This window comes from Buteo buteo, chromosome 1, assembly GCF_964188355.1.
Source record: "Buteo buteo chromosome 1, bButBut1.hap1.1, whole genome shotgun sequence".
In the NCBI taxonomy this organism is placed as follows: Eukaryota; Metazoa; Chordata; class Aves; order Accipitriformes; family Accipitridae; genus Buteo; species Buteo buteo.
In genome coordinates, this window is record NC_134171.1 from 71,744,403 (window position 1) to 71,848,435 (window position 104,033).

The following is a 104,033-nucleotide window of genomic DNA, read 5'->3' on the forward strand; positions in this document are numbered from 1 at the left end:
GCTTTGTGCTGCATGCTCAAGGGTGCCCAAAGGGGAGCCGCAGTCATCCGTGTCGGGTCTTGGGGAGCCACGCTGGGAAAACCACTCTGAGAAGGCAGTTCTGTCATATAAGGATATCGGGTCTGGGGGCATCCCAGAGGCAATAGGAGGACTCCACAGCCCAGAAGAAAGCTGATGGGTTGGTGCATTCCTCATAGATAAGCCGTAAGAAAGCGGCGCTCAGTAAGCGAGGGTGTCATTTTGCAACGCGCTCATTCCTCAGCCTTTGGTCCCCGCGCAAACAAGCTGCCTGCGAGCCCTGGCAGCGGCCGAAGCCGGCAAAGTGTCACCATCCTCACGTGCCCGGGCCAGCCTCTGCTGCAGGTTACCCCGTTGCTCCTCTGGACATCTTCCTGGACATCTGCATCTCAGCGGCTTGGCTTTACGGTCCGGCCTCTCACCCGAGAGCAAAGACGGGCTTGCACAAGGAGGCCGGCAGCGACCCGTGGTGGCCGAAGCCCGGGCAGATGTCCCTCCTCCTGCTCCAGCTAGGAAGCATGGTAGCTCCTGGCGGAGGGACAGAGCAGCCATCTGGGAGTGGTAATGCCTCGGATGTGTTGGCGGAGCCCCAGAGCTCGTCTCTCAGAGCCCATGGCTCAGATGAAGTCGTTCCCCTGTCCCTGCTCGGGGCAGCCACGCTGGCTCAGACCGGCAGCCGCTGCCTACCCCAAGGTCAGGAGCAGACACCCACAAAAGAGTAACACCAGGGCAGTCACCCCCCCATCCCACCCCACATCGCTCCTGGTTTTGCAAGGGGTCTAATATATCTCTGCGGCGTCACCGCTTCCCAGCTGCGGGGGCCAAGCTCGCTCGGTCGTGTTTTGTTTCTGCGCCTCGGGCTGTCCTCGCTGCCCTTCTCCAGACCCCACTGCCCTTTCCTTAACTGCGTGCCGGGGGGGTCCCGACACCAAGAAGGGAGAGGATGGAGACGAGCCCCACGGCAGGGTCGCAGCCAAGGCATCACCCAGCGCCGTGACGGGAAACACTGCCGGCTCCCACGGGTTTTGGATGTTACCCCCGCGCGTCCACCCGGAGCGCAAGCGCCGCACCCCAGCCAGTGCTCTGGGGCTTCCCCAAAGGCCGTGGGGTGCCCACGGGTGCCCACCCACCTACCGTCTGTTACGATGGTGGTGATGGCTGATGTTTTCTGCCGAGCCTCAGCTTCTGGAGGCAGAGGAGGGAGGGTTAGAGGGGAGGGAGGGCGAGATGGGGCTGCCGACCAGATGGCTGAGAAGAAAGTGTTGCAAAAAATGAGTGATAAAGGGCGTTTATCGCCCGTGGGGGGGGGAAGCCTCTGCAGCTGCCTGCATCCCGCGCCTTCCCCTCACCGTGTCTCTCCAGCAGGAGGCCCCCCCGCCTCGCAAATGCATCACCCAGCCCCGGCCGGGCACGCGTGGGCGGACAAACAAGCAAACACGCGTGGGAAGACGAACAAACAAACAAACAAACACACACCCGTGGGTGTGCGGCGGCATCTCCGCCCCCCCGGCCCGGGGAACCGCAAGGCTGGTTGGGGCCACCGGTGGATGGTACCCACCCGGTTGTGGTTATATCCCCAGCTGGTGGAATTGTCTTTTATTTATTTATTGTGTTAAACAAGTGAAAGGCACCGCTGGGGAGGTTTTTCCCTGCTCTTTTCCTTCAGTGTTCCCCTTTTTGCGCGCAGCCCCGGGGTCCCCGCCGTCTCCCCCAGCCCGCGAAGCAGACAGAGCCCCATCGGGCTTCCCACCTTGGCCATCGTATCGGTGGGGAAAAGCTCTCTGTCCTTCTCAGCAGGCATGAGGAAGCACAAGGGGACCCCCCCAAAAAAAAAACCAGCCTCTCCAGGTTTGGGGCATGAGTCAGCAGGGGCTGGAGCAGCACAGTCCCTTGGTGGGATGGTGACCGAGGGCCGGAGGTCACTTCATTAAAGGGCTGCAATTAGCCCTTGGCAGCCACTTGGCGAGGTTCCCCCCAGTCACCCCGGGTGTATTTGCAGGAAAGGCCAGGAAAGCTGGAAGCGCAACCGGGTTTGTGCTTGCTGGTGCGTCCGCCTGGCCCAGTAGCCAGCAGATTTGGCGGAGGGGAGCAGGACTGCTACCCTGGCTCACAGACAAGAAAAACGAAGCAAAACCCAGCAAGGACACCCGCCGACGTGGCTTTAGCAGCAGGTGAGCAGCAGGACAAGAACTGCAGCCCCCCACCACAGCCCGAACCCCTGGGTGAAGGAGATAGCACATTTTAGCTACGCTTTAGCTAAAGGAGTGTTTTTAAAGCAAATCGGTTGAACTTCTGCTTGTGCATGCACTCACACCATTTAAAAGCGGGTTATTTTGGCATGGCTTTGGCTACGGCTCAGTCTGTGGAGGAACAGAGCCAGGCATGAATTGCCAGAGTCACCCTGCATGGGGAATTGAACGGGAGTGGGACTTTGGAGGGAGGCGGAATGCCAAACTGGAGCATGATGCCCATTGTAGCGTGCTGGATCTCATGTCCTATTCCAGCCCAACCATGAGAAACCCATATTTGTACACAGACACCTTTAACCGGACACAAGTCAGCCAAAATCCAGATCTGCTTCAGTACCATTCATCACCCCAGCCAACATCCTGACCTCTCCAGGCAGAGGTTCATGCCTGCAAGGTGCAACACCTTCAAGGTGTGAATTCCTTCATCCCCCCAACCCTGGTGTGCGTTCACCTGCAAAGAGATGCTTGGTAGCGGCTCTTTTCTCCCAGCAGCGCTGCCCGGGAGCCGGGGAGGTTGTTCACACCCAGGCAGCCTTGGGGAGGCAGGAGATGGGTTTTGCTTTCAGCCTGGCTTGGTGTGAGAATCAGAAAATACCAAGGAGCAGATGAGGAGAATCCCACAAACATGTGTTACTTACAGTGGTGCTTTGATGAGGGTGGTGGTTTTAAAATAATTGTCCTAAAGGACAACAGAGAAGGGGATTTTCTTACGGAAAATTGACCCTGATTGACTTTCAGCTGTGAAGCTGCTCTAAAGAGGACCCTTAGTGCTGAGGAAAAAAACTTCTCAATTTGCTTATGCTCAGTGAAGTCCAAAATACAAGCAGCTGCCAAAATTCCCCAGATGCATGTGATGGATCGTTAGCAATGACCAGCCCAGGTCATTCCTGCTGAGCCAGGTGTGTGGGAGAGGGGATGCCTTGTAGGCTGGGAAGGTAATTGCAATATCCATGGGGGCTGGTGGTATAAAGCAAACCTGCAGAGGCTGTGGGGGGGAAGTGCTGCTAGTTTGTTTTCCTTTTGTTTGCTGTGCTTTAGGGGCTTGCTTTGCCCTCTTTTTGGTGGAAGAAAAGGGGTCAGAGCAATGCTAGGGAGCTGTCTTCAGGGTGTGAAGAAAGGACTTGCCTGTGCTTTGACTGGTAGGAAAATCTATTTTATTTTTTTTTCCCTGAAGTTGGTTGTCCCTTGCTAGAGTGGTCTGCCCAGCTCATCGTCTAAAATGCTTCTTGACTGCATCTGGCGCATTGCAATCCAGGACCCTTCAATTTGCTTGGGTTTGTCATGCACCCCTTATTAAAAGGCAATTTTTTTTCCCCAAAAATAACTTGGGGTGAGGGACTCCCTGGCAGCCAGCTCCTTGTCAGGGTGAGGAGGGAGTGTTACTCTGAGCTGGGGTCCTGCTCCGCTATGTGACTCCCCCGGGCAGCCGCAGAGCTGCGCCTTCCCAGATCCCGCTGTGGAGGAAAACTCAGGGGGGCAAGTGGGCAGTAAGGAGACTGGTGGGCTTTGCTTCTGCTAAGCCTGATGATTTCCCCCAAGCCCTTCTACTCACCAAGAGGGAGGTATCCACTGCTGGAGGTGATCGGGCTGATGCAGTCCAGAGCAGAAATGTCCACTCAGGAGCAGTGATGTCTTAAATGCCCTTTGGAGCGATGCTCCCACTACAGGTGGGTGATGTAGGAGGGCTGCGTGGGCAGGGGCGAGAGCCACAACGCTGCTTTTCGCAGGCAGATTGGTGTTAAAAGGCCCTGAGGGCATCAAACCCATCTCAATTTGGGGTCTGTAGGATCTCTGACAATCCTTGCGTAGTACGGGCTTAATTTGGGCAAATAACGGATGGAGTGTTGAGTGAGCTGACTGAGTGCGTCCTCAGATAAAGGGCATAGAAACAGCAAACGGCGGCGGGGGGGGGGGATAGTTATTGCTTGAGTGCTGTACATGCATTTTGTTGGCAGCCAGACTCCATCAATGGCGAAGTAGCTTCACTCTGACCACGAGGGTTTCTCTCCCCTGTGTCGAAGATGGTAATCTTGTGCAGCAGTGAGATCATCTCCCTTGAGATGAAACCTCAGCAGCAAAGGAGCAAATCATGGAACCGAATCTCGCTCCTCAGACGTCTGAGATGTTAAACAGAGCAATTCAAAAATGCATTCGACCATCTCCGAGATGTGTGGAGTCAGACTTCACGCAAGTGACACATTAAATACAAACTGCATGTGGAGCATAAATATGATTTTGACTTTCTAGCAGAAGAGTGTCAGCTTGCTTTGGTTTGCCCTTGATTGTAATGGCAGAAACCTTCCTAAATACCGTTACTCTTGCCGGTGTTAGGAAATATTATCTGTCATGTTTATTCTCTAATTTGCATGGAAACAGAGATTACTCCTGCCTTTTGGTTTATGTAACGGTTGGTGATAGCCGGGGAGTCAAATGCATTTCTTTTGCTTTAAATACGTTACTGTAAATGTGGTCATCCTTGTTGCTCCTTTCTCACTAACTTTGGTACCTCCTTTCAAGGGACTGTGGTCCTCTGACACCAAACAGGGGGTGCAGAAACTGCAGTTATTCCAAGGACCTGATTGAGAGCTTGTATTAAAGTGTTTAAAGCTCAAACAGCATCCATGCTTCCATTTTCTCCCCTTCAGAAGGAGGTGATGCTGCTGACCCTCCTTTTTAAAAAACAAACAAACAAAAAACCTTTTGAAAGCAACATGTTAAAATACTTCATTTTTTATAAAGATCTCAGGAGTTCGGCTGGCTGGAGGGAGGATTCAGTGTTGTACATTGGGGGGGGTGTTAAGTAAGAGGTGTTTGGGTTGTGGTTTTTTTATGGAAACCACTGGAGCTGGGAATTGATGGTCTTGGACTACTGGTGTGATCTGCGAGAGTACAAGCTCAGCAGGGCTGTGCAGGAGGTGCTGTTTGGGACTTTCTTGCTGGAGGGATGCTGATGGGCAAAGGAGAAGACAGTAGCTTGGGTTGGGGCAGCATCTTGGTGGGAGAGACCCATGGGACAGGATATTTTGAGTCTGATGGAAGAGCAGGCAGCAGGAGCCAGACCTAAGAGCTGCTTGCAGCCCTGCTGGGTGCCTTTTTTTTCCCCACACGTGTAAGACATGACGATAGATGGAGTCCCCTAAATTTCCCTTCCTTTGTATGATTTTTTTTCAGCCTGGAGCCTTTTGGTCAGACCCAGTTTGCTGTTACAACCCCACAGGCATTGATGGCTTTATTCCTGATTCCCATTCAGTGAGGTTGCAATTGGGCCTCCCATTCCTCAGGTTATGCTTCTGTTTCCTTTATTGCTCACTTCTGCAGAAGTCTTGATGCTCTGGAGCATTTCCCCTCCTTCCCTGCCTTTTCTCCATTACTGTGTAATTCTTTGTGTTGACCTGACTTTGAGGTTGTCATGTGCCAACAAATTATCGCATGGAAACACCTGCAAACGAGTTATGCCTTAAAGAAATGCCTCTTAAAAATAGCTATAATGGAGCAGGGTATTCAGAAAAATCTGATAGATGCACTGCCTTTGCTGATGTAGTCTAACTCGAGCAGAAAGTGAGGAGAAGAAATGAGGAGGAAAAAAGGGGACAGGATGTGCAAATGGCAGAGGTGATGCTGTTGCACGTGAACTGGCTGGGAAGGGAAAAGAGACTGCAGAGTTGTATGTTGGGGGCAGTAGTTTGGAGAAGGGGCAGGCGCAGAAAACGCAGGCGACGGCGGGTCAAGCCCGCAGTAGTAGCGGAGCCACGTGCTCATCTCATGCAAGCGTGTGGCTTTGTGTACACAAGGGACTCTAGAGCTTATCTGGGTGCGTGCGTTCATAGGACAGTTATGGAAAGAAAATTAGGAAAAGAGCTTAGAAAATGTAACTGAACTGCTGTAGCTTTATGGTACCCGTGCTAGCAAGTGCTGCATCCCAGAAAGCTGCCTGGCTTCTGCCCTGTGCTGCAGAGCAGAGGCACTGCTGAGCCCAGGGCTGGTGCCGGGGGGAAACCCAGCTCCAGCCCGACCCAGGGGCCGGAGTCGGCGTGGATGGCGAGCTCGGTGCCGGGGAGCAATGGCCATGAAAGCCGGGAGGCTCAACCGGTGACCTGAGCCCTGCCCCAGGGCAGGGAGGGAAGCCCACGGGTGTCAGTGACCCCCCTGTGGTGCTGGGGGAAGGCAAACCCGTCTCCCCATGCACCACGGAGCACGGAGGCTGGGACAGACGGCTCTTACCGAAGAGCCCGGCGGCATTGCCCGGGACGTGGCCGCTGCAGTTTGGGGACACCCCTCTGCCTTTGCGGCAGTGCTGACGGGTGCAGCAGACGTCGGTCCTCTGTGACGGGGCACGTAAAAGGTGGGCTCCCTCCGTCTCCGCTGCCGATGCTGCTTCAGTATCTGTACGTATGTGTGCACTCACCGAAGCTGGGAGAGGAGAGCCACCTCCGCCATGCAGGTCCTGGGCGTACCAGATGTCACAGCCTTCTCGTTTCTTTACACCCCAGCAATATTTGTGTGCGTGCAGCGGCTTCAGCAGGGAATACGCCCCAGCTGGCGGTCAGGGCTGAGCCCTGAATAGCTGCCGTAGGTTGCTCACCCACCCTTGGAGACACTCAAAGCCTGGGGCTGCCATGTGGAAGCGTCCATCTTCCTCCCCGTGTCCCAGCCTGAGGGAAAATGTCCCCCCTCAGTCAGGACTCCTGCTAATGATGGCCACATCGGAGAAACCAGATAAACATGAGCGTCATCCACGCCGGTCCAACAGGGCATGTCAGGCACTGTACGGGCCTCCCAGCTCCTTTCCCAGTCCCTTTTCCATCCCTCGAAAGCATTTTAGGCAGTGCATGAAGGGGGAGGGCAGGAGTCCTCTCTGCAAAGTCCCTCTGAGGTATCCTGGCCAGCAGCTAGCAGCAAACTCCTGGTAAAAGGCAGCGTGGTTGCTTTGACGTAGCTTGCAGTGCATTTTTCTTTTTCTTCTATCCTTTTAGTGCAAGTTTTCAGCTGTTCGTATTCTGATCGCACAGGAGGAGCCGTTTTCTGCAGCAACACCTTTCAGTGTCGGCTGTGCTCACGCAACTCTGGCCTGGTTTTTGCTCATCGCAAAAAAGGCGAAGGGGAAGGTGGTTCTCTGTGTTTGGGGTGTATATGAATGAGCTTGAAGTATGGTAGATGTCTTTTGGTTTGGGATTTTTTTTTTTTTTTTTCCCCCACAGAAGAGCTTTGGTCTGTGGCTATGGGAAGTCTATGATCTCTCTACAGTTTGATCCTACAGAAATTCAGTCCCAGCAGCCACCCGTCTCTCGCAGCGATGGTTACCATCCACCTTCGCTCATCATCTGCCTGCCTGCACGCTCGGAGCATCACGAGCCCAGGTTCCTGGGCGATGTGATGGTGGGGAAGTTCGCTCTACAGGGATGTGATACAAAACCCACGTTGACGATGCACATTAGCAAGGGAAGTCACTCGCCGTCTTCGGGAGCTGCTGTGGGCAGGGGAGCCACGGCTGCCTGCCTGGGGGAGCTGGAAATTACACCAGGGTTCATGTTGGCTGGTGTTCAGTCCTGTGTCTGCAGGCTCTGGGCACTTCTAGGCTGCCTGCAGAAAACTGGTATCTGCCATAAGAAGCACCCACAGCCATAAATTTTGTAGGATGCAAAGCACTTTCTACCCCCATTAAAGACGGATATGGAAATGTGTGTTACTTGGTTTGTACAGGAAGCTTAAGGGATGTGTAAAATACCATCGCAAAAACAATCATGTAGTTATTTACTCCTGCTTGAGATAAAGGCATGAAAGATATGAAACCTAAAAGCAATGAAAGGAAATGCCATAATGCAATGTCCTATTGATCTGTGGGATTTGCTGCTGCTTAAGATGATGGTGCCGCAAGAAACATGGGTAGTTGTACTAACTAGAGTTAAAATAATTATAGGAAAAAACAAAACAAAACACAAGCTCCTTAGGCTTAAAGCTTTCTACTACTTGCTTGTTGGCTGGTGGGGTCTAGAAGAAAGGCTTTCTGCCATCCGTGCATATTACCGCAGTGCCCAGTCACACATGCTATGAATGTTTTATGTCTTGCTCTAGAGTCGCTCGTAACATCTCCTGGGGAAGGCTGAGTGCCAGGCCGTCGGCTGATAGAAATCGATGTAGCGCCGCTGACTTTGGAGGCAGGCTGCCCCTGCCACGGGCTCAGCCAGCTCCCTCCCAGCCCAGCACTGGTAGGGATCTCACGCATGCAATAAAATCAGAAGACGCCCAAGAAACAGGGTAAGAAATGAAGGAAAACCCTGCTTCTGCTGGGAGGGGAAGCGACAGACCGGCATCTCAAAGCAAGCGGGCGATAGAGACTTGGATAGCACAAGGTAGCGGGGAAGATACGGTGCCTGGCCGTGCAGGAGGGACGGTGTTTTTACCAGCCCCGCTCTTGCTGGTGCCTGTACCCCCCGACGCAGCAGGATGGCTGCAGCGCTTGAGCAGCTGCCTGGACTTGTACAGGCGACACCCGTTTGCAGTCAGGGGGTAATCGGTAGCACCACGGCACCAAGTAAATGATGAATTTTAATTATGGTGTGTTACAGAGCTGTAGTTGAAAGCGTTTTTCTTAATTTCAAGCCCTAGTTAATACACTGCTGTAATAACTAGCCCAGCAAACCCAGGTGATGGATATTAGCAGGCTGAGCAAGTGTGAGAGCTGGGGGACAGGTGATAGGAAGGAGACGGCTCGACCTTTCCCTAAGCACTGTTTCTGTGTGTTATAACAGCTTGGCATTGTGGATGCCGCTACAGTAGCTTTTATTTCTTCCTTTTTCAGAGCACAGAGAGGGTCTTCAGGAGCTGGGGGGTGGGCTTCTGGCCTCGCTGCCCCCATGGAGCTTCCTGGCTACCCGTGTCCAGGCTGGGTACGGAGATACCTCGCTGCCTGCTTGCACTCAGGTCAGATATGTACTTGAGGGCGTTGATGTCAAGCAGTAGATAACTGCTTAGATGATTTCTTTGCAGTATGCAGCCAGAGCTTCCGTTGCACTTCAGACCAAATATACTTTCTGCTATCAGAAAGAAAAAAAAAAATAATTAAAAATAAAATCCAGGGACTTGCAGGAACCAGGGATTTGATTCTTGGAAAGTTTTGACTACTTTTGACTTTCGTTAAAGCTGATCGATGGGGGCTCAGATTGCATCATCCTTCATAAGAGAAACCCAGCTTGCAGGAATAGCTTCTTCTCCAGCGATGTGCTGCTTCAGCAGGCAGGTCTCGGAGACCATGCAGGGGTTTAAACACGTGCAAAATCTAGTCTCCAGGGATATCCCCATCAGCCCTCTCTGAAGTGATGCATAACAAAGTTATGCATGAGAACAAGGCAGTTCACAAAGACTGATGCCTTCCCCTGCTCCCCCCCGCCCCCCAACAGCTCCTGTGTCCTTGGACACTACCAGAGTCACTAATTGGAACTGTGGGTCTTCTCTTCATGACAACAACTTGTAGGGAGACATGGTGAGAGCTGAGACTCAAGCAATGGACTTTCATACAGGCAGGGAAGCAGGAACTTCAATTACCAATAGGACTGGCTGTGAAAAGAACATCAAAATTTCTCTTCTGGGTTTTCAGCTGCACATCTAGAAGCGGGCAATCCCAGTTTTGTTTCCACCGTCCCAATAAGGCATGATGGAAATGTTCCTGTGAGAGCCAGGTAAGAGGATTTCCCTTCCAGTTCCAATATCCCACTATGTTGCCATAACACCTTTTTTTCCCGTGTTCACTTGCTTTTCTAAAAAGAGCCCCAAAGGTGGGTGATCAAAAGCGTTTGCCCTCTTCGACTTCCTTTCCCCCTTGCGTGATGCTACAGCACAGCTTTGAATGAGGCTCTGGTATCAGCCCACCAGGATTTTGCAGGCTCTGTAGCGCAGTGTCTGAGTCATACTCTAAAAATAGCTGGGAAAATGTCAGCCCAGCCAAAGTCATTGGCTGATTAACAATGAAGTTTCATGATTTCAGCTACCTCCTGATACGTTCCTGATCTTAACTAATATGTGAGCTTTTAAAAAAAACCAAACACTAATAATAAAAAAGAAATTATGGGTGGGGACTTCATATTTAAAGAAAAAAAAATGTTAGAGGTAGTGCAGAAACAGCTTTCCCTATCCTCACCAGGAAGGTGTGTGATTAACACAGTGATTAGGTAGCAAAGGGCTAGAGGGACGGTCCAGCTAGAACTGCAGCGTGTCCCTTCTAGCAAGAAGAATGAGAAAGAAATTAAAAGCTGGACAGGACTGAAGATGGAGCAAATCTTTGGTCCTTGAAGGCAATGCGGTACTGTGGCTGTCGTCTCCCATGGGAGTAGAAGATGGTCTGTGGACAGCCAGAGGGCAGGCTCTGGGATATGGAGGAGGAGCAGCCACGGTGCCTGTCCCCAGCCCTGGGAGCCGGCCAGGTAGAGGTGGGTGGGAAGCCCCCTCGTCGGGAGGAGCTGGGCTTGCCCAAGGGGCCAGCTCTGCTTTACGAAGACGGATCCAGTTGAAGTGTCCCTCCAGCACTCGCGTGCAGTGTCGTCGCGGTGCCTGCGGGCGAGCGGCCGGTCTCTGAGCTGTGGTTAGACACGGGAGCTTGGCCAGAGGTGCTGGTGGAGGCAGGAGAGAACACTCCAGCGCCAGAAAGGTCTGTCTGCTGCTAGGGCTGAGGGCATACCTGAAGGAGCCTTGGAAAATAAATAAGGTGAAACCAATCACTCTAATGTGGTGCCAGAACAGGGGCTGCAACGCTGCAGCAGCGCCTTGTGATGGGCACGTGTCCCTTGGGCCAGGCACACCAAATGGCTCGCAGTCCAAATGTGGTACAGGCAGAGACCCTGGGGAAAGGAGCTGAAATTCCTCATCTGGAGAAACAAGGGAATGAATCGACAGCGAGCAGATTGGGCACTGGTGCCTGACAGCTATTGCCAGGTAGCGAACGCTTTGGTAGCTGAGTTTACCTGTTCCTGTATTAAGTCTGGAAGAGTCTTTGCTCCTGGTTGCTGAGTTCTTACAAGGGGAATCAACCAAAGGCTGCTGCCCACATGGTCAAGGGGAGAAAAGGAGGGAGGCTCAGACAGAACCAAGCTGTTGGAAATGGCAAGGACAAGTGTGGTGATGCCCACATCCCGTCCAGTAACCGGACTACTTTGTGTGCTAGGGAGGGAGTGTTATTTTACTGCAGCTTTGGCAGTCCCATCACACCCCCCCATGAGCTCATCACCAGTACAGTGCCAAGGTGAGCTATACTGGGAGTCAAGGCCATAACAACAAAAGTACGAATGGGCATATTGCCCCTGCACAGTCCTTAGGTCATCCTGACAAGTAAATGAGCTTTTTTCCAGCTTATTTTCAGGCAGTGAGTACGTTCAGTTACATGAAAAGATGTCTACCTAGGGTGAACAATATTGCCATTAATGGCATAGAAGGGAGGGAGGAAGCTTTTAACCTGATATTTCTGAGGAGCTTTCCTCCAAAAGAGGAAGGAGATGCGACTCCCCGCCAGACCTCATCACGCTTGATGCAGCGCAGCAGGATGCTCTCTGCAGGCACACGCTGCAAATAGCTTTTCCATCTCAGAAGTCATCGCCTTCCCCCTGCACATCACAGGTCTGACAGGCCCGTGAGGGTGAAACCACGTAAAAGAAGCAGTGCTGGAGTGGGGTCACCCTGTGAGAGGCCCTGGTGCCTCCATGGTGTGGATGTGTCTCTGCATCCAGCCAAGCAGATGCTGGTGGGAGAGCTGCTGACGCCCCCGGCATCACTCCCAGTGCTCACCCTTTAAAGACAGACCCATGGCACTGCCTGTCTGAGCCAGTGGGTGGGAGGGCTGGGCTGTGCCCACCAGAGAGGGGTCACATTTGCCACCCCGTGGTGCTGCAGGGGTGTCCCAGCAAGGCCACGACAACCGGGCTGCAAGTGCCGGTCCATCCCTTCGGCTGATGGGTCTGCAGGGCCATCCTCTGCCCCCAACACGGGAGCTTCTTGTTCCTCCTGAGCTTGCTGCTGCGCTCCTTTTAAATTTAAGGTCACTGACACGTGGAGGAGCTACCTTCTTGTCAGCTTGCTGAGCCTCACGGATGAACCAGCGCTGCCTCCGAGGCTGATGCTCAGCTGCTTGGCACGCGAAACAGTGAGGATGTGTGACTTGCTCTCCTGGGTCCCTCCTTTGCCCGGTAAAGGTTTCCAGGTCTTGCAGAGGAAGCCCGACTCCTCTCCAAAAGCACCTCCCTGCCGGTGCACCGCAAAAAGCTTTGTGTGCCCCAGTGAGGGAAAGTGGCAGAGCTTGGTTGACCCTGTTCTGGGATTTTAAATCTGTACCCCTTTTTCCCAGTACCATAGAAAGGTATATTTTCATGATAAGTGGAATGGCCCCCCTTTTCCAGCTCCTACCCAGGCCTAGCTGCTGTAGGAGGTTAAAGAGAGATGAGGGAGCAGCTATATGCCGCACAAACAGGACGTAGAGACCAGGCTGGGTGGATTGCTCGACGCAGGCTGAAATCCAGATCTGCTGGAGCAAGGGCAAAGCTGGGGGTCTGCATCGAGCGGTACAGGAAAGCCCATGGAAGTGACCTGGCTGGTATCTGAACTAATGTCATTATTAGAAGGAGGCTTAAACATTCAAAGCAATGAAATGTTTAAATCTTTCACCGATGCTGCTTACCACTGAAATGTATGCTATGAAAAAGAAAATATTTCTGCCGAGGGACTTGTAAATAAGTGTTCTTCCATGACGTCTGAGCATTAGTAGATGCATTTTTACAAGCTCAATAAATGCAAATTAGCAATAATGTTTCCCTGATTTGGCATTCCTTCCTCTTGCACTGAGGACAATGGAGGTGCAGCAGATAATGGGATATGTTTATCTATGCAAGGAAAGGACTCTTCCTTCTCAATAATCAAAGAATAATTTTTCATGCCATCTTGGTGTAGTAATATGCTCTCACCATCTATCAGTCTTCCCCTGCACTGTAACCTCATCTGTCATCCCTCAAAAATAGGTTTGAAAGGTGCAATTGGTTAAGCAGGCAGTGCAGCTTTATCAAATAAATATTTCAGGGGCACAGATAATAAAGCGGAGCGAGGCAGGAGGAAGGAAAATCTCCGTGATGGGCCTCGCTATTCTGGCTGTTACCAGACCACCTTCCAGCTGAACGCGTGGTTGAACAACTGGAAACAAACATGTAGGCACCCCTGGCTACCCAGGCTGTCAGCATAAAGGGAGACTGGCCAAGCCGGGATGCATGGAAACAAAATACTATGTCATTAAATATAGATCCTGATAGTCCAGAGATGCATCTGAATACATCAGCCTAAGTTTGTTGACATGTTGATTTGCACCAGGTGAAAGCTGCTGTCGTCTTCCCCATGGCGTCACTCCAGTTTCACCCTGGGCTGGGTCTGTTGAACCTAAGCGACGATTGGCAGTCGATGGAAAATTCCCAAGCCTCCGTATTATCCCTGCTGCCGTGTTCATTAACTGAGATGCAGCCACTAAAGTAACATTTGAAAATATTTATAATAGCAGTCACTTTTATTTTCGTCCTTCTGCAAAGCACAGGTCTACACATGAAAATTAAGGTAGATTGTAGGAGGTTGTGGATTTATACTGTAATATTTGTATCTGGATGATTCCTTGGAACATAATCTTATTCTGGGGGAAAAAAAGGAGTCCCTTCATCCAGATCAGTATAATCCACTTTCAGATTTATGCTTGATGAAAGCAAAGTTATTCTTAAATACATCCATGTCTGAACATGGAGTTATTTTGGAATGTTCACACAGGTTATTCATTGCATTGGAGTTTTGTCCTTTGAACAGATTACTCAGATTCCACTGATTTTAATTTTTTTTTTTCACCCACCTGTTTTTCTCCTCCTCCTTCTCCAATTACTTTGATGCTCAGCTACCAAAGAGCACACAGGAAATGCTGAGAGACTGACTTAGAGCTGGCAGCCAGCCCATGAAACCCTCACCAAGTCAGAAAAATTCTTCTTTAGCACTGGTTTTTTCCTGCTTTTTGAAACCAGTACTAGCACTTTATTATCAAGACTATCTGAGAGTAAATGCCTCTCTACAAATCAGCTGAGTTTGGGTTGGTTTGGGGTTTTTTTTACAGGAACGGTAGAGGAAACAGGTGTGTAACTATTTTGCACGTTCTCCACCTGTGACTGGACCTCCTGTTTCTTCTTTATATTAAATGTCATGGACTGACTGTGTTACCCTCTCGTTATCCTGATGAGGGCCTGCACAGAAGAGCGCTCTTGAGGTCCTTCGGCATTAGGAAGGTACATTTCTGCATCTTTCGAGCCAAGCGAGGGACAACTCTAAGATACTTTTGCAGGCACAATGAGAGGGTTGGGATCTAAAACAAGTGGCAAAGCCATGTTCAACAGATAGCACATTTAGCGTTACAGACAGCTAAACTGTTGAAACTTGCAGGGTTGCCTCCAAAAGGCATTTTTTACTACATCATCAGTTTTTCCAAAAACAAGCAGAATGAGAAGAAAAAAACTCTAAAAATATAGATGGGCGAGAAAGCCTGTGACTGCTTTGCTGAAATGTGCATGCAAAAACAGGACCTTCCCTCAGTTACCCAAAATTCGTCTGTGTACATGTTGGTGTAGATCTTCATCTACTATAGCTATTTCCTTCTGTCTCAAGAGTTTGCTTCCTTTTTTTTTTTTTTTTTTCCTTGTTTTTTAGGGAAGGAAAAAAAAAAATCAGTCTGACCAAGACACATATGACTTTCCAGTCTCTGAAAAGCTCCATGTCTGTTCTTGCCTTGACAGCAATTACACTTTGTCTTTTCAGGGCAAACCACAAGTAAGTCAATGAAGCTGTACAGGGAATGAGAAGTATTCCTGGCTGCTTCTCTTTCAGATTTCAACAAATTGACTTCTGAGATTTTTCGAGTCTCTCTCTATATATACACACACATTTTGAAATATGTTAGGACTGGAACTACTTTAATGCTTATTTTATGAAAAACTGAATCAATCTTTTGTTTTTTGAAGTTGTTGTGCCAGATTACCTTCAATACTTTTCAATCCAATGTCTGACTAACTTCCTTGATTTCCCACAGCTGGTTTTCATGGCTACAGAAATCTCACTTCTGTGCATAGGTAAGCTGTCAGAAAAAACAAGTTCTGAGCTATAAAATAGCTATTTCTTCTAAATTACTTGTTGTAAAATTTCGGAGATTGAATGCTTGAGCCTCCATCCCACACCACAAAACTGATATATGCAATGACACAGGCTTTCATCTTTATGTGGAAGCCATCTATGCTTCCATAGGACAAAGAAAAAAAAAAGTACAATAATTTACAGTCATTATTTTCAACCCTAATTTTCTTTTGCCTGCAGTTGCTGATTTGTGAAGAGCTATGAGCTGTGGACTTTTGAGATAGTTGCTGCACATCAGTGCTCCTGAGTGGGGAAGAGAGGTGGTGTCCACTTCCCTGCCCACACAAACACCAGGCTCATTACACAGGCTGAGATGTAAGGTGCACCACCAACATCTCTGTGGTTTGGACTCACAGACAAGGTAAAGATGCTTTAGAAACATCTGTGTAGGGATTGTGTGTTAGTCACGTTGTGATTTTTTTTTTTTTAATTTATTTTTTTATCATCATCATCTTTTGTTTTTATTTTAAAACACGCATCCAAGCGATGCTGCCTTTTTTTATCACAGGGGAATAGACTGAGCCAGCCACGCAAGTCCCAGCTACTGGGGGTGCAGGGGCTGACCCTCCATCCCTACGAGCAAACGTGTGCAGGGCAGCGTGCCGTGGCCTCCCGGCCCTCCCGCGGGCTCCAGCGATCATCAGTGTGCGGCACCGGCCATCTCACCACCTCCTGGTATGTGCTTTCACTCCCAGCACATAGAATATGGGGACAGGAGCTCCTCCAGCTCATCCACCGCTTTTAGCTAAAGGATCGCATAAGCTCTTTGGGGAGGAAAAAAAAAAATCCACAGGTAATCAGGTATTTCATTGGCATTTTGCAGCTTCTGGAAGGGGACAGTAGCAATGTCATTAGCAGGGATTTACAAAGCTGTTATTAATGCATATGCATACAATATAAATAATAATACATAATAAATTAATTCTACAGAGAAACTAATGGAGTTCATCAGCAGGGGACCTTTAGAAAAGTATAGAGAGTTATTTCAGAGTTTCTAACTGGTAAAAATGTTCACTTGTTAAAAGGCTGCGGGCTGTCATTAATAGAAAATTTTAATGTTTGGTACCTAAACTTGTTTCAGCCTTGGAATTGGTTTAAGGCAGATTATGAGTTATTTAGAAAGGAATTTTATCTTTTTTGTAGGTTGGTATGTTTATGGACTGCTCTGTATAATCCATAGCTGATATTTTATGGGATAGTGTTTCCAAAAAAGATGTTACATTTTCAAAAATATGCTTAACTACTCAGCGTAGCTGAAGACTAAGTAACGTCTCTGGTGCTCTACCTGTTGTGAAACACTTTCATACTTAGTCATACCTAGAAAAATTAATGAAAGTGGTGAAAGTGGTTTCCTGTTGTGGTTATGTGCCACTAACAACTCTGCTTCCGGGATGCTGCGTAGAAAAAAACCCACAGAAGCAGCCTTTTTTGTGTTTTAATGGAGCATGTAATATTACTTTAAATGTGTATTTCTTGACAAATTATTTTGAAAGATTCATTCAATACATCCCTCTCTTTTCTTTTCTTTTATTCTTTTTTTTTTCTTTTCTTTACATGACAAGATAGAGATTTCAAGAATAATTAATTTCAGTAAGACAGTCGTGGTGCACACATTGATAGATTTACTAGCTGTGAGATAATGACTTTTCCCCATGAGTCTGTTAAGTAAATTCTTCCACTATCAATCTTAGGTACTGGCATATTTTATTCCTTTCCTTTTTCATCGTTGTTGTCATCTTTCGTTCATTCTCTGTCTTCCTTGGTCTGTTAACTGTTTTCCTCCTTTTCTTTCCAGCGATACTTTTGTCCCTTCTGATATGAAACCCTTTCTGCACTGGTTCCTTTAATTCTTTGTTCTTCTGGTGTCTCATCACCACATTCAGTCATACTTAAGCCCCCATCTAATCTATTTTCCTTTCCCACTTTAATCGAATGACTCCTCCTTCAACTTCTGAATTATTTATGTTCTCCGGATCACATTGGTTTTGCTGTTCTTGGTGGGTTGGCTTGTTTTTCCCTTAGCCAGTAGTATGTCTCTTATTCTTTTCTCTGTAATGGGCAAATTATTAGGCTGCTCAAATTGGGCTGATGCAAAGCAGCAGGATTAATACGGATAAGGCTTTCTTTGTGTGAAGTGATCTCTCATCAGAAGCTGTTTGGGGTTTTTTGTTTGTTTTACCTTGCAATTGCGCACTGAAAGTAGGCAATTTAATTCTGCTGTGGCGAAGTGAGCCTGACCCTGCTTAACAGGCAGCTGAGCAGCCAGCTTGTATCAGAGGCTGTTCCCCTGATTTCAGTGGCACTCCCAGGACAGTACAGTATTTGGATACCCCGCTGGTATAAATCCAGATAATTCAGCCATCATACTTACCTAGGATTGGTACATGGCTTGTACAGGCACAAAACAAAGTTGGGTGATCCACAACTGTATTGGTATCAACAGTAACCTTGTCTAAGAACAAACACATTGGTTTATGATTTTTCTATGATAAATTAGCATTTTTCCTATTACTTAACATTCCTTTCCACATTACCTCCAGCTCCTATATGAAAAGGTGATGTACAGGTGAAGTTTGTCACACCTGTGTCTCCCTAGGCAATTTTCAGCATCCCCATTCATCACCTGAAATAACCACAAGTCAATGCTGCCTTTGGGGATGCAGTTCAACAATATGGTACTTGTAACTTAGGGCTCTGTACTGGATCAGATCCTTTGGAACATCTGATCCTTCAAATCCTGTCCAAAACCTGTGACTGATCAACTTTGTGACAGGCTTGGGGCTGGATCAAATATTTTATCCTTTGGAGCCAGCACAGGGCTGGCATTACTACCATGCTCTGACTAATTTGATGGCAATAAGATCCTGTGGGGACAGGACCGATACCACTGGGTGGGCTGGCAGTGCCGGACCTAGAGTTATTGATCTGGGGAGTGCAGCGCCTGGGTTAGGCTGACATTGAATTGCAAGCTCCACCTCGCAGGCAAGAATGCCCTGCACGGAGGCAGCTGCCTGTGAACAGCCTTGGGTTTCCACGGGGTACGTACGGCCCCACAGTCTGCCACGTGGAGAAACAGGTCCTGAACCGGGCAGAGGATTTTTGACACTTCTGCGGGCTGTTTCAACGTCTTCTAGTTGTATGGGAAGGCAAAGTGAGGTCAGCCTATGCAGTGCATACTGATGTGGGAGCAAGAGTAAATTGGCCCAGAAAACTGAGAAAATCTCTTAATTTTCATGTCTCTAAATTTGTGTGTGGAAATGTTGTTTGAGGTGCTATGGGTACCTGGTTCGCGTCCATGCCTTCCCTAGAGGGTTAAGTAACACATGCATTGCAAACTAAAAAACAAGTTAATGAGTTAAGTGAAGAGCTTTAATTCCTTTTTGTTCCTGTTCATGTGCGTCCACATCCAGTCATGATGGAGGTGGAAAATAATGCAGTGATAGAGAAGACAGTGGCACTCCTAGGATGCTGTGGGCCTATGCAATCACTAGCCAAAGTGTTATCAATTAATATGTATAATATGATTGAAATAACCAGGGACCTGCTAAAGTCCTGTGTATAACTCCCATCAGTTAATATTTAAAATAGGGAAACAATAACTAGACATGATTTAGGGTTTAGGAACTAACTACTAGACAATGGGGCTTTATGTTTATGTCAGAAAAGGTAATGGGTTGTGGTCTGGTCAATAGACCTTGAAGAACCGCTTGGAACTACCAAGATTAGGGAAGAAGTAGCTAAAAGGTAATTCCTACAAGGGGAGATCATGACCACCTACTCAAATGATACCACCTACTCAAAGGAAGACAATGAAGGAAGAAGACAGAGTCTGCGCACTACATGAGAGGCAGAGAGGCAGAGAAGAAAGAACCAATCATTAAGGGAAAAAATACTGAATATGTGTTACTTAAGTATATAAATGTGGGAATTTTCAAGACAAAGGTGCGCTGTCTTGATACAGGCACCCATTCATATACGTCAATGAGATTAATTTGAAAATACTTTGACTCTGTGTGTTACTGGCTTGCACACCAGGTAAATGAATCCACTTTTAGGACAACAAAAGTACCAAGAGATTTGCCTTCAACTGAGGCTGAAAGCCACAGCCAGAAAGAAACCACCCCTGACAAAAAGGAGTTGCCTAGAGGAGCTGGAAAAGGAGATGGTTTGAGCAGATAGCAAGGTACTAGCACTGCAAAGCACAGGGCACATGGCTCTGGTAGCACTTGCTGGGATCCGGTAGAGTTGGCTTTGCGTACACCTTGGCATGAATTGCCATGCTGGTTTTGTCGACTGAATTCTCCCCTGATGCAAAGGTACCAAGGCACTGGAAGAATCTGCCAGTGTTAAAGCACTGTTATAGTTTGACGTGCTGCCTCACTTCCTTTTTGTCTTTCAGTTCTTCTCCACCATTTCTTCCATACAGTTCTATTAGTTGCTTTTCTCTTTCTCTGCTTTTTATCTCTACATTTACATTCAATTTTCTCTTCATTTTCCTTCAATGTTAAACCATTTCCTTCTGCATTCTCCTTCTTCCATTTCTGTCATCCATTTCTTTCACTTTCGTTTGACAATAGCCAAGAATGTGTTGAAAAATGATGCATCTTCCTCTCTTAGCCCCTGGCAGAGATTACTGGAATGGCCCAAAGGCACAGTTTTGCCCTGAACTCAGATGTTATCAAGCAATGACTTATGAGGGTGTCACCAGTGACTGCAAATATTTTGCATACTTGCACCCAGAGAGGGTATGAACCTCCATCAAGGACATTTTGGGGTGGGGTGTGGGGAAGTTAACAGTGCTTTTGCTGTTTCTGCACATGTGTATGGGAGTAGGTACCTTGGTGCTTTATACTAATACATTTTGATCCACTGCCACAAATAAGGGAGAGCCTGTCTTTGCCTCGGGGGGAACCGGGGGAAGACATTAGGGCCTTTATGGATGCCTGGAAAGCAGGCAAGTACTGAGCTGAAGTAACCCGGAGCCTATGCAGTTTATGGCCACTCAGGCGAGGCTAACTCGAGCTCAAAACACCTCTGGTACCAGAGGCTGGCTGTGTGGTGGTCAGGGGCTGGTGGAGAAGCTGGCCGAGTGCCTGGGCTAGCAGTGCAGCCAGTAAAAGTGGGGACAGAAACCCTCATCCCAGATTCTCAGCAGCTGCCTTGTGGGCAGCCAGGAGGAGTGGGATGGAGGGAGAGCAGCAGCCAGGAGCCTGCCAAAGAGCTGCTTTTGTCTGCACTGCTAAAATTGTGTGTGACTTACTGTGGCTTAATTAACAAAGAAACCCAAATGAAGGCAAGCTTTCTGTAGCTTTTACCATCCAGCAGCTGGGCTGCATCAGCAGGCTGTCTTCATCATGAGAAAAAATAATGGGAGCTTTTTTTTTTTTTTCCTGGGGTAGCAGGGTAAGGTAGCAAAGTCTAAAGCCGTGCTGGTTATAAGCAGAACAAAAGATACTAGCCTTTTAACTGGGTATTAACTTAAAATGAGAGCTTTAATTTTACCTTGGAGGTACCTCAATTACATCAGTAGCATACATGGCACAGAAGTCCCCCAATTCTTTCTTTCTTACATCTGAACTTTGACCTTCCTGTTTGTCTCAGTTTTCTGAGACATCTAAAACTGCAAGTTTCTCCAAAGTGTTGCAATTCAGGACTGTTGGAAATTCTGTCATGGTAATGTGACCATAGTGTATGCATACTGATAAATTCCTTTAAAAATAAAATTAGCAAATGGTTCACTAGATATTGACTGTCACCCTTTATTACTGGCAAATGCATCTTATACATTATATATAAATACATGCGTATAGATTAATAAAATGTGTATATATATGTTTACAAATGTTAACATTATTTCAGTGTTATTTTTTTCCTTTGCACAAATTATTACAATTTTGATGAGCTCAAAATCCTTACCACAAACAGGGGTGTTTGTGGGGATTCTGCCCCCCTCTGTGAAGTGTAATGTGTAAATCAGTGTTTAAATCGACATGTAAGGTTTTACAGATATAGCTTAACTTGCAGTGGCAAGCAGGGTGGCAGTTCAGCTGAGAGTACCTATCATCTATACTAGATTTCTGAAAGGGTTAAGAACAGATCTGGGTATGTGTGGTAGAAAGCATGGGCATGATCCTCTCTGCTACAGCAGATTTAACTTCTATGATGTCCTAAAGGCTTTCTCTGACACAAATTTCCACCCCCCAAAAAATTAGAAAAAGCTCTTCATGCAGACATACTTCTTCCTGACTATTGATTTCTAACATCTCTCTGATACACTGCTCCCTAAACTATAGTAAAAATGTACGGGGTTTTTAGAACAAAAACGATTTTAAAACTTCTGACATGTTTAACAGAAGTTTCATTTCTGATACAGATCAACTTTTACATATTCTTTCTGCTACATCAGGGTAAGTGAGCAGAGAAGAGTAAAAAGATGTCAGAATTACCATAGGACATTTAACAAAACTACACAGATCACTACAAATGTTGTTGTCATGCTCATCTTGGACACAACCGTCCATGTGAACTGCAAATGAAATGAACAGCAGAATAAAATATTAATTGTACTGAAAGCTCTTGGCATAGTCCACGTTGTAGTTCAGGTTGTAATCCAATTGCCATAGCTGTGCGTGTTCATGACTTGTCAGACGTGTGACTTTCTCAACAGATTTCTTTCAGAGCTGGTATTTTCCACAACTGCTCTCAGTGACTGTTTTCAAGCAAAAGAGGAAAATTTGAAGAAATTCCACTTCTTGGTTTTTGAGGTCTGTACCACTGAGAATATCCACCTGAAAGTGATCCAAAGTATGCTTTTCTACAGAAAGCTACTGCTAATACATGTAGTTGACTGCAACATTTGATTTATTGTAGATGGTTTTTCCTAGGCAGTGGGATGGAAGGGAAATTGTTATAAATGACTGAAGAATCATTTTTAAGTATTCCTGAGGGGCAGCTTATTCTTATCAGCACCTACTGGCCCCTTATTCCCTCACTCTAAATTCCTCCCATACAGCTCCATCAGCACAGCGAGTACAGAGCAGCTCCTTCCATAGGAGCCATTAGCACAAGATATAATCGCAAACACACACATGAAGTAATCACTCAGCCCACAACAGCAACTTCTTCCAGGGGGAGGGGGGCTGTGAGTTGTTGTATTCTGCAATATACCGCTAGTTTTGCATTTTTATTTTCAAACAATCAACTTCTGTATTTTTCCATAACTTGCACAATGAAATGTGCATGCTGGTAATGTGTTCCTTGGCCAGCAGGGAGCTGTGCAGAAATTGCATCAGCTGTGTTGGTTTCTACATTCATTTGAATAGACACCCTTATCTGAGCTGTAAGCTATGGATGTATTGTAATACCAAAATAAACTGCCACTTTCTTCTGCCTACAGGAAGAAAAGGTGGTTGGAAGAAAGTAAAGAGGATCCTAGTGAAGAAATACCAAATTTTACAGGCTGGGACTAGAGAGGTGAGAATGACCAGATTAAACAAAAAGACTGAGGGGTGAGTTCATGACTAGATCCCCTCCCTAAAATCCACCAAAGCATGGTAACGGCCCCCTGTAGTGGCCTCTGCAACTCCAGACAGCTCAGGATCCAGCCACCGGTGCCAGGTTGATGAAGCACCATGCCTGTGGCCAAGCATGTTTCAACTCATTTCCCATCAGCTATCGTCTTGGAGGGAGGGAGGTTAAATCTGGTCATTGAATGGAAATGGGGTAGGTCTGAACTTCAAGCAAGTGAAGACGGGCAGTTGGGTGGGTTGGTTGGTTGGTTTGTTTTGAGAAGAATCGGAGTAGGCCTTCCGTGCTGCTTCACAAAATTGTTTCATACCTTTTCTTTTCCTGTGGTAATTAAAGACTTTTTATCTCCCTTCACCTAAGTAGCCTCTTCCAAATTTCCTAAGAATTAAAGATTTATTAAGAGTCCAGTTGGCATCACGTTGTCTTATACTGAGTACCACCTCATCCCAAAGTTACAGGTATCCATTTCAAAGCCTCCTTTGGCCACGCCTTTTCGGTGAACACTGAAATGTACGTATTATTTTGATCTACAAAGCCAATAACAACAACAACAATAAAAACTTGCATGCTTTCTTCTACTTTTAGGTTTCAGAGAGCTAAACACAACATAGTCTTGTAAGCATGGAGACAACAGTGCTCTAAGAAACTGAAAAATACATCAACATTATTCAGGTCAGTGCTTCTTTACATGGTTCGTTCAGAAAATTAGCATAAACCAATTCATGTATTTGGTTTTGTGAGGCTATGTGGATCAACTGCTGCAGCAAACCTGGCCTCCTGGGTTACACCAAGTACAATGACATTATTTATGGGGGATTTTAATGTGTTCAACTGGAACTGATCTGTTGTTTTCGAAGAAAGTCAGCTCTTCAAATTCCAGTATCTTAACTCATCTTGGTGTTGTCTATGTTATTTTCAATAAGCAGGCAAGTAACTGGTAAACAGTTTATTACCCATCATTTAGATGTCAAATCAAGCATACTTTATAAGTGTTTCAGGAACTGCCTAGTTCCTTTAAGAACATACAACAGAAATTTTTAAGTACTGATTCAGATACCAGCTGCCACATAATATATTTTTAAGCATGTAGTCACACAAAGCAAGATTCCTCCTTGACGTATCTTCACTGATTACCCTGGAGTTGTATTAGGAATTCATTTGGTGTATGCCACATATTCTTATATTTTGTAAGTAAATGGGGGACATCTCAGAGACACTTAAAAAGAAAGACAAAAATAAAAAAAGGTAAAATTAAACAAAAGTACATAGCACAATAATTTGTGAAATACTTAAAGTAGTGATTATTCAACTATACCCTATTTGCCCCAACTGTTTTTTAAAAAAGGGCCCTGCTAGGGTCATCAACGAGTTTAATCTAAAAATGATGCTCCCAGTTTGACCCATGTTCAACAGACTATTGTAAATCTGGCACTGCATCAGAAATAAGTATCCAAGATAATTGGTTTTCTGAAAAGCCTGTTCAACAAAAGAGGCATTAGTAGAACCCAGAGCACAAATTTGTATTAACTACTTCTTTATTAAAAAAAACTCAAAAAAACCCCCAAATCCCCACAAATAAACAAAACACCACCCCCATTTACAGTCTCCTTCCAGACAGACACACCCACAAATTATGTTACTATCTCTATGCCAGTTTACCAAATCAACATCTTCGTCAACTCCCTCCATGATCACATCAGATTATTTGGTAGAAGGTAAGGGCCATTTCAATTAAAGAGAGGAATTGCAATTATTATAATACATTACTATGACTCTTATTTATTAACTGAGTTTGTAAGCCAAACCAGGCGGGAAATTTCTGTATTCTGCTTCATGATGTCTCCCTGCCCAGTTATGCTTTGGAGATCTCTGAGCTAGTTTTCATGTTTCCGGTTTCAGCCATCAGAAACATTGCTGGAGATCCTAGACTAACAATGAGGAAAGCACTAGAATAAACTAACTGTAAATTAAATTTAACTCTGTAAATCATTCAAAACACAAATGAGTAAACTGACAGACCAGTATCCTGGCTTTTCCCTGTGTTTCTGTAGATCTAATGTAAGGTCATTCCTCATCTTTCATGGAAAGTTGCTTCTCTAAATAATTTCAAATCAGATGTACACTCTATTTTAGCACAACACAGATAACAAAAACAATGCATAGAAAAGCAAGGAATGTCACTGGAGGGTAAAAAAAATTATTCTGAAGTTAAGGATAAAACAAACCTAACCAGTTTATGAATGGGCAAAATTAATTAAGTCTTATGACACATACTAAAGTATTTAAATTCAGGTACGTGGCATAAGTAATTAATGAAGAGATTCTGGGGTAAATAATTACAGAGTATTAACACTCTTAAAGCCAAGTTAAGTCCAGCATTTCTCTGTTGTCCAACATAACTTCTGTAGTCCCTCAAGAAATTTATCATCTCCAACTGGTTCAAGTTATTAATTACAAGAGCATGTAATGAAACCATCAAAATCTCTAAAAGAAACCTCATTCCTTGCCAGTGTTTTTCTTCAAACCTTCTCACTCCTGTCATGCTGGAGAAGCAGTGCCAATGAAGCTGCTTGCTGAACTGGTTCAGTGACTTCTCATCTGTCTGACTGCTGGTGGCTCCTGAAGGTGCTAACAGGAAGGTGCAAGATGACGGTGGATCGCTGAATCTGAGAGAAAGGGGTAGATTGTGCTATAACCAAGATGTATACCTCCCTTTTTTTCTAGCATCTCGCTGAAGTATAACAGCACCTTTTTCAGGGCACTGTTGCATTTAAAGTATCAGCTGCCATCAAATGTTTGTTGGCTTTCCACTTAGGTTAGTAACATTAACTCAGCTGTGTAGCCTCCTGAGGCATATTCAAAGGGCTGTTGTTTTTCTTCTCAGTTTTATGATTATGTCAGCTTTGGTTTGTTTTAGTAACTTGTTTGAAGTTTTAATTCTTAAGCTTTTTCTCTTTTCATTCCACTGGAAGATAGCAGATGTTGAAATTTTTATACATTCATCCTTACGTTGATGTAGTTCCCACATTTAAAAACAACAAGATTTGTTAGTTAGTTAGTTAGTTAGACCTAACAAACTATGGACTAGTTAGTCTATCACTGAACTTTGTTACAATAACAGATTGATTAATCTGCCACAATGTTAACAAATAGTTCCAGGATGAGAGTATAACTGTATTTTATCTTGAACAGTCGATATATGGTCTCATGGAAGTAGGTCCTGTCAAACAAAGCTTGTTTCTTTTTCTGGCAGGGTGAAAGCTTTGGTCCATAGAGATAGTAGAGTTGGTATCACATGTCTGGATTTTGCCAAAGCGATTTTAATTGTAAAGATGGATCATATATGGAATTAACTTGGTCATAACAGCTGGGTATAAAACAGACCCACAGAAAGATTTCAGAACAAAAGGGTAACAGTGAGTGGGATGGTTTGTAGCAGTCCGAGCATAATTTTAGTATTCTACATGCTCAGCACTGTGCCAAAAGATCTTTAATGACAATGTTTCTAAATGACATAGGGATTGACAAGATAAAAAACAGTGATGTAAATTCACTGCCATATGAGGACCCAGATTATTCTACTACAGCCCAGTGCTTATGTGCACAAACCAGATATAAGGCAAAGAGTACCAGTTATATCCAAAATATGGGTGGCTGCTTTGGAAAGCTCCTCCTGCATGAAGATTTTGGATGAAGTACTCAATGTGTTCCCAGTGCGGTGCTGTGTCAAAAAAGGATGATTCAGACAGAATGTCTCCAAAGTAGCAAAGACCTCACTTCTGTCAAACCAGAACAAAAATTGGTAAAGCCCTGTTAAAATACTGTGTCTAATTCTGATACCTACACTTCAGAAATTATCAGAGTTCAAAGGATAGTGTAGACATAACAGGAGAGCTGGAAATTGTGAGTCTTATCTGACACACCTCATGAAGCAAGGTAGGCCACAAACGGACATGTGGGTTGTGGGCAGGCAGCTGTCTTACCTGTGGAGAGCCTGGTACGCCAACAGTGCTTTACAAAGAGTAAAGTAGTCACTATGATACCTAGGGGTAGTTAAATATAACGACTTGCTGGAAAGTAGGGAACTGCTTTTTATCTACCTGCAACAAGGTGTCCCTTTGCTACAGGTGACAGGCAGAATCTGACGAAAGACTGGCCTAAAAAAGCTGTCATTCACAACGAGAGAAAAGGTGGCATATTCAAGAAGAGCTGTCATATAGGGAAGTGCAAAAAATGCATCGCAGAAAATGAAACTGTTTTATTTAACCTTCCTTGGAAATGTAGGTTCCTCATCCAGACTGAAAGCTTGCAGTCAGTTAGTCCCAAATTTGACAGTCTTCCCAGGCAATGAAAGTGTTCTGGGAAGAGAAACAGACAACTGAATATTATCTTTAAAGTTGATGTTTCCTGTCAGATAGGCAAACATAAAAGAATTCAGCTGTAACAGACCTCCTGGTAGGTAGGTAACTTTAGTAAAAGCCTCTTGTTGAATATGGGTAAATTAGAGAGTCACTGTCGAAAGCTCCTGCCAGAGGGTCAGGTGCTCTCCCTGCTGCCTTGCTGCATGCCTGAGACGGTTCAAACACTGCTCTTCTGTTCCACCTCTGGTGTGCCAAGCTCCAAAATGAGCCGCTAGAGCTCAGTGAAGATCCACCCTGCTGCTCTGTAGGTACCCGGAATAAATGCCGAACATTTCCCTTCTAAGAATCACCACATCAACAGGAACAGAATGCCCTGCTGTTAACCTGTTATTTTGAAATCACCTTTCACTCGAGCTAAATTAATGCAGAAGCCAATAAATTTTTTCATTTATGGCATGCAATATAGGCACAAAAGAATACAGAAAGGAAAATGGTAAAAAAACCCAGTGAGATTTGTTCTTCTGCAAAGCAGCAAATCCAAAAATCTTCTGTCAGCATCTTTTTAATGAGGTGCAGATGCTTATCTAGCCTATGCAGTTAGGGCACACTTTCTCCTCTCAAATTGCTTTCATGCTGGTAAACATGCCCCCCATCTCTTGTTGCAAAGTCCTGGGGCTTGTTTGGGATTCGTTCTGATTCCTTCTTGCTTCTTGACCTTGAAATATTTTGTTTCCAGATTCCCTTGGGAGACATTTTGACATTGTCCTCCTGGGATAGTAAGTGATATTTCTGGTGGCCTGGTACTGAATAGCTGCCTCAATCCTACCAAAATTAACTCTTTCCTATCAGGCAGGTGGTGTTGCAATTTGGAGTAAAGACTTGAATCTTATACTTCATATAAAATGTACGTCTTACAGCAGGCACTTGACACAAATGGGACTCATGTATGCAATCAATCCATTAATGGCTTTTAAGACTAGACCTAAGGAGCATAAAATTATTCTGGGATGATAAAAGGCTTGAGAGTGACTAACCCTGGTCCTGCCTTTGAAGGATACTGTGATCACAGCTGGGAAGTGGGGAATTGCAGGTAGCGGATGCTGTGATTTGATTACTTTTACTCGCAGACTTGCTGGACGACCCAAAACAGGAGTTACTTTGTGTGATTCAGTTTGCTCATCTGTACAGTGCTCATAATATGTACTTGCAGGAGCATGATAAAAGTGACATTATTTGTGAATGCTTTGAGTTTTTTTCAATATGGGGTGTTAAGGGCAAATAAACACTAAGGTTTGTGGCACCTGAGTTGACCACACACTAAGAAATCTCAGACAATTTTTTTTCCCCACTTTCTGTTTCCTCCCACACCGTAAATGCAATGTCCTCCAGTCTTTTAAAGCTTTAGCACTATTTATAAAATAAAACACTTCACACAAAAATCTAAACACCCACCTCTCCATGTGCAACTATGGTATGGATTTATAACACTTGAAGGCTCTAAGCTTCTAGATAATGATGGCTAAGGGCTTCTCCATGCTAAGGTAAGTCCTCATGTAGGACCTAAACGGCTATTGTTCCAACGTGAAAAGTGTGTGCATTTCTCAAAGATAATTTTTTACATCCTCATATTTTATCTTTGCTCCTAGTCAACTGAATGGCTGTCCTGAACCACTAACAAATGCTAGTTGGCTGCATCCAAAAAAGAGCTCCATTGTAAGAAGGTCTTCCAGGGAATAAATGGTAAAATGTCTGCTTTATTTAATCTTTTTCCTGCTTGAGTACTGTTATTGTACGTTAGTCTGATGACATTGCACAGAATGGTTGTCCTTCTAGAGTTGTGTTTATTTTCTTCCCTGAGAGGTTTATAATATAGCATTATAGGAATTAACTCCTTAGTTTGTATTGATATCGGCTCCTGACTGCTTTAATTCATTTTTCAAAATTGAATGGCATATGTTGAAGTTTTAAATCTAATGCCATAGACATGTTTAAACAGTCCCATTCTGTGTTAAAACCAGACTGAAGTTCCAACCTGATAATTACAAAACAAGCTGGGGCAATTATTCTTTTATTTCCTTTTCAGGGTTTTTTTTAAATGCCTATTATAATTCACAGGACTAGCCAGAAGTTCTGTATTTTGGCCCCAAACTACACGATGAAAAAGAAACTTCTGAAACTTTGTAATGGAGCATTAAGATCCGAAAAAAATACACATAGACAGCATTTTACATGAGGGATAAAAATACACGATGGACATGCAGGAGAAAATATTTGCATTGGCTTCAACAAAAAGGTCAGCCATGATAGCACATCACCTATTTTTCATTATTATGAAAGCAGATCAGGTTTCCATTTAAAAATGCCTTGATACTACCTACAACACAGCAGCAAAAAAACCCCAATATAACCCCATTTTAAATGCCATTTACTGGAGTGATGACATTTTATTCCTTTGCAGTTTTATTCAAATGTTCTAGAATACTTAATGGAAAATAAATAGGAAGGATGTTAGAAATTACGCTTTTGGTGTTCTTTATGACAGTAATATATGTCACCCTACTCGCATCTAAAACTGACTAATTGGCACTAATAAGGCCTGGCAGCTGTTTTCAGTGCTTACAGTTTTGCATGCATAACTGCCTGCACCCACTGTTGAAAAGCAAGTTCGGAATGGGAAGCAGGAGTTCCCAGCCTCTGATAATGCTCTTTTCCTTCTTGAGGTCAACTGCACTGTTCACAAAGAAAATTAACTTCATCACCAGCTCTGACTGCAGCAGAGTATCACTTGGTTATTCTTTCCTAAAATGTCAGCGTGGCTTTAGCAGTTCTACTGCAGGTTGTTGGCCGTGATGACATCACTAGTATGTAATGCCATTGGTACTCCTGTGACAACATGGGAGCATTGATGAGCCTTGTGTGTGTGACTTCCTGCCTTTACTAAAGGAAGCTACTAGGAATTTTTTTGCCAGGCTAGAATTTAACTTTCAAGCTACTGGGCATGTAGGTTTTAACTAGAGCTGGTTTAAAAAAAAAAAAGAAAAAACAAAATTTCTTCTCAAAGCTATAAGAAACTTGCTTGCTCAGAATTTTTCATTAAAAATGCTGCCCCTAAAAAACCCCTTCCAGTTAAAAGGGCGATGTTCTTTCAACAATACTAAAATTCAAAATAATCTGATTCTGTGCCAAATTCTGAAAGGGTGAAGAAGCTCTTCTGCATTCCCATGCAGATAGCAGTCGCCCGCCTTAGCGGCAATGATGAAAGTTCCCCACAGTGCAGTGGGACTGAGAGCAGTACTGTCAATTTGTAAGTGTTCATCAGAGACGGTCACTTCCCTCTCCTGAACTTTTTACCTACGCAGTAACAGCCGCATGACCACTACCTCAGATGAAGAGTCACTTCTCCCATGACCGTGTATCCGCCTCCACGTGATGAGCGCTGAGTCCCAGCTCCATGCCAGCACCAGCTGATGAAAGGCTAAACTCTACTGTAAAGCTACGGCCTGCGTATGAAAAGCTGGTGCTTGGAACATGGTTTTACTGTTTTCTTTGGGATTTAATTTACTCTTCTCGACACCTTTAATAAACCAAAGATAAGTATCTGCACGGATGGTAAGAGTTTTCTGATTAAAGGGAGGCCAGCGAGTCCACTCGTTTCCTGACAACTTGGAAATGAAACAGTCTTCAGAGAGGCAAGGGTACAAAACATATGTTATCCATATATACCACTTATACGCTCTGAGTGTGGGTATACCCACATACCTGCCAAATACAGGGTTTTTTTCAGGGCTTTTTCTTCAGGCCCTCAAAAATTCCGCCCAATCTTAGGCAGCAGGCACGGCGTGGTCCTCAGGCGCATAAGTGAACTTCAAAGGCGGCCTGGGGCACGGCAGAGAAGGGGTACCTCAAAAGGGGCTGCCGCAAGAGGCCAGTCCCCCCCTGCCTCCTGTGGACGGCTTCCTTCAAAGTCGAGGCCAGAGCCCTCTCTTCCTTCCAGCACCCCGTTTCGCAAACCCCCTCTGAGCCACGGGGTGAGAAGGCCCCATCTTTCAAGGCAGGCGGTTAAAAACGGGGGAGGAGGCAGCTACCTCCTCCCCGCTCACCCTGCAGATCAATACCGGGGACGGACCGCCAGCCAGCGATGGCTGCTGAAGAGGCAAAGCCCCTCCGGTCCCCGGAGACATGGGGGGGGCGGCCGTGGCCCCGCCACCCTCAGGTAGGACCGCCCGTTGCAACGGCCGCCCTGAGGAAACCAACGGCCGCCCTGAGGAGGCGGCGGCGCGCGCCGCAGCCCCGCCCCGCCGATTCCTGGCGGGCGGCGGCCCCGCCCCACCGTGCGCGCAGGTGCGGGGAGCGCGGAGCGCGCTCCGCTCCACCCCCCACCCCCCCCCCACGCCCCTCCGCAAACCCCACAGGCAGCGCGAGCGGCGGCGCGCGGGGCGCGGGCACCCGGCGTCTCTCCGCCGGCTTTTGTGCGGGGGCCCGGCGAGCGCGCGGCGGGCTCGTGCCGCTGATGTCACCGCTGCCCTCGGCGCTGCGGCGGGTGCTGCCGGGGCCGCTGCCGCCCGCCCCTCCGCGCCCGGCCGTGGGCGGGTAGGCGGCGGGAGCCGCGTGTGTGTGTGTGGGGGGGGGTGTGTGTGGCATGAGGCTGCCGCCCCTTCGCCCTGTGCCCGCCGCCGGTGCCCGCGGAGCTGCGCCGTCCGCCGCCGCCGCCGCGGCGGCCGCCGGACACGGTGGAGTCTGATGCGGGCGGTGCGTGCGTGAGTCACCGCGGCCCGCAGGCAGGCAGCCGGTCGGGCCGGCCTTTGTCTGCGCTGGGAGCATGTGGGTGAACCCCGAGGAGGTGCTGCTGGCGAACGCCCTGTGGGTGACGGAGCGGGCCAACCCCTACTTCATCCTCCAGAGGAGGAAGGGGCACGGAGGCGATGGCGGCGGCGGGGGACTGGCGGGTAAGGGCGGCGGCCGCCGGGGTCCCGGGGGACGCGGGGGGGGTAGGGCGGGGCAGCGCTTGGCGCCCACTCCCTCAGCGGCTCCCCCGGGCTGGCGGTGGGTCCCCGCCGGGCGGGATAACAGCCCTCGGGGGAGCGACACCCGCGCAGCCGCCGTGGGGCGAGGCGAGGCCGCGGGGGACCCTCTCCGCTCCTCGCCGCTTATCCCGGGGGGTGCGGGGCCGGGGCTGGGCCCCCCAGCGCCGTGCCGCGGGGGGGGGGAAGCCGGCGTCCCCGCCGCGGTCCGGGGCGGCGGCGGCTGGCGCCTCACAGGGCGCTGTGAGGCGGCGGGGGCCTCGGGCGCCTTCGGCTGCTTGGCTGTGTGGAATACGGTAAGGTCTCCCTGAGGGTTTACGCGCTGGGAAGCTTTGTGCGGGTAATCGCCGGTGTCCGACGCCTTCGTGCATCGGGGTGTGTGAGTCGCCCAGGTTCTCGGAGGATTTTCGTTTTGAATCCTCTAACACACGTCGTTTAAGATAAGACCAAGTTGTAATTCACAAACGCGTACTGTGAGAACAGATTTGCTTCGGCTTCTCCGTATTCTTCGGGATGTTCTTGTAAAGTGCTTTGTTTTCGACTGCTGGCAACTGGAGACGCTTTTGTAGATGTTTGGGTCATGCGCTTCTTGGTCGCCATAATACGGTGCATGTATATTTGTTGAGACCTTTCATCATTTTTAGGCAACGTATATGCATTTCTATGAAATTGGAGATGTGGAACCCGATGGTGTTACCACCAGTCCTTCTTGAATTGGCAGAAAATGGTCAAACTCGTTCTCTGAAAAGCTGTGGTTTCTTCCTTACCCACTTGCATTGCAACTAGTTCTTCAGGCTAATCAAAATAAACATATGGACTACATCTGTGTGTGGTTCAGGGTCCTGTGCGTATTTACCAGGAGGTTAAGTGTTTCTTCAGCCTTTGAATGCTCTATGGACTTGTAAACAACTTATAATCTAAACTAACTAATTTGTTATCTAAACTAACACTGTAAAGTGTGTTTTCGTGTAGGCTCTTGAGATCTTAAGTCTTCTTCAGTGTTGTATGTTGACAAACCACCTCATTCATGCGTGGAAAGTGACCAGCAGCCGGTCCACATTGACTGTAGATTTTCTTTTTTACTATTTTTTTTTTCAGTCTTACAAATTATGGACAGTGTCGGCAAATACATAAAAAGCATATCTTGCCTCAAAAGTTCACCCCTGCTGTATTTACTGAGAAGTTCTTTGCAGGCTCTCCTTTCATGGATTACCTCCTGGCCTCTTAAGGATTTCTTCCTCTATCTTCCTGTAAGTGGTCTGATAAGGCATTTTTGTACCTTTCTGACTTTGTTATCTTTGAATTAGACATCGTTTGAGATACCCAGTCAGTTTTCGAAACGTTTCTTAGTTAGTGGGAAAACATGTTGAGAATTTGAGGTTTTCTCTTCAACCTGTTTGCACAATGCATGTATAGCTAAGCCTTCTTGCAGTTGTAGGTATGATAGTCTGATTGATGGTACCACTGTACAGATGGAGAGATCACTTTTGAAGATTTAGTCCTTGAGTGGGAGTAGGATTCATAAATGTGCACCCCTTTTTTTGTGAAGACCAGATAAACCGGCAGCATTTGGTAGGAGTTCAGAATACAGAAATAGTTCTTTGTTTCTACATTTATTCACCCCCTTGGAATTTAAGTTTCTGTGCACTTTATCTGTTATTTTAGTATGTGAATGCGGTCTGTATAGTGAATATGATTTAGAATGCAAAAGTTCCATGTGTATTTTGAAAACTGCTTTCCATGTAGCTTTTATTAGTGTCTGTGCTTTGTCTGGAATTGCAGCTGCTGTGGCACTGAGGTAGTAGCAACAAGTAGCTAAACAATTTCTAGGGGTTTTGTTTGTTTGTATGGGGAAGGGCTGGGAAAAAGTTGTAGCTTTTTTCAATATGTTGCCAGAACCATAACTAAACAAACACCCATTACTAGCATGCAGAAAGTTATTAGTGCTGGCAGTATTTAAAGGGCTGTATGGGAACATGTTAGACCTTGCCATTTTAGCACATGGGTTTTTGACACAGTGGTCAACAAAAGGTGGGAGAGGAAGAAAGGAAGGGACGTAGAGTGTCTGCGCCACTCCCAGCTTGGTAGGCACAGTAATAAGTAGAACTTTCGATTATTTGTTTTTCATGGAAATACTGGAATTTTACACCAATTGTTCTAACATTGAGGACCCAGGCAAGTGAAGGAAGCTAATGGATTGTTCTTGGTAGGTAAGACTGGTTAAAAGCGAGGTATTGAGGGACCTAGCTGATCTTGAGGGTTCAGAATAAATAAATCAGCTGAAACATTCAACAGGGTACATTGTTTGCAATAATGATAGCATTTAGGATGACACTGTGGAAGTTCTGTAGATGATAACGATCCAGCTCTCGTGATGGAGGTGGAGGTTATCTGGTCAAAAGTAAAGAAACAGAAAAAAAGAACCTTTTGTGGATTTGGGGGTTTTGGTTTGTGTTGGTTTGGGGTTTTTTTCCCCTTAATTGCCCTTTCTGTAGTGATATAATGCTGAAATTTGCTCAGATATAGTCTAAGAAGTTACTCACTCATGAATGTGGTATAGAATTTGGCCTGCTGTGGGAAAACCAGATTATGTGTCCTTGAAGTTGACTAGAAATACTGTATGCAAGATTTTTCACTGTGGTGGGAGTGGTCTGAATTTATATGTGCAAGAGAGGATGTAAATACAGCTGTCACTTTTTTTGTGATCTAACTTCTGCTGACTTGTACTCCCTTGTTATTGACTCTTGAAGTCATTTGTCTTAAATTGTAGAATGACAATTGACTTTCAAATTGATGAGACTCTGGGTCTGATGACATGAGATGGCTTCACGATGTAACTTAAGCAGTGGTTGGACAATGAGAAGCATTGATTCTCTGGCATTGCCCTCGAATCTAGGTGTGCTGTGAAACTAACCAGTCAGCAAACTGATCAGGGTTAAGTCTAATGTCCTTCTCTCCCTCTGCGAATATGTCAGACTTCAAAGAACTTGAGTTGGGGCCACACTGTAATGCAGTTGTGTTGGCATGGCTGAAGGAAGAGAGTGAATGCTTTCCTGTGGCTGAATGGGGAATGAGGGGGGAAGGCTGGGGACAGATGTCTTCAGACAGCACTGTGGCTGGATGCTGTGACTGTGAAAATGTGTCTGAAGGCTGATGATGACCCTCAAAGTGGCTGCCAGGTTCTCCATGTTACTTGTCCTCCATCACTTACTACCATCCTGTGGATGGAGGTTGCCATCACCAAAGCAAAGTTCAGAAGACCCAACCTTTTAGGTCTTTCAACATGTCTCAGTCTAAAAACTAGTTTATCTAGCCTTGGGGGTGGGTGAAAGTGATTCTTGGTGGCTTTATGTTGAAGCAGAAGAGTACTCGTGTTACCTGTTCTCCTGGATCCGCTCTGAGTGCAGCAACCCTTTGCATGAAAAGGAGTATCAGTCACTTTGGCAGAAGGTGTGAAAAATCAGCCCTTTCTGCACTGATTCTCTCTTCTTGGCCTCGGTTTGTGTAGCTTAGTTGAACAGAGAAAAGCCCTTTTATTTAAATATTTGTTTGGACATGGGAGATATTTTCTGCGCTTATTTTAATATTGGGTTGTAACAAGTTAGAAGCGTGATGATCATCTTATGTGTTAGGGCAGTGTCCAATCAGTGAGTCCCTAGAAGTCATCTCTGCTAACAAAATTGTCATGGTTTAACCCCTGCCAGCAACTAAGCACCATGCAGCTGCTCATTGACTTCCCCCCCCACCCGGTGAGGTGGGGGAGAGAATCGGGAAGAAAAAAGTAAAACTTGTGGGTTGAGATAAGAACAGTTGAATAGAACAGAAAGGAAGAAAATAATAATTATAATAACTAATACAATGACAATAATAATAAAAGAATTTGAATATACAAAACAAGTGATGCACAATGCAATTGCTCACTGCTCACCAACCGATGCCCAGTTAGTTCCCAAGCAGTGATCCCCCCCAGACCAACTTCCCCCAGTTTATATACTGGGCATGGTGTCACATGGTATGGAATACCCCTTTGGCCATTTTGGGTCAGCTGTCCTGTCTGTGTCCCCTCCCAACTTCTTGTGCCCCTCCAGCCTTCTTGCTGGCTGGGCATGAGAAGCTGAAAAATCCTCACCTTAGTATAAACACTACTTAGCAACAACTGAAAACATCAGTGTGTTATCAACATTATCCTCATACTGAACCTAAAATGTAACACTATGCCAGCTTCTAGAAAGAAAATTAACTCTATCCCAGCCAAAACCAGGACAAAAATGTATCTGATTAATAGCTTGCTTAAGAGATACAGCTTTTCTACTAAGTCATGCAGATCCATTTTTATACTGAGTTAAGACCTAGAGTCTTTTAAATGGTTGTGTCTATGTCAGTACCAGTCACATCAATGCGACTCTCCTTTGTAAGCGTACCTTAATTGAAGGGTTGTTTGGGTTTTGTTTTCCTTTTTAACAAAGGAAAAATGGGGAAGACTTGTAAACTGGATTTTAAATTGGATTTTCATAGCTGTTCTGCAAACCCGCATTATCTTGCATCACTGCATTAATCTTCCAGGACAAGACCAGAAAATGCACTTTTCTGCTTTAAAAGTATTTGATGGTTGATGACCTTTCTCCGTAATGCAATTGTTTCATGCCTTGCACATAATGCCATGCCTGTATTTTGCTTCTGCGTGACCCTGACTCAAGAGTTTCATCTTCCTTTTGTTCACCAGCAGTGGAAAAAGTCTTCTCTTTCCTCTTATTATTTTTCTCAAAGGTGCGGATGTTCTTAACCCTCTCTCGGTACCTATTCTGCTTCCTGCTTGTCAGCTCCCTTCCCCAGGCAGCCTGGTAGTTTGGCCTGTATGAAATACTTCCTTCTCCAGAGGGATCCAGTGTGTTAGACGGCAACCTGCATCAGCTGAAGCAGAGGCATCTGGAGAGAATGTGAACCCAGATCTCTCTCATCATTTGGGCACTGTGCCCTGAATGACCATATTACTTTCATGGATGTAAAGATCTTGAACAGGTCATAAAGTTTATAAATAACTAAAAGGCTCATGGTTTTGGGTTCTTAAGTACATCTTGCATTCTGATGCAACAAATAGGTTAAAAAATGTCCCTAACTGCTTTCTGCCACAGTGTGGTAGTGCTTGCCAAACTCTTTTATTTGGAAACAATATTGCAAGGAATTAGTGCGACTAATAGTTGATGACAGAGCAATGTATTCACTTGCAGCTTATAGGAGGAGAGATTGAGGCTGTGGTACCTTTATCTTGTGACTGCTGTGCTTCTTTTGTGTGTGTGTGTGTGTGCTTTTGTGCGTAGAGATGAAATTCTGTGTAATTTTGTTTAAAATATTGTTGTAAGATCTCTTTGAATCCCAAGGCAAATAGATTGTTCTTAGTTTGCAAGAACTGGTTTTAGGAGTGAATTATTTTGCAGATAGGGTATTTTTGCTTACAGCTGGGACAGTGCATGTGTAAGAGATGCAGTGCGAGTTTGTAAGTCCATGAGATGTTGCCAAAGATAATTCAAATGCTTAAGCAGAAGAGAGCAGATGGAAATTTGCTGACTTCTGGTGATAAAAGAAATTGATGAAGTACTGTCTTTCTCCCCAGATATTTTTGCAGAAAGGGTTACCATGTAATTTTCACGTTGGAAAGGCAGAAGGGAGAGATTCTGAGCTCAGCTGGCTTATGCAAGCCTTCAATGTCAAATCTAATATGATTTTTAATACTGTGACAGTGTTCTAACAACACTTTTCTGCAGTCTTGCTGGACAACACAATTAGTAGCTCAAACTTGGAGGTAAGATTCTATCTTGCTTTCAACCTCTCAATTCAGAGGGTTGAGGAAGCTGTTTTTTGAAAACCTGTTTATATGTAAGCTTTAGAAAAGGTTTTGGCTGGTATATCATCTGCCTGACGAAAGGATGGTACATGCTTTAACAAACTTGACGCTTTCTGTCCTTGTTGACTCAAGCACTTAGGATTTTGCATGTCAAACTTGGTACATTTGAGTAGAAAGCATGTGCTTTCCGATACTTGAAATACAACATTTATCAAAATGTATGCAATTAGCATAACTGACGTGAGTGATCAGCCTATCCATCAGCTTTCCATGTTCATTTTGGCTCATGGGGTGGAAATTCATCTCTTCTACTCCGCTCTGTCATTTGGTGTTAGACCAAATCTGCTCTGATGCTGCTGAGCTTCTCATTAGGATCTGCTCTGTGTGTGCTTGCTTCTTCACACCAGTAGATTTCCACTTCAAGAGGACATGCAGATGTCTAGGGTTGAACTGCTGTTTGATTTTCCAGATTGACTCACCAGTCTTTCTGTTGAATTCCCAGATGCTTTCATGGGTGCTTAATTGGAAGGTGTCTCATTTCCTGCGTAATGCTTCTGTTGATCTCCGGTTCTTACTGGCAATGCACTGTTTGCACAGATACAGTGCCTGAGATGTTGCTTGGTGTAGCTCTTGTTTCTGTACTGTAAAGCTTCTTGGTCAAAGACTTTCTTTGATGATACTTCATCTTTTACACTTTGAATGACCCATCAAGGCCTCTGAGCTGTCATTTGCCATTTTTGCCTTCTGACATAATGTTATTGCTTGACACGGGGAATTCAAGGATGGCCTGGTATTTCTCCTGAGATCTCTGTTTGTGTGAAACCCTGTTGGCAATGTCACACAGGATCACAATATAGTAAGCCATAAATGTCTAGGCCTCTTAGTAATTTTCTCCATTATACTGGAGTTTGTATCACTTACAAGGTTTTTGGTATTACTCTCTGGTTCCACACTGAAGGGTATAGAAAAAGTAGCACTTCTTCACATCAGTTTCCATATTTCCATCACTCCACTGTCCAGTTATGCATCCTTGTAAGAATATATCATATTTCACAGAGGTTTGGGCTCTTGACAGTTTCCCTTAGTGTTCTGTAAAATTAAAAAAGGTTCCACAAGGTACACTGGTATACACTCTCAAATGCTTTTGAAAGTTAATTAAAACATACATATTCTCATATGATTGTTCTTCTTGTAAATATTTGGTATAGGCAGAATCCATTCAGCTTTCTCTGTTCTTCCCTAAGATTTGCGTCCTCTACTTTTTTTTTTTATCCTTCATAGTATCATAGTGTATGGCTTTTTCCTGTAATAGAGATTGTTGTTGCCACTGACTTTGCTAAAGTATGACGATACAAGGTGTATAAAAGGCTATAAGCATTTGACTGAAATCTTGCTTTTCTCTAGCTCTTTGATCATTAATCCTGCTTCTGATGTCTGATCAATGTTGATATTCAGTAATCTACATTTGCATTTTGCCTTTAAATCTGGTGCTGAGGTGGGCTTAGTTAGGTTCTGGAGGACTTCTTCAAAATCTTTCCATTTGTTTTCTTTTCAAAAGAAAGGCTGTATTTTCCCCTGATTTCTGATTATTTTTTTTTCTTTTTTCTGAAGTTTCCAGATAGGGGTGTGTGAATAACTATTACAGCAGCAGTCTTAGTTTCAGTTAGTAAGTTCTTAATGTCGTTTTGGTTCTTTCCTCACAGTCCTGTCTTGTGCTTCCCCTCTGTGTTTTCCAGTATTTTATTAGCCAGAGTTCTTGGGATTTTCTGTTCAGCATCATTCCTTTCCCTGGTAAAGTGCTTTGATAATTTATTGAAATCTGATCTATCTGCAGGTATTCAGTCAGAACAGTTAGAATTTGGACAATTTTTTTCTAAAACTGTCGCTTCTCTTCAGATTTAGCTTGTCTTTAACCATTCTGTGTTTCAACATGTTCCTTAGTTCAAGCTGAATTTACTGTGCATACTTCAGTTCTCAATTTGTATCATTGATTTTGTTGGCTAGATTCAGTTTACAATTGTTTTTCGTAGTTTAGTGGTGGCGGTTGTCAGTTTTGGTTTTGGTTTGGTTTTTTCAATTGCTCATACTTACTTGATTTGTTCTTTAATCTTATATAGTTTATCTAAATCTTATGTTTGTTGGTGCAGGTGTAGCTGATTTAAATTTTGTTCTTGGATGAAATCTGTTTAATTTGCTTATGATACTCTGAGAGAATGGGATGCTTGAAAAGAATTAGTTCTGAGTGATATTCAGTGACTTCCCCATTGTTTTGGTCAATTGTACTTGATCATGCTTTTCCTAAGTGTTTTTTTGGTTGGTTTTTTTTTTTTTTTTTTTTTCAAACTTAGAAGTAAATATTTATATCATACCTTGAAGGCATTTGTTAACTCCACCTGTATTCTTTTCACTGTTTCTCCATCATTTCGTATAGTCTGGTGTGACTGACAGGTGGTATAAAATTTATTTTCTTCAGGTGTGTGAGATTATTTGTTTGGGGTTTTGTCCAAATATCGATTTCCTCTGTGTTGTAAGCCTTCACGTACCTGTAACTGTCTAGCATGTCCTGTCAGTGCTCATCTCTCTACTCAGCCTTTTCCTACCTCTGCTAGGTTTTTGTTTCAGGTCAAGTCTAATGGGTTTGTTTCTGGGAACTTATTGTTTGGAGGTATTACTGTGTGAGTTTCTGTATCTGCAAACTGGGCCTCAGTGGAAATGAAAGCAATTCTTTTGCTCTGTGTGTGTGTGTGTGTGTATCCATATGTAGTGATAGATACACATTGTAACGCATGTTCTGGTTTCCTCTGTTGAAGAGAAAAATGGCAAAGTTTTACAACCCTAAAATATTTTAAATGTTGCTTAGTAGATGATACTGACAAATGTAGTTACATCTTACAGTGATTAGGGCCCTTCAGCTTAGCAAAGTTACGAAAAGTTCTAAAAGCTGAAAGTCTAAACCTAGTCAGATTTAGGTTCAATTTAAGATGCAGGTTTTTACAGGGATGGTCGTGAGTTGTTTGGACACTTTGACAAGTACTGTGGTAGGCGTTCAATTGCTGATTGATTTGAAATTAAGATATTTGGAAGATAATCTAATTTAATCACAACTGTTAAGCTTGAAGGGCAAATGAAATCTTTGTCCTTTGTTACTGCTTTATCCTGCAGTAGTCAAGCCAGATCATTACATTGGCCCTTCCTGAGCTTTTTTTTAAAGACTAGTGGTTAGGTTTTCAATCTTCTCTCATTTGTGTTCATCAGCCTGAAGACAGAAAAAGCAAATACTGTTTTTGCTGCTAGTCAGTAGGGTGACAGTACTTCCTCAAAGTCAGTTTCACTGAACTTGTTTGGAAACTTGTGTGCGAAGGAAATGGTGGCTGGGCAAATCGGTGCTCTATAAAACCGCATTGGTAGAAAGAGAGAGCAACAAAGGCAGGCACTGGGGGAGACTTAATAAATCTTAGGCCTTAAATTTCAGAGGAAGAATTTGTTTTTCTTGATACCACATTATATGCCCATATAAGCCAATGCTATATAACCCACATGGGAAGACAGTTATCATATAAGTATTTAGAGGTTATTCTGCTTCCATTTAGATGAATGAACACCTATAAAACAAAACTGTATAACCCTTCGTAAAGTTCCAAGGGTGGTGCTCACAATGAAGAGGTTATTTTCATACTTTTGTGGATGCCGTTACCAGGATTGGATATTTAACACTGTAATCATTTTTTGAGTGGTGTATAATATTCACTATTCATTTAGGGTCTCCCATGAAATGGAATCAAGTAGAATAGACCCTCCCCTTTAAAAGGATTTGTCTATAGTATTACCCATGGAGTTCACATTGTTGCTCTAGGTTGAGTTTTGACAGACAAGTAGTTGGATGACCTCATCCTATAATAACAAATGAGAGCGCTAATCACATAAACACATGGTCTGCCTTGAGAAAGAAGGGAAGAGTAATGATTCATTACAGTTACTAGGAAAAACAATAGCTTGTGCTGTATATTTTAGCTAAGTGTTGTTACAAGTTATTGTTTTTATAGTCCAGGAAGTAACACTTAAACTTTAGGAAGAGTTTATTCATTGTCCATGAAATCAATATAAAACTGAATGCTCAGGGTACAAATGTAACTTAAGCCAAGCCTATTGATTGAGGCTTTCTCAGAAATCAGCTGACATCTACAATCCAAATAGGTCCCTTGGATGTTTCAGGTTTATGACCAGAGCTCGTTATGTGTCCATCTTACTTTTAGTGGAAAGAGAAGGGGTCATCAGCACACTTTAAATATTGGGAACAGTTTAAGCAGTATGTGTTTCATTCAGTGTTGAAATGTCATGATGCCTGTTTTGAAAAATTCTCACTAATGACACATGTGACGTTGCAAGTTTTCCTAGTTGCGGTGTTGAGCTCACACACAAATAGGCTGCTGGCATCCATGGGACTATTTGAGTGGTAGCTCATGAGCATGACTCCAAGAGTCACAGTCTGACCTGTATTAAATCTTATCTCTTTCAGAGGACATACTTCTGTATTTGCTTTATGTGCTAAAAAGTTGTATGCTGTTTGTTTAGGCATTTTTAAGATAAAAATCTCTTAACAGAAGGTGTCTTGACAGACTGTCAGGCTGTAGATAATACTAGTGTAGAGCTTGGAGAAGGATGTGGCAGGGCAGGGCTCAGCTCTCAGGACCCAGGTGAATAACACATGCTTGCTGTTTGGCAAACTGGAGGAGGGGAGGGTGTCCCTGGGTGGTGGTATCAGGCACAACAGTGGCACCAACTGCAGAGTGAACTCCTTCCAGCTCTAGGCAAGGTTTGATGCAAGTTGCCTGTGACACTGAAGAATGGATTTATCACCAGGCACTGGTGTGTGCTGAAAGCACCTCGAGTCTGAGGACTGCATGGTTAAAGCTGGATGGGAAGTGTCACTGTCTGATATTGTCCCAAGCTTTCTGATAGTGTTTGCCGTGCAACAAAGCCGTGGCTGCTGGTAATTTTTAAGGTCGGAAGTGTCATTATTTATTATCATACATAAACAGTAAATAAATTGTCTTCTGTGTTTTAATAAGGTGCGCTAGAGGTAATATATAATCCAGGTCTTCACTCTTGAATATGTAATCCAGTGTAGTTTTTAGAACCTTCTGTATTTTAGCAGATAAAACACCACAGGCTCACAAACATAATCATAAGATTGCTGTCAGGGGGACTGTAGAAAGGTGATAAAGACTACTTGATCTTTGTGTGTGCTTTATTTAAATCAAAGCGTGACTTTTTGTGAAAGAGGGTTATTGTTTCTCAGTAAGAAAATCATTTTGTAATAGAAAAGATTGTTCATGCATAAGGTGCATAAACTTGCTTTCCCTTTAAAAACACCAGTAACTGGTGTTTTGCAAAGAAACTTGTAAGTTCTTATGAAAGATAAAAGAATAATCAGTAACGTTTCAAAAGAAAGAGAAGAAAGAGGGAGAAATATTCCTGCAGCAAAGATCTGTGCCAGGAATATACAAACGGCTGAAAACAGTGTGACTTATTACAGGTATTTGAGTCCATATACTCTAAAGTGTATGTGTTTTCAGTAGTAGTAACTTACAATATACCAAGTTGATTCTACTGCAGGTCATCCCTTGATTTCATTACCATTTGTGGGCCATTTGTAATCAGTCTGGACTGTAAGCCATCTGGCATGCTGATGTCCAAAGAGCAGAGTGCAGTGATGCTTGGAAGAGTCTTAACTGGCTGGATCAATTGGCTTAGTTTTCAAAGATGACCTACCTTTCTGGAAAATATCCTTTGGTCAGATAGAAATCATTTGGCTTAAAGGACGTCTGTGTTATGCAGGAGGTCAGGGTTCATGTGGTCATAATCAATCCCTTCTAGCAAAAAACAGTTTGAAAATGGGTTGCTAGTGTAAGGATACAAGTACAGTACATCATAATCTAATGCATGAATACACACTACTAATCTGTATACTTTCTGCAATGGTTATAGGCTTCTCCTCCAGCTTACCGCTAAATGTGAGGCACAGTGGTCAGATAAGTAAAATGTAGTACGATTTCTTCCTTCAGCGTAAATTGCATCAGGTAACTGAACCCCTTTCCAGTAATACCCTCTAGTGCATTGTATGTCCTTCCACTAACATGATTCAAGAGCAATTGCTTAGGCCTCCTAGCCAGTTGTGGCTTTGTAATCCCTGGTTTCAGATACTACATTTCACTGCTTTTCCTCTGCTAATACCTATATTTTACAGAAAAGAAAGAAAATATTGAACAATTTTCTGGACCTTTGCTTTAGAATTCAAGTTTGCAAAAGAGGAAGCTGACTTTTTCAATAAAGTTATATCCAAAAAAATGAAGGCATTATCCCTGCCTTTTTCCCTCCTGCCCCCATATATAAGTGTGGTTGCTCTAGACTTTTGGCATGTGTGTCTGATGGGACTGTTCCTCGATATAAAGTTACTTGTGCTTGAGTGCTTTCAGGATTGGGGCTGTCTTCAGTTAGCCAGGCACTAATCCCACAAACTTTAACACATGCTTTAAACCTTTGCTCATGAAAACTGCTCACTTGAACAAGGGCTTGCAGATTTAGTATTCTTACATTGGCAATTCCTTCCCTTATTTCACTATGTAGTCAGAAACCTGATGAAATAGTGGGAAAAAAATTTGCAATTCGTATAGTCACGTGATTTGATGCCTGGATAGTTCACTGGCTCTTGCCCAAGGACCTGTTTAAGGAATATGATTCTTTGTTGCCTGTTCTGTTTCTATAGAAACTTTCAGTTACTTACTTCTTAATCATGTCTCAAAAGGTGCTGTATGAAGAATTAATGAACAGTTTTAAAATAAATTGGGGTTGGGGGGGTGGTTTTTTAAATTTTATTATGATCACTTCATTTAGAAATTTCTCAGAGAGATTATCAGTTTGAACTGCTGTGGTTTCATTCTGGTTGCATCACATGTCTGCATTACAAAAAAACCCACACCAAACACCCAACCCCCAAAAAAGAATGCTGACCTACAATGCAAAATGGAACAGTTCCTAAAGGACAGCAATCAGGGGTAGTTGCATGATTGCAAGAGTAAATATTAATTGGCTTTAATGTATATAAGAACACATAAAATATTTTTAAAATATCACACATATTATCTATCAAAACAGCTATTTCATGATATGAGTAAAATTTTACTGATAAACCGTCTGTTGCAATTATCCTGGTAAGCTAGACTTTGAATTTCTCTGGGGTCTTCTGGAGTTCTGTAAATTTTCTTCCTTCCACCTCACTGCATGGATATTTCTACAACCTGTTTCCATTCCTGAAAAGGCAACGGGCAACTCCCACTTACTGCACCAGTGGAAAGTATTCTTCCTTTTCTTTTCCTTACCTACCTCCCATCTGTTGTTTCACTGCTGGCTAGTCTCGTTTGGTTTGGGTTGGTTTTATTGAATATTATTATATATTATTATTGTTGACTTTATTTCTTGAATACACTGCTCTATGTTACATTGTTTCTGTTTGGTGGGACACGAGGATGTTTCTCTCCTTTCTCCCATATGTCAGCAAGAAAGAGGTAGGATGGGAAGCTTCTCTTAGCTTTAAGTTGCTGCACAAATCAGTAGGTTTGTCCTCTCTCCCTGACCTTACCTGTGTATCCCAGTTTTTACATCTGCAGCGCCCTCCTAGAACTAGTGGCAGAATTTGTTGGCAGGACCACCCACACACCAACAGATTTGGAAATACAGCAGGAGGAAAGAAATAAGCATATTTTTAAAGATTACAGGGATTTAACAGTGTATCTGTACCTCAGAGAAGATCACATTTGGCCAGCGTACAACTTTATTTAGATATTACATCATGCCTACCTATTGCATATTTAGTTCTGTCAGTAGACATGTGACGCTGCAAAGCATGAAGAATCTTTGGCATAAGCACTTCAGTTGCAGCAAACCAAATTATTAATATAGTGTGGTGTCTGGCTTGGTCTGCACTCCAGTTGAGCAATACTCGAGCTCACTAGCAGCTTTAAATATTTGAGGATCTTTGCCCATGGTTGAAGCACACGTGTGCTTTCTGGACCAGGGCCATACTGGTTTTGTGAAGCTAGAATGGAGTGTATATTTAACAGAAGAAAAAGTTTAAAGGAACATTACAACCTAATTCAGCTTCCTGAGTTTGAATGCAGCCAAGGTGTATCGAAGATGGCTGGTGGAGGATTGATCAGAGATAGCTTGTCAGTGTACACCAGTAATCAAAATGCATGAAAGATAAGGGTTTAAGATGGCAATAGGAAAAACTAAAGCTAGTTAGACTGATGAACATTGGGATATTTTACATTAATATTTTGTGTTCGTATCCTATAATCAGCACATAGCTCTAACACTGTTTACTAATGACCTGATGTTGTGTTCAGACTTGTTTCTCATGTATTTCAGAATTCTTGGATTAAAAAGTGGTGGATATTAATGCATCGGGCCAGAAGTTATTACATTTGATCTGGCCTGTGAAGATCTGTACAAAACAAAATACAAATAAAAACCATAGAATGGGGAAATACAAAATCACTGATAAGTGGGGTATTTCCAGATATCAGTTTCAGTTTGGATTTAAGGGATCTACTAAGATGGAAAATGGGTAGTGGTTTTATATCTTTGTGATGCATAAAGCAAATCTGAAACAACAGCAGCAAGGGAAGCACTCTTCTACACCAGCCACAACAGTGCAGAAGGAGGAACTAATAAAACTATGACAGTAAAATGTGAAAACAGCCACTTGAAAGGAGAAGAGGAATTTAACAGGAGTGTTTTAAAATGTTTTTTTGATGCATGCGGGGTTTTTCAGCTGTTCAAAAAACCCCCCTGATTTCTACCCCAATAAGTATTTGCAGAAAAAAAAAAATCTTTGAAAGTTCATCCATCTGTTTTCAATATGCGAATTTGCTGAGAACTTCAACATGAGAATTTAAATCTGACGTCTCTTCAGGGACATGAAAATTCTTTGTGGAGGTGAAAAGGGGGAAAACTCTTACATCATCTAAAAATAAATAGGGCTTCTTGTGGGAAAGGTTTGGGGAGGCTAGAGTTTTGGGTTGTGTGTAATTTCTTATTAAAATAGGATCTAGAATTTGTGGAAATATAGTTAGGAATTATTGGTAGCATTTGGTATGCAACTGTTGATGGCCCACCCAGTAGCAAAGAATTTTCAAAGCTACTTCAGGAAAACAGTATTACTTTGTCTTTCATCAGTATCCTTTCAGCTGAAAAACAGCTTGACTGTTAGGCATTTTGATCCTTTCTACCCTAAAGAATCAGACCATTAAGTAGCATAATTATTTTTGCTGAGTTTTGAACCCTTCTGGGGTGTATTGTCTGGGGTCTTTTGTTGGTGTTGTGGTGGTGGTTTTTTTGTCATGTTTGTTTTGTTTTGTTTTCCCCAGGGCTCCAACAGTATATGAAACACAGGAAAGACCTAAATAACTTTTAAACATGGTTTATAAAACAGCTACCTTCTGCTTTGCTTCAATTCATCTGCCTTTATGCTAGGATTGATGTATGTTTAAAAGTTGAAGTCTTGTTGAAACTGAAGGTTTTTCCCAGTTGAGTCACTTTCCCTCTTTACAACATGAGACAAGTGTGGGGATGAATATATAGATCTGCATTTTGCTGTGGAGGGTGAAATGGAAAGGGGGTGGGGGGCTGCGGACACCCCTCTGGTGACATCTTGGATGATCCATCACTGTGTATTCATCAGAATTTCCTGTTCCATAGGTCTCCTTGTGGGTACTCTTGATGTTGTATTGGACTCCAGTGCCAGAGTGGCACCATATCGAATCCTCTACCAAGCACCAGACTCCTTGGTCTATTGGACTATTGCCTGTGGTAAGGACAAACCTACTGATGTGGATTTTTATTCTTCCTGGATACTGTGCCACATAACTAATAGAGCATCCTGCCTGCTGAGCACAGTCATTTCAGGACAAATAAATGGGTCAGGATGAAAACCTGCTCTAGTGGTTAAATTAAGAAGCTCTAGAGCTTCTAATATTCAGACCTTGAATGCCAGCATATGTGTGTGTTATGCACAATGACTGACTAAAACCAGAAACAGCCATGGAGCAGGGACAGAAGTGTCTGTTATTTCCCACCCTTCATTTCCCAAAGATGTTCGCAGACAAGCAGCCTAGTATCCATTCCTCCTCCTTGCATGTTCTTCTCCACACCCACAGCTCACTCCTACAGCACTTCTAAACTGCAGCATTCCTGGGTGATGGGGTATCTCTAAAGAGTATTGTAGGAGGACTACCTGGGTTATAGCCCCCAAATTACCCAGACAGGGCACCTGGCTTCTCTTGAAATGGAAACTGGGAAGATAGAGCAACCCAGCTCTCACCTGTGTACTGAATATTGGTATGGCATTTTCCTGGATAGTGAGCTCAGTCTCCTCCGGGATAAATACCATCTAGATCCCAGGGATGCCCACCTCCTGGATGTTTATTTCAGACAGTGTGTTGTCCTTCTAAATAGGATGTACTTAAAAATTCAGCAAGATGGTAGCTAGGTTAGAGTTAAATACGGAAGTGTATGTTCTTGCATAGATGCAACTACTCTTAAGAGTTTTGGTCTTTAAGGCTCAAACTTTGACAGATCTAACTGTAAGACTGCTTCTCCTGTCATTATAGTAGTGAAATCAATGAAGTTCATATTTTAGTACATTAAATAGGATTTTTGCATGCATTGGATCCTCTAAACACTAAATGCTTATTTCTGTGGTCAGGTACCTATTGCAAGTAGCATAAAGCAGTATGTAGTTAGTCTCTGGTTCTGTTTGCAGGCTCTGAAAATAGTGTCTGAAGCTGAATGCAGAACATCGAGGTTATATAGCTTTGATGGGCCAAGCTTGTAAGGTCAGATCCTCAGTTTGATAATATTGCTTTTCAGTCTTAGCAAATGGAAACTTCTGAATGCAACTCCTCTAGCTCTAGAGTTTCAAACACTGTTTTAGGGAGCAGCCAGAACTCTGTTCATTGCAAAGAAAATTGAGAAAGAGGGCAAATGAGAAGTGCATACATGCCTGTCATCTCTTTAACAGATTGGTAACTTCAAGCACCCCCTGTGCTGCCTGACATTCAAAAATATCAGTTAATGAAGCTGTAGACTACTTCTGACCTAACAGTGCCCTCTCATCTGTGCCCATTGTCCCAATAAAATTTGATGTTTAGATTATTTGGATGACTTTTCTTCCAGACAAATCCCCTCTTTTGGGAAGGGAAGAGGAGGAAGAATGGATGAAGGTTTGCCATATCTAATAATTTTAGCAGTTCAAAGCAGGCTCTATTCTTATGAGCATATGATTTGTGTGTCTGACAAAGGTGATATCAAAGCTGTGTCATGTTCTAAATCCAATAGGAAGTTTTTTGATAGCTTGTCTTAGCACAAGTATTCTTGCTACTTTTGATGGTATCAGACCTGAAAGAAGGCATCAGTTTTAAACAGCTGTTTTTCCCTCTACATCTATCAGTACCAACTCACTGAAGATTTAAAAATTCGTATGACATAATTTGCCTTTAGTGACAGCTAATAGTAAAAACAGATATTAATGAAATTGTTGATATTATTAAGGTCGTTTCCAAATCTTCATTTAACTGCTTGCTTTGTACTGTCACCTACTCTGCTGTGACTGTAAGTAATGGGACCTTGCATGTCAGCTTTCCATGGATCTCAGTCATGAGAAAAAAGGGTGAAAGTACTTGTCATTATGTTTATTTACACTATTTGTGCACAAGGAGAGGTAGTTGCAAGTGGACATACAATCCCTTCTTCCCTTCATCCAAATGTTAGTGCTCAGCAATTAGTAAGCACCTCTGTCCCATAAACTTGAAAGGGAGCAACTGAGGGCACAAATTTTCTTGTTCTTTGCAGACTCCCTTCCAAAGAAAATAACATATTGCAAAGCTCTCAACAAAATAATGTTTCTTCAAATACATTCGTACTGTGCATATATTCGGAAATGAGTTTTTAAGACTTTGGAAATAGGCCATGTGACTTTTCCTTAAGTGCATTTGCAGGTTTTTTGCATGACACCTCTAGATAATTACTATAATTTTATACCTACAATGTGTGTCCCCAGATAACCAGGGGCATAAAATTGAAGGCAGATGAGTTACGGCCCCAGAATAAACAAATGTACCATACATATAGAAATTTATGCTGCTGCTGAACTGTGAGGGTTTTGTTTCTCTTCTGTGACAGATATTGCAGGGTTTATGTAGAAATACGGTATTCTGTTTACATTTAAGCTAGTTTCAATAAACATGCTTTTCAGTTATGAATCTTAACCCTAGTTGGAATTGCTAAAGTAGTCAATGTATATATATATATAGCTGTACTTCCATTTTGTGGAGTGTTTCTTGAATTTTTAGTCTCCTAGTATCTAGCTCATTGATTGGCTTAGTTATTTTTGTTAAATTATAAGACTGCACTAGCTTAGTCTTGTCACCTGTGGGGAAGTGTGGCTCTTACAAGGAGGTAAAATTTTACAGAGAGCAAATTATTTATCTATGCAACCTTGAAACTGAGCAGCCCAGTGTTGCCTAAGGCTCTGCACTGTGGTTATTCTATGAATTTGCAACTAAAGCAATTCTTCTGAATTGATCAAGGGTTGTTACCATTATACAGGTTACTAAGGGATTTGGCTGCATTTAACTATGCAACTCTCATTTGTCCTGCATTGTACAGCTGTCCTTCCCTGTTCCCTAGGGGTAGACTGCTGGTTATTTGGTACTTGTAATCTCTTATGTTTATAGGAATTTGTCATATTTTCCTCTGTCTTCTGTAAAGCAATAATCTCGATCTTCAGTAAGCAGCTATACAGAGTGACTGGAAGAAATTGGATTGTTTCCTGGTTCATTCATGCTGCATGACATTTGGTCTTGTTCTGTGCAAGACTATTCCGAGGGTAAAAAATAATCCAAGGGGTTTTATTAGCTCTGAAATGACTATTTAAGTTATGTTTAGACCCCAGATTTGCTTATAATTAATTTTGGATGTGAATTTTCTTGGGTATTAACTCTACTGATCTAGGCTGTATGAGAATGCTAGCTGGTAGATCTGAGGCTTTTTAGCTCTGTAAAGGAGGCTTGCTAACAGTACTTTCTCGTGCAGTGTTGTGTTGAAGATGTCACGGGTTAGAGTCCTGTCTATTGAACTATACTGGAAAGATGTTATTGGTAACTTTTCAAGAACAGTTTTAAGCATATTATTTTTGTAATGGTCTAGAAATCCAAAATATTGTACGTGATCAGCCTTGCATATTGTAAGAGTCCTTCTGTGTCCCTTGTCAGTGTCCTTCCCCAGTCTGCTAGTGCTCAATTTACGGGGAAAAATTATGGTATATGTGAACACTATCTGGAAATGAACAACTCTTTTTAGATCTTCTCCACCTATAAATTCAGTCATTCTTACTATGGCTTTGTGTTTTTCAGGTATAGGACCACTGCTGTAGGTTTTTTTGTGGTAACAGTAATTATATGCATTTCCATAGTAGTTTCTAAATCTGTATTTCACATGTGCAAAAAATGAGTTACAGATTATTTTAAAGCACCAACCTTGAAATTTTATTACATGCCTCGGAAAAGGTTTTCAAAAAAGCCCATGTGCTTTGGTTAACAAAGCTACAAGTTTTAGTTAAGAGTGCTGTTGAATTTACCAGCTGTAACTATTTTCTTCTCCCTTTCTGCACAAATTGAGGTTTTGCTAGTCCACTCCTGAACCTGCCATTAATGGCAAGAACAATTTTAGGCTCCCTGGAGTATTACAGCTTCTCTTGCAGTGCATTCTGTTAATGGCAGCAGTTCAGGTTGACTAACAAGCATCTCAGGTAGGTATCTACTTGGAAGAGTTGACTGGACATGACAGCCTCATCAGCTGTCTCAAGTTAAGCCATTCTTATTCCTGAGTCACCGACTGAAACAATACTGAGATTATACTTCTGAGTGTGTTTGAAAGCATATTTATATGACTTGTTAATTTTCTTCTCAGTCTTGAACTTGATCACATTCCCTCTGTACCTTCAGCTCTTGCCTTGGACAAACCAACCCAGATGCTAGAAGCCTAACCCTGACACCCAGAGATGTTCCCATGCTGTTGCTCCCCCCCACTTGCCAGGCAATTGCCCCTTCTCATCCTCTCTGCAGCAACATGTGTCCTTCCTCCATCCAGCTCTTCAGGTCTAGACCTCCCTTAGCTCTCCAACTTCTGTTTAACACACTTATTAGTTTCCTCCCTGAAGATTGACAAGAATAGCTCAGTCTGCCAGGGATGCTGGCCAACATTACACCATTTCAGCCATGGAGCATGCCATAAGCTGAACATACCGTTTAGAGGAGGGGAAGGAAGTGATTAATAGCCTAATGTATGCCTTGTAGCTATTTTCCCTTTTATTTCCTGCCAGTCTTGAGGGCTCTGTATTCCAGGGCTCTGCAGTGGTTTAACTGTTAAATGTTTTTTTTGCCTTCCCTGAGAGTTAGAGAGATTGCTTAATTTACCTAAAAGGCCAATGATGGCAAAATGGTGAATGCTTCTAATATGCTACTGGCAAGTCTTCATCTATCTTAGCAAAGTTAAAATAGACTTGTAGTTTAAAACATTGCAGCAAAAGTGGTTTTGTTGTTTTTTTTAATCCTGAGTGAACAAAGCAAAGAGAAAGATCTAGACTGTGATGATTAATTGATGAGAACTGGGTTGTGGGTTTTGGCCCAATTGCATGATCTGGTGTAAATGAGACTGGGAGAGTAAACAGTAAGATAGTGGAGACAAAAAGCAATGGAAACAGTAAGATGGGTTGTTACAGGTTGAGAATAATCAACCAAAGCTGTTTTATAAGAAGTGAAGAAAAATAATTGATGAACCGCAAACAGGAAGTAGAGAGCTTTAAGAAATAGTTCATCATGATAGCTTGTCTGCACTGCTTGTAACTGCTCTTCAAGAGATGAGTGATTTTTCTGATGACAGTCTAGGTTTTTTTATACATAGCTTATGTATTTCATCACTGCTTTTTACAGCAGTGTAAGAGCCAAGAAGAAATAAATTAGTCTTCAGACCACCTCCTGAGTTCCAGAAGGGTCTGGTTGCATCCAGTAGTTTTAAGGAGAAGTAGCAGTGGCGATCACTTGTGTTTCTGAAATGTTGGTTACTTATGCAGGCTGTTCTGCAACATGATTTATGTATCCCTACTACAACTAGAATTGTGAAATTCCCCTGGAAGTTGCACAGAATGTTGCATTCTGTTGCTTTCATTGGAGTTGTGTAAAGCTGTGATTGTATGCTGTAGAAATAATATTTTTACCCATCATTTGTTGCTGAACAACAAGGAAAATGATATTTTTGGTATGTATTCAAGATGGTTGCATTGGGTTCTTCTACAAACCATGTAAACACTTATGCAGAGACATGTGACAATTTGTGCCTGTAGTGAAGCTGAAGAAGTTATTAGCAACAGCTTGTTATAACTTAACCTCTTTTTAATGGTTGCTTCACATGAGCCCCTTCACTTTGTTGGGTTCTGTAGGCATTAGTTAGGAGGTAGGTACATTTACTTGCTAGCTCTGAGGAAAATGAACCAAATCTGTGATTTGAACAAAAAGATTATATAGTATTGATGCTATTTCCTACCTGGATTGAGATACTTTTAATCAAGCTTCAGGTACAGATCTTGCTACGTGAACATGTAATGTTTGTTTTCTGAAACTACTTAAAAGTCCTGGTTTTGATGTAATTCCCTCAACATCCTTTTTTGGGGGAACAATTTTTTTGTGAGCGCTTGAATTTATTCTTCCTTCAGGGTGGGCACAGAGAGATCCTGAAAAGCACCAACAACTGTATTCTGCAAGATACTGAGAACGGGGTCAAAATAGAAGTTATACTTACTACAATCCATCTCAAGTAAAATAGAAGCAAAAATTTACACATATAAACTTTAGTTCATACAAGAAGCTTTTTCACCCACGTTCCATACTACTTTACAGGCTATATGTATGCTCATTCCTCAATATCAAAGATATCTCACTTGCCCCTTTTGGTCTCCTAAGCAAACTAGGGTCATCAATGTTTAGTTTATTCTTTCATCATTAAAAGTAAACCACCTCTGACAACCCTTTTTCCTAAAAAGACACAGCTTTCTTAGAGGTCTTTCAGCACTGTTCTTTTGAGGAAGAGACATTCTAATAGACTTTTCAGGAAAATTATCCTTTTTGGCTTTTACTCTTGAAATCTTATCATTGTTTCATAATTTATAGATTTATATAATGGTGAAAAATTAGGAATCAATGATAGAATATACAACTTGGGTTTTTTTGTCAGTTCCTGACAGGTGCAGGTAATACCTTTGCTAACTCTTTAATGTGACGTTGGGCAGCTTGGTGTTATTATTGTGGTAAGAATTCTAAATGTAGGGGTTTTTTCCTCATGATTCGGACATAAGTAGCTTGTGCTTCTCACAGAATAATCTTGAAGATTGCTACCTATATATTACGAAATTCAAGACCATGGGAGAAAATTTTGGAATTTCCAGGGACACAGCATCTGGTGAAATATTGCATCTCCAGTTACCGGCGAGTTTTATTAGAGTCTTTTGTTTATGATTATGACATTGGTGAATTATTTATTTTGTGACTTCTTGGGGTTTGTTTTATATACAGGTTGCTCAAGGAAGGAAATCACTGAACACTGGGAATGGCTTGAACAGAATTTGTTGCAAACTCTTTCAATCTTTGAAAATGAGAATGACATAAATACATTTGTCAGAGGAAAAATACAGGTAGTTAAATATATTATTATAATTGTTGTTAATGGTAAATGTGACTGTGGAAGGAGAACTGACATGAATTCCAAACAAATTTGACCTGGTAGTCCCCAGGCTGCTATGCCTTTTTGAAGGAAAAACAGATTCCAAGTAGCAACATGTGTGTAAAAATTAGGGAAACCGGGATTAGCGCACATAACTACAGCAGTGTGATTAAAAATATATATAAAAATATATAGGCAGGGCCTCAAACATTATGTGTTCTAAAATTAATTGCACTGTTGCTTCCGTTATAAACTTTGACAGTTTTCTATGTAACTGCTTTTCCAGTGCAAAGCTTTAATTTTTTTTCATGCACTCATTGTATAATGTCTCCTTACCCTCTTCTGTAGTTAAATCCTGTAGTGTTGGCATTTACACTTCATATAGGTGTTAGGGGTTGCTGGTTGATTGATTTTTTTTTTTTATTTGTTTGGTTTTTGTTTTTGTCAGTTTTACCAGAACTTCTTTTTCTCCTTGTAGGAGAGACAGTAGCTATACTGGTAAAAAGTACTTTATCCACTCTAAGAATCATCTAAAAATAAATATTGTGGTAAACGATTGATTGTAAGCAAAATTACTGTACTTTGTGTGTATTCTAAGCATTAGCTTTGTCTCATTCCTCTTTTAACATTTCATGTAGTAAGTCAACTGTCTCAAGAATCCCCTAGTTGTTTGTGTTTTACTAGTGAATCAGGTATGAGGGCTATAGATGATCATGAAAACACCTTATGCGAGAAGACATCTGTCTTATGAAATATAATACTTTGAGGAAATTGTTACTTTTTAGAGTTGGACAAATATTAAATGTGAATGATGGTTCACTGTCTTACATTCCACTTTCCATGTAAATATGGAGCAATTTGAAGGCAAGAAGTCACTTTCCTTTTTATAACTTTAATATAGAAGGCAATAGAGAAGATTTATTAAAAAGACTGGGAAAATAAGCGAATAGAGCAGAACTTCAGTATAGAGCAGAAGGAACTGTAGTTTTTGAGATATCAAAAAGCAGCTTTTCATCAGACTGCTGCTACTTCACGTTTGGTGAAGGTCTTCTGCACCTGAAAGTGTGAATGATTTTTCCATCCTGCCAGTTAATCTAATACGAGATTTTTCTTTTTTTTTTTTTTTCTCTTGCTCTTTTCTTTTGCTCAAGGGCCACTGAGGGGTCATAAGACATTTGATATTTTCCCTAATGAGTAACAGATCCATTTTTCCTTTTACTTTTTTCCTTCCTTTTAGAAGAAAATTTTCTGGTGAAATCCTATCCCTGTCTCCTCAGGGAGCGTATTTATGTGGAAGGGGGAAGTAGTACAAATCACAGGTGCTTTACAGAGTTAGTAGTATTTGAGATAGGCTGGTTAATTTAAAACAGGGCACTGGTAAGTGGTTGGTGTTTGGTTGCTTTTGATGTAGGCATGGTGGGGAGCAAGGTCATCAGAAAGACAGCCTTGAATAAACTGAATAACTATATAAGCAAAAGAATGAGAAGAGAATAAGAGATAAGCAGAAGAATGAGCAGAAGAATAAAAGATAACCAAAAAAGTTTCCTGACATTGCAGTTAACTGTTGTGACCTCTGGCCCAAACAGCAATGGTAATAAGGATATCTGATACCCCATGGTAACTAACATGCTATGTACTTCTTTCACTCTCTACTAGGGCATCATCGCCGAGTACAACAAAATCAATGGCATCAAGGAGGATGACGATACAGAAAAATTTAAGGAAGCCATAGTGAAATTTCACAAACTTTTTGGGATGCCAGAAGAAGAGAAATTAGTGAACTACTACTCCTGCAGTTACTGGAAGGGGAAGGTTCCCCGTCAGGGCTGGGTGTATCTCAGCATTAATCACCTTTGCTTTTACTCTTTCCTCATGGGCAGGGAAGGTATGTTTTACAGTGGAACTATGGTCTGTGCATCTAGGAATCTTCTGTAGTTTGTTACTGTTCACCTGCTGAACCACTGGGGGTGCAAAGACACTGCCGAGGAAAAGAGGAGCAGTGAGCAATTCCCCAATTGTCACGCTGCTTAACTGTGTGCTTCTTCCCGTGTTTGTTTTGTATTTCTCAAAGTAGTTCTCTGTAAAATAATACCTTGGCATTGTTTAGAGGCATGGTTCACTTTGGGGACTATGCCCAAGAGGGAATAGTTTTAGATCACACCAGTTTTGGCTCCTTCTGCTCTTATACAATCCTCTAGTACTACGCTGGCAGACTTTGCAACCTCAAATGCCACGTTTACTCTTGTACAACACCAGACCGTCACAAAGGGCTCGGAGGAGACCTAGGATCAAGAACTATGTAGTGTGGATGCAACCAGTCTGCTTTAGAGAGAGTTAACTCTATGCAGTGTGGAGGTGAGCGAGTCTGCAGTCCTTGATTATGGGCAATGGATCAGTCATAGGTCTTTCTATTTAGCTGTGTAGACATACCCTAGTGAATGACTAGATTTTTTTTTTTTTACAAAATTAAATGTAGATTTAGTCCCTGTTTTAAGAACAATATCCTAACCTGTAGTGGTGTTGGAAGAAAAACCAAGGATCTGTCATTACTGTAGTATTTGAAACTTTTTAATGTATAAAAATAATGCAAGCCTGTCTGATGTGTGTAGACTATGTTTCTTTACTTCCATAGGAAAAGAGGACATCAGAGTCTGAGCAAGTGCTGTGGCAATCATAAATTATGTTAGCCCACCTAGCTTTGTAATGCTTTTGTGTGGTGTTCTGTACAGAAGTAAATTATATTTAAACTCTTTTATCTGCTGTTTGTCAGGTGATCATTGTTTGTTTGTACAAGCTGGGTCTATTTATGCTGCCCTCCCAACTTTTCAAGATGCAAGAAAATTTCAGCTGAATACATTTTGTAGGAAGAGGAAGATAAATTATTTTGAATATGCTAATTTTTGTACTGAATCTTCTTTTGTTTGCTTCTGTTCAGCAAAGTTAGTTATCCGCTGGGTTGATATCACTCAACTTGAGAAGAATGCTACACTGCTCTTTCCTGATATGATCAAAGTGAGCACAAGGTCAAGTGAACATTTCTTCTCAGTATTCCTTAATATCAGTGAGACATTTAAACTAATGGAACAGCTTGCCAATATAGCTATGCGACAGCTTTTGGACAATGAAGGATTTGAACAAGACAGGTCATTACCCAAACTGAAAAAGAAATCCCCCAAAAAAGTATCTGCACTAAAACGGTAGGTAGCACTGGCTCTTAGTCACTTGTTTCTCCTCAATCCTTTTAATTCCGGCATATTTTCCAAAAGTTTTCTAATGTTGCTGCTATGTGCTGTTACTCCAGATGGAATGATTGATTCCAGCAGTGGCAAAATGTGAATAAATATTTAAATATAATTACTTGGTCTCCTGTTGAAATAGGAAAGGGAAAACATTTTAATATGAACTTGTTGCAAAAATAAAAGAAACATTTGAGCCAAATTCTCACTTTTTCAGAAGCTCTTTAACATACCTCTCAACACGGGCTGCACTAGGTATCTGTTGTAAGGCCCTTTTATGTTACCGGGGAAGGTAGTATAGTGACTGAAGTGTTATTAAGAAATGTGCCTAACATTCATACTTGGTCCTATAACTGGAATTGAAAAGTGACTCTAGGTGATGAATTCTATCTAGAACTTATTTAAGGTAACAGAGATACAAAAAATGACATAAAATTCCAAGGGGTGAAAGATTATCTGGAAAATATTTCTGCTTCTTTTATAGATATCATACTGCAATTTGATAGTTTCTTGTTAATTTTTTCATTATTTTGTATGTTGATCATGTTAATGAACCATACAGAATTGTAACCAGTGCTTGTTTATATTTCTCATTACTTAGTGATATCTGATATGCATTATATTAGTTTGTCTTTCTAACTATTCAATGTTTTGCACTGAATGCTTTATCAAGACCAAGGCTTGAATTTGTTAACAAACTCTAGCCCTAAGGATTCCATCATATTAATAAATAAGCCTCAAAGAAGCATTTTTGGTGTAATATTACATGGGGTCATGTGTTATTTAATAATAAATGGATTCACTGTATGTATTCTCAGAAAGTAGGGCTGAATGTGAAAAGATCACACAACCTGTCCCCTCTGAGAAGTCAGGATCAATGTATCTAAATCACTCATGGCAGAATGGTTTTTCTTCATGTAGTTTTAGAATCTTCCAGTAGCAGAGACTATATATCCCCTATATACAAACTATTTCCACTGTTTTGCTGTACACTTAGTGCTTAACTGAGGTACGGGTAACTTGCAATGATTTGTATAAAGTACATTATTTCTTAAAACAAGAAAAGATTTCTCTGGGGTTTTTTTAGGGACCTTGATGCCAGAGCAAAGAGTGAGAGATACCGTGCATTGTTCCGTCTTCCCAAGGATGAGAAATTAGATGGACATACAGACTGTACTCTCTGGACTCCATTCAACAAAATGCATATTTTGGGTCAGATGTTTGTTTCTACAAACTACATTTGCTTTACTAGTAAAGAAGAGAACTTGTGCAGCCTTATTATCCCTCTTCGAGAGGTAAATATTTCTATTTGTAAATTTATAGGGTAAATTATAAAGCAATATCCTATTGGAAATTACATCCTAGCTTAGATTTTTTTTTCATCCCTAGGGAGGGATGGACAATAAAACTTCCTAGGTTGATGAGTGGAACTTCTATTAAAGAATGTGTCAGATAAGATTTGCTTTTGTCAGATGTAAAAAGATTCATAATCGTAAGGATTTGAATTGTCTCTTCACACAGACTTGCAATCATTTATTCCTGTATATGGAAAATATGTCAGCATTTTACAAATGGGTGTGCTTCCCTTTTTAAAGCTGGCTGCTTAAAGCAGATGTTCAGTAAAAAAGAACTTAAGTTTGATGCAGTAAGAAAAATTACGTTGGGGAGGTTTTTTACAATTGACTTGATTTGTGGGTTAATGGAAAAATGTGTAAAGTAAGTCTTTGTAATAGTAGCAAAGCTGATGTAACCAAGGACTGTTTGGCTTGACTGAAGAACCATAGAATATTTCAAGGCACTGTTTTCCCCTACAAATCATTAAGAGTAAATACAAATGTTATTTGTTTGGAAACTTTGAAGTACAGCTTCTCCAGAGTGTGTTGCAATGACTTTGGTTATTTGAGAAAAGACATTCGATTATGGTTGCACTGTTTGTCTGGAGCTCTAAGGGAACAACAGTCCTCCAGGTAAAGTGGTGGAGGAAGAGAACAAAGTCTGCATTTAACAGCACCTCTTTTCCTGGATGCAGATTCAGCAACTACTTTTGGTAACCACAGCTGCAGCAGCATAAAATTCAAAGCAGCCCTAAAGCTTTAAGATAAAGAAATAGCTGAAGGAATAAGCACTTTTGTACTAGTGCCCTGTACTCAGTAGATTGTGGTGTGAGTACTGTTTACAGGTTGGGCTTCAGTTAGATTAGTGACCATTTCACTAATGATTGAAGGCCAAACAGAAACTCTACCTCACAGGGTTAGATGTTTTCCTTTGTAAGGAAGGACATGGGGTTAGTTTCCCTTTGCAGGTTTCTGTGTACCATGGAAATACAGTTGCAATAGCAGTTGTTGCCACAGTATGCAACTATAATATAGTAGAACAGGAGTGTTATCCCAAAAATGGCTTATTCACATATATTGGCAGTAAAAAGTGAGCAAAAGTCTCTGATTCAGCCTGTACTGGTGTTGGGGAGCAGGAGAGGGATTCGAAGGTCTTGCAAAAAAGCCAATAGATCTGCATCCCACAGAAGAAATTTTGGTTTACTGATTCTTTTAAAATAAAGCCTGAGGAAAATAAACTAAGCAGTGTAAAGGAGTTTTGCTGGAGAATGTTCTGAAGCCAGTTGTTTGAGGGATGGTAGTCTTCATCTTTCAGGCTTCTAAGTCCTTGTATCCAAATCCTGTTTTCCTGCAGAGTAATGTCCATAATGATTTGATATAAGGGGGGAAGGGGTGTGCATTTATTGTATGAAGATGGTTTCTTAGACCAAGCAACTTGATTAATTTAAGATCTTGAGCAGTAGCTACTGTTTCTCCGTAGGTGACAATAGTGGAAAAGGCAGACAGCTCCAGTGTGTTGCCCAGCCCGTTATCAATCAGCACAAAAAACAGAATGACATTCCTCTTTGCCAACTTGAAAGACAGAGACTTTCTTGTACAGAGGATCTCAGACTTTCTGCAACAAACCTCTTCAAAAATATACTTGGAAAAGAATATTTCTGGAAGCTATATCAACTCAGATGATGAGGTATGTGGAGGAACATGAATCATTTACAGGAAGAAGGGGATTTTTAACTGGTGTAGGGAGAGAGAAGCCAGGAAAAACCTTTAAGTTTTTGTAAAGCTAAACCTTTGTACACAGAAATATTACTTCTTTTGTGTTAATGCCTTTAGCTTCCTTAAGCTGAACAGATAAAATGTTAGAATTAAGATATCTATTTTTTTTCATGTTAGAGGTAAGAGAAATCACCATTGCTGTGGAAGAGCTACTCTTAACTCCTGCTGCCACATTCTGAAATTACAGTGTATCTTATTGGAAAGTGTCATAGTTAACTAACTGGTTAATTGAATAAAACTATTTAATATCTATTAACTTGTGCAAGTCAAAATGTAATTGTGGAATTTTAATAATTTGAAGAAATTATCAGTTGATATGAAACTCTTTATTCAAGACTTCTGCTAAATCTCATCCTTTGATTCTTCAGAAAATGATGTCTGAGCTGAGCAAGTTTGCATGTGCACTGCTAGCAAACTTTGGAACACTTGAGCTAACAAAAAACCCCCAAACCCTGTCCTGGACATTAGATGGCCCTATTCTGAACCACTTCCCTATTTATCTATGCAAAGTAAATGGTTCTTAAAAGATATGATCAGATAAACTTTTCTCAGGCACTTTGAATGTCAAGGCTTCTGCTGAAGTCCTAGGTTTTATGTATAAAATTTAGGTGTTTCATATCACAACCTCATCAGATCTGTTAAACCCAGCAAAGTTTAGCAGTTCAGATCTCAAAGCGGAAAAGGCTTTTGTGGTGTATCATTTTGGTTTTATGTAGGTAGATCTTGCATTCCACGTCTGTACTAAGTCATACCTTAGTTTTGTGCTGAGTAGCCCTACCCTGTTTGCCATGTAAATCTTAAAAGTCAGGTTTTTTGCTTGCTTTGTTGATGGTGAGGTATAATTAGTGTGGTGTTGTAGTTGTATACCAGAGCACCTATGCATATATGTATAATGCTGAAACTTTATCTTGCCTTTTGCCCTAGTGGATCTACGTATTCTACCTACTGAATTATAAACACAAATTAATAATGGCAAGCATTATTCTTACCTTTAGTAATAAGACTACATATGTAGACATGCATGACTAGTAATTTCAATTTCAGGCATTTGGTGTGAACTGTTATGGGAGATATTACTGTGATAAATTTTCAAAGCTGTTTGAGAAGTCAGAAAATCCTTTTTCTTCAAAATATTTTTCTTCCAAATCACAATCTGTCAAATTTTCCACAGAACTTTTTTTAAGTGAGGGGAACAAAATAATTTGGTTTTTATATGTCTGTATAAACATATATACAGATATAAATGTTTGTGTACACACACATATAAATATGTTGTATATAAATCCTACATTCTGGATGGTCAAGCAGCCACCTGGGGAGTCAACAGTCCTAAGATGTTGACAGGAGGCAAAGGGAGCTGGTTTAATTGCTCAGGGCTACTTAAAGTTAACTCTACTTTAGCAATTCTAATTATAGGATTTGACTACTTATTTGTTCAGGGGGGTGAGGGGGTGGAGGCGGGCTATTGAGAAACTAGAAACAAGTTTATTATTCTATACTGGTTTAATTTCTGCTGTCATATGCTCTGCCTGTGAATGTACCTGGGTGATTTAATTTGCTCGGGTTTTGTTAGCTGTTAGCATGTATAAATCTTGAAGTAAAATGAAGTAAAAAATCCAGACTCTGGCTCAGCCCCACATCTGTATTGCTTGTGACTGCTTTCTACAGGTGTTTACAAGATCAAGTAGTTTAATTTCTGCCAGCCCTCATAAAAGCCGCAGTTCTGAATCAGAAGGAGAGCGACAGTTCAATCTCAATGACAATGGCATTCCAACAGCAACTCAAGCTTTAATGACAATGTTTCGGCGGAGGTCACCTGAGGAGTTCAACCCCAAGCTGGTAAAATACACGTCAGAGTGCTGTACCTGACTGAAAAAGTTGTTAAATTGTTTTCTTTAAAATCCATGTTTCTGAGCCAGAAGAGTTTCATTCTGCCACAGGCAGTTAAGAGGCAGTGTTTTTCACAGAAATAAAGCCTTGAACATGTGTTACTTTACTGATACAGACAACTTCACTACGTAAAAAAAAAAAAAAAAAAAAAAGTTGGATGTAAATCAACTGCTCTTAAGTACAACTGCTTCAACAATATTCTTTTAACGGCAAGGTCTACTGGGATAGAAACTAAGAAATGGGAGGAGGCAGCCCATTAAGAAGAGAATTGGACTGTAGCCAAGTTATTTCTTGCTCACTTGGAAAGTTAGGACATTGCAGGCTTTTTAGCACTTAGCATTTCAGTGGGGCAGAGTTTTAGAAAGAGAAGCTGCATCTTTATGTCTGCCTTTCTTTGCTTTTAGGCTAAAGAGTTTTTGAAGGAACAGGCCTGGAAGATTCACTTTGCTGAATATGGCCAAGGAGTCTGTATGTATCGTACAGAGAAAACCAGAGACCTTGTGCTAAAGGGCATTCCAGAAAGCAAGAGAGGGGAACTTTGGCTACTATTTTCAGGTAGGTATTCATTTGAACATGACTGTGGGATGTAAGCAAAAGCATGAGGGAAGAAAGGATTTCAAAGATGTTTAAAGGTGCAGATAATAAGCGTCTACAAATATTTGGAGTAAGTAAGGCTGTGATTGTTAGCAGGTGCCAGACTGGTTTAGATAAGAGTTCTGTTTAGACCAGTAAATACCCTTTCTCAAAGAGGCTCAAATAATTAGGGAAGAATATAAAAAAGCAGAATGCACACTTTGTTACTAGAAGCCAGCAGTCTAGGTACTTCTAGGTGTTCAACAACCACCAGCAGGCCTACTTCCCATCTGTTTAATAATTTCTGAATCCAGTTAAGCTTTTGGCCTTCACAGCAAGTTGTTGCAAGGAATTCCAAAGTTTAAGCATGTTGCATGGAACCACTATCTTTTGTTTGTTTGGTTTTTTTAAAATAATAATTTTTAAAAAGTTACTTTTATGATTTTATTGGGTGCCCCCAGTATGTGAAAAATAGTGAGAAAATATTTCTATCCTTCTGTGCCATCAAGGATTCTCTATATCTGTGTCCCCTTAGGCTTTTTTTCAAAGTTGAAGAATTTTATTCATTTTATTGTTAGTTACATGGAAATCAGTCCATACCTCAGGCTTTCTTCGTAATCTTTCACTTTACTGTATGCCTTCTCTAGCTCTGCCCTTCCCTGAGATAGCTACCACAGCTACCCACACCATTTAGGATATGAGCCCATCAGGGACTTTATATGATGACCTAATGATGCTTTCTGTTTTGTTTTCTATTTCTTCCCTAGTAATGCTTAATCTTGTACATCTTCTCTTTGCTGCTGGGCATTAAACAAATGTTTTCAGAAAATATACATAGGAATGCACAGATCTGTCCTGTGTCTGATTAACAGCTAGTTTGGACCAATTTTGATGGTGTATGTATAATTAGTATTTTCCATGTGTGTTACTTTGTGTTACTGATACTTGATTTCCTTTGCTGCTAAGCTTTTATTTCCAGGGAAGTTTTAAAGTCAGCAGTGAAATCTCATAGCAACTCTGTGAGCATGCAATAGTATCCCTAAGGCAGGCTAAGTGCCCTGCCCAAGATGAGAAAGTCATTTTCAGAAGCAGGGATAGAGCTCAGCAGTTCCTGTCTCTTGCTTTTGGCTGTGATATCATACTTTCTGCAACCAAGCATTAATCTGCTCCCTCCTCAGGGCAAGTAGCTTTCTCAGAGGCATGTTTTGAGTTATTTAGGATAATCAAACCCACAGCCAGCTGCAGAGAGAGCTCATTATACCATGTGACTGCACAGCTGGTTTGTTCTTCATGCCTCCTGTTTCTTTCTGGCTGAGAGAGAGGCTTTATCTTCTTCATTTTTTTTTTTTAACCTCATTATAAAATGCCTTCAGAGGAGAAGACAAGAAGGGGTGATACCTCAATTGCCTAAGCACTTTGTTTTTTTTAAATCACCTTTACAAAAATAACATTTCATATTTGCTTTCAAAGTGCTTGTTGGTGACATTCAAGATGAAAGGGTAGCAGAAGATCATCATGTTGGGGTACTGTATCTGCTAACCCTTGCTTTTTGCTTCTGATTTTAATACTGTTCTCCCACTCCCAGGAGCCATTAATGAAATGGCCACTCATCCTGGCTATTATGAGGACCTAGTGGAGAAATCGATGGGGAAGTATAATCTTGCTACAGAAGAGATAGAGAGGGATCTGCACCGCTCCCTTCCAGAACACCCTGCGTTCCAGAATGAGATGGGTATTGCTGCTCTAAGGAGAGTCTTGACAGCTTATGCTTTTAGAAATCCAAACATAGGATACTGTCAGGTAATTGAAATACCTTGGCATTCCTTCAATTTCTGGAATTCCAGTTCCTTCCTTATACTTCTTTTTCTTCCATCGTGTACATGAGTATTTGGCTGTGTAAAGCACACTGATACACATATAATGCTGTAAGGTAAAGTCTCAATGCTGCAGAATTACAGTAATGCTGAGGTCAGAGGGATTTGACACAAGGACCTACTCTAACAGAAGTATTAGCAGTGCATGCTGAGAGATGTGCATAGTTTTCTGTAAGCATATTTTCTGCCCATAAATCTAGAGACTGGATAGAGGATAACAAAGCTATCCTGAAGTGCATCTACAGAAAATGACAAATGGACCCTGAAGAAAGCTTCTTTTCTTTTAAGCAGGGGAAAAATAACCCCAAACCTTTAATAGTTCAGTCTTAAATTTTTACCTACTTATTCAATATATTAGTTGTAATAACCCTCCAGAACCTCCTTTACTTTTTTCAAATATGCCTTTCAATCATTCAAAACAAAACTAAAAAAAAACCCAAACCCACAAAAAACCACAACACCCCCCCCCCCCCCAAAAAAAAAAAAAAAAAAAAAGCACCCTGGAAGATATCTTATCATTGTGCATCACAACCATGTATTGGTAGAGTTAATGCTGACAAGTGCATGGTTTTGGAGTTCTTATGCCTGTGATTCAGGTCACTTTAGTTTCTGGTCCCAAATCATTCTTTCTTGCTATGTAACTTTTGACTTATCACCTGGGCCCTTTTTTTGTCTTCCTACCTATTTTTGCAAAAAGGAAACTTGAATTCATGAGTATTAAGAAGCCTGATTTAAGTCTGACTGTTAAGACTCCTAGATAAAACATGAGTAAGTGAAAGTGCAAGAAATTCTAACAGATACCATCATATATTGTTTAATAAAAATAAAATACTAAGTAATTGCTACAGTAACTTTTTGTAAAGGTTGTTTAACAGAGGAACAGTAGAAAGACACTGTGATTCTGGTTCCTAAAGCTGTCACAGTAACTGTTAATAGCCTTGGGACTTGGTCCATGGCATTCAGAATGCCGATTCACAGTTATGGTGAGAATTCAGGCACTGAAGTATTTCATACATGGTACCCAAGATAAAAAGGAATAGCATAGGCTTTAAGAGAGTTGTAATGTTGTTCTGAGTTTCACCTGAAGCCTTAGTTGCTGTTTCTAACAGGTAATGATCAAGCTGGAGTCTTAAAATGTTACAGAATCTGAAATGAGCAGCTTATTCCTTAGGAGGCAAACTGAGAAGAAAACATTACCGAAATACTTCATTTCTTCAGGTGAACAAAGGTCTAGTCAAAGGCTGTAAGCAAACAGTTCAGAGGTCATTGTACGGTACTGTGATGTTTGAAATGGAGTGAAACAGGCCATAAAAAACTGTTGTGTACACAGTCAAACATGGAGGGTGAGCAACAGCAGGAGACTTTTGTTTCACTATGCTCTGGTTGTTCATGACTGACGCTATTACAGGCATTTGCCTCAGCTCACAGGTGCTGTGTCTTGACCTTTTCCTAGGAGCAGGAAGCCTGCAAGGATTGGTACAGCAGCAGCCATCATTAGTGCTGTTGGAGGCATTTTGTCTGTATCACACCCAGATTCTCCAAGAGCACCTGTTGGCAGAATATCAGTAGCAGTGTACCTGGATGCTTCCAGACCTGAGTAGGCCCTTGATTATGAAAAGAAATCTTGATTTACTTTTTTCTTAAAAACCAACCCCACCCCCCCACCCCACCCCCCCAAAAAAAAAAACCCTAACAATTTTTTTGTGGTTTGAGGTTTTCTTAAGCCTTCCTTTGAGCACTGGGAAAACACTGCCTGCTGTTTTTACAGGAAAATTCTTGAACAGTTTGGGGTCTGCAGGGGGAGATGTAGCTGATTTCCTAACCATAGTAACCACTTATCCGCCCAGTTACTGTGCTGGATATTGAATAAATGGGTCTAGCAATTTGTATTTCTCTTTCTTTTAGGCTATGAATATTGTCACTTCAGTACTCCTCCTTTACGCGAAAGAGGAGGAAGCTTTCTGGCTGCTGGTGGCTCTGTGTGAACGTATGCTACCTGACTACTACAACACAAGAGTTGTTGGTATGTTACGGGGAAATTTTCTAAAATGACAATACAAAAATTAACCAAATTAGTTGGTATTATTTGTATTGAAATAAGCATATGCGTAGATATATGTGTGGCATAAATAGAACTGTGAATGCTAGAGGCAGGACAGCTTGCTCAGGAGCGTAGAAGCAATTCCCTAAACAGATACTGTGATAGTTAATAGTTTTTCACTTAGGATTAGATAGCATTCTAAAGTGAGCTTAAACAAAGTAAATAAAAAAGAGATGGGATGCTAAAATTTGAATTTTAGATGATCCAGTTATCTAATTAAGGTAATGTGGAAACAGGAGCTTTCGCAATTTGCAGCAGAAGTCTTTGTGCCCGTTTACCTCTGATTTGAAAGGGCACAAGTATCTGAAAGCTATTGTTGTCAGATGACAGTTTCCTTGTGTATGTGGAAGTGAATGGCTTTTCAGTTTACCATGGAAACTGCCTTTACTGTAGCTCACAAATGCTTGAGATACTCATTCAGCCTTAGAAATGATTCTTCCTCGCCTGCTTAAGACACTGATGTTATGGCATAGATATGTATAATACAGGGTTCTCCTGAACCCTCACACACAGTCACCCTGGCTTCCTCCAACAGATGATGCTGAGAAGAAATCTTATTCTAATTAGTAATGGTAAATACTAAGCCATCATATAACTTCTGTAGATGCTAGACGAAATTGACCCTTTGTTAGCTCTATGGAGTGTATAATTAAAACAAAAAAAACCCCACTTATTACAGTTCAATTTGTCTGTACAGCTCAGTAGTGGAATAGAATCTGTTATTTATCTGGAAGTGAGAAAATGTGTGTAAGCATCATGTAGAATATTCTTAAGTTTTGTATTTATATATATAATTTTTCTTTTTTTTTCTCCCCTAAATGGTGATGTGGTCAGTTGCTCCCAAATTAATGGATATCCAACCTTATTTATTTTCAACAGGAGCACTGGTGGATCAGGGTGTCTTTGAAGAGTTGGCTCGTGACTATGTTCCACAGCTTTATGACTGCATGCAGGACTTGGGTGTAATATCCACCATTTCCCTGTCCTGGTTCCTCACTCTTTTCCTCAGTGTAATGCCATTTGAAAGTGCAGTGGTGGTTGTGGATTGTTTCTTCTGTGAAGGAATAAAGGTGATATTTCAATTAGCGCTCGCTGTCCTCGATGCTAATGTAGACAAGCTGCTTAACTGTAAAGATGATGGAGAAGCCATGACAGTCTTGGGAAGGTATTTATTACAAAAAAATAAAGCCTCTTAATTTTATTTTTCTTTTTGTTTGCTTTTCTGATTTGTGGTGTTCTTCTATGGTGAAATACTAAATTTAAACCAATACAATAGATGTAAATTTTTTACATGCTTATAGTCCCCTTTCACCCACATATGGTACTCTTTATATTATCTTAAAATAATGTTAAGTGACCAACAAGATATAAATTCTTCTTTCAAGACATTCAAATAAACTTCTCAAACCTGGTTATAGAAACTTATTTTGGTTGATTATTTTAGTTGATTACATGGGGTTTTTTACTCCATCTTTTGCCTGCTGCCTTTTAAATGCTGCTAAGAAAAAGCCTTGATCTCAAGGGAAATTGTTTTGGGAATGGACTAAACAGAACTCAGAAGAATTAGGTAGGCTCTTGAATGAATAGATTTCAGTGAAACAGGAAGCTAATAGACAGACTGGATTGAGTAATTTAATACAAACTAATACTGCTGAGTGTAACCTCTGATTTCTTCATGTTTGGTAGTAGTGTTTAGTGTCCAAGATGCCGCTGAAACTTTGGATTTTTTTTTTCCTAATAAGTTTCATTAGTATAACCTTACTGAAGTCTAGTTTTAATTTCTTTGGGATTAAAGATGACTGTGGTTGTGTTTTTCTCTGAAGTAAGCCCCAGTGCTTGCTGAGGATTTAAGTGTTCTGCAACTGCCGAGTAGAAGACAAATGATCTACAGCAGCGGCACTGGTGGGAGGAACAAGCCCTTAAAGCCCCTTGCAGTAAGGTTGAGCAGTAGTAGGACAGGGGGGTATATAGACTGAAGCACACTGATCCTTGTTCCCATGGTGTCATAATTCCCTTAGCATATTTAAGCAGCCAGCAGCAACAAACTTGTTCAATAAATCACTCATTTGTGACTAGCTATATTTGAGCTATTTCTTGACAAGGATAATGAATTACCAGGGTTACCTTAGCTCTCTTTGAGAAAAAGCAGTGTTAGGATTTGTCAAATTACTGATGTCAAAAATCATGTAGTTCATTAGTAGAGAGTGGCGTGATCATTTTTACACTTAATATTCTATATGTAACCCATATTCTATTAACCCTTAGAAGGGAGGAGGTACAAATGAATCTTGGGTTTCTCATTTCTTTTTTTTTTCCCCACCAGATATTTGGACAGCGTAACTAATAAGGACAGCACTCTTCCACCCATTCCTCATCTTCACTCACTGCTCAGTGATGATTTAGAGCCTTATCCTGAGGTGGATATCTTCAGACTAATCAGGTCTTCCTATGAGGTAGGGTAGGATTTCTTAACAGTAACTTGCCAACCCACACTAGTTCTGCTTTACAGAGGAATTTGATGCTCTATAGTTGGCTTTGCTCAGAACTGAAATGATGTAAAAGAAATACAGACCTCAGAAGTCTGAAATGGGACAGGGGAGAGGAGTTAGTCTTTCTTTTTCTTTTAACCAAAACTTTTAACTGGAGCTGTTTTGTATAGAAGCCTGCAGCATCAAAGAAGAGCAGCCCACAACCAAAAAGTGATTTGCAAACAAAAGACTGAATTTTTAATTTGAAAAAGGTTAATTCTCATCTAAGCTTTTCCATACTTTTCCAAACTGAAATATTAGTAAAATCTATAAGATTTCAGAAGACCTTTCTATTATCAGTGGAACTTTGTTTCTTTTACCTTTTTTTTTTTTTCCAGCAAGTGCTGAAATGGGCTGTGGGCCCCTAGCTTCTGTATTATCACCAAAGCTAAAAAAATTTCAAGTGAAAGGAGCTGATAATAACTAATACCTGTAAAACACAGGACAAAGCCTGCAAAACCCCTGAAATTTGCAAACCAGTTTCATTGTCCTTAAATTTTAAAAATAAGCCATTGGTTAAAATACCCCTGTTGATTACACTGATGTATTAATTTTTTATAAAAATTAAAGAATAACTTTAAAGAGTTATTCTCCTTAATTTCCTTTTTTCCTTCCATTGACATGCAGGGTTAATTAGTATTTTTAGTTCAAGATGTAGGTTCCTACTTAGCAATATGACAGCTGTTTGAGGTACTTCCTATGTCCCTAAAACCTCCTTGCTTTGATAACATGATACCTATTTAGCAAGGAAGTAGGTAGTCCTTAGTGTATTCTATGCCGAAGGGCAAACTGAATCAAGTTAGATGTATAGTTCTTCTCCTTCACACAATGTTAGAATGGGGAGAAGGATGTTTATGTGAAATTCTGTTTCCCTTGTATTTTTCTGATTTCCTCATCACGAAGACAGCTTGCATTGGCTTAACTGCTTTTAGATTAATAACCTGACTCCACGCAGAGCCAGTCTGTCTTTTGGGGGCTTATGCAGCACAGAACCTTGTAGCTCCTTCTAGATAAATAACCAGCTATACTCCAGTATAATTACACAAAACAAATAGCATGGGAAGTGAAGAACTGTGAGGAAAGCAGGAGCTGGTTGCAAAGAGAGAATTAGTTTCAGAAGAATCATTGTTGCTTGATTTGATTATTAAAAAAAAACCCCAACACTTCAATAGTAAACTATTAAGATTAAAAAAAATTCAAGGCATCTGTTACTCAATGACTGTTATGTTCTTCAATTAGTTGTGTGCAGCCAGGGCTGGGAACTCAGTTAGCTTTGTTGCAGCTACAAAGAGCAAAATACCAAGTAAGCAAGCATACTTTTGCTTTTTTTAGAATTTAAGCTGTTAAAGGTACTTGTTGGGTAACCATCTATCCTTAATCTTCTAGACTTTTATCGTTTATGAAAACATAGGAAGGCCTACAGCTGGAAAAATGCTTTTTCTTGGAGTACTTTGCCCTCCTTCAAACATACACACACCACCCTCAAGGTGGGGAAAACCTTGTCCGCGGCAGACTGTCCTGTGATATTTGTCATGGGAACATGATGAGCCTGAGAACTTGGTGAAGGCGTAGCACTGGCAAAAGCACAATGTTTTGATTGTTTTATGAAAGGCTGCTTTCCATCATGCCCTGATCCTGTCCAGCTCTTAGGTAATTATGTCAGATGCATATATGAGAAGTCCACAGTGAAAGCTGAAGTGATGCAGAGGAATTTTTTGGTTAGCACCCCTCTCTGATGATATTGAACTGACTTTCTACTTTTAAAAGAGAAACATTCTTGAAATAAGAGAATAATACATAACAAGTATATTTTACCCTGACAGTAATTTTTTTCATTTGCTGAAAATACTTTTTACTAAGAAATCTCTTAGCTTTTCATTCAATTTTGCAGTTAATTCAGAAGCCATAAAGCCTTGCATTATAATAATTACAATAGAAGTGACGGAATTAATGCATAGTCACTACAGCTTTAAAAGCCTGTGCATAGCTCACTAGCTGTCAATGGAGTGTAGACTCAGATATTCAGAGCTGTTAAGTGCTTAACTCCTTTCATTTGTGTGTGTGTTAGTTTGGAAAAAAAATAGGCCTTAAACACTTAAGCTACATCTATAGTAGTATCTGGATCTTGGCCATTTTAACTAAACAACTGACGCTCAAAGGCCTATGTTGTTGAAAGGTTTGGTACAGTTTTGATCTAGAGCAAGTGACATGCTTCCAACAATTCCTTACATGATTTGGAAGTTAACATGGGCAATGGACCATTCCCAGAAGGTAACTGCATGCAACCTTCCTTTTCTGTAGGCCACGTGAGTTTTAGTTGTATGGATGTGAGCAGACCATCCCATTTGGCCTCTGGACCAGAGAACAAGCCCTGATTACTGGAATAAATGTGGTTCTAGAGCCACAAAAGACCTCTCTTTTGAAGGTTTTGTAACCTCTGTGATGCTTGATGCTTGTGGATGTTTATCTAGATTCTATTTTTTCAAAAGACTTCTTTATTTGCAAAATACTCCAATTAGACGAAACTTCTTTTTACTCCTAAGGTACATGACAAAAGTGCACAGCTTTACAGATAAACACAACTTTAGCGTTAATTTGATCACGCACAAATGTGCTACCAAATTATGATCTGCTTATGTACATACACTTGCACTGGAAATACAAAACCATCCTATATGAAAGCATTTCTTGCCACCCCCCTTTTAGTTTGGCATACTTGATGTCTGGCATTATTGTTCCTGCTGGTCATCTGTGCATTTCTAAGTATGTTACAAGCATTTTCTTGATAGCAAAAAAGTTCTACTTATAGTTCACAAAAATATATCATGGGGATTAGGCATTCCTCTACATATGAAAACATGGAATATTATTTCTAATAGGCTTTCCCCTAGGGTGCTTCTGTAGTATATGCAGGAGCTCCCTGAGACTGTTATGTGTGTTGTGAAAAAAACTTCTGAAAATAAGACTTGGCACTTCAGAGAATCTTCTTTCTAATGGAAGTTGTTTTCTTGATGCTTGGTTTCAGATCCTCATGAATGTAAGGGGTGCTATACTGTCTCAGCCATTAGAGATCCAGTTAGTCTAAATATCTTCTCTCTCTATAGCAATTAAGAGATATTCCAGGATAAGCTGAAATAAAACCCTGCAGAAGTAGTTATGAAATTATCTATTCATAGAGATTTGCCAAGCAAGAAATTTCTAACTACTGAGATTATGTTTTGAAATGTGAAGATTTGTAACTTAATAAAGACCTCTCAAAATAAATGAAAATATGTTATTGGGAAAAATAAACCTAGTAATATATTCCTAAAGTCTTTGCAACTTTGTTACATGTTAGAAAAATGCCTTATCAGCAGGTTTTTTTAAATATACCATTTGTGGTATATCACATAATTAAATTAATTTCTCAAATACATTAAAGGCAAGCTAAGTATTCCAAGTATTTAATACACAGACTATCCTGTACTTCTTTTTCTCTTCTAAGAAATTTGGAAGTATCCAAGCAGATTTAATTGAACAAATGAGATTCAAACAAAGGCTGAAAGTTATCCAAACCCTTGAAGATACTACAAAGCGCAATGTGGTAAGTACTGAAATAATGTTCTTTGCAAAGATTAAGGTCAATCAGTTTCTGAAATTTAAATTAGTTTTTCAATGAGACATGGATTTCAAATCCGTAACTGTTAATGTTATGTTTCAAAAGGTACGAACTATTGTGACAGAGACATCTTTTACTATCGATGAACTGGAGGAACTGTATGCTCTTTTCAAGGTAAAACAAAGTGAAGATGTGCTTGCAGGAAATGCAAATGTTTATTTTTGATATGGGACGACTGTGTCTTTTCTAAAGACCAGGTTGAGTCTGTGAGTTACTTACTATCAGGTATCTTAATACTAACTTGACTTAGCTGCTGTATTATTGAATATGCAAAAAAACCCCCCAAAAAACTAGTTTTTAAAAGCTCAGGAAATAAGTAATTCACTAAATGATTTGTCCATGGAAAAAATTAATAAGCTGATGAAAACTATTATAGTGAAAAAGTAAATAGATAGAGGCTTTTAGAAACTTAGGTATGTCTGTCTCTACCTGACACAAGTTTTGGAATTTAGCACAGAACTACCTTTCTTCTATTATCTCAGACAGTTAATACTTTGATAACACAATAGCTGATTTTTACTATTGTTAATGCTTTAACGTATACTGTATTACATGGAAATTTAGTGTCACATGGTGATGTGTTTTTGTAAGTTGATTGTACAGCAATATCATTAGACCCGCAAATTTAAAGGTGAGCAGTTAAAATGCTTCAGCTTCACCTTCATGCATTGCCTTAAAACAAGATATTTTCTTCCTCTGTTTTGTTATAACAGAGATTTTTTTTTTGGTATACCATGAAGAATTTTTTCCTTTCAATTACCCATCTCTAATGTCAGGTCTTACAATTGTCCAAATCCTGCAGTGGCTTCTTTTAGTCTTCCATGCAATCAGTGAGACCAAGTCAGAAGGTCCACCCTGGTTGATCACTGTGCAGTGCTAGGATCTCTTTCTCTAAGCCTCTGAATCATTTTGAATTAGATTCCACTGAAATCAGCTCCAGAACTTTCACTGACTTCAGTAAGACTGAAAGAGTAGGACTTTATACAGTATTCTTGAGCCTGTACAGTTCAACAAAAAATATTTCAAATAAACAGCTATTTTCATATGCTCTGAAATTAAAGATTTCATGAGAGTCCCCTTTCTGACTTGACTGTGTGGTGAGGTTGAAGGGGGTGACTAAGCATAACAAGCCTGTGTATATATGCAAGTCATAGCTGCTTACTGCTCTGTTCAAAACAGTATTTCATGTTTCGCCTGCCTGGGAGGCAGAAAAAGTTTTGCTTTATCTTTTTTTTTTTTTTGTAGAGGGATGACTTTTTGTGCTGGTTAGAGGAAAAACCTCTTGCAGAAGTGCAAGGGCTAGGTAGATGGAAATACATCTGCTAGTCTTGTGTTGTTTTAAGAATGTGTTGTATGAGTTTGGATTTTTTTTTTTTCCATTGGTAGCGATGAGTTGTTTACAGAGGTAATGATAATCTCACAGCATTTGCCTTCTGTTCAGGCAGAACATCTGACTAGCTGCTACTGGGGAGGAAACAGCAATGCTGTTGACCGGCATGATCCCAGCCTGCCTTATCTGGAGCAGTACCGGATTGACTTTGAGCAGTTCAAGGGGATGTTCACTCTTCTCTTTCCTTGGGCATGTGGAACTCATTCAGATGTATTGGCTGCACGCTTATTCAGGCTTCTTGATGAAAATGGAGACTTGCTCATCAACTTCCGTGAATTCGTCTCTGGGCTAAGTAAGGAGAATTCACAGCACTCTCAAAGTAATCTGACCAAAACAGTTTGCTTCTAAAGGGGATCCAGTCCTCCAGAAACACAGATGTTATATTAGCTACCAGATAATGAGTTTGAGTTTGACGTATGCCAATTTGCATAAGTCACCTTTGTTTTAAGAGCTGTTTGTGCTACCATTCAGTTCACTTTATCATGCCTGTGACAGTGGTTCCCTGTGGGGTTTAGGCTGGTCTCAGTAAGTGCATCTACACTAGCCAGTGGTATATCATGCCGGGAGAAGGACCATGCATGAACTACACATCCATTTGAGGTCTGAGGATTTCCCTGACTAATAAATCTCAACATGAAAATGACCTGCAACCTGTATGCATAATGGTGTGATTACTACTTCTCCTTTGGGAAAGTCTTTTGTATGTTCTTCTGTAGCATTCCTCTCACTAACACTGCATTTTGTTATCTGCTCCTTAAACTTTTCCTAAAAGTTGGGAATTTATACTTTTTGTCAGTGCTACCAGCTCTAGAAAGGGGAGAGAGGCATCATTTGCTTCCTTGGTTGTTCAGGAAGAAGACTTGAGAAATTTATGTGCATATATAAGGGGCAGGGGAAAGATAGAGTGAGGATGTTAGTTTTGTTTGCCCCTCAATGAAAGTGCTTCTCTTTAGAAGTCTGCTGACACCCCATGTACATGTGTCCCTGTGCAAGGGGAAGGCATCGCACCTCACAGTATATGCAGTGAGAGGTACTACCTGTATTACTTCTGAAATCAATAACTAAGACCACAGACTGAGAGCGAGCAGGATGGAAGTCACCTGAAAAGTAGAGGTACAGGTCAGATAGGGAGGATGAATGTCGTTAATGGAGATTACAACCCATGGAAGTCAGTATCGCAACAAAGGGAATGTGCAAGCCTCAGGATTAACATGAAGAAGCAAAGATGAGGCAGGAGCTAGCCATGCCTTTTTTGACTATAGCAGGAATTATTCCTTGTAAGTGACCAACATCTCACAATCTATCACGTTATTTCATGGCAACCTGATGTTTCCTCCAGCTTTACATTTTGATCTCTCTTGAGAGAAAAAAGGTTTCCCAATCTGGCTTTCAGCAACTCTTTAACAGTATTTTTAAGCATTAGGGGTCCAAATGCAGCCTTGCATTAAAACCTCTGTACATCGATGGTATCACCTGTTCTCTCACAGGTGCAAAATAGCTGTGTGACAGTAAAACTGATTGCACACCTCCCCTTAATACCACCCAAAAAAACAGTGCTTCCTATGATGCAGTTCTGAATTGTATTTGAGGGACTGTTTGCCAGGTAACACTTATTGGCCTTTTGAGACATGACCCATGGATTAACTACTCCTGCTGCTTACAGGATGCTGTTAATAACAATCAACCAGTTATTGGTTGAGACAGCATTTTTTAGAGACAATAATGAGCAGTAAAAGCAAGGAACAGTGTTGAGCACTGTGAACAGAAATGAATGTAAAATGCACAAATGTGGCTATAAGCCAACATGACTGAACTGAAATCTTCAATGAGCTAAACAATCAAAACTGCTCATTCTGCAACACCACATTTTTTCAGAAACTAAGCCCAATGTAGCATAGCTTTAAAACTTTTTTTTTTAAAGTCAACACCCCTGACCCCCTTTTTTTTTTTTTTTAAGAAGCACATGAATGGTAGCAAGGACAACACAGTCAACAAAAACAACATGGTATTTGTTTGAGCATATTTCACCATGCCCCAGGACTTTTAAAAATTCCACAAACATCAGCTGCTTCAGTCTGCCTCACCAACCCAATATGCCTTGGCTAGGAAAATCTCCTAAACAAGGAATATCTTCTGTTGGAGCAACACACATCTGCTCGAGAGGGGACTGTGTTGCCTTTTCCTTGTGGCTGTCCTGGAAAACACAGTCAGAGGATGAGCATTATGGAGGTGACCCATGGGCACCATTCTTTCTCATCTTGCTGTGTCTAAACAGTAGTATTGGACTCTGCCCCTCGTTACTCAAGTCTTTCTTTCCTAAAGGAAGTGTCCTGTTCAAGTACTTCCTAGGCATGGCCCATCTCAGAGGGTGCTTGTTGATGGCTGAAGCAGCCATGGCACCTGAAGTATTTCCGTTTCACAACTCTCTTTCAATGGCCTTATTCCATGTAGCCATAAGGATTTGTTCTGTCGAAGCCTCTCTTTGATGCCACTGACTCCTAGGAGCTCCATGAAGAGGAGGTAAAAAGGGATCCTGTGTGTCCCAGCCTGGGCTCATGGCCCTTTCTTCAGTGTCAGCATGAAATCCTTGGGATACAAGAGTGCTGTAATCGCAACTGGGAATATCCATTTTCTTTTCATAGCCCCTGCAGCAAATAGCTCAAGAACCCCCTACTTCAGGTGCCTCTAGGGCCTCAGCTGAGCAAAGATGGAACAGCCTAGCATATTCTTCTGTACGTTTACTTTGTGTTGTGTTACTGCAGTTTCAAATAAAGGAGTGATCTTGATTAGTTTGCTCTAGGAGTTGTGCAGCTCAGAAAGGGTTGTCAGCCCTGGTTATGAGCTGTTTGGGGTATTCACTTGTGGAGAGGCTCACCTGCACCCTGATATGATGCTGGATTATAGCATGTCAGTTGTTGACTCAGGATACTAGTAAGCTAGAGCAATTTCCCCATAGACTCAAAGTGGCCCGCTGCCTCCCATCATGTTTTTGCAATACTCCCTTTTCAGAGCATGCAGGTCTTCCACCTCTCCAGTGACTGCAGCACTTGCCACAGCCTTGTGCAAAAGTCAGCACCATGAAAACTTTGTCTCTCAAGGAGTACCTGAGTGTATTTTTTTTTTTTCCCTGAAAACAGCTTTTCTCCAGGCACAGGTTGCAGGAGGATGTTCAGAAAGCAGAGTGTTAACGTCACCACTCCTTCGATCCTTTCAGGGAGCTAAATGCAGTACAAACACTCCACACGCCTCCACCTATGTTCAAGGGAGGGGCAACTGAAGCCAACACTTTTGTGTTGCTACTGAGTTTTATATTAACAGAATAAGGTTCTAACCTGTTTAATTATTTTGTTAACAGCCTCAAAGATGACGGGGAAAACTATGCACGTACAACATTATGCCCACAAAAGACATGATGCCTGCATAGTGTTGGCAGAAGGGTAATAGTCCGAAGGGGGGCTCAGTAAATGTTGTTCCTAGTCATGCCATGAAAAGGGGTGTGGTGGTCAAGCCCTGCGAAGGGTAAGAGCAGATGAGTGTGAGGACATTGGTTGCAGCATGAAAGTGACAACTTTCACTGTTGCTGTTTCAGGTAGAAAGATTCAGAGGGTGTAGTCATTCTCTCTTCCAAGCATGGTTTCTTCTGTTGCCACAAAGTAAATTTAAAACTTCTGGATAAAAACTGGTGATGCATCATCTGAGACTCATACTGCAAAAAGACAAGATTTGCTGAGAGTTGTTGAGATTTTAAGACCTGTGACTCCAGAGTGCCAGGAAGGAAGGAAGTGTTTCTGGTTGGGACTATGAATGGTCTTACCACATCCCCAGCGCTGTTCACGGGCCCGCAGCAGGGTCATCTACTTTGCTGTTCAGGGATGCAGGGGCCATGCAGGAGGCCACTGAATTCTCTAGGCTCTCCTGTGAAATTATCTCTGTACTGCAGCATGCAGGTCAAAGTAGCAGCCTGAGCTGAGGTATCCACCCATACAAAGGTCTCCCCTAACTCTCCATAACAGGGGCACATCTACCAGAGGTCTGTTGTTCTTTTGTTGTCTTTATGAATGTAGCCTAATTTTTTTTATTGTTTAATACAGAATCAATCCTCATATCTTGGGTAGCTCACTGCAGCTAACTGTCAGGCAGTTCCTGCAAATTGCCAGTAGACTGTTTTTCCCTTTGTAAAATTTTCTGACCTTTCCCAGCGGAGACCCAGAGGGTTGTCTCTGAGGGAGTCCAGATAACATCTTTGGTAGACTTGTCCCACTTTGTGTTGTCTTCATTCACATACATTTTTGGGGGGAAAAGGGCCTGGCATTAGGAAGCACACACAGATTCATCTCAGGCAAAAAGTGAAAAGCAGTAACGGTTGAGATTTGTCAGTTGTCTTCACATCTGGGGACAGGGAGAGGAACAAGCCTACATGTGTCACCAGATGCCCTGTGCCCTGAATCCTGTTTTGGTGAATGCATGCCTAGCCATTGCTGGAGGACGCAGAACTGCAGCCCAGTCTGTGTTTTGGTTATTTCACGTCGCCTTTAGCAGTGGGGCACTTAACGTGGTACCTGGGTGCATAACCTAAGACATAGTTTCACCAGAAGAGAAAGCATTATCTGCACGGTTGGTTTTGTGCTTAAAAAGGACCAAGTTGAAAGCAAAATGGCTAACATAGACGTACTTAATTCTTTGACCTAACAGCTGTATTTATTGTAGTCTTAAGCTTTATAGTACACTGTGATTGTTAGTATTTGCCAAACCACACTTTGTAGTTTGCGTAGCAGGAGTTGACGTGGTAGCCTGTAAGGTAAAATAATTCTCTGCCTAATAAATGAAGGTTAATTCATTTATGAATTACTTGTCATAACAAGTAAGATTTTTGAAGAAGTCTGATTACCGGTTATTTCAGTACTTTAAAATTAACTAGTAACTATTTAATTAATTGGAAGGAGGGGCTACAATAGACCACTTGGATTTCATACAGCTAATTGTAGTCTACACCAGAAAGGAATAGGGGTTGAGGTGGATAAATCACTAGAAAGTATTGCCTGAACATCGGTTTAGCCCATGGCTAAGCTGTGATAAATGCTGTTTACTTTAATTTCTCTCTCTCTTTTTGGTAAATATCTTACTGTTCTAAATCATGTGATGTTATTATTGGATCCTCAGATCAGCAAGTTTGAAGTCCACACAAAAAAGTTATCTTAACTTTTAGCTGGAGGCCTTTCTGAGTGGTAATGTTGTGATCATAGATTATTTTTGAGCATTATAAAATACACATTTAATGAAGGACCCAAGGTTGAAGTACAAAATCCAGGGTAAGGTGATCTGTGTTCTCTTGCTATTTCTACTGCAGACCATATGATCTTAGAAGTCAAGTGGCTGCCTTATGATCTCGGGGTGAAAAGGGTGCTTCCCAGAGTGAATATAGCAGCTTCTAAAATGAAATATTGTAGCAATAGTAAATAGAATGGCATTGAATGCTGAGTATTAACATACCATATATGATGCTCTTCAGGTGCAGCATGCCATGGAGATCTTACAGAGAAGCTGAAGCTACTGTATAAAATGCATGTTTTGCCTGGTAAGTAAATGATGTCAAAATAGCTGTTGTCTTGTTGAGAACAGAAATTTGGAGCAGAGTTGTTTATGACTAGCTTTCCCAATTAAAAATCACTTTGTGGGGATTATTGTAGCTGTTTATGCAGCAGTAAAATAAGAGAGCTTCTACCATAACCAGACATGAATTTGGAAAGTCTGAAAGTACCTATGCAGCCCTCTATTGCTCCAGCCACAAACAGGCCATTTATATGTGTCTCTTGCCTGTTTAGCTGGGGTTGGTGACTTCCTCCATGTGTAACAAATACAGTGTCCTTCAGCATTTGTTACCATAACACACTTTATTTAACAGTGAAGCTAGCTTAAAATGTTCCTGCATGCCCTGGCTACTCGTTCCTGTCCCCAGGCTTGCTTCTTTGTTTTCCTTCTGGGCTGCTACAACTGCAGAGGAAAGCTCCAGATTGTTTCATAGATGTGTTTTCCAGGGAGCTGTACAAACTGTTGGACTCAGTGAAGTGAGAAAGGCAGTTTAGGGTGGAGAGGGGATGGAGACATCTCAAAACAGTTTTGCACCTGAAGAAAATAATGTCCTGGAACTATATCCTCTCTGGCTTGTCACATGTGTGCCATAAAGAACCTACTGCTGTCCTCGCTGCAACTGTTTGGGTAGTGTAATTCCTGTGCACATTTACATCCTCTGGTAAAGATACCTAAAAGCTTTGAGAGGACATTCACCTTCATGTGCTTTGAACATTTGTCCCTGATTGCTCCCAGCTGGCTTTGCTGGAGGTAGCCTTGAGTGATTCACCAATTTAAATGGGGGGGAAAAAAAAAAAAAATTACTGAACTATAACAGAAGAGATCCGTTTTTAAGAATGCAGCTTCTGGTCTTTGGGGACTGGTAAGCTCATACCAAATCATGACAGACTGTTTCCAGCTAGGAAAGGGTTCATACCCTGCTTAGGACATGCTGAGCTGCACAGAAGAAAGTAATGGAAGTAGACATGGGAAGATGGGCAAGCCAGCCTCTGAAAGCAAACTGCTACTTGTTAGTCAGACATTATTCATTATCGGGAAGGAGACAGTACAGGTCCAGTTGTTCATCTCCTGTGAGCTGAAAAGAGATGATTCTTAAACTCTCACATCCTCACACTTTTACTTCTAGAAACTGATATTCTAAATGTATCCATGGAAATATGTTCTAGTTTTTAATTAAAACCTTGGAGTTTTTAATGAAAGAATGTTTTTTGTATTGCTTAGATCCATCCCCTGAGCAAGAAGAGCCAGACTCTGCTTTTGAAGCTACGCAGTACTTTTTTGAAGACATCACACCAGAATGTACACATGGTAGGCATCTTTTGTCTCAGGCATAAAAATATGAGGTAATGCATTTCAAACAACATGTCTTTTTAGGAAGCTACTTTTTTATTGGATTAAACTTTGTAAGTGAAGTATTCTCTGTAAAAAGAAATATGTAGTCTTTGTATATATCTTGATATCCTTAGAGGAGCAGGCATGTGTACACTAAGAACTCCCCTGGATTATGCATTGCAGAAGTACTCTCAGAATAATGTCATCGGTGTGTTGCAATAGAAGTAATTTTGTGATAAGCGCATCATCTCCTTGATGGAGAATGAGAATAAATATATTGGCTTTCAAGATATATTTGGATCAGAACTTAAAATATTCTAAAAAACTGAAGCCAAAAGATATATCAAAATGTAGTTCAGCAGTTTGAAATCTTTTTGTGGCCTAATGAGAACCTGGGTCTCATCACTGATGTCTTAAATGGCATTCTTTTTCTTGAGACATTTTATGTTAAGTTTCTCTCTGATTCAAGAAAAATGTTGCCTGTCCTTCAGATTACAGGGGGAAGGAAGGTTGTTTGAAAATACAGATAAGAATTAATGGACTAGAGATGGCAATTTCAAGTCCTGATAAACAAAAGAAGATGCACTAATATAATCACCAAACGAGTATCATGCTAGAAGCTGTTTGTATTGTGGTAAGACAGGCTAATCGTACTACACAAACAAAACCTAAGATGGTCCCTGTCTTAGTATTTATATTATTAATTATATGGAATTTGTCAGCAGATTTAAGAATAGGCAAAAATCATTATTTAGTCCTATCCTTTTTACTCTGCATTTTCTGCAGTGTAAACATGTTCTTTATTTTGCACTGGACACATGAAAAGCATGTATGTATCTAAAACTCACACTGATCTCTCTCTCCCCCCACCCTTCCAATTCCTAGTTGTTGGCCTAGACGGCAGGAACAAACAAGGAGTAGATGATGGGTTTGTTACAGTGAGTCTGAAAACAGACAAAGGTATGCATGGTGTCTCCATTTGAATTACATCTTTCATTTCTTGTAAAGATGTTCCTTTAGAAAATGGGGGAAAAAAGTATTAATTCAAGGTTTCTTCATGGACTTTTCCTGCATCTCTGGGTAATTTGTTGACAATAGGCAAGAAGAGCTCACAAGAGAATCGAAATTATCTGAGAATGTGGAGCCAAGAGAATAAATCCAAAGCAAAAAACACAAAGGACTTGCCCAAACTGAATCAGGTACTTCTGCTGACACTTATTTATTTTTCATTAACTTTAAACTTTCTTCATCTACCCATAAATATTCAATACATTAACACTGAATAGAGGTTTTGTTTTGAGGCAGATACTTTTTTTACCAGAGCAGCAGTCAGCTGATTACAGAAGCTAGTTATTTTCAACATACTGTAACTGGCATTCAGCTCCCAAAACATCCTAAAAATGCAATACACACATATAGGAATGATAACATATTATTTTGATCTCTAGACAAAGGGTGATATGACACTGAATATCACCAGCTAGCTCATAATGTCTGATACACATTACCTGAAAAAAAGCATTTTATGTTTTGTAATTTATGCTGTCAGTCTCATTCCCCTTAGATCCATAGCTGCTAAGGAGGAGGAGACCCATTGGGACAGCTGTTTCCTCCAGAGCACCTAGGGAAGGTTTATTCCCCATAGAACAATGCTTCTTACTTAAGGTAGCCCTAAGCAAATCTCCCTCCTACTTAATTTGAGAGTTTTGAATTCTGAAAGACTCGCGTCTAACTAAGTTACCACTGTGAATTACAAGAGTGCTGCAGGTCTTTTATTTTGTGTTTCATTACTTCTTGTTAATCAGACCCCTAGTTATACTTGGCATCATTCCTACAAGAAAACCCACCAAAATGAATGCTAAGTGTCTCACTGCTCACCCTCTGTTGCCCTCCTGTGGCTGCAGAGAAATAAATTTGTCATACGTTGGAAGAAACATCCAACAGTTTATTCTACATAGCTTTAAGAGAGGCAAGCATCTGGCTGCCCAGTCATAGAAAATGCTTTCTAGACTGCACCGAGATTATTTCCAATTTCAGTGTAATCACATAAACTATCGCATCATACCTCCATTCCAGACTTTTTAAACTGATTTAGTAGATCTCCATCCAATTTGTTTCCTCCTCTCATTAATGTTCCCTCCCTCTGTGTTTAGGGACAGTTCATTGAACTGTGCAAGACAATGTACAATATGTTCAGTGAAGACCCCAATGAACAAGATCTGTACCACGCTACTGCTGCTGTGACAAGCTTGCTTTTGGAGATAGGTGAGGTTGGTAAGCTCTTCAGTGCGCAGCCCACAAAAGAGACAGACAGCAGCAGTAACAATTGCAGCAAAACTATTCAGAGCGAGCTGTTTCAGAAGAAAGAGCACCAGCAGTACCCCCTCGAACAGCACAAGCCATTCCAAAGCAGCCTTGTCACCAACGATGAGGAGGCCGTTTGCACCGACAGCACCCTGGGCATGCAGATGGAAGACATTAAGCTCGAAGACTCTTCTCCCAGAGACAACGGAGCCTGTTCTTCCATGCTCATTTCCGACGATGATACAAAAGATGATAGTTCGATGTCCTCCTACTCAGTACTGAGTGCAGGCTCACATGAAGAAGAAAAGCTGCACTGCGAGGACATCGGTGAAGACACCGTTTTGGTACGGAGCAACCACACCACTTCTCTTCGTAGAAGCACTAGCATTGACAGAGACTGGGCCATTACTTTTGAACAATTTTTAGCCTCCCTTTTGACTGAGCCAGCTCTGGTTAGGTACTTTGACAAGCCTGTGTCCATGATGGCTAGGATTACTAATGCTAAAAACATAAGGATGATGGGTAAACCAATAACCTCGGCCAGTGACTATGAAATCTCTACTATGTCGGGATAAAAGGCAGCCGGGTTTTTTTATTTTTTTTTTTTTTTTTAATTCTGTATTTATTAGTACCTGGCACAGGCCCTGGTATTTTCAAAATGTGATTGTTTTCACTAATGTGAAAATGTTGGGGTGCAAACTTAACTATCTTGAAGTATAATCACTCTTTCTGTGGGAAATGTTACACAAATGCAAATTTTATTCAAAATGCAGAAAAAAGTAACAGTTGTCAGTGAAGTGTGTGTATTATAACCTTGCTCTCAGTATAAAATGGTAAAGATTAGTTCTTCATTTCTAAATGTAAACTTAATGCCGATATTTATGTGCATTTTTAAAATAGACATATATAGAGATCTCATTCTTGGGGGAAAAAATGAACAAAACAGGAAGTACCTAAAATTTAAAGGGACACTGTCAACCTGAATAGGACACCAGGTGAAATTAAGTTCCAGGCAACATCCCTGAAGGATAATTTTATTTCATATAACTTTTTTTTTTTTTTTCAAAGAGGATAATGGGTTTTAATGTATGCTTCAATTTTATTTTTTTTAATATATGAAAGACCACTTCAGTGACACCTGCCTGGGTCCTAACTTCCTCTGCTTGAGACTGGTACACTCAAATAAAAGCAAGAAGTCCATCCCAAGCCTGGCTGGCACATCAGGCAAATGTGGTTAAATGTGATGATTTCAGCTCCGACAGAAGGCAGAGCCCATTTGCCTTTCCCTGGGTTCAGCGGCCTCGGGCTGCACCAAACCCCGTAGAGAGAAAGCCCTTTCCCAGCTGCGGCCACCAAGGAAAGACCTCCAGCATGACCCTGCCTGGAGCTGCATTCCTAACCAGTGGACTTGGAAGCTTTGCTGGTGTGCTCCAAAGACAGTGTACGCAGGTCCCAGAACAGATTGGTAGAGTCTCTTTTTAAAAATTGAAAGATGTTTTTAAAAGTTAAAAAATATATATGTATACTTCCAAGGCTGGATCTACAGCATATATAGCTTAGCTCTTAAAACTAACCTTTACCACCAACCTATTATATCCTTGTTAGATTAAGAAAATAAAAATCTGTATTGCATAAGTCTTCATTTACAACAGTGTAAAGTAGCAGTAATGAAAAAATCTGCAAGATATTGTAACTGAATGTTTAAGTCTTACTGAGAACACTGTCACTTTATATAAAATGAATAGTATCCTGTATCAACTTACTGAATAATATGTTAAAATGAAAACTGGAGCACCTGCACTTTGAATCCTTGCTTCTTTTATACAGATATTCAGGATTTTTTTTTAAATTTTGTTAGCTGTTTTTTAATTCATATCTGTTCAGTTCAGGATCATGCCTACATGCCTAATCTTTATTTGCTATTTTGAGAATATTTTCTGTAGAATACTGTTGATTTTTTTATACTCCTGTATATTGCATCCATGTAACTTGCAGATTTTTTAGCAGAAGCTATGTTTAATTCTTTTGTTTTAAAAGAATGCTTTTAAACTGTCAGATGAAGTGGCTTTTAACCACAAATAGGTAATGTGAACAAATAAAGTACACTGCACAGATTTGATTTTTAACTATTAAAGTCATGCTAGAGGGAAAAGTAGGTGGTGGTGTTTTATTACACAGACAAATTACTTTGGATCTTCAACACCAGGTTTCAGAACAAAAACATTTGTTGTTCCCATGCCTGGTTTTGTTTAACACTTGAATGTGTTTAATCCCATCTGCAACAAGCAACCCAGGCAAGCTTCTCTCACCCTCCCCAATTTCATTAAGCAGTTTTCCCTGTTACGCTCACATTTGGTGACAACAGTTACTGCTTTTTAAGACACCCAGATATTTTATGACCCACCTATGCTTTGCTATAGCTCACTGGGAATGCTTCTAAGGCTTTAAACATTAGAATGTTTTTTACAGGGTACTCATAAGCTGAGATGTCAGCCTGAAAACCGTGGCAGTGACAGACCAGACATGGATGGCTCTATTCAGTGAATTATGTTTTGGAAACTTACCATCTATTCGTGTGTATATAAAGTTAATTTGCAAAACATGGCTGTTAATTTCTGAGCACTGCTTATATATCCCTTGTCTCAGTCAGTTTACTGTTCTTTTTTTTTCTTTTGTTGGGAGTAGAGTTCTTTATAATTTAGCCATATGTAGACCACATATAACAGTATGAAAAAGCAATATAGTCTTTCTGCATATGAGACTATGCGCATTGGTTTACATGTGTATCCAGTAACGATACTCATCTGAAGCTGTAATCACCGTTTTGAAGAATATGACTTTAACTTAAGATGCCAAGGCCAGAGCAGGCTGCTTTATGGTAATGCCTGGCAGCTGCGTAAGTTATCACAGAAGCCTTCAGCACTAAGGGTTAACGTCTTTAAGCGGACTGTTGACCTTTTTTAAGTTTGCAGATCCCTAAAATATTTCTCTTTTAGGTGTCTGCCATGGCCAAGTGAATTTAAGCCTATCAGCAGTCTTCCACACACCCCTAGAGATGCACAGACCACAGATGAAAAACATTTCTTTATCTTACAAGGGCTTGCCAGCTTTGCTCCACACCCCACCCACGGGGCTGGGGGTACAATGTATCATGAAAATTATTTTGCTGTTACAGGTCCTGTAAGGAGAAGAGACATCCACAGGTGGATCTCTGGTGTAACAGGAGCCATTTTACAAGGCAACTTTTTTTGTTTTGCTCCAGTAGCCTTCCTCACCTTCCTGATCACGTCAACAAAGCTCCCAAGGGTAAGCCAGGTCATCGTTAAGAATGGCTTTGCTGTAGGTAGCAGCCAGGTGAGCTGATTTTCTCCAGGTTTTGGGGGGTGATGCAGCTCACCTGACTAGGGCCACACCAAATGGCCACCTGGCAGTTGCCTATTTGATGACAAGATCTGCTGTGACCTGCTCTTTAGTAGCTGGGTGGGAGTCGATGAGAGGAAAGCTACAGAAGAGTTCAACTGACCAGCATACAGTGATGTGAAAACGTGAGTGAATATTTTTGAAGTCTTATCTGTATGCGTAGGCATGCGACACAAGCAAGTCGGTATGGCTTTAGAGATGCCTATGTCTTGTGCTTTGTATGCTTTAAGATCGAGTCTCTTTAATCTGTGCACTGTAGAGTTTAGTTAGGGCTGTTAATCTCATGGCCAGGGAAAAAAAAAGGAGGATCTTTTTCCTCTTCAGAGCTGAAATTTGCGACTGGACCCTGCCATGTGCTGCTTTCCTAGCTTGGTAGGAGCCTGGTGGCAACAGGGTGCTGTCTGCCTGCCAAGAGACAGACAGCAGATGATGGAGTGGGAGATTATTTTATAGAGCTTTCGCTATTAAAAAAAAAAAAAAGCCATAAACAAACACCCTTCTCAAGTTTTTTTCAATCTGCCTTTCAACTTACACAGATGCCGATAGCATATGAAAGTTCAATGGTACTCATTTCCTTCATTGTAGCTTCTTACAGCTCCTGAATTCTAGGTGTTAGAGCTGAGAGTTGTGTTTGAGACTTGTGAAGGTTTGTTTACGTGAGTTTGTGGGGCAAGCAGACAGAAAGTGTGTTATGTGATGTATTAAACCTACTGAAAATTTGACATCAAAACTGTTGTGAAGAGAAAAGCACCTCAGGGGTTCTGTAAAAAATTTCTGTAAAAAATGCTTGATGCTGTTGTATCCATTTTTGTAAGAAAAATGGACTAGTCGGACTTAGACTAAAACATCTGGAAAAAATGAGAAAATACTGAGGAATAGCGTACGGGTTGGTGGGTGAGCTCAGCCCACGGCGAAGTGTGCCTTAGTATCCTGGCCTTTTGCTTAGCTAGAGCTCGAGGTTCCAGCACCCGGGGCCTTCCTTCGGACCCTGCCATCAACACCTGAGGTGGCGGGAGAGGGCTGGTCCGTGAATAGAGCTCACCAGTTTAGATACACGCCGAGGCGCGATGTTATAGCAGGAAGGAAAGGGAAGCAGTCGCATCTATTACTGAGCCTTATCCTCTGGCTGGAAGAAAGCAGGGGGGGCTTTTTTTATGCTGTTTCTATTTCTTTCTGCTACAAGATAGTCTCGAGTCAAAGGTTATGTACTGCAAGTGGCAATTGTGACTTTTAATGCTCATATAAAATGCTAATTTATTCAACAGTGAAAATATAAATTAGCCCGACAGCAAATAATTAGAGCAAAGCTGTGGCAGTGAACATTACGTTGGAATATGGCTAATAATAGAAATGTGTGGCACATGCCGGTATCGGCAGCATCACTGGGTAAGAGTGTTTCAGTGCTGGGAATAGAAGGGATGAAGTACAGGAAGTTAGTCTTAACTGCAGTGCAAGATGCTCCCAATAAATGCAGGTAACGTCTCAAAGCATGTCACAGCAGAACATAATTTAACATGGTTCTCTTTTCTGTGGTACTCAATATCTCAGTTTAAATTTCCTGAATAGCTGCTTCCTCATCCCATTTCCTGAAGTAACTGGTATTTGCATAACTGACCAACCTTGACGTTTGGGGTTTGGAGGAGTGGGGTGTTTCTATAGTGCAGGACCTGCTCTATGCTTTTGAAGAAATAAAAATTGCTACAGGTGAGATATTGTAGTTCTCATGTAGTGGCACGTTGGTATGTTAATAAATAGAAGTGTTTGGTCTCCAAAATTCTAAAGTAGGAAAAAAGGCTACCTGAGAAATGTACATGGAACTGAAAAATCAAGTGAATTATTTAACGTAGCTTGTGTGGAGATGAAGGCATGATGGAAGATACAGAGGTAAAAATACTTTCATGGCTTTAAAAAAAAAAAAAACACCACATATCGGAGTTTCTCCTTCTCCGGAAAAGTTCTCCAGAGTTCTCCAACTCTCAGTTTTGTTCCTGAAGTTTTACTCTCCTGAACAAAAACACTTGAGTTAGTTAACTCCAAGAGTTAACTTCCAGGTCCTTCAAACAAAATCCTTGTAGTGGTTTGTTGGGTTGGGTTTGGTTTGGGTTTGGTTGGTTTTTATGTTGGTTTGTTGGGGGTTTTTTAAAATTAAAACCAGAGGTTTTTTTAAAGTCAGGATTTTAAGAACAACTGAAATAAAGCAGTAATGAATCTCTACCACTTGCTGCAGAGTATGGCAGCCTTCCTGTGTAATATTCTCTTACATTCCATAATCAAAATCCTGGTCCATCACAAAAGAGAGCAATGTAGTACTCTAGCTAAAGAAACTCAGCAAAACTACTCTCTGCCTCCCTCCAACCCAACACCCTTTTGGTATGTGCTATATATCAAGGAAGTGAGGTCTATGTGCTGTAGCATGGACCAAAAGAATTTGAAAAAAGGGATGCCGCCACCTTTCAGGTCAGGTGTAGGACAAATTGAAACGATGACTAGAGAAGCCCCTGGGCAGGAAGCCTTTCCCCTCACCTCACGCCAACGCCACTGGTCTGGGCCATACGCCCTAGCTGTGACTTCAGATAGGAATAACAGCTTGACGAAGGTCAGGGGGTAAGGGGGCGTTAAAGGCTGTAACGGACACAACTTCATAATATGTGTCGAACTCGGACTTCCCCATTGCACAGTTTCCTGTTACAATAGATGTAAGATTTCAAGTGGACTTGCATGTAAGCATGTTTTCTGTGGTATCGCACTAATCTTGAGAGTTAAAAACAAACAGTCTTTGTATGGATCTCACCATCAGATTTAAATCTTATCCCTTTCTTATGGTGTGTGATCTAAGGTACATATCTTGAATGATGACTTAAAAACTAGAAAACGTATGTGAGCCAGCTAGGCTTTGTTCCAGCTGTTCTTGTGTTTTCCAGTTCAGCTTCCCTACACACCTATGTTCTGCTGCCTGCCATTTCAACAGTCTCTGCTATAGCATTATTCTCTAATAACGCCTTTCCTAGGCACAAACACAAGCCCAGTATGAGAACCAGAGACCTCTAAAAGAAAAAAAACAACAAACAAAAAAAAACCAAAAAAACCCACACCCAAACCAAACGTAACTACACACACAAAAAAAGAAGATAGGATAAAGCTTCCTCTCACAGCACAGTGCACATGCATGAGAGCATGAGGCTAACTGGAAATAGTTATGTTTTCTAGCGGGCCATAACACACTAAAGTTGACAATATTTTGGAGTAACTCGTTCTTTATTTGTTACCATTGTAAACATCTCCTTCTATTACACAGACATCACAGTTTACGTTATTGCTTTTAAATTGTGGAAAACACAAATTTCTATTAGTATGCGGCTATCTAAGCACAGTGTGATAAGAAGAAACTGCCCACACGCTGTCTTGGGCTGTCTTTTTTTTTTTTTTTTTTTTTTTTTCCTTTCTTCTTCCCTAGAGAAAGACAATATACAGACTGGCACAAGAAACATCAGTCCAAAGATTGATCACCATTGTACTACAGCAACACAAAACAAGTATGACAGAAAGAAACAACAGGTTACATCTTTACCACACATTCACTAGCAGTATTTTCAAGAATACTGACTGCTGAACTCCCATCTAACTAAATACAAACTTTTTCATCACAGTAACTCTTAAAACAAGGCAAACAGTTATTTTTTTGTAAAATGTTTGTTACTTAAACTAGGATGGAAAATCTGGAAAATGAATGCTTGGGGCTTTGTGTGTGTGTTTAATTTTTTTGTTTGCATTTTGTTTTGTTTTTCAAAGAGTGGAAATCCAAACCTATTTATCCGAGGTGCTTAAATTGGCCCCTTTTCCTATTGTCCTTTAGGACAAAACACCCTATTCTTTACACTGCTGTATCAGATGACAGCAGCACAATGCGTTTAAAAACATTCTCAGTTTCCTTCTTCCTAAGTAGCACTGTCTTCAACTCACTTTCCAATCAAGTTGGTTACTTACGGAGCACTGTGTTTACTTATTGAAGGACTAGATTTTACTTCTGCCTGTGGTAAACTTCTACTTATCTTCAGATTAATTTGTTCAGGGAGTGGCACCGTCTTTCAAGCATACACTAAACAACAAAAGTGGAGGTAGCTTGTTAAACAGTTGCTACAGGAACAACAACAACAAAAAATTTAGAAAACCACCTTTTTGTCTTCAGTTTTAGATTTTTTTTTTTCTAAAATTACTATTGCATATAAGCTTTCACATAGTGAATGCTTTAAAGAGGCAGCAAGTTAGAAAACTAACAGTACTTGCAAATTCTAATAAGGTAATACATATTTTAAAACATGACAGTTAATAAATAACAAGAGAATTTACTAAGGTTTTAGGACTCTTAGAAAAAACCATGAGCAACAAATTCTGATGTTAAACAAACTGATTATATCAACTTGCAGAAAGGTGGCCTACCTCCATTTTGAATCTTCCATAACCTTAGGATTGTCACCCTACAACAGAGTTAGTATTAAAATACCGCTGACTAGTAAAACATTGTTCTTCCCTTCCCTAAAAACAATTTTACTGTTTTCCATATATTTTCTAGCTACCACCATAATACAATTAGCCTACCACTGGTGCAAAAGAGGGACACCCAGTACTAGTCTACCTATAGTGAGTGACTTCTAGACAGGACTGGCCTACTTGATCGTACAAAACTACATGCAAATTCTAACCATTTACTGGGAAGGTGTATTGAAGCCTAACATAAACATTCACTTTAATTACTACAGGCAAACTAATGCATTCCTGTGTATCTCACTCATCTGATGAAGGTTGGGGTTACTTTTTTTTCTTTGCATACTGCCACAGTTTACTCCCGGCTCACAGTTTGATTTTTAAAAAAGAGAAAAAAAACCAAAAAGCTAATGAAGATGCATCTCACATTGGGCTCAGTCTACATTCTACAATAAAATGTCTTCGGTGTGTGATAGGAAATCTGAAACTTGATGGTTGGGCTTTAAAAGCTTCAGCAGTAGTTAAATGTCAGTCTGCTAGTGAACAATGAGCCAAGGGAAAGTTTCAAGGCTGGAAAGAGGAGGGCATAGATTATTTTTGCACCTGTTGTCAAAAAGAAAAAAAGGTTGCAATCTCTAGCACAGGGGAGTGTTTCAGAGAGATGGCTCAAGCAATTTTGTTACTTGCTTGCAAGCAGTAGATGAAAATAAAGAATGGGATTGCCTTTCCTGATGCTGCTGCTAAACATATTGGGGTCACTTCTGAAATTCAACATCAGTCTCATGTTGCTTGCAAAGGAGATCTACAAGCAATAGCAAAATGAATGAAGGAAGACAAACATGACAGAAGCTGGGGCTAGAGAGTAACAGACAACTAACCTCTCCGCCACTGGGAAAGAGTCCACTTTCAGAGCTCTACAGCAGGACCTGAATCCCAGAACACTCTCCACAGGATCTCAGCTTTTTCAGTGGCGAGAATTACAGGACTGAAATACCTGGGAGTAGCAGAAGAACTAGGCTTCCTGTGGTCAGTTTTATATCTAATCTAGTCAGTTTTAGCTGTTCAGCTTACAAGCCATGGCATAACCATAAATACTCTCCCTACAAGCATATTCAAGTCACTTTTTTTTTTTAGTAGAATAACATCAACCCAACACAGATGAGATGAACCCTTCTCCACCCTGCACGTGTTAAACTTCAGAATTGTTTAACTCTCATCTATACCTAAGGTATCATAAAAAGGAAACAGAACTGCATTACCTCCTACATATATACTGTCTACCCTGGTCAGGAGCTTTCCCACAAATAGGAGATCACCAACATTTAAGGGATCAAGAGCAATTGGGTGGATGCAGCGCAAGAAGTCACTAGTTACACAATACAGACTCACAGAATTACTGAGGTGGGAAGGTGCCTCTGGAGATCACCTAGTCCAACCCCCTGCCCAAAGCAGGGTCACCTGCAGCAGGCTGCTTAGGACCATGTCCAGTTGGGTTTTGATTATCTCCAAGAAGATGTAGTATTACATATTATAATAATACATTTAATACTTATGTAGTGTAACATCACTCATTACAAAAAGGGGTTTGTCTTTTTTCTTTTCATGTTCAATGTTTGTATTCTTCAGGAATCTCTTCATGATTAGTCATTGACTAGAAGTTAACTAATTTACCTGAGATGATTTAAAAAAAAAAAAAAAAAAGGCATGAAAGCTTCTATTAGCATACAAATTTTGTGCCACTGTGTGCTATTTAGGTATATACTTAAAGAGTCTTTCCCAAATAACTCAAGCTTCTAAGGCTACGATCTGGTTACAGAATCAAAATAAAACAGTGATTGAATAAAGCAGAAGGCACTTATTTAATAGTAGGTTTTAGAAAATGAAGTGATGGTCATACCAAATCTGTTTAAAGTTGCTTTAAGCAATAATTAGTCACAATATAGATATTTAGTCCTATCGACTAGATTGTCTGAGGTTGCCAAGATTAAGGAACACGTTGCAGTTGCATCCCTTCCATGGAAAATACATCTTTGTTAGAGACTTGTACTCAGGTGTGAATTTATTTTCACAAAATAGGGACTGCAGCTGCAATAAAGGTTTTTAATGGCTGAACTTCATAAAAGGGCCAAACTAACTCTTTTGTACTTCCCACTGAGAAGACCCCATTAGCTGCTAAGAAAGGGCTGACAATGGATACAAAGGCAAGCAGCCTGAGCAGCTGAAGTCAGATTAGAAAGAACTGAAATCTTTTACAGTAGGAGTATTTTTAGAATGAGTAGCTTTAGTCTGAGGATCTGATCCTCACACTGATGAATTGTGGTTCCTTTTGTTTGTTTGCAAACTAAGCTTTTTCCAAGCATCGGAATTTGCTGGTATAAATCCATAGATTAAAAAAAAAACTTCCTTAGCCAGAAGTAATTTCTGGTAAGTACGCTAGTATGTTGATGGATTAAGCCTCTTCTCCAAAATCATAAGTGACTAATATGTTCCCTTCGTGGACCTCTTCATTAGAGAAATTTAACACTGACGAGTGAATGATCAACTATGTGTACAGAACAAGAACGCAGGAAGTCTAAAACCAGAGTAACTTCAACTAAAAGAAGCTTTTAAAAGACAATTAACAGTCAAACCTATTCATGGAAAACATGATGCGTTATAAATACCTGCTTCATGTTCCTGCACCAAGAATTATAAAAGAAATTGTGAAAGCAAGTGATCCAGAGGCTCTTGAGAGTTGTGGGTTGTTTTTTGTGTTGGTTTGTTGGGTTTTGTTTGTTTTTCTTTTGTTTTTGTTTTTTTTTTTAAAAAGGCTGTCCTTTGGAGAATAGCATATAAAGACCTGTAAACAGAGGTTGATTGTCCAAGCTTTCTTAACTGAATTTTGATTATTTTTTTTAAATGTAAAAAAAAAAAAAGTTCTACTGTTAAACAGTTTTTGGTGAAACAAGCAAAACTTCTGTCCAAATGCATAATTCCACTTTTGATGGAGAACCTCATAGACAGCAGAGGAGTTAAGGTTTCTTTGTGTTTTGTAAGGTTAGTATCGCATCACAATCCAGTAGAAGTCCCTTAATTTTTTCATGGAATTTCTCTCTGTACTGGTTGAAGTGCATAATGCTTTCTGGTTCTTCTTCAAACCAGAACTTGTCAAATTCATAAACCAGATAACCTGTGAAGAAAATAAAATACAGATCTGCAAAAATAACCTCCACAATTTTCTGCCTTGATCTAGCTAGACCTAGAATGATCCTCTAGACAATATTCAATCTCTTAAAGTAGGGACTGTCCCATCCTGGTCAACAGCAAGCTTTTAGACACTGTAATAATAAATAAAAAAAATAAATCTGCAAATACCGAGTTCTCAGACTCCAGTCTCTAATATATAGAAAGCCACCCAAATTTATCCCTTAAACATACATTTCTGTAGCACAGTGTTTAAGCATCAGGTGCATTTCCAATACCTGATCCAGAAGATAAACAGCTTGCTCTGGCAAATGAGAAAAGAGTGGAAACGCACTCCAAAAAAAACTTTACCTCGTAGGCCTCCCCCCGGTAGTAGTCTGTACTAAAGAAGCTACAGATACTTACAGTAAAACTGATGGAAGTGCTCCATCTGTGGCAACCCAAAGACCATGTTGTACAGATGAGACTTCAAAGCACCATTCTTAAGCAAGCTGTATGCCATTTCTGTCAGATTGATTCCAACTATTGCATAAGAATATCTGCAAACACCAATCATAGGTCACATTTTACCTTATGGATCGAAGGACTTAAAAGCTTCCCTGAAACAGTCTGCATTAGGATAACTGTAAGAGTCAATTTTTCCTATGATACTTGTTGACAAGCTGACTCCAGCCGACAGACTGCTTTTTCCATTCCCTGGTGCATACAACCATGTACATTATTTAAATACACTAGTTTCCTATACAATAGTATGGCAAATGCCTCCATTAGGCAATAATGAGACGGTAAGGCTTATAAACATCAATCTCAATTTGCTCCTTTGAAATCATTAAATCTGCTGGAATATTAAAAATCAGACATCAAAAACATTGTTACAGTATAAATGGAATGGCCATCTCAACCTGGTCTTCCAAGCTAAAAAAAATATCTGGTTTTCTGTTGCATGGTATAGAAAGTACTACAACAGAAATTCTTAAAGGACTGTTAAAACAAGTGTTTCTGGGGGAAGGGAAAAATAAAAGGATTAATTTGTGTCAGTGTCTCGGATATTCTATTCGTGACCTAGTTGCACAAGGTAATATTATTTACAATTGAAGTCATGAAAGCCTCCCATTCTTGGTAGGTGACCGAGTTAACTGGGGACTAGATGGATCAGATGATATACACAGGTTTACCAGCTTTCTTCTGTATCTGACTGGTTTTAGAGTGTATTTCCCTGTAAAATGAGCTAAATGTTTTAATATGCAAAGTTTTACAAAATGAAGTTGAACAACAACAAAACATCTATTTTTATATACTTATTACAGAACAGAAACCTAGCAAAAAAGGGACCTTAAGAGATAATCTATACCATCCCAACTCAAGATCAGTAAGAAGGCAAAACATAAGTATTCATTTCTAAATCTAATCTAAGCCTATTACAAATAGAGCTAACTATGATGTTAAAGGTGTTCACTGTGTTAACCAAAGCTGGTATTTTGCAACATATTTGTCTAAACAAGTCTATTCTGAGATGGGGGCGGGGGGGAGCTGCACATAGTTCCCAGCCTGAAATTGATTTCTGTGTTCTGTTTCTCACATCTTTCTACTTTGGCCCTTTTTATTTCCTTTAATGGAAAAAAAACCACAAATATTTTCCTGTTTACCTTCAGGACACATACTTGCAGTCTTCACATGAGCTGTTACACAGAACAAGTCAGAAAAACTCATATAGAGACTTACCCCAGCTTTGGGTGATTTGAACGAGAAAGGATCTGACGAGCTTCATTGGTGTAATGCTTACTAAAATACCTGTCAGTTTAAAACAGGATCTTCCATTACTTTTTTTTAAGTTCTTATTAAAAAAAATAAAAAATTAATGTGTTCAACATCAAAATGTATAGCTTTAAACTAAAGCTGAATACTACTCTGTACTGAAAAATGGCACAAAATGAAAACCAAGGAAAAGGTAGCAAATTAAATTCTATTCAGCATGAACTAGTACAGTAAAAAAAAAAGATAAAAATCATTGTGATCTGAACATCAAATATTAAGTTCACCCAAGTCCACAAAATACCTTAGCACGGTTATGCAAACCTGTTTATTTTTCATGACAGTAATGAATTCAGGAATTTCAAAAGCTTTTGACAAGTTACTTTCTAAGTTATAACCTATCAAATCTATCATATGTCAACAACAAAAAAAATACAGTGTCTTGGGCAACTCTCTGTTCCTCCCCTCACTTGTTGGCCTCTACCCAACCACACATTTACAGATGTGCAGCCACTAGACATGTTGACTTATTTAGAAAATACTGTTTTCCACAGTACAGAAGCCACCATTTCTATTTGCTTCTATTCAGTCTTTATTACAAATAGCACTAACTAGAGAAAATTCATAGATATTGAAAATTAATTACAAAAGAAATTAAATACTTCTTTTCACTTACACCAGATTCACTAACCCCAGCAGGCCCATTCCTCTGAAGTCTGTTTTGGGATCATCACCTTGGAAGCCAATGTCACACCACTGCTTGGTGATTCTGGCCTTCAGATTCTCATGAGGCATCAGCAAATTCCAAAGCTGCACAAATATGCTTCCATGTTATGCACAGCTGCTAAAGTATTCCAAGTCACATAATTCAGAACACTTGCTGCTGCACATTAGAAACCATTCACCAAGGAATAGGATACAATCTGCATGCTGTTCTTTTTCTATTAGTGTCAATCTGGAGTCATACTACAATGGCTTATTTCAGCAATTACAAAAATTATTACATTTAACATTAAATGTAGTAATTTCCCTTCATGGGCAAAGCCACTGTATCAATACCAAAGAAACAAAGACTTCTTTCACTTCAGAAATTAATTTAGGCATAATTTTATGATAGGACAGCTATAAACTGAAACAAGTGAATGCTTACTTAACACATCAATGTTGGGACTTGCATAGCAAGTTGACATAATTATGAAATGCTAAGAAAGTGACAGGCTAATATATTTGCACAGTAGAAGCTATTTAAAAAAGCCTTAAGCAGTATTCTATTATTTGCTCGCTATTATTTATTGTTACCTAAAATACATTACTGATAGTTTTTATCTTCCAGCATTAAACTATCCTCTTTGACATTGACTGGGATGCAGTAATAAGAGAACACTAGTGTCTTTTTTTTCATTTAGTAATTACTGGTTTACAAAGTTAGAGATGTGCATAAGGTTAAATAACTTTTTAGTTATGATCCTTCAGTGACCCGTTACAAAATTATTTTGCTACTTATATGTTGTTGTTATGTGTGATTTCACACAAAATAATCCCAGTGCAACTCTAGTTTACTCATTTGCTTTGCTTTGATGTTGTATTTTAATGCAACACTTCTATAATGGCTTACCAGTTCACAAGTAGAAAAGAGCTTTAAATAGGCCAGCTGGTAAGAATACTACCAATAAATTAAGTTCATTCAAGCTGTTGGACTTGGAGGAAAAAAACAAACAGCTTTTGTATTTAAAAGATTATTTTCACCTCAATTAACTGTTCCTCGTGTTCTTCGTTATCTGAATCATACGGGACCTTCCTCAGATTTTCCACATTCAAATAAAGTTTTTTATAACCTGATATCTGCAGTAAGGATATATGCAGATTTGTCTTAAACCTGAAATAATAACAAAACACCACACAGAAGCTATTAAAGAGGTGTAGTTAGCCATAAATTCTTGCTTGAACTACCAGATAAGACCCTTCTTATGTCAATGCAGTGTAAACACTAGAATTAGGAACTGCTTTATGTTTATCCTTCCAACTACAGCATATTCATTAAGTATACTGCTATATGGATCTTATTTCTACTTAAAAAACAAAAACAAAAAAAAAACCCTCTAGGTGATTCCAGTGCTGCACAGTCAGGCCCTATTCATTTATATTATGGAAGAAAAAAATAACTTGGCTACAATCTGTGATGACACAAGAGAACTCCATATATCATCCTGGCCCCTGTACCTCCACCTACCAAACTTTTTGTAAGTCTTAAAGTGAAACTGTCAGAAATATCTACAGTTTCAAAGAAGCATTTCATGAATCTTTAAAAATGTTGACTATTCACAATTTTTCCTCTCAATTGCTCATAATTACTTATGCAGATGAATGCAAACAGTAATCAAGCATCACTATACTCTCAGATATAGCTAAGCAATTATTTCACGTAATCAACCTATGAAATAATCATACTACTTAGAAACAAGGAGTAACAGAAGGGACTTGCAAGATAGAGGTGGAGTTATCCCAAATCCATGTCAATTAAAATTTTGCAATTTATTTTCTAGAACTGAAGAGGACATAACCATACCTTATTTTCTAATTTCATTCTAAAGATTTGTGCTGCATGGTCTAAATATTGTGTCACTTTAAGCAACTGCAAGAACACGCCAAGAAGTCAGAATTATCTGCCACGAAGAACTTATGTTCGGGTTCCAAACGTACCCTGTATCCTTCTGTTCAATTTTCTTTTCTTTCATTACATCTCTGACACACTTCTCCACTTCAGCTTCCTCAACATGTACAGCATTTCTTAAAACCTAGGAAACGCAGTAAAAGACTTCATGAGGAATGCAGAAATCGATCATCTACTTTATTCTTGTTTCTCAATATTTGTATACCTGCCATGTTTGTATCCTTTACCATATGAGGAGAACAGTCAATTTATTGCAAACATTTACAATAAATGGGCTCAAATCACATATAAAAGATCTGCCACAATTACATAAAACCATGATTTGTAACTTTGTCAGACTGTAAACAACATTTACATGGAAGTCCCCTAAAGAATAAAGAACAAGCTTGAGAGTTGCCCAGCCTAGGCTCCCGTTTGCTTTCAAATGCCGAATTGAAACATGTTCTTCCTAATCCAATTGAAAGAAACGTAGCTATCGAGGAGCAAAAGTGATAAACTTCAGTAAGGAAATAATGCTTTGCAATTAGGACACAGTGAACTAACGAAGTTGAAGTTTCAATGCTCAGGCGAAACAAAAGAACGTACTGTAAGATACTGCTATTCTGCAGTCTTCTAGAGTAAAGGGCAAATACTAGTAATGATAATTATACGCTGCTCACCTAAAATCGCTTCACAACAATTTAACTTCATCTTCTAAATTTTTTATGGTCACGACGCATTCTTTAAGGCAATTCATGCTAACACCAAAGCAGCTTCATTTCAGTAAAGCAAAAAGTTAACTCTTTTAAAACTGAACATTAATATATTTGATATAATCATTTAATTAAGAGATGCTAAAAGACCCACCCATACTGTCCTCTTCTGCAACAAAGACGCTTGTGGCAGTTACTAATATTCTCTCTCAACATCACACTGCAGTGATCAGCTAGAAAAAGGGAGAATGCAATCGCCTCGCTGTCTAAAGAGGATAAGTTTTGCTCAAGACATACAAATTTGAGGGTTTAAAGTGTTAGCTTACAGCTAACTGCTGCAGAACAATTGGAATGAGCTTGTCAGTTAAATGTCTACCCGCAAACTGGCGTTACAATTTTTTTTCAACAATTGATGACACTACTGTATATACTGCATTTAATTGATTTATCCGTATCATTTATCTATATCACACTTCTGGTTTCTACAAAAACAGCAAGAGACATTGCTGTGACAGGGAGAACTGACCCTTTCCAAGAACAGAAGCTCTGTATAATGACTTGTCTGACTCTCGCTGCTAAAGAGCAGGTAATCTTTCAGAGATGGAAACAAACATTTGAAGGGACATGCGGTGATTTTTGAGAAACCTTGACTAACCCTAGCATACAGAACCCAAAATGCTGTTCTCTCGTCTTTGCCTTTTATTCCTCTACTTTCCTCCACCCTCAAAAAGTAAATGCACGTGTTCTTTCCTGGGATCTGTCTCTGAAAGGAGGTTTTATTACAGTTTAATCTCTAGCATCTTTTACCTTATTCTTTGATGATTCCAGCGAATGTTCTGCAATACAAAAAAAGTAAACGTCACAGTTAAATTGAACCAAATTGTTTTAAATAATTGACAATGGGTGTTCTTGTGGTGTGTAAGCATTATAAAATTTTGCATCCCTTTTTATACATGTAATTAATCAAAAATTACTCAATCTTAAAATCAACGTGTATCAGGTAACTGAAAGTCTTCATTTACACAGATTTATAATCCTCGAGCACAATGCCGAGAATAGACTTGGATTTTTTAAAACGCTGATCAACCACATGTACTTTTGTATTGACACCTTTTCAAATATATCTTTGTTTTTGTACGTCTTTTGATATTTTTTCCATTCTTAGAACCGTTTTTGTGTTTATTACTGAGGGATAAGGACGCAAAGTCACCTCCTCAAGCTATTGTTAAAACGGCAAAAACTAGAAGTAGTTTCTTAAATGACTATTTTGGATCAAAATTCTGCATCAAGTAGAACTGTGCATTTAATCATTTTTCCTCCCTTCGCCCCCCGAAAAAGTGCGTTCCTGTCTGTTCCGCGTGGCTTTTTTAACAACAGGATGGTAAAAAACACACACAAAGTGACGGGAAGACCCTGGGGAAAAATATAAGACTTCCGATTCACTCTTTTGAAGCCAACTGGAATTACTGTCGCAAGCAGGCAAGGCAACTAGCTCTGGCATTCCGATTTAAAATTCTCATGGAAGAGCCGGGAAGGAGGGAAGGGTGAAAACGCGGTGCAGGGGAGGGACACAGCACTCGGGACGGGTACTGGTTTCCAACCACCGCTTCTGACGAGGTTTCTAAAGCTCCGACCCGGTCCCCCTTGCTCAGCACCCTTCCTTACCTATGCTCAGCGTCCGCTGCGCACCTGCCTTCGAGCCCTCGAAGACGCGCTGCAGTTCGCATTTCCGAGTCAGCAGCCTCAAGACCCACTTCAGCCAAAACCGAAAGTAGTTGCTGTACAGGAACCCCCAGAAGTACACCAACATCTTCTGCGTGAGGAAAGCGAGACACCCCCATCACCACCACCACCCGCACCCCTTAGCGGGAGGCTCACGGCGGCGGCAGCCCCCGACGACACCCGAAAACACCCTCCTCACCCTCCTCCTCCCCCGGGGATCGCGGGGCAGGCAGCCCCCCGCCCGGCACCACCACCACCACCCCCCCAGACCGGCTTCCCCTCAGCCCCGCGCCGCCCTCACGAGCCGTTAACGGTCAGCGCCCCCCTCACCGCGAGGGCGGGCGGGCGGGCAGCCGGCGCCACGCCCCCCGCCCCAGCCCCGCCCCGCGGTGAGGGGAGCGGACCGGACACCTGCCCCGGCAGCGCCGAGCGCCGCCGCCCCGCGCCCACCGCGCCGGTGGTGGCGGCGGCGATTTAGCGGCGGCCGGTCACCCCCCGCATCCTCCCGCCGGAAGCCGCCCGCCGCTTTCGCCGACCTGGAAGTGATCGCGGGGCGGAAGTTGGCTGTTGGGAGGGTTCTTCCCCGTCCCGGTGGCCGTTAGCCTGAGGCCCCGGCTGGAGCGGAGGAGCGCTCGCCCTTTGCCGAGGCTGGAGCGGCGCGGCTGCACTGCCCGCCCGCCCCGCTGAGGGTCGGCGGGAGCCTCGGGCAGGCTCAGCCGCTGGCCGGTGCGGCTGCCTTCCCTCTGCGAGCGCCTTTCCCTTCTCAGGCGATATCGGCTCCGGGCAAAGGGCGGCGGGAGAGACATCTTGGGCTGGCTTGCGGCCTAGCTGGGGTGAAGCACCTCCCGCCCCAAGAGCACGGAGGCTTCGGCTGCCGGGCCGGTGTCGGAGGCGCAGGCCGAAGTGACGGGCATGCCGCCCTGGATCGTGGCGCTGAGGCCCTCGCCCGACACGTTAGCCCCTCGGGTTGTGCCCAGCACAGGCTCGCCAGCGGGGACGCAGCGCTCCCACTTCAGGGCTGACCCCGGCGCTAACTGGGAAGTCGGCACAGGCAGCCCAGCTGGTACCCGGGGCAAAAAATCAGTGTACCGTCTCACTAGTTAACACCTTCGGCTCGTCGGTGATGCCTTACGAGACACGGTTGGAGATGTGTGCTTGTTCTAAGCGTTCGCGAGGCCATGCTCGGAGGCTTGTTGCTCGCCTCCGCTATAGCTGAAGGCAAGGCTGGTCGGAAAGGTGTTACGGATTTAGTCAGGCCGGATGCTTTTAAGGAAGGGTCCTGCTTTGCTGTGGATCCTGCTTTGCCATTGCTGAATGGAGGTTCAGCCTAAGTGTTTAATTTCGCTGCGGTCAGTGCTTCCATTGTATTATAATTAATGTTTACTTCAGTAAACATGGGGTTGAACAGTTCCTTTGAGGACAGCAGAAGGAATTCCTGTTCCTCTAAATTGTATGCAAAATTTGGAGGGTTGACAGGGAGCTGACAGACTTGCTTG

The 104,033-nt window shown here is 41.3% G+C and overlaps 2 protein-coding genes across 7 annotated transcripts; one reads left to right on the forward strand and one right to left on the reverse strand.

Annotated features, from left to right (window-relative positions):
- Positions 1–32,150: 32,150 nt before the first annotated feature.
- On the forward strand, positions 32,151–86,758 carry TBC1D9 (TBC1 domain family member 9). Of its 2 annotated transcripts, XM_075035958.1 has the most exons (21): positions 32,151–32,280; positions 47,957–48,067; positions 54,883–55,001; positions 56,687–56,915; positions 57,966–58,227; positions 59,354–59,561; positions 61,081–61,287; positions 63,045–63,215; positions 63,671–63,821; positions 65,425–65,639; positions 67,619–67,736; positions 68,694–68,979; positions 70,138–70,267; positions 73,827–73,925; positions 74,046–74,114; positions 75,442–75,682; positions 80,900–80,965; positions 82,201–82,287; positions 83,197–83,271; positions 83,410–83,510; positions 84,465–86,758. In XM_075035958.1, the coding sequence occupies exons 1-21, from the start codon at positions 32,154–32,156 to the stop codon at positions 85,188–85,190; spliced, it is 3,798 nt and encodes a 1,265-aa protein (XP_074892059.1). In that variant the 5' UTR covers positions 32,151–32,153; the 3' UTR covers positions 85,191–86,758. The 2 variants fall into 2 exon arrangements, with proteins under 2 accessions (XP_074892059.1, XP_074892067.1); XM_075035966.1 differs by lacking the exons at positions 80,900–80,965; positions 82,201–82,287; positions 83,197–83,271; positions 83,410–83,510; positions 84,465–86,758 and having other exon boundaries at positions 75,446–75,628.
- Positions 86,759–91,271: 4,513 nt separating this feature from the next.
- Positions 91,272–103,077, reverse strand: ELMOD2 (ELMO domain containing 2). Of its 5 annotated transcripts, none has more exons than XM_075036022.1 (9): positions 102,953–103,077; positions 102,481–102,628; positions 101,623–101,651; positions 100,153–100,247; positions 99,199–99,328; positions 98,129–98,262; positions 97,423–97,491; positions 96,106–96,239; positions 91,272–95,686 (listed from the first exon to the last, which is right to left on the reverse strand). In XM_075036022.1, exons 2-9 carry the CDS (start codon positions 102,623–102,625, stop codon positions 95,529–95,531), a joined length of 894 nt encoding a protein of 297 aa, XP_074892123.1. In that variant the 5' UTR covers positions 102,626–102,628; positions 102,953–103,077; the 3' UTR covers positions 91,272–95,528. The 5 variants fall into 5 exon arrangements, with proteins under 5 accessions (XP_074892123.1, XP_074892140.1, XP_074892150.1 ...); XM_075036039.1 differs by having other exon boundaries at positions 102,949–103,074; XM_075036049.1 differs by having other exon boundaries at positions 102,942–103,069.
- Between the last annotated feature and the right edge of the window lie 956 nt (positions 103,078–104,033).

Excerpts from the sequence above, each read along its gene's own strand:
- TBC1D9 (XM_075035958.1), top strand. The coding sequence starts at position 32,154 with ATGTGGGTGAACCCCGAGGAGGTGCTGCTGGCGAACGCCCTGTGGGTG. Across the intron at positions 32,281-47,956 it reads CGGCGGCGGGGGACTGGCGG|GTCTCCTTGTGGGTACTCTT; the intron begins GTAAGGGCGGCG and ends CCTGTTCCATAG. Across the intron at positions 65,640-67,618 it reads CAAACATAGGATACTGTCAG|GCTATGAATATTGTCACTTC; the intron begins GTAATTGAAATA and ends TCTTTCTTTTAG.
- ELMOD2 (XM_075036022.1), bottom strand. The coding sequence starts at position 102,625 with ATGTTGGTGTACTTCTGGGGGTTCCTGTACAGCAACTACTTTCGGTTT. Across the intron at positions 101,652-102,480 it reads GCAGCGGACGCTGAGCATAG|AACATTCGCTGGAATCATCA; the intron begins GTAAGGAAGGGT and ends TTTGTATTGCAG. Across the intron at positions 95,687-96,105 it reads GCACTTCCATCAGTTTTACT|GTTATCTGGTTTATGAATTT; the intron begins GTAAGTATCTGT and ends TTTTCTTCACAG.